Below are 144,179 nucleotides of genomic sequence, written 5' to 3'. Positions count from 1 at the left end.
TCTTCTCATGATTGTCATTTGTAGTATGTGAGCTTTAAAAAGCATGATGAATCATAAAGTTACACTCCTACAAGTTTCATGACTGAATTTGATCTTTGAACTCTTAAGTGTGACCTTGACTATGAGATGAAGGGAGACGAGTTATACATGCGACTTGTCATCTTGTGATGGATTTCATATGTACCAAAATTTAGCAATATATGACAAGGTTATGGTGCCAGACAGGAATTTATAAGCTGTTTTATCGCACAAATTTTCTTTAAAAATAAGGTTGGACCTCCACCTTTTGGTTAGGGAGGAATTTATTTCTCTTTTATGTCCAAATTTAACTTTAAACCATTAAGTGTGACCTGAACCTTTGAAGTAGGTAGAATGGTGTTATCAACCGCAATTGTCCTATGATGGAAGAAATTTTGGATTTTTTTTGTCAAAATCCATCAACTGATGGTAAAGTTATTGCCGAGACAAGAAATGTTTGTACAAAATACAGATGCGAAGACAAACAGCCGTACAGGACAGACTGCTATATTTCAACTTCTTCAAAAGGGGGTACAAAAACGATCAAACCCCCAATAACAATCACACACAAAAGATACACACAATTAAAATAAACTTTCATGAAAAGCATTGCAGTCAAAGGGGAATAATTACTTAATCCTATATTCAATATTAATAAATGTTGTCTCACATTTTTACTTTATGTCCTTTTTGGTCGTTTATAATTTTTGTCCTTGTGACCTAGTTTTTGAACATCCCTGACCCAGATTCAAAGTTTTTCAAGATATTGTAAAGATAAACATTTTGACCAAGTTTCATCAGGATTTAGTAATAATTAGAGTATAAACAAGGGTTTTCCTCATACTTGACCTCATGAAGACCCACATGACCACAATTTGCACTCAGCCTAGAAAATGTCAAGATCAACATTCTCATTTTGTGTAATGAAGATTGAGTAATAAATGTGGCCTCTAGAGTGGTTACACAGTTTTTCTAGGATTCCATCTTACATTTGTATGATCTAGTTTTTGACAAGCATGTCCTAGATTGTAACTCGGCCTAGATATTGTCCAGATTAAGATTATGAACAATTTTCAAAAAGATTGAGTCATATAAGTTGCGTCTTATGTGTGGTTACAAGGTTTACACGGTGACCTTATCTTTGGACGCACATGACCCAGATTCAAACTGGGCCTAGTTGTATTCCAGGTTAACAAACTGACCAAATTGCATCAAGATTGTTTGAAAAAGATGGCCGTATGAGCTCTGACATGCTGAAATCTGATAATACAGCTTAAAAAACCTAGAAAATGAACTCTGTATCAACTTATGTTGTTATTTATTACACTTATTTGATGCCATCTTAAATTTATTGATCCGTCTAACCACCAAATTAACACAAAATAATTTCCCATAAGTCATAATGGTTTCACAGTATGTTACCTGATTAACAATGATACCGTGATTTTTTATATTTCTGACACAATCAAACTTATTGTTAAAATAACAAACATTCTATAATTCACATTTTTTGCTCACGATTGGAACTTCTTATTGCTTTGTTTTGTTGGTAGTTTAAAGGGGCCTTTTCACGTTTTGTTCAATTGACAAAATTAAAAAAAGGTGTCTCAGATTCGCAAATTTTCTTGTTAAGTTATGATATTTGTGAGGAAACAGTAATACTGAACATTAAAGGGGCTTTTTAACAGATTTTGGCATGTATTGAAGTTTGTCATTAAATGCTTCATATTGATAAATGTTAACATTGGGTCTGAAAATCTCCATTAAAAAAAAATAATAAAAAAAATAAAGAATTAAACAAGAGGGCCATGATGGCCCTGAATCGCTCACCTGACTTACCTTGCTACATCAACTTAAATTCTATCAGACCCATATACAACCCCAAGCCAGATTTCATCAATTAATACATTCTGACAAAATTTCATTAAGACGTGATGAAAACTGTGACCTCTTTCATCTACACAAGGTTTTACTAGAATTGGCCAAGTGACCTAATTTTTGACCCCAGATGACCCATATACGATTTAAAATCAGATATTATTAAGATAAACATTCTGACCATATTTCATAAAGATCAGATGAAAACTATGACCTCTATTGTCTACACAAATTTTTCTATGATTTGATATAGTGACCTAGTTTTTGACCCCAGATGATCCAAATACAATCCCAACCCAGGTTTCATCAAGATTAACATTCTGGCCAAATTTTATTAAGTTTTGATGAAAACTGTGACCTCTACTGTCTACACAAGTTTTTTTTAAACTTTGACCTATTGACATAGTTTTTACCCTAGATGACCCAATTTGATCCCAACCAAGATTTTAACAAGACAAACATTCTGACCATATTTCAATAAGATCTGATGAAAACTGACCTCAATTGTCTACACAAGGTTTTTCTATTATTTGACCTAGTGACCTAGTTTCTGACCCCAGATGACCAAAATACAATCCCAATACAGATTTTATCAAGATAAACATTCTGACCAAATTTCATAAAGATTGGATGAAAACTGTGACCTCTATTGTCTACACAAGGTTTGTCTATTATTTGACCTAGTGACCTAGTTTTTGACCCCAGATGACCCAAATACAATCCGACCCAGATTTCATCAAGATAAACATTCTGACCAAATTTCATAAAGATTGGATGAAAACTGTGACCTCTATTGTCTACACAAAGTTTTTCTATAATTTGACCTAGTGACCTAGTTTTTGACCCCAGATGACCCAAATACAATCCCAACCCAGATTTCATCAAGATAAACATTCTGACCAAATTTCATAAAGCTTGGATGAAAACTGTGACCTCTATTGTCTACACAAGGTTTTTCTATTATTTGACCTAGTGACCTAGTTTTTGACCCCAGATGACCCAAATACAATCCAAACCCAGATTTCATCAAGATATACATTCTGACCAAATTTCATAAAGATTGGATGAAAACTGTGACCTCTACTGTCTACACAAACAAATTGTTGACAGACCGACGGACGCACAACGGACATCACACGGTCACATAAGCTCACTATGTCACTTAGTGACAGATGAGCTTAAAATCACTACAAAAGTATGGTCCATTGATATATGACAAAGTTTAGGGCCTTGGACAGTATCTGAAAGCGTTTTGGAAAAATCTCCCGAAGTGTTATTTTTAAGAAAAGCCCAAGGCCGCTGATTTAGTCAAATATCAATGGACCGAAATGAAAGTCTGACTTGATCTTTAAGTTATGTAGGTACACTCACAAACAAAATATCAGTGAATATCATAAAGCGTTTCATAAAAAAACATCCAAAAAACGGTTATTATCCATAACATCACCAAAAATCAATGGGCCAGAACAAAACTAACACTTCATCTGAAGGTCAAGTCGATAGACTTACATACCAAAAATCTGCTAAATATCTGAAAGACTTTTGTAAAAAAAAATCTCAGGAAAACATTTATAATAGAGAAATCCTATGTCCAATAACCATAACTCAATGGACCGGAATGAAACTCTCAATTCATCTGTAAGTCATGTAGGTAGACTAACACAACAAATATATGGTTAATATCTCAAAGCATTTATGAAACAAGGGACAAAATTGTCACAAAACCAGGTTTTCATTGTAAAAAAAAATCTGATAAAGGGAGACAACTCAAACTGAACTTTTGAAATGAACAAACAAAATTAACCCCCTTTGTAAGTTTGTTTTAAAATAAATCTATTTTTAGTTGTGGCGACCTTGACATTGGAGATATTGACGTGATTCTTTCGTGCGACACACCGTCCCATGATGGTGAACAAATGTGCCAAATGATTTTAAAATCTCATAATGAATGACATAGTTATAGCCCTGACAAGCTCATTTATGGCTATTTTTTACCTTTGAACTCAAAGTGTGACCTTGACCTTGGAGATATTGACGTAATTTTTTCGCGCGACACACCGTCTAATGATGGGTAACAAATGTGCCAAATGATTTTAAAATCACACAATGAACGACAAAGTTATGGCCCGGACAAGCTTGTTCCGCCCGCCCGCCAGCCAGCCCGCCAGCCAGCCAGCCCGCCCGCATTCGCCAATCTAATAACCAGTTTTTTCCTTCGGAAAACCTGGTTAAAAAGTCCGGAAAATGTAATGCCAGACAGATGGACAGTGCAACTGCTATATGCCACCCAACCAGGGGCATAAAAATGTGCACAAATTCACACAGATAACTAAATAAATCAAATAATGTACATTTATATTTGCGCACATTTGTTATTATTGAATTAACATAAAAAGTAATACAAGAGGACCAAGGGAATGGTAGACCCTATATACTCCAACATGTAAACATTAAAGTGAAGTATATATCTAATCTAAAATGTCTAAATGATGATGCCAGATCTGCTCATTTTGAGCAATTTCTTCATTTATCACAATGATTTATAAAATACCAAAATCAATTCCTTCATTTTCCATTACAATTTAAGTCTTTTAATTTGGAAAGTCCAAAATGTGTCATTTGGTAAAGCATTAACCCTTTACCAAATGACACATTTTGAACTGTCCCAAATTGAAAGATGATGCAGACAACACTTAAAATTATAATGGAATATGAAGAAATAGCTTTGGAAGAGTATAAATAATTGTGATTAAAGGAGAAATTGCTCAATATGAGCAATTTCTCCTTTAATCACAATGATTTATACAGTCTTCTGCACCAAACCCATAAAATCCTGTTATCGTTTGGTAATGGGTTATTCCAACCAAAAATGTGGAAATGGATTAACCCATTACAAACAATAACAAGAATTTACTGGTTTATTGCAGACGACTCTAGAAATCATTTGTGATTTAAGGAGAAATTGCTTATTTTGAGCAATTTCTCCTTTTATCACAATGATTTCAACCCTACCAAAGCTATTTCTTCACATTCCATTACAATGTTCTTTGTCATCTGCGACCTCTTTGAATTTGGGACAGTCCAAAAGTTGTCATTTGGTAAAGGGTTTATGGGTTCAACAGAAGTTGACCTTACATCTTCACAGGTGTTATGCAATGAAGGATTTCTTGAAGTACTGTTACCTGGGGAGTTACCCTTCTACCTCAGATGACTTAAGAAGACAAAAGAAGAAATTGCTCATAGCAAGCAAAATCTCCTTTAAACACAATGTTTTCTACCTATTTGGTTGAGGACTATAAGATTTCACCACATACCAAATTTGGTAGCCCTAGGCCTTATGGTTATGGACAAGAAGATTTTCAAAGTTTTCACAAAATATGCAAAAACGTATAAACATGCAAAGTTCAAAGAGCTCCTGCGGCCATGTTTTTCGCCGAAACAAATTTTCTTGAACAACTTTTTTAGGGGAGCCTTTAAGGATCATCCCTGTAAAAAAAATTGAAAATCCGACGAGCCGTTTCTGACGAGAAGATTTTTTAAGGTTTTGACCATATATGGGCATGGCGGCCAGCTGGGTTATGTGAACAAATTTTTTTTTAACAATATTTTTTTCCCGTGACGTAAGGATGCTCCACATGAAATTTGGTTGAAATTGGCTCAATGGTTTAGGAGGAAAATATGATCTGCTCAGGTACGCTAAAAAGTGGACTTAAACATTGAGAAAAAAGGAATTTTTGCTTGTTTTGAAGAGATTCCTCTTTTTTCTCAAAATTGACAAGATATCATCCACTAAACAGGCAACCCATGTTCGCATAAGGAAAAGGGTAACTTGGAAAAAAATGGTATCCATTTAACCCTTTACCAATCAACATATTTTGGACTGAACAATTTCTCAATTTCCCACAATGATCCAACCCTACCAGAGCAATTTCCTAAGCAATAATCACCTCCCATTTTAAAAATGGTATCCATTTAACCCTTTACCAATCAACATATTTTAGACTGAACAATTTCTCAATTTCCCACAATGATTCAACCCTACCAGAGCAATCTCCTAAGCAATAATCACCTCCCATTTTAAAGGAAAAATAATTTCTCATCAACAAAACTACAGCATTAATTGATTTCTGGTAGTTAACCCTTTTCCAAATTGAAAGAGATTGCAGACGACAAATTAAATTATAATGGAATAAGAAGAAACTGATTTAATAGGGTAGGAAGCATTGTGATGAAAGGAAAAAATGCTAATTTCAGCAATTTCTTCTTTTATTTCAATGATTTCCACAGTCACAAACATTTGCAGAAAGAATTAACTGTTCTGGGTTAAGGGGTTTATGTGGTCTGCAGCAAAGCCATCAGAAGAGAATCATGTCAGAGAAACCTGGCCTGTAGCCAGCAAATCCTTTACTCTAATAGCACTATTAATTGGAAAAAAGAGTACACTATAATTATTTCTAAATCTGCCATCTCAAGGAGATAATTCTGGACGTAAAGGTCCGATGTTGCTCATTTTCGACAGGGCTCGAGTTTTCATTGATATGAAGACACTGTGCACGTTTGGAAAGAATTGGATGAAAAATTTGGACTTTATTGCATAAACACCATTTTCTCAATTCAAGGGGAGGTAATTATGTACATGCAGGGGCAAAGCACATCAACTTTGTACCAGCAGGGACAGTAATGAAGGGTACAAAGGGAGGACATCTGAGTATCCTAGACGGCACAAATGACTGGGAACTACGGGCAGATCTTATGAAACAGCTGCAGTTTCCAGACATTGTCCACACTACCCTACGCCCAGACATTGTGATGGTCTCCGGAAAGACAAAGAAGATCATCCTGGTAGAGCTGACTGTCCCGTGGGAAGAAAGATGTACTCAGGCACATGAGAGAAAGAAGGCCAAGTACGAAGATCTCGTCCAGGAATGTAGAGAGGCCGGGTGGAGAGAATGGAACTACCCGATTGAAGTGGGATGCAGAGGGTTTCCTGCACCATCGCTGGGAAAGATGTTCCAGGATATGGGAATAGAAGGACAGGCGAGAAAGCTGGCCATTAAGAAGGTATCACAGGCAGCAGAAAGAAGCTCCAGCTGGCTGTGGCTAAGGAGGAACGCCAGTAGCTGGAAGCCATCCACTAATGGGTAGTGTCTGATCAACACTGCCGCCCGCCACTTAGAGCTTGTCCTAGGTTTAAAAGGGCGAAACAAGCAATGACAAGTGGTACCTAGCTGATGACATTAGTGGAAAGCAGTTTATCTGTATTTTACAACATGACTTCTGAGGAATCAGTGACTTCCAGGAAAGACTGGATGACAACCAGGAATAGATTGGTTACAACTGGAGAGACAGTGGACATCCAGGAGAGACTGGAATTGGGCATCAAGGGCCGGCACCCCAAGATGATGACTCTGTAAGGAGTTACCCACAGAACAGCTACAACAAGACATACAAAAAGATACCCCCAGGGTCTTCCGAGAGGGGGGGTGGAAGAGAGATCCAATAGGACGGACACAACGGAATCGACACGGCTAGTACAACGGACATTGACAGGTGAGGCCTATACAGAGACAGCTCAGTGTGTTTGCGGGAAAATCTGTAAGAATGCCAGGGGTCTCAAGATACATCGGTCTAGGAAGGGTTGTCAGCCTGATCCGGAGCAGAGACAGTGCACAGACTTGTCTGGTGAGACACAGGAGGACCACAGCCAGGAAGAACACCACAGTGCTGAGGATCTCCACGAATCTGAGGTGGAACAGGTGGATAAGCCTACAAGACCAGAACATGATCTTGGTAGCCAGGGCAGTCGTACAGATGACAGACTAGAGCGCATCAAATGGCCAGCTATGAACGAGAAACATTGGAAGAAGTTTGATGAGGATGTAGATGGCATCGTGGAACAGGTGTTACTTGGAACAGTAGAAAGGAAACTGCGGAGTATGTGTAGACTGATATATGCAGTCGGGAAGGAAAGATTTGGGGTGACACCATCGGAAAGGAAGCAGACTACAGTCGCCAAGAACAGACGGCAGATAGAAATAGAGAAGTTGAGGAAGGACCTTCGCAACTTGGGGAACCAGTACAGACAGGCATCAGAGCTAGAGAAAATTGGTCTACAGGAACTACGAGACCACACCAGACGCAGACTTCAAGACCTGAGGAAAGCGGAAAGGATACGAAAAGCCAGAAGGGAGAAGTCCAGACAAAGATCAGGATTTCTTTCCAATCCCTATGGTTTTAGCAAGGAAATCCTTGAAGAGAAGAAAGCGGGACAGCTGAATTGTTCTAAAGAGGAGGTTGAAGAGCATCTGAAGAACACGCACTCTGATCAGGCGAGACATATGCGGATGGAGGGACATGAACGCATAGCCCCAGTACCCATGCCCATTGTTGCATTTACTGAGGGAGAACCAACCCTCAAGGAGGTCCAAGATATAATCAAGAAGGCTAGATCCAAGTCAGCACCAGGCCCAAATGGAATACCTTACAAGGTGTACAAGTCATGCCCAAAACTGCTGAGACGGTTGTGGAAACTATTGAAGGTGGTCTGGCGTAAAGGAGGAGTGGCAGCGAGCAGAAGGCATCTTCGTCCCAAAGGAGGAGGTTTCCAAGGATATTGGACAGTTCCGGACAATATCATTGTTGAATGTGGAGGGCAAGATCTTCATGTCAGTGGTTGCCAGGCGTCTTACAACACTCATGACCAGTAATGGGTACATTGACACATCAGCACAGAAGGGAGGTGTTCCAGGATTCTCTGGCTGCATTGAACACACATGCGCTATTAGCCAGTTAATCAGGGAAGCTAAGATCAAGAAGACAGATCTCACAGTTGTATGGCTGGATCTAGCAAATGCGTATGGCACGGTACCCCACCAGGTAATAGAGTTTGCTCTGAAACACCACCATGTACCAGAACATATTCAGAGCATTGTCAGAAGCTACTACAGAAACATCAACATGCGCTTCACAACACAGAACTTTACAACATCCTGGATACAGCTTCAGAAGGGGATTGTAACCGGCTGCACAGTGTCAGTAGTACTGTTCATCGCCGCTATGAATCTCGTCAACAAAGCCGGAGACAGGGAGTCAAGTGGACCGAAGACCCAGACAGATATCAGACTTCCACCACAGAGGGGATTTATGGATGATCTGACTATCACAACAGAGTCCCACATACAAGCTCGATGGATCCTATCAGCCCTTGAAGATGTTGTGTCATGGGCTAGAATGGCCTTTAAACCAAGGAAGTCAAGATTTCTTATCTTGAGAAGAGGTAAAGTCTGGCAGAAGACAACACTCAGGGTACAGGGCGAGGATATCCCATCACTTATTGACAACCCCGTCAAGTGCTTGGGTAAATGGTTTGACACCACACTGGGTGATAGCAGAAATAACACAGAGCCCATCAGGCAGCAACTGAGGAATGGGCTTGCAAAGATAGAGGGAACAGGCCTACCAGGGAAGTTCAAGGCATGGCTTTTCCAGCATGGCCTCCTGCCCCGTCTTCTGTGGCCACTAATGTTGTATGAGATCCCAACATCGACGGTTGATAGCTTGGAAAGCATGATAAACAAGAGCCTGAGACGATGGTTCGGACTTCCATCATGTATGACAAGTATTGGACTCTACAACAGAACCGGAATGTTGCAGCTCCCTCTTTCATCAATTGTAGAGGAGTACAAAGTTAGTAAGGCAAGGCTCGTGTTGACCCTACGAGACTCTAGTGACATGAGCATTAGAAATGCAGGGATAGAGGTCAGAACTGGAAGAAGATGGTCAGCATCGAATACAGTTGAGCAGGCAGAGAGTCGACTGAGACATCAAGACATAGTGGGAACAAGTTGTCAAGGTAGACAGGGACTCGGCTTGAACACTAGACAACCGTGGAGTTCAGCCACAACAGTCCAAAGAAGAGAACTTGTTCAGAGCGAAATCCGAAAGGAAGAAGAAGAGATAAGAAAGGTGAAAGCAGTCCAGATGGGGAGCCAGGGAAGCTGGACAAAGTGGCAGACAACAGGGAGGAAACTGTCATGGACAGATATCTGGAAGTACCAGTTTTTTCAACTGCAGTTCCTGATCCGGGCAGTTTATGATGTCTTGCCAACACCGGCGAATCTCCAGAGATGGGGGCTGATAGAAACAGCAGAATGCACCCTATGTGGAGGAAGAGCTACCCTGGACCACATCTTGTCCTCGTGTAAGGAAGCACTTGCCCAGGGGAGATACCGCTGGAGACATGACCAGGTACTCCGAGAGGTAGCGGATACACTTGAGAGACACAAGAAGAAGGCACGAGTACATGCAGGGGCAAAGCACATCAACTTTGTACCAGCAGGGACAGTAATGAAGGGTACAAAGGGAGGACATCTGAGTATCCTAGACGGCACAAATGACTGGGAACTACGGGCAGATCTTATGAAACAGCTGCAGTTTCCAGACATTGTCCACACTACCCTACGCCCAGACATTGTGATGGTCTCCGGAAAGACAAAGAAGATCATCCTGGTAGAGCTGACTGTCCCGTGGGAAGAAAGATGTACTCAGGCACATGAGAGAAAGAAGGCCAAGTACGAAGATCTCGTCCAGGAATGTAGAGAGGCCGGGTGGAGAGAATGGAACTACCCGATTGAAGTGGGATGCAGAGGGTTTCCTGCACCATCGCTGGGAAAGATGTTCCAGGATATGGGAATAGAGGGACAGGCGAGAAAGCTGGCCATTAAGAAGGTATCACAGGCAGCAGAAAGAAGCTCCAGCTGGCTGTGGCTAAGGAGGAACGCCAGTAGCTGGAAGCCATCCACTAATGGGTAGTGTCTGATCAACACGGCCGCCCGCCACTTAGAGCTTGTCCTAGGTTTAAAACGGCGAAACAAGCAATGACAAGTGGTACCTAGCTGATGACATTAGTGGAAAGCAGTTTATCTGTATTTTACAACATACTTCATGGACCAATAATGCTCATTTTTTGTAGGGTTCGTGTCCTCATTGATATAAAGACACTGTGCAAATTTGGAAAGGATCGGACAAAAAATGTGGAAGATTTTTGAAAGTTTTCACAAAATAGGCAAAAACGAATAAACATGCAAAGTTCAACGAGCTCCTGCGGCCATGTTTTTTGACGAATCAAATTTCTTTGAACAACTTTTTCAGGGGAGCCTTCAAAGGTCATCCCTGTGAAATTTTTATGAAAATCTGATGAGCGGTTTCTGACAAGAAGATTTTTTAAGGTTTTTACCATATATGGTCATGGCGGCCATCTTGGTTATGTGATCAAATTTTTTATAACAATTCTTTTGTCCCATGACCTAGGGATGCTCCACATGAAATTTAGTTGAAATTGGCTCAATGGTTTAGTAGAAGAAGATGTTTACAAATTGTTTACAGACAGACAGACAGACGGACGGACGGACGCCGGACGGTGAGTGATCACAATAGCTCACCCCGAGCTATCGCTCAGGTGAGCTAAAAAAAAGTAACCCTCAACGGGATTGAACCACTGACCCCTGGAGCTATAGAGCAAAAGTCTAACGCTCTATCCACTAGACCATCCGCTCTCATACCAGGATGCATGTATTTTTTAACTTTATATATGCAATCCTCGTAGTATCGAAAAATATAAGGACAACAACAGAATTCTCCAAATTATTCAATCGTTTCGCATTGCAACGCTTTATAATTTTCAGGTTTTTAAATCGTCAAAAGATGCACATAATGGATATTTTACAGCATGGTAAATGTTCAGTATTACTGTTTCCTCACAAATATCATAACTTCATGTAAAATTTGCGAATCTGATTTTTTTTTCAATTTGGTCAATTTACCATATCGTGAAAAGGCCCCTTTAACCATGCTCTAAAATATCCATTATATTTATCTTTTGACGATTTGAAAACCTGAAATTATAAAGTATTGCAACGCGAAATGATTAAATAATTTGGAAAGTTCTGTTGTTGTTATATTTTGTGAAACTACAAGGTATGCTTATATAAAGTAAAAAATACAACGCATCAATAGCATGAGCACGATGGATGGCCGAGTGGTCGAAGCAGAAGGTTTTTACATCCAGGACTCCAGGGGTCAGTGGTTCGAGCCCAGTTAAGGGTTACTTTTTTTCTTTTGGTCTATGTCCGTCGTATGTCCGTCCGTCCGTCCGTTAACATTTGCTCGTACACACCCCAGAGTCCACATTACTTGTCTCATCTTCAAGAAACTTGGTCAGAAGCTTTGTCCCAATGAAATCTTGGCCAAGTTCAAAACTGGGTTGTGCCATGTCAAAAACTAGGTCACTAGGTAAAAAAAAAGAAAAACCTTGTAAACACTGTAGAAGTCACATTTCATACCCAATCTTCATGTAACTTTGTCAAAATGTTTGTCTTAATGATATCTTGGTTGAGTTCAAAAGTGGTTCCGATCCGTTGAAAAACATGGCCGCCAGTGGGCGGGGCAGTTTTCTAATTTGGCTATAGAGAAACCTTGTAAACACTCTAGGAGTCACAATTTTTGCCCAATCATCATGAAATATGGTCAAAACATTGGTTCAATTGATGTCTCGGACGAGTTCGAAAATGGTCCAGATTGGTGAAAAAACATGGCCCCCAGTGGGCGGGCATTTTTCTCTATATACATATAGTGGCAGTTTTCCCTATTTGGCTATAGAGAAACCTTGTAAACACTCTAGAAGTCACAATTTTTGCCCAATCATCATGAAAGTTGGCCAAAACATTGGTTTTATTGATATCTCGGACGAGTTTGAAAATAGTCGGGATCGGTGAAAAAACATGGCCACCAGAGGGCGGGCATTTTTCTCTACATGTATATAGTGAAGACATGTGAACACAGTAGAAGTCACATTTTTGGCCCAATATTCATGGAATTTGCTCATAACATTTGTTTCCTTGATACGAGAGTTGAGTTCAAAAATGGTTCCGGTCAGTTGAATAACATGGCTGCTGGGAGGGGGGCAGTTTTCGCATTATGCCCCCCCCCCTTTCGAAGAAGAGGGGGTATATTGTTTTGCTCATGTCGGTCCATCCGTCCACCAGATGGTTTCCGGATGATAACTCAAGAGTGCTTATGCCAAGGATCATGAAACTTCATTGGTACATTGATCATGACTCGCAGATGACCCCCATTGATTTTCAGGTCACTAGGTCAAAGGTCAAGGTCACGATGACCCGAAATAGTAAAATGGTTTCTGGAGGATAACTCAAGAACACTTATGCCTAGGATCATGAAACTTCATATATACTTTGATCATGACTCGCAGATGACCCCTATTCATTTTCAGGTCATTAGGTCAAAGGTCAAGGTGACCCAAAGCAGTAAAATGGTTTCAGGATGATAACTCAAGAACACTTATGCCTAGGATCATGAAACTTCAAAGATACATTGATCATGACTCGCAGATAACCCCTAATGATTTTCAGGTCACTAGGTCAAAGGTCAAGGTCACGATGACCCGAAATAGTAAATGGTTTCCAGATGATAACTCAAGAACGCTTAGGCCTAGGATCATGAAACTTCATAGGTACATTGATCATAACTTGTAGATGACCCCTATTGATTTTCAGGTCACTAGGTTAAAGGTAAAGGTCACGATGACCCAAAATAGTAAAATGGTTTCCGGATGATAACTCAAGAACCCTTAGGCCTAGGATCATGAAACTTCATAGGTACATTGATCATGACTCGAAGATGACCCCTATTGATTTTCAGGTCACTAGGTTGAAGGACAAGGTCACGGTGACCTGAAATAATAAGTTTCTAGATGATAACTCATGAAAGCTTATGCCTAGGATCATGAAACTTCATAGGTACAATGATCATGACTCACAGATGACCCCTATTGATTTTCAGGTCACTAGGTCAAAGGTCAAGGTATTGGTGACCTGAAATAGTAAAATGGTTTCTGGATGATAACTAGTGAACGCTAATGCCTAGGTTCATGAAACTTCATAGGTATATTGATCATGACTCGCAGATTACCCCTATTGATTATCAGGTCACTAGGTCAAAGGTCAAGGTCACAGTGCCAAAAAACGTATTCACACAATGGCTGTCAAGGTCACGGTGACTCAACTTAGAAAAATGGTTTCCGGATGATAACTCAAGAATGCTCACGCCTAGGATCATGAAACTTCATAGGTACCTTGATCATGACTCGCAGATAAAATAATGATGAAACTTGACCAGGATGTTTTTCTGGACAATATCTAGGTCAAGTTTGACATTTGGTAAAGATTGAATGAACCGACTCCTCTCAGGTGAGCAAACTAGGGCCATCTTGTTTTTATTGTATTCTTGTTTATTTTTTACTGGAGATTTTAGGTCCAATGTTAAAATTTATCAATATAAAGCATTTAATGAAAAACTTCAATACATGCCAAAATCTGTGAAAAGGCCCCTTTAATATCAATTGTTTTAGAAAAATCTGCAAGGTTTATGTAACAATTGACAGTCGGAGACAGGTGATGCTCCCCAAAGTTTTTTTGTCACAATATTGCACTATATATTCAGATAAAAGGAAACATCTTGAGGGCACAGTAGTTGGGGGACAAGAATTTTTTTATAGAAAATTTCAAAGGGCCATTACTCTGTAAAAAAATCATCCAACCAGAACCCGCTGATAATATGCACATCTCCTATTTGTAGTGAAGCTTCCCATAGTTTCATTGAATTCCGGTCATTAGTTGCTGAGAAATAGCCCGGACAAGAATTGCACTATATGTACAGTTAATGGAAAATTTCAAAGGGCCATAACTCTGTGAAAAATCATCCGACCAGAACCGGCTGATAATATGCACATCTCCTCTTGGTAGTGAAGCTTCCCATTAAGTTTCATTGAATTCCGGTCATTAATTGCTGAGAAATAGCCCAGACAAAAATTGTGCACGGACGGACGGACACACGGATGGACAGACGTAGCGGCGACTATATGCTCCCCAAATTTTTTTCGGGCAGCATAAAAATAGATTTTCTTGTCACCGATCACATCATTTAAAGACCATTCTAAATTGTCAACCATGACAGTCCTATTTTTGAAAGTACAAAGCCATTAAGAAAAGAGTTACAATGGCAAAGATTATTTATAGCTATCAATAAAAAAAACTAAATGCCATGTTAACTATAAAAGGAAATTATGATGCACAGTAAATTACTCAAGTGTCAGACAATCATGTTGAAAATACATTTTCACAAGGGCAGACTGTAAACGATCCTTGTGTCACAAGTACATAATTACACGCCCACCATGTTGATATAGCGTTAATTCTAATAAAACTTAACAAGATGATTTTTTCGGCGAAGCTGTATACGCCAGCTTTTCACCTTACCTGACCTTTGTAACTGTCCAATAAAATTCAAATGAAGTTTCCCGCGGCTAGGTCAGAATTAATACACTTCATTTATCCCATAGGCTGATTTGAGCATACAACCAGAACATTGGAAACATGTGCGTGTCTTTGTAACACTGTTTTACTGCGTGTTCAGCATGAAACAATTTTATCTCTAATGAAAAGGCTTAATAGATAGAACAGTTAAACACTCAATCTCGACATCAATACAGTTTGAGCGTGCACCTTTTATTTTTTGGGGATTCCCAGCGCGAAAACGTTTGTACTTAAAGGCTATGTTCTCGTACTTAGTACTACCTTCCATATTCCTGTGTTCATGTTAACGTGTAAAAGTATAAAGGGCCTCACTTTAATGATTGCATTTCAACCCGCGAGGTATTGGGTCAATTCGCGGTTAGTGTGTTTGAATGTCAGAGTTTATATACAGGTCATCGCTGCGTCTTCAAGACTACCTTATGTGCTGACCGAGTTCGCGGCCGGTAAAAAAATCATTATAATATAAAGGCGCTATAGCGTGAACTAGGTGAACTGGAATTTTCTTTAGACCAGAAAGATTTTAAATGAAGATATCCAGCAATATAATATGGCATGTCAATAAAAGATTCTTAATGTGTTTTCAACAATACCATGATAAATATTATTTTTAATTAATTTAACAAGAATTATTCCACCATATTGACTAATGTATTAAGCATGAGCCGATGATTCTCGATACTGCTAATAATCAAATCAAATAGCAATGCCCGACAAACCTAAAACAGGTTTGTTCGAAGAACGCGAGTATAAATATTTAAAATATGTACGGATGATTTGCGTGTGGCCGGTTGACTCGTATGTTTTAATTTCAGTTCCATTCTTCTTTTGGTTTTCTGTTTTGTATCTATAGGTTTATGACCAGAAATATGTAATTATGTAAAATAAATTTTGAAAACTCCGCATAACATCCCATACTGCGTATGGGGCAGCTAAGAACTGCACAGAAAAAGACATTTGCTATCCTTGATCTCATTCATTGAACTCTTTACCTTTAATAAACTCCAACCAAAATCAACGCCATATATCTTTTTTAAAGATATTTCTTGTTAAAAGTTCAATTTAATGTACAATAAGGAAATACTGGAAATTCTTTTATAAATTTATATGAAAGATATGAATTTAACTGGAAATTCTTTCATAAATTATTATAGTACAAAAATATGTAAAAGTACGTCAATGAATAATACAAATGCTGTGAAGTACATGTACTACCATTTTTGGCATAATAGACACACTTACAAGATTTAGGCAAAATTTAAATCAAAAGTTGACAAAAGAATATCCCTGACATAAAGTATGTAATGGAATTTATTTAGTTCATTGTTTGCTGACATCAAAACAATACATGAAAACCTTTAAAGAGTACAGTAGCTATTAAGCGCACAAGATATTACAACAAGAAAGACAGGAGGACATACAGATAATTTGAGATGAACCAATAGAATTTCTATTACCCTCCTCCTGCTTTCAGGTAGAGGATTAATACATGCTTCTGAAGTCGAATAATTTCTCTTATACACTAAAAGAAAAAGATAGTAAAGCATAACTTTTAGCTTATTTGTGTGTATGTCTTTTAATTAAAATTGCCTACAATCAGTAAATATTAAACACAAATTGTGTAAAATTGAGTAACTTAATTGCATCATAGCATTTCCCGTAATATTTAAATAATAATATAAATTATACTCCAGTTAAACATGGTTATAAGGTCAAACGCCCAGTAGAAAACTTTTCTACATTTTTATAAACATTTTGGAAAATTGTAATTCTTTCATCCCAAGTACATCAATAGCTTTTAGACACAGAAAAATGATCATAAACTTCAAATAGAAGAGGCCATAAACTGATTTTGATAACCTATAAAGATTATTCCCTTTCAAAGAACATAAATTGCTATGTATTCTTACGTTCCAGTTGTCAGCTGGTGCCCTACTCTCAGTACATGTACATGACTATCACCAGTTATTATTAAGTTATTTAAATTGTTATAAATTGTTAAATTGTTATATACATGTAATTTTTGAGTATTCTGTTCTCTCTTTGTGCATTATACTGTGGTTGTATTGTATTGAGTCTATTGACACAATTAATGTTATTCTTTTGCAATTTGATGTTGTGTGATAGTTTAAGTGACTAAAAAGAAGTAAAATGATGTCCATTTATAAGTTTGATGTCTTTTCATTTATGTAGAAACAAAGATTATTTTCAATACATTTGCATGTTGATTTGGTTCTGTTTGAGGATAAAGAAAAGCAAATACAATCATTTGTCCCAAATGCATCTCCTCTGAAGCCCCCACTGGGATATGAACCCAGACCTCTTCCCTCTTGCAAGGAAAGTATTCTATCTTGAAATATAAAGGCATGTTAGGAGAAAATGAGCAATTTTAAGACTATAAACCCCGGGGGGTAACTTCCCAAATTTTAGGGTAGGGGTGTCCCGCTGAGACTTCCGAAATGCGACCCATTTTTATACCAGAACTCTGATAAAGTAGACCCATTTTGATACAAGATTTTTGAAAAGGCATACCCATTTGTATACGATACCATTGAGAGAGTGGACCCTTTTCAAAGAATTTTGATATTTAAAACTGGACCCTTAGTTGAGCTAGAGATATATCTAAACTGTCTACGAAAACAGATTGGTTACTTTCCAATTCGTCTATGGTAATAGAAATCTCCATTTTAAATATGTTTTCAACTTTTAATAAAATCCTATATTTAAGTATGACCGGAAATTAAATACGTTTTCTTAATTTACTTTCAAAGCCTGTGATAAGATTTCTTGATTCCACACATAATCAAAATTTTCTACGAAACATATATTATTATCCAAGATGTCACAATGACAGCCGGGAAAGACAGAGTATAATTCCATGTACACATGAAGCGTATAGGCGGTTATTTTGACAGTCGTCTAATTCTGACACAATTTTCATTAATCATTTGCAGAAACACTTCTCCCGGCACTTTTAGATTAATTTATGTAACAATTTCGTCACTTGATATATGACTTATGTTAATATAGGACGTTACAGTATCATCTTGGTCGATCAAGAAACAGCTAAAAACAATCAAGTTTCTGCATATTTCCCGCTACTAAATTTACTTTTTGATACCCATTTATATACAAGAATGACATTTAACATTTATAATACCCATTTTGATACTGATACTTTCAAATCTATATGCATTTATATACAAGCAAATTTCTGATTTCAATACCCATATCTATACTAAGATGCTCAATTTATACTAAGATGCTCAAAACCATACCCAATTCTATAATTTTAGTCGAAAAACAAACCCATAAAATCGGCACACACCTATATACAAGTATATAGGAAGTTACCCCCCCCCCCCGGCTATAAACCTTCAAAAATATGTTATCTGTGGTATTTTGTAAAAACTTTCCTTAAGATAATTTTTCACTGGATCTTTCTTACATAAAACACATCTGTGAATCTCAGGGGTGTCAATTGTCCCAAATTTGAAATCCGGAAAATCAAGCCGAGAGTCTGAGGCCGTAGGATAAAGGGAAGAGAGCCCCCCCCCCCCCCCCCCCGAGCCCCTAGCTTATTGTTCTTTTTTTATAGTCTTTCTAGGTGCAATTTCTGGTGAGAACAATGCAAAATATTTTAAACCAAACCATCCGTAACACCGCATGTGTATTTGTCATTCTAACAAATGATATTAAGAACTTCAAAATTAAATTAAAATCGACAAACCATACCGTATCCGAAAACAACTGTCCGAAAACATGTCGCGATACATCATTTGCAAATGAAATAAAATATGCATATCATTTGACTGCAGAATAAGTAAACCAGTAACCGGTAACCTAGCAAATACGCAGTCAATATGTAATTTGATTAACATATTGTTTTAAAATATGATATTGCAGTGCTTTACTTTGTCAGTTACTGCTCATGTCAGTGCTAGCCGCTTACCAATCAGAAATCAATAAATAAAATCGGTACCATGCGCAGATGTCCGGAATTCCGACGATGCTATAACAACATTCGTTCTGAAATGATCCCGCACTAAAATAATTTTGTCCCTACCCCCACCCGCCTTAAACAAACTCATCGATTTTACATTCACCTCAAAATCAACCCTGGACGGCTCAAATCCGGATTTCCGGAATAATCCGGAAAATTGACACCCCTGAATCTGCAATCATTACATGACATTAACAGTTTTTTTTATTGTTCATGTATTTTCAAGTATTGCTTTTATATCTCACCTCCTACAAAAATGACCTAATCTGATTGGCTTGGAGCTGTCACGTGCCCATGGAGTATTTTCAATACACCCAAGTAATTTCTAAACTACCCGAGTAATCGAGTAGTTGGTTGAGATATAATCGTTACACCGTTAATAACTGACGGTGTATGGGATATACACCCTTAGTAATTTAATACCACACTGGAGCTTCGCTCTCGTATGGTATGAAATTGCTGAGGGTGTATATCCCATACACCGTCAGTTACTAACGGTGTAACTAATAATCCTTATTAAATGGTATCACTTAAACGCATGTGTTTAATACTGGTATTAAAATCTTACAAGATAGTATGGTTTTGTTTTATTCTGTAAACATCCCAGAACTATGCCACCATTTTAAGGAACTTGTTCTTATGTTTTTTGTTTTTTTTTTAGCTCACCTGAGCACAATGTGCTCATGGTGAGCTTTTGTGATCGCCTTTTGTCCGTCGTCCGTCGTGCGTTGTGCGGCATCAACATTTGCCTTGTTAACACTCTAGTGGTCACATTTATTGTCCAATCTTCATGAAATTTGGTCAGAAGATTGGTCTCAATGATATCTTGGATAAGTTCGAAAATGGTTATGTTTGCTTGAAAAACATGACTGCCAAGTAGCGGGGCATTTTTCATTATATGGCTATATATGGCTATAGTAAAATCTTGTTAACACTCTAGAGGCCACATTTATTGTCTGATCTTCATGAAACTTGATCAATGATTTATTCCAATAATATCTTGGACGAGTTCGAAAATAGTGCCTGTTGGTTGAAAAACATGGCCGCCAGGGGGCAGGGCATTTTCCCTTATATGGCTTTAGTAAAACCTTGCTAACACTCTAGAGGCCACATTTATTTTCCGATCTTCATGAAACTTGCTCAGAAGATTTGTCCCAATGATATCTTGGATGAGTTCAAAAATGGTTACTTTTGCTTGAAAAACATGGCTGCCAAGGGGCGGGGCATTTTTCCTTACATGGCTATAATTATATGGCTATAGTAAAATCTTGTTAACAATCTAGAGGCCACATTTATTGTCCAATCCTCATGAAACTTAATCAGAAGATTCATCCCAATAATATCTTGGACAAGTTCGAAAATGTTGCCGTGTGGTTGAAAAACATGGCCACCAGGGGGCGGGGCATTTTTCCTTATATGGCTATAGTAAAACCTTGTTAACACTCTAGAGGCCACATTTATTGTCCAATCTTCATGAAATTTGGTCAGAAGATTTTTCTTATTGATATCTTGGATGAGTTTCAAAATGGTTACATTTGCTTGAAAAACATGGCTGCCAAGGGGTGGAGCATTTTTCCTTACATGGCTACACGTGTATGTATATGTGGCTATAGTAAAATCCTGTTAACACTCTAGAGGCCACATTTATAGTCTGATCTTCATGAAACTCGGTCAGAAGATTCATCCTAATAATATCTTGGACGAGTTCAACAATGGTTTTGGTTGCTTTAAAAATATGGCCACCAGGGGGCGGGGCATTTTTCCTTATATGACTATAAATGGCTATAGTAAAACCTTGTTAACACTCTAGAGGCCACATTGATTGCCCAATCTTCATGAAATTTGATCAGAAGAATAGTCTCAATGATATCTTGGATGAGTTTGAAAATAATTATGTTTGCTTGAAAAACATGACTTCCAAGGGGCGGGGCATTTTTCCTTATATGGCTATAGTAAAATCTTGTTTACACTCTAGCGGCCAAATCTACTGTCCGATCTTCATGAAACTTGGTCAGAAGCTTCATCACGATAATATCTTGGACGAGTTCAAAAATGATGCCGGCTGGTTGAAAAACATGGCTGCCAGGGGGCGGGGCATTTTTCCTTATATGGCTATAGTAAAACTTTGTTAAGACTCTAGAGGCCACATTTATTTTCCGATCTTCATGAAACTTGGTCAGAAGATTTGTCCCAATAATATCTTGTTATCTCAGGTGAGCGACTTTGGGCCTTTCAGACCCTCTTGTTTGATAATGTCAATTTGTTTGTTTGAACAAAAATTGAAATTTCAAAATACTTAAATACCAATTTAATTACAGGAATCTTATTAGAACAAATATTTATTTTTTATCTCATTCTGTGAACAGTTCTGATTCAAATTATGCATTCACTAGTATCAAACCTTTCAGTTTTAGTACAACATAATAAAACAAGAAATCGTCGGAGACGGGTGATGCTCCCTAAAGTTTTTTTTTGTCACAATATTGCACTATATATTCAGATAAAAGGAAACGTCTTGAGGGCACAGTAGTTGGGGGGACAAGATTTTTTTTATAGAAAATTTCAAAGGGCCATAACTCTGTGACAAATCATCCAACCAGAACCTGCTGATGATATGCACATCTACTCTTTGTAGTGAAGCTTCTCATAAAGTTTCATTGAATTCTGGTCATTAGTTGCTGAGAAATAGCCCGGACAAGAATTACACTATATGTACAGTTAATGGAAAATTTCAAAGGGCCATAATTCTGTGAAAAATCATCCGACCAGAACTGACTGATAATATGCACATCTCCGTGTGGTAGTGAAGCTTCCCATAAAGTTTCATTGAATTCTGGTCATTAATTGCTGAGAAATAGCCCGGACAAAAATTGTGCACGGAGGGACCGACACACGGACGGACAGACAAAGCGGCGACTATATGCTCCCCCCAATTTTTTTGGGGGGAGCATAATAATTGAAGAGAGGAATTTCCAGTTACATGTAGATCAGATGACTATAAATGAAGGAATCAAAGGTTGACCGTTCGCTACAATCACAGGTGGAGGTAATGTTTATACTCATCAGTGTAATTTCAGTAATGCTCATCTGAAACTAGAGTGTTGAGAAAGGACAGTAACCACTAACGCTCATTTGGTAATTGTAGGCTCAGGTACTACATTTTAGTACCCTTTACTTTGGTTGTTTCCTTTAACCGTATTTTCCTTCTCTGAGTACATTGTAGTATACTTAAGAGTACCTGTGGTACTTTCAAGTTAAGTACATGTAATACCTGAACCGTGAATGACCGGAGCCTGATCATATCTTGATAAGGAGGATGTTTGATCATCTAAAATATGGCATTCTTAACAGGCAGTCTTTACTGTCATATATTTAACTCACTAGCCTGGGAGCATTGTAAGCTCTTTGTTTTGGGTTTACATTAATTTTGTCAGAGGTGAAAGCAGATGTGTATGGATGTCAGGTTTAAGTTTTAAGGGTGGATTAAAATATGCATGGGTAATCAGGGAACTATACAAACAGGAATAGGTCCCTGGGGTAATTCAGCTCAGTTTGTAGATCAGCCTGCTAGTGTTCCAACTGTTATAGGTTCGAGCCCTATTCTGGGTGAACTTTTCCTTCAAGGTTTTCTTCAGGTATATTTATACCTGTAGTTACCTGAACATATTCAGTCTTCATCCATAGAAGAATAAGTATCAAGCTTACATGCTTAGTAATTTCACTTTAACAGAAACCAACAAATCCAGTACTATTAATGTTCAAGAGCCTTATCAGATTTTATCACATTCTAACCATGAATTTAAAGTTGTAAAATGGTTAACAATGATCTTCCCGTATACAACTATCAAAATTACAATAAGGTCCCCTTATTTGTTCTATAAATACAACAGAACTGACCGTCTTATCTCTCTGTTAATATACGTTTGCTGTGGAAGCAATGCCTTACGTCACTCAATTTTTTCTTTTGTTTACATAAGCAAATTGAGCGTAACAATTTTATTTTGGTAAATTGGCAATAAAATAGTTCTTAGAATTTACGATCAGGAGCATAATCACAAATTAAACATTAATTTTAAATTTATGATTCATCGGGCTAAAACCTGGTAATTTGTATGCATCTTGATAAATATGCGTTGAATGAGTTTGTTTAGTTTCAACAAGATTCTTGTTTTAATATGGCTGCCGAGCCCGCTGCAGAGGTGTATGTGAGAGCAAGAAACGACAACCCTGCATGGAGATTGATCATGAGAAGGCTTCCAGATGGGGATGGTATACAGGACCTCTTTATTGTTAGGGGGACACCATATAAAACACACCAAGGAAAGTCAAACCATTTAAAGTCCCATCAGCTAACTATCTGCTGGGGATGATTGTGCGCAATATTTTGCACTTGACTCCCACAATGTGAACTAACATAATACCTAGAGCTTGTCATAGTTGCGACACAATCCCCAAGCCATGACTTGCACTTTGTGTAATAAAATAAGTAGCCCGAGGCAATAATCATTGCATAGAAATTCAAAGTCAGAAAGAGGAAATAGCATAATGAACTGTGCATGCATAAGGTACTAATCAATTAACAAGCCATAAAGATGTCCCAATAAGGAAAGAATATAGTAAAAAGAAGTTCTCTTTAAAAAAAAATTGGCAGATCATTAATAAGCTAAAATAAAAGCATTGTGCTATTTCCTCTTGTTTAACAGCCAATGGAGAAGACTTTGTCAGTCAGATACAATATATTACTCAGCTTTAATTATTCAACAATAAAATTTCGATGCATCAGAATGACACACAAATGAGGCATCTAAAGTGAATATAAGGTGTTTCTAAGATTTTACCTGTAAACCTTAATTTTGACACTACCTGACTCAAATTAAATAATGGAATAGGTATATGTTACATAAAAATACTAATTAAGTTGGATCCAGATTGAACAAAAACCGTGTTTTAATTGATCATTGTCGGCTCAGGTCTTACTACTTCCCCTAGAGGACGTCCGGGCCCCAAATTACACCCCAAAGCAGCAGTCGTATGTACGTTTCACAAATGGTAGAAGTCCCATGGATGTCTGATTATCCCCATGTACATGGTTTTCTAGTGCACGGAAGGTATAAGTCCCAACATATAATCTTGCATTGGTGTATTTATTCATTTTCAGTTAAAAGTTTTGTAGTTTATTTTAACAAAATTGTATCGCAAATGATTTAAGGATCATAAATGATACATGGAAACAAGTATGTTTGATATAAAAAATGATGTGTCACGTTTTATTTGGTACTTAGTAAGATTTCTCGAAAAATGTATTGTTTTAATGCTCTGAAAATCACTTTAACTTTTGCAAAATGTTCTGTACCATACATCTTAATTAACCTTTTGTTTGGCTGTTATTACTAACCATGAACAGTGCTTGATGATCGCACATTACTTCTCTTGATTCATACTTGTTTAATGGGAATTCCTCCATCCACATGCACTTTGTATGTGCACGTTGTAAAATGGTGAACGTTTGTGTTTATGAAATTCTTAGACACTTTATCCTAAATATTGGTAGTATTTTCTGTACCACATACAGGTACTTTTTAGTATACTTTAGCAGACAATACCCTAGTGTGGGAGGCTCAATTGGTCTTTGTTGGCTAATGAACTACTTAAAAGTACTCTTTATTATACTGCAATGTACCATTTATACAGAAAATTAGCTTAAAGGCTATAAAGGCCCATACTCAGGGGTACTGTATATTATACTTTCTGTACCCCATGTACTTGAAGTATACTTAAAGAGCACTCGCAGTACCCAATGACTACCTATAATTCCCAATCTAAAGTTCCTTCTTTTTTTAAATCTCCCTACAAAAGCTTTTATATGTTGAGCCTTAGAAAATATAGCGACAAAACACTTTTATTCTCAACTGGATGGTATTTGTAGGGGAAAAAACGGCAACTAAATTTCTCAAGTTTAGTCAAAATAATTCCCCAATCCAAACATCCCAACCCCATTCTCAGGATGGGGGAAAAAACAATTAACACTGTAATCACAAAAGCTTAAAGTGAGCTTACAAAAACATTATTATTTATTTTATAAAAATGTAGTCTGTTTAATGTGAGAAGCAAAGATATTAGCCAACACATATGGAAAATACTTTCCCTTTTTTCATGCTTTATCAAACCAAATTTTTCGTTTATTTACTAACTTCATGGTTAACTAACAGTTTAGAAAAGTACTGGTGTATCAAGCTTTTTGACAAAGGTCAAGTGCAATAAAACTCATATTGTTTGGTGCTTTAGCCGTAATAATGTAATAAACAATGGTCAATAACAGAGAGGAAGCCCTTGACCCCTTTGGAAAGACTTCAAGAAGACTGCACTTGTAAAACTGATATACTAGTATTAATTTGAATCTAAATAAGGAACACAGAAGGTTGTTCATTAAAGGGGCCTTTTCACATTGTGGTAAATTTACAAAATAAAATAAAATTGTTTCAGATTCGCAAATTTTGATTGTAATTATATTTGTGAGGAAACAGTAATACTGAACATTAACCATGCAATAAAATATCCATTATATGCATCTTTTGATGAATTAAAAACCTGAAGATTAGGTTGCAACGCAAAACGATTGAATAATTTGAAGAGTTTGATTGTTGTCATCAATTTTGTGATACAACAAGGATTGCTTATATAAAGTATAAATGCATTGCTCATTGTATGAGCACAGATGGCTGAGTGGTCAATAGACTTTTACTCCAGGGGTCGGTGGTTTGAGCCCAGTTGAGGGTTACTTTTTTTCTTTCTTTAATTTTAAGCTTGTTTTTTTACTAGATCTTTTTAGATCTAATGTTTACATTTATCAATATAAAGCATTTAATGACAAACTCATTACATGCCAAATTCTGTGGAAAGGCCCCTTTAATTTAATATTAATTGAAAAAAACTCACATATAAAGGGTAACTTACCTTAGGATTATTGATTTTGTCTGACCAATGAGTGAAATCCGATTGGATTTTATGATGAAACAATGACCAGTTCAAACAATCGAGAATAAACAAGAAACCGTCGGAGACGGGTGATGCTCCCCAAAGGGTTTTATTGTCACGATATTGCACTATATATTCAGATAAAAGGAAACGTCTTGAGGGCACAGTAGTTGGGGAGCCAAGAATTTTTTTATAGAAAATTTCAAAGGGCCCTAACTCTGTGAAAAATCATCCGACCAGAACCCGCTGATAATATGCACATCTCCTCTTGGTAGTGAAGCTTCCCATAAAGTTTCATTGAAATCGGGTCATTTAATAGTTGCTGAGAAATAGCCCGGACAAGAATTGCACTATATGTACAGTTAATGGAAAATTTCAAAGGGCCAAAACTCTGTGAAAAATCATCCGACCAGAACCCGCTGATAATATGCACATCTCCTCTTGGTAGTGAAACTTCCCATAAAGTTTCATTGAAATCAGGTCATTTAATAGTTGCTGAGAAATAGCCCAGACAAGAATTGCACTATATGTACAGTTAATGGAAAATTTCAAAGGGCCAAAACTCTGTGAAAAATCATCCGACAAGAACCCGCTGATAATATGCACATCTCCTCTTGGTAGTGAAACTTCCAAAAAGTTTCATTGAATTCCGGTCATTAGTAGCTGAGAAATAGCCCATACAAAAATTGTGCACAGACAGACAGACAGACAGACAGACAGATGCACACACGGACAGACGAAGCGGCGACTATATGCTCCCCCCAAAATAAATTATGGGGGAGCATAAAAATCTTACAAATTATAATGTACTTTAAGCCAACAGAAAATCTACATTCAAGCTTTTGATTACAAAGGGGTAATAAATGTCATCATTCTGGTCTGATCTGGTCTGAACACTGGTCATTTAGAAACTTAAAGACATCCATGATATACTAACAAATTGCATGTGTGGCCCAAATTTTACAAAAAAAGAAGTCTCTTACAATTTATCAGTGTCCAATTTTGCACAAATTCTGACAAGTGTAATAACTATGCAGTATTCGCTCCAATAAAATGGATGGTAAAAGTTCTTTAAAATCTAAAATAATATAAAATACATTATTATTGTTCTGTTTATTCCTATGACTGAATTCCAACACAAAGGGTTCTTTGCATGATGTTTAGATCAAACCAGAATCAAAGGACACAGTTTCCTTTGCCACTGATAAACTCATGTATTTGCGCACTCTAAACTCCAGGACACATTGCTCTAATACTTTGAAGAAGAATTTACAAGGAACTTTGTATCAGCGGGTATCAATGATTTTTTCTTTTCATCTTCAAAGTTATCTCAAGAGTGGTAAATATCTTAAAGGACAGACACCCTTCTACCTTTGCGAACACAAATACTCCTCAAAGAAGTTCTGATTTATTGCTAATAAATTATGTGCAAAAGCAAATTTTTCATTTCCTACTTTCTAAAGCCGCGTTCCATCTTCCTAAACATCAAAACATCCCTCAAATAAATCAACCCATAAATATCTAGTCCACAAACAAAAATTGTTCACCAACAGAGATCTCTTTTTCAGGTTTTCTAAATCTTAATTAAATGTTATATACAACGATGTATTTAAGACTAGTTATATATGTACATCTGGTACAATGTGTTAAAACGATGTGATCACGTTTTATCCCAAGGCAATGCCATCATGACTTAATTTAGACTCTGTGTAAATACAGTGCAATTATATTTATTAATTGTCAAATGTCGTAACTTTCAAGCGTCGAAAGGACATCATGATTTTACATGACAGATAAGCAATCATGAATAAAAATCACGATTTTATGACTCATAACAAATCATGTGAAAGTTACAGCATGAATGTTGCTGGAGATTATATAGACTGCATGCCTTTGAGTGCTGCAATTATTTGATTACAAATGTTGACTGGTTATAAAGGTATACATTAGTCCACAACTGATGTTACACATGAATCAACAAGATAAATCATCATATCATTCAGTAGATATTTGTAATCCAATAAATGAGATGACCGGTCATTCATTTATATTGCAGTGGTCAGTAAAAGCAAATTGTTATTCATTCATTGGACACATTATCATGGACCAAAAATTGGATTAACAGAAAATTCTTTGAAAAAAAAGTTGTAATGTGTATACAGAAAGTAACTTCTAAAAATGCCATTAAGTGGAAATGTTGGTACATAGATCATTCGGTATAAAACATCAACCTGAATAAACTGCTCTTGTCTGCCAGCCTCAGTTTTTATCTTTCAACTTCAGTTTTGACAGTCCTTAAACATGCCATAAAGCCATAAATAAGCACTCACATTTGCATATTATATTAATTCGAATTTAAATAAATTCTTTTTGTAATATGAAATGATATTCCAACCTCAAAATACATGCCTTTGACAAACACTTAGGCCACAATATTTGTAACCATGCCAAGACGTTGTTTCACTAGTATTGATCAAAGAACAATCATAGGGTACTGGTTATCTTTAAATTTATAACGTTCATGTCTAAAAATAACTTCATCAACAAAGTGAAAACTTGAGTACTTCAAATAAAGTAGCCATTTGACAGTCGTAAACCATGATCTTAATAATACTGGTTCGGTATCCAAATGATGGGAACAGTAAATTACAAAATCCTTCAGAGACATGTCTTTGCATCAAATGAAATCAATCAGTTCAAAAAGGAAACGAAATACATTTGGACTGTAACGTGTGAGTGTACGTGAAAAAAAACATGCATGAAAGAAATGACTCAGAAATAACATAGGGGGATATTAAGTTCTGAAAATGATCAAAAAGAACAAAACTTAAATTATCTCTTATACATCTCAGTGAAGTGCATCGCCTGACAAAACCAGAGTATTTTCTTAGTTTTAGGTACTGCATCTCCAGAACAGGATTGTTGTGGGACAAAGCAGGTGTTACTAGATACTGGGCTATTACAACATTTAAATAGGGAATGATTAATAAATGCAGATATTGTCTTAATCACCTGTTGATCTGAAATAGTAAAAAGCTGTGGATTATTTATAAAACAAACGTAAGTATTGTTAAAAACCTCGAAATATATTTAATTAAATCTTTAATATAAACAAGAACCCTCCCGAGTCATACATTGTCACCTGATCAGACATTACTCTAGAATTTAAAAAGAGAAACTTTCTGGAAAACTGAGCTTTATCTTTATTTCCATCCTTTAAAATATACTGCTATAGAGTTTCATGATGATAATGCAAAAACGTATAGGTTTTGTTTAAAGTATTCAGGAAGAATGCATTCAATTATATGAGCCTACTTAATAAAAGAGAAAATAAGTGTTACATCATTTTATGCATTAAATTCTGAGATTCAGTTTTTTGTGTATCAATTTTATATAAACACTTACATTATTTTTTTCACCATGTCGAAAATCAGACCAGCGCTCTTTGGATTGGGCAAAAATCGTGCTGGGAAATTGGTGTTGATTTTTCCTAAAAATTCTTTAAAATTGAGAATGAAAGTATTTTAAATATTATACTTACTTAGGTTTAAATTATTGAGCTTGATAGTAAGATGAACTAAATCCTGTAATTTATTTAAAAATTAAAAATAAATATTTTGGAATTCTCAATAGGGAATTAAAGGCTATCATTTTGGAAAAATAAAATATATACTTTTTGGTATTGATAATTGGGCCATAATTTGACCTAAAAAACACACTGCAATTAAATTACATGTAAAACGTACTGTACATATAGTAAACTGTAAATAAATTAGAAAAAAGAATATAATATTGTTCAGAACAAATACCATCAGTTACGTAAATACGTACGAATGTGTGTATCAATTGCATAAAATAACAGAAGTAGTAATACTTATAAAAAATATAATGATGACATTCATGATAATACAAATCTTATTATTTATAATAATAATAATTATAAAGTAAAGTTATGATAATAATAATAATTATTATTATATAATTATTAATTTATCTCAAACTATTTAATAACGTACAATAATTTTTTATTAAATTGATTTGAGGTATACTTGTAGTGTTAATGATTATAAATCAAACTGCCTCAAACCTGTTTTTGTCATTTGATAAAAAAAATTTCTAAACAGATTGAAATCAAAAACAGACATCTATAATTGGTAAATTGAAGAACTCACTTTGTGACAGGCAATATAAATTGTTATGTTATATTTAATTTTATTTTAATAGGTATTAATAGCGATGATGCGTTTTGACAATAATAATATCTTTTGTCAGTAGAACCCCAGCATTAATGACGTATATAAAAATTAACATACATTTTATCCATTATGTTTTTTCTGTAAATTTGTTGAAACGGCATATAGTTTAATATTAAAGGGATCATTGACAGTTTGGTCATTTTTTCTAAATAATTGTTATTCATTAAAAAAAAAATATATATAAATTATGTTTAAGCAAGCTAAATAATACAGCTGTTAAAGACGAATGTTAAAAATCTTGGTTCATTAATGGAAAATCATTTGAAATCGTTGAAAAATAAAGCCTCTGTAATGCTTTTTCCGCGCAGCTGTATATGCCAGCTTTTCACCTTTGTCTGACCTTTGAAAGCGACCGCTCAATTTGAATATAAAATTTCCCGCCGGTAGGCCTGAAACTTATCGCAGTAGAAAATGTGCTATCTACAAACAGATTTCACATTAACATTAATATGTTATTCCAACGACTTTTTTGAAGTATAGGGTATGAAAAGGGATACTACAGTTTGTTTAGCAACAATGTTAACTGTGTATTCAGCATGAAACGATTGTATCTCTAATGATAAGGTTTGAGAGATAGAGCAGTTTCACACTCAATTCTCAACATCAATACAGAGTGTGTGCTCCTTTATATTTAGAAGAATGTCTTTATATTTAGAAGAATGTCAACGCCAGAGTGTTAACATTTTGTACTTAAAGGCTGTGTTCTTATTTTGGTAATAACTACGATATTGCTTTCTGTGCACACATAAATTTTAGATCATATAAGTATTATTGTTCAGTAACCTGATATACGCTTCCACGAAAATATTTTTTTTTTAATTCAAAATTGACCATTACGCACGTAACTGTTTAAAGCTTTAAACAAGCCGACTTCCAGCAGTGGAATTGTAACCTCACTTTAATGCATTGCATTCCAATCTGCAAGGTATTAAGGTCAGTTTGCGGTCAGTTACAGAAATTGTTATATAAAAGCTATCCCATAAACTTTACCTCACTTAAATGCATTGCATTCCAACCTGCAAGGTATCAAGGTCAGTTTGCGGTCAGTTACAGAAATTGTTATATAAACGCTATCCCATAAACTATGTGCACTTGAAGTTTATTTTATTCAGAAAGATACTACATAAAGATATTCGGCTGATATCATAATGCCATGTCAATGATAGATTTTCAATGCGTTTTCAACAATTGCACGATAAGGACAAATTTTGATTAATTTAATTAGAAATATTTATCAATTTAGATCAATAGATTAAGCATGAGCACGATGATTCACGATACTATTTAATATGGAATCGAATAAAATTCGAGTATTGCCGGCTGACCTATATGCTTTCATTTATTTTCATGCTTCTTGTGTTTTTCTATTTTTTAAATATAGATATCTGAGTAATAATATCTAATAAAGCAAAATAAGCCACGAAATCTGGCTCAACACTCCATAATAGATTTGCATGTCATGCAGCTAAAAGAACTGCGCAGAAAAAAGGCATTCTCTATTTCTGATCTCGTAGATATAACTTTTGATCGTTCATAAACACCGACTACAATCAACGCCGTATATTAAAGATATTTCTTGTCATTGATAATTTAGCAAATATGTGTAGTTACAAACAAAGCTCTTATAACTTGCTGACAAATCCTAAATCTTGCGAGTTACAGTGGTAGGGAACAAGCTTTTACGGCTGGAGGTCCTGGGTTAAAATACTGGGAATGGCGATATTTTTTATTCCTCTACTTTTCTTGTTTTTAGTAGTTAAGACTATGCAAAACATTATACATTAGTTAGCAAACATATTTAATGATATGTTTCAAAAATACAAGTGCCTGTGAATAAGTCCCTTTAATTTTCTGTATGCTCAAATTTCCTGGTGCACCTGTTTATGTATGTATTTAGGTGTGTATGCAAAATGGGTCTTACGCCATACCGTACCGCTAGATTTGCCTGTGCATTTAGCAGTCTGGTCACGAGCTACTTTATCACTGAAACAGCTTGTATATAAGTGTTGATGCAAGATTTGTGGAATATAATTAAATTATAAAATAGACAGAAGCCCAATTATTACAGTATTCCTCCTTCGAAATTAAGTCATATTAATACACTTAATGACCCATATTGTAGAACATATAAGTCTAAATATGTATATATTTGAGATGCCTGCTATTTAGCATAAATTATACGTTCCAACAGACAGACTTAACTTATCTTAAAAAAGGACCTTTAGATATTACTTGTATCTTAAAACATGTGTGTACAATTTAATTTAGATGTGTATGCCCATGTTTCATGGCTAATGCTGATAAGACCTAGTGTTAAACAGGCAACATCATATAACAAAACTATATGACATAATTTATTCTAGTCAACTTCAAAACAACTTGATTTCCGCACCAGGTTAACATTTGCTATATTTAAGCAGCCAACCAGCATAGTTATATACAAGAGGCCCCAACATTACCCAGCAACATCCCAAATACAAGTCCCTTATTGGTTCCCAGCAAATATAATGCCTTGAACAAATCCTGCTGGCACCTACCTTGGTTCCATTGTGTAAGTGCACCAGGATAAACTCATGCCATGTCTTAGCTTTCTTTTTCGACGTAGCTGTTTAACCCGGCTTTTCACTTTAGCTTACCTTTGTTAGCGTCCAGTAAATTGGAATATAAAATTTCACGCCGCTGAGCCTAAAACTTTTCGAAATAGAAAACGTGCAATCTAAAAACAGTCAGAGGACTGTAACATTTGTGTTTTTTGGGTAAAGTGCTAGGCAAAAATATGCGGCAAATGAAAGACAATGAATCAAAAATACATGAGGTAATCATTTTCTATTTCAGTAGTGGCAGGATTTGAAAAACTAGAACTGTCATTGTCTTGCCTGGAATACACTCCAGTCATGCAGCTTTGTCAAAGGGAATGCGTTTAGTTTGAAAACTGGTTTCCCATAAAGGCATGAAATATTAAGTTGATACCTCATATTGTTTGAAAGATATGCCCCATTCAAATTTAAATGTAATAAATTAGCAAAGGAAAATATTACTCAAAATATTAAAGCAAGAGTTTTGTCTCTTGTGCAGTGTAATTTCCCCCAATAAGATTTATCTACCATCAATTTGATATCTTTTAACAGTTTTCAAGATGTGCAAGTATTGACCAGCCGATTTCACAAACGACAGTCTGATGAGCGACCTCAAACAAGTACACCCCTTCTCACAACTTTCTTGTGTACAGGGGGCTATAACAAAAGTCCCTGTAACACAATTGGGAGGCGGAAAACTACAACGGGCGAGGCATGGTCAGGGGTGATAACCCCAAAAAAGGTTAGGGTAAGGCTTAGGATTAGGGGTCGGGTTAGGGTTGGGTTTAGGCTAACCCAAACCCTAACCCGACCCCTAACACTAACCCAAACCCTAACGCTCTAACCCCCCCTTGCGCAATACCATACCATGCCTCGCCCGTTGTAGTTTTCCGCCTCCCGTCTGTTACCCCACAAACCAGCATATTTGTTCAACCTGTCACACTCATATACAGCATTTTAATACACCATTCTATGCATATTATTTTGATACTAACTAACATGTATCATAATGTCACTAACGAATGCAAACTAGAGCTATCACTGTAAGTGATTATACCCCTACATACTGATTTGACAGAGATGTAAAGCCTTGACTATCAGTGCTTTTGATCTCTATTAAACAATTAACAAATCATCGCTGTTGTTCTAAAACCTCTTAGCTCCAAAATTTTCAATTTTTTTTTCGTCTTTTCGGAATATATGAAGGCTGGCGCGTGTTTTGTGCTATATCTCGTAGCTCTACGCCAATCAGAGCCCTTAAAAAAGCCAAGTGACGAAATGTTGTAGCTTAATTGTTGGCTTTTTTTCCGGCGAAAAGTCGTAGCGACGTCATTTCGCCTATAGGTACATCATTTTGTTTGGACAAATTTGACAAAAACCTTTTAATATTTGCAGCTACGAGGTTTCCTATCAGAACGAACTGTCGTACCTCATTAAAATGACAAAACTGTAGTTACAAAATACCGTAGCTACCATTTCTGAATATCAGTATGACTTATCAGTATGACTAACGCGTCTACGGCTTATACCGTATTTTGCAGCTTCATTTGTTTGGTATTTTAACAGAATTTCAATGTCTAAAACATCGTTATAAAAAAATGTGACGTTTTTTTCTCTCCGGAAAAGTTGGCATTTTTTAGCTATGAGGTTTGAGAACGACAGCGCCGAAATGTAGATAACTGCACCAATAATTATGAGCTAAGAAAAAGTTCTTGTGCACTCCATTATTCAGAAAGATATCTATTGTACAAAAATGTTCCAGTACCCATATTTTTTTTAAGAATTACATTCCAGGCAAAATAACAGAGTATGAACAACTTAACATAGGGCAACAAATCCTTTCCTATAAAGTGCAGATTCACAGTTCTTGTGCATTTTTCCTCATTGCTATCCATCCATGAAGTTTCAAGTTAATAGCATTAAAGAAAGACAGACAAACGGTACAATTACTTAAGGACTTTGAGTCCTTGCGATAAAATGAACATGGTTCTAATAAGTTTTGCCAGAGATGTACCACACATTCATGTTCTTGCAATTTATTTGCATAATATTGAAAGAATGTATAACAGATTGTTGCATATTCCATGAAAATTAAAACATTATCATTATTGTTGATTAATGTAGGTACAGAAATGAAAAATGCAACTTACACTCTCATCAATAATCTATGGTAATGTTGGTCAGTCACAGTGTCAGCCCTTCTAAAAGAATACACAATATTCAAGAACACGCATCAAATATCAAAATATATTATGGCCTGCCTCATGCAAAATTGTGTCTCATGCCATATGCTGACAGCAAAGCTCCTGACAGACTGCACGAGGGAGCAAGCTGGTCTGCAGCTACACTGGCCATATATGGCATAAGTCATTTTCGCATGACACAGCTCATATATGTTAGCTAACGTAACAGGATAACGCTTCTGACTCACTGGTTGGTTTACATAACAGGATAGTGCTTCTGACTCACTGGTTGGTTAACATAACATGATATTGCTTCTAACTCACTGGTTGGTTAATGTAACATGATAGTGCTTCTGGCTCACTGGTTGGTTAACGTAACAGGATAGGGCTTCTGACTCACTGGTTGGTTAACGTAACAGGATAGGGCTTCTGACTCACTGTTTGGTTAACGTAACAGGATATCGCTTTTGACTCATTGGTTGGTTAACGTTACATATGATAGTGCTTCTAACTCACTGGTTGGTTAAAGTAACAGGAGAGGGCTTCTGACTCACTGGTTGGTTAATGTAACATGATAGTGCTTCTGGCTCACTGGTTGGTTAACATAACATGATATTGCTTCTGACTCACTGGTTGGTAAAAATTATAGGATAGCGCTTCTGACTCACTGGTTGATTAACATAACATGATAGTGCTTCTGACTCACTGGTTGGTTAACGTACCATGATAGTGCTTCTGGCTCACTGGTTGGTTAAAGTAACAGGATAGGGCTTCTGACTCACTGGTTGGTTAACGTAACATGATAGTGCTTCTGGCTCACTGGTTGGTTAACATAACATGATATTGCTTCTGACTCACTGGTTGGTAAAAATTATAGGATAGCGCTTCTGACTCACTGGTTGATTAACATAACATGATAGTGCTTCTAACTCACTGGTTGGTTAATGTAACATGATAGTGCTTCTGGCTCACTGGTTGGTTAACGTAACAGGATAGTGCTTCTGACTCACTGGTTGGTAAATGTAACACGATAGTGCTTCTGGCTCACTGGTTTGTTAAAGTAACAGGATAGTGCTTCTGACTCACTGGTTGGTTAACGTACCATGATAGTGCTTCTGGCTCACTGGTTGGTTAAAGTACCATGATAGTGCTTCTGGCTCACTGGTTGGTTAAAGTAACAGGATAGTGCTTCTGGCTCACTGGTTGGTAAACATAACAGGATAGTGCTTCTGACTCACTGGTTGGTTAACGTAACAGGATAGTGCTTCTGACTCCCTAGTTGGTTAACATACCAGGATAGTGCTTCTGACTCACTAGTTGGTTAACATAACATAATAGTGCTTCTGGCTCACTGGTTTGTTCAAGTAACAGGATAGGGCTTCTGACTCACTGGTTGGTAAAAGTACCATGATAGTGCTTCTGGCTCACTGGTTGGTTAAAGTACCATGATAGTGCTTCTGGATCATTGGTTGGTTAAAGTAACAGGATAGTGCTTTTGGCTCACTGGTTGGTTAACGTAACAGGATAGTGCTTCTGACTCACTGGTTGATTAACGTAACAGGATAGTGCTTCTGACTCACTGGTTGTTTAACGTAACTTGATAGTGCTTCTAGCTCACTGGTTGGTTAACATACCATGATAGTGCTTCTGACTCACTGGTTGGTTAACGTAACATATGATAGTGCTTCGGACTCACTTGTTGGTTAACATACCATGAATGTGCTTCTGACTCACTCGTTGGTTAACGTACCAGGATAGTGCTTCTGACTCACTGGTTGGTTAACGTTACATGATAGAGCTTCTAACTCACTGGTTGGTTAACGTAACAGGATAGGGCTTCTGACTCACTGGTTGGTTAACGTAACAGGATAGGGCTTCTGACTCACTGGTTGGTTACTGTTACAGGATAGGGCTTCTGACTCACTGGTTGGTAAACGTTACAGGATAGCGCTTCTGACTCACTCGTTGGTTAACGTACCATGATAGTGCTTCTGACTCACTGGTTGGTTAACTTAACAGGATAAGGCTTCTGACTCACTGGTTGGTTAACGTAACATGATAGTGCTTTTGACTCACTGATTGGTTAATGTAACATGATAGTGCTTCTGACTCACTGGTTGGTTAACATAACAGGATAGGGCTTTTGACTCACTGGTTGGTTAACTTAACAGGATAGAGCTTCTGACTCACTGGTTGGTTAATGTAACATGATAGTGCTTCTGACTCACTGGTTGGTTAACATAACAGGATAGGGCTTCTGACTCACTGGTTGGTTAACATAACAGGATAGGGCTTCTGACTCACTGGTTGGTTAACGTAACATGATAGGGCTTCTGACTCACTTGTTTGTTAACGTAACAGGATAGGGCTTCTGACTCACTTGTTGGTTAACGTAACAGAATAGGGCTTCTGACTCACTGGTTGGTTAACATAACAGGATAGGGCTTCTAACTCACTGGTTGGTTAACGTAACAGGATAGGGCTTCTGACTCACTGGTTGGTTAACGTAACGGGATAGTGTTTATGACTCACTGGTTGGTTATCAAAGTGGAATGAGATAGTCCACCAACATTATCAGCATTAGTTTCATGAGGATCAAATTAAAACTTTAAAAGTTAAGAGTGGACGTGTCCTCCTGGACATGGTGCACTTGCTCGCTGCTGGGGTTAACTCAACAAATTGAAACTTTTTAAATATATCTATATTAATTGATTTAAATATGCAAGCTGTTCAACAGCTTCTTTTCTTGAGTTTTCATTCTTATGTTATTTCTTACTAATCAATAACACTTGTCTCTTCAGGTAATCCGAGCTTCAATGACAATGAGACACCATAACTTCCAACTCCCCAGCCATTACATTGTGAGGAAACATAATCCAGGAGCATACATTGGTCTTGCTACGTAATTAACCCAGAAGCATCTTCATAGCAATTACTGGATTAGTATTTCTAGAAGCTAGCCATGGACTTCAATAGCCGCGAGTATATATTGCGTAAGGATGCAGGTGACCATGAGTGGACTGCTGCCAAGTCCTTCCTGGTTCCTTTTATGGGTCTAATGAATGTTATAATGTTCTTTGGCAACCTGCTCTCCATAGCAACCATCATGAGCACGCCCAAACTGCGACAGCAGACGTCCTACTGGTTTGTGATGAACTTAGCTGTGATAGACCTTCTAATATCAGTGACCGTGGTGCCACTGAACACAATCTGGGAGTACCATGGCACCTGGCCTTTCAGCCAGATCACTTGTGAATTCTTTACCTTCGCTGACATTGCTTTCAGCACAATATCAGCATATTCCATTATGCTAGTGTCCATTGACAAATACATCTATATCACCTACTCCATACACTACTTTGAAAAGATGACGAGACGGCTTGCTGTGATACTAATTTGTGCAGTTTGGATTTGTGTGTTTATTTTTGCCATTATCTCATTAGTAACAGAAGTAGGAACAGACGACAATTTCAAAGACCACTTCCTGTACATTAATAACACCATCAATACTTGCCTCTTTGTCATGACTGATGCCTATGTTATTCCATCCGCTATTATAAGTTTCTTCATTCCATTTGTTGTCCTTTGCTTCACAAGCTCAAAAATCATCTGTATTGCGAGCAGACATATCAAGAAGATTACTCACCTGCCTCACACATTCACATATACGTCTGATACAGACTCAGACTCCATACATTCAAGGAGCAAAAATCATAAAATTGAAAAGCCATGTCCTCCAGCAAAATCACCACTAGCTGCTGAAGAAAATACTGAACTCTCAAACTGTACAACAGATGGGTGTTACACTTCTGAATTAAAATGTGATCCTCAAAGTACAAATTACAATGAACATGACAAAGAAACATCATTTAATGGACCACAGAATAATAATAAGTCTTTTGAGCAATTAAAATGTGAAAAATGTGAATCTTCTGAGAAAGATCATAAAAATGGCATTGTCATTATGGACGTTATTTATGAAAACATTCTGAAGGAAAAAGAAACACCAAACAAAACTGAATGTGTTATAACTAGAAAGCCAAGAGCATATTCCTTCCCCCGTGCAACTTCATTAAAACTTAAATCAAACAAGGGTAACAACATGCCAGTTAAAAGGACCCAGTCTTTGAAAGTCAACCAAACGCGACTGGACACCCTTCGATTGGATCATATGAACAGAAAAAACAGCATTAAAAGTGTGAGCAACGGCAAGAAGAAGAAAAGACTTCAGTACTGCAAACTGTTTGGGACCATTACCATTGTGATTTTCTGTTTCATTATAATGTTTGCTCCATATAACGTAGCTATTGTTGTGGACGTGTGGTGTCACTGCATAGAGCCCTGGGTGTATGAAGACATCCTAGCAGTCCTCTACTACATGCACTCCCTCGTCAACCCCTTCATTTACATGGCCACAGACAGAAAGTTCAAGACCGCACTCAGGCAGCTCTGGCAGAGGATCTGTAGGGTTACACTGTGCTTGTTTAGACACAAGTTGTAGGAAATGAATGCACTTGAACAAACATTGCAACTCATCTCCAGCTATTTTTCTATGCTGTTTCATTGAAAATAAAACATACATATAATTCAATGTATTACACTTGTGATATTGAAGACTAATCACTTGATACTAAGCCAAAGTGTGTTTCAGCCAATCTCAGTGTATGTACAGCGTTTTCCCAATTAATGGCCAATTAAAGCCTGCATTAAAATAACTACATATTTAGAGTTTCATATTTTAGCAGTTAATCACTTAAGAAACCTAGAGATCAGGCATTGAAGCTTTAGCACATGTATCTTTACAGTGTCCAGAAGGGTTTGAAAGTACTGAATTTACTTGCCCTTTAAGACTTGTGTCTGAAAATTCAATTTGGTGTGTCACATGTCACACTTCCATTCATTCTAATGCAAATGGACACAACTTTGTCTAAAATTAATGGTCTATGTGTATGCTTTCCTGATCTACAGTCATTTATTTTCCCAGAAGAATGCGATGGCATGAACATGTTCTCAGTTCATTTTTTGACACATGGCGCTTAAGCTGATTCCAAACCATTTGGTAGGATTAAACCATTGCCCAGGTCTGAACTCTGGAGTGGCCATTTTGGATTGTTTACTCGTGAACAATGTTTTGGGTTGTTGTCCTGTTGAGTCCATAATGCTGTCAAAAATTGTGATACTTGTTTGCCTTTTCCTACTTATTCCTGCCCAAACGTGTAACTTCAATAAATGTTCATGTTTAGGCATACACATGTTTACTGAATGTTTAGGACTGGTCAGCATGTTTGTCAGTTTGTTGGAGTTAAACTGAATCGAGGACACATTGGTAAATATGACGTCGTCAAACAAGTCATTCACTGCTAGGTGTTTTTCAAAGAAAGCTTTTGGTACCACCTTATTTTTCCTTATTTTCCTCATTTACTATCTGTGCATCCTTGGCGTTACAATTGTAAACCCAGCAAGTTTGATAGCACATTTAGTGGTTTTCAAACTAAATGTTGCATCTTCTTCTGTCAATTTCTTATGAATGTCCGCACTAGAAACATTTTGATTAGAGCTTATTGTTTTTCTAATGAAATCAATGTCACAATAAACAACTTATAAGTTTCTCTTGTTTCATCACGTTCCTTAATTTCACTATATGAAAAACATCCAATTTCGTAGGATCTAATCTCTATAATTCACCTGATTTTGCGAAATAACTATACCATTACATCCTGGTGTAGAAAATTTATTCTGCTTAGTTGAATTTTCGATTTTGTACAAAGATATTATATCAAGACTTGATTTTTCATCAAATTTTCCCATTCTACAATAAAATAAGCAAACAAATGAAAACACTCACAACATCTTACCTTTTGCTAGGAAAATTGGATGTAACATGTTTTACATGTCAAGTTGATGGCAAACTGGTCTGGGTATGAGTCTGTTAATATTAGATTGGCATATGCCAAGAAAAGAAATATCCAATCTTAAAGTGTAACTTCAATGACTTGTCCGATTGACCTTGCCAGATTATATTGCTTATTATGTCCCCCACCCCTATAGTGGGTGACATATTGTTTTTGCCCCATCTGTTGGTTTGTTGGTTTGTTTGTTTGTGTGTTTGTTTGTTTGTGCAAACTTTAACATATGCCATAAATTTTGAAATATTGAAGATAGCAACTTCATATCTGGCAAGCATGCATATCTCATGGAGCTGCACATTTTGAGTGGTGAAAGGTCAAGGTCATCCTTCAAGGATTATTATAGAAACAAGAGCTTTGTTTGTGAAACAAATGCCCCTTACTGCATTTGTGAAGTCCCACAGCAGCTATTTTAGAGAAAACATGACCCATTTATTTACTAAGCAAAAAATCACAAACCATAAAGAAACTCACAATTCTTCTGCAAGTCATGCAGTTAGACTCACACACCAACAATCAGCCCAATATCTGAAAGCCTTGAATAAAAAAACTCCAGAGCAGTTATTATAGAGAAAATTTCTAAATTCAATCTCCATGCCTATTTCTTTTTATACATAAAAGCTCCTCCCTTGCATTATATCCCTTAACAAATATTACTTCCCTTGTCAAAATTAGACATAGTAATTGCCAAATGAAAAATAACAATTATCTCCCTTGAAAGCTTTTTGCTTTCATTGGCAAAATTTAGATCAACGGAATTAAACAAATATTACACTTAAAATGTAGGTCATGAAGGTAGATTTATATACCAACAAGAGCTGTCAGAGGACAGCGCGCTCGACTATTCCAGTGCTAGACAGAAAAACGTAAGCCATCATGGAGAGGTAGGGGGGTATAATGTGGGTGTGTGACCATTAAATAGATGATCTTTCAAAAATAAGAAAACAATTATTTTTTTAATTTTGGGGGGGGGGGGGGGGGGTGGGGGGATGGGGGGAGAGGGGAAGTATAATGTGGGTGTGTGATCATTTAATAGATGATCTTTCAAAAATAAGGAAAAAAAATTGGGGGGGGGTGGGAGGGGGGTTCTTGGGTGGGGCGTGGGGGATAGTTTGGGTGGAGTGCATTGTGGTATGTCAGGTAAGTGTTGTTTTGTCAAACTTTAACATAGATTTATCAATAATATGCATATTTTAAGTATAAAAGGGGCCATAATTCTGTCAAAATGCTTGATACAGTTGTCTGCTCTTGTTTGTAGGTTGGGGTCATGATGGTAAACAAGAATTCAAAATATGAAAGCAATATGTCAAGGGACACAGGACATATTTGGGGTAGTACACAAACTTTAGTTTAGTTTAGTCTGCTCTTGTTTATAGGTTGGGGTCATGATGGTAAACAAGTATGCAAAATATGAAGGCAATATGTCAAGGGACACAGGAAATATTTGGAGTAGTACGCAAACTTTAACATAGATTTATCAATAATATGCATATTCTAAGTATAAAAGGGGCCATAATTCTATCAAAATGCTTGATACAGTTGTCTGCTCTTGATTATAGGTTGGGGTCATGATGGTAAAAAAGTATGCAAAATATGAAAGCAATATGTCAAGGGACATTGGAAATATTTGGCACGCAAATGCCAACGGAAACGGGAACGGCAACGCCGGGGAGAGTAGGATAGCTCGACTATATATATTTCATATATAATAGTCGAGCTAAAAATGAGTTTAATATCTTAGAGTGTTGTGTAAAAAACCTCCGGAAAATGGCATGACGGACAGACAGACAGACAGACAGACAGGCTGGCAGACAGACAGTGCAACGTCTATATCCCACCCTAAGGGGGGGGGCATACACAATTTCTTAGTCCAAGGCCCATAACTTCCCTAAAAATCAATGGACTGAAACCAATTTCACACTTCATTTGAAGGTCATGTAGGTAGATTCGCATTCCAAAAATCAGCTCAAAATCTGAAAACGTTGCGAAAAAAACTTTCGGAAAACAGTTATAATAGAAAACATTTCTCAGTCCAAGACCCATAACTTCGCCAAAAGTCAATGGACCAGAATGATTTTCTCACTTCATCAGTAGGACATGTAGGTAGACTCAAATACCAACGAGAGCGCCGATGGCGTTAAAAGCATAGGTGCAAGATACAGGGAAGTTGCTGCTTAAGTAAATGTTAAGGGAACAGTTGACTGAATGAAAAACTAAAAGGCTATCAAGAAGAAAAGTTATTTTTAAGATTAAGTACAAATAATGAAACAGGAAGTGAGGAAATATTGCAAATCTTCCTATAACAATCGGAACATCAGGAGCTACTCAGTTACAAATGGCGTCACGTGGTATAATGTAGTTCGATATCGCCATCCGCGAATTTCTCAAATCAATAATTTCAAACAATTACCGACTATTTAAATAGATAATCTTTCCATTTACATAAGTGTTTGAAACGCTTATGAAAAATAATTACCCAAGCCTTTCAAATTTTAAGCACGGACAGATCTGTATCAAACGATTCTTTTCACAAATGAAAATAGACGCTACCCTATTCGTCTGCGTCAAGAATTTGTCGTAAAAATTGTGGGAAGCGTTAGATGCAGACGTGCACAACAGATTTAGTTCTGAATACAGATTTCTGAATGCAGATTTTTATAGAAACTCCTCACAGCAGTTACTTCCCTTGCTTCGGCCGGTCAGTAACTTCTAGTATAAGGGAGACCACTGCGTAGGAGATTGAGATTTATAGTGCAGATAGAATAGTTTTACGAAAGAAATTTGTTTTAGGTTATAAGAAGATTTTTTGACATAAAACGGTCTTAGAAACATTCACTAAAAACGGTGTCAGCAATATTCTTGGAAGAAAACGTTAGAAAAATGTTTCCAAATATAAAATTGTAGAATTACCATATACTATATTAAATAGAAATTTCCTCTGATTTTTGATCAGGTAAGGCTTCATAATGGTCAACCGTATCATGTGCATTTTCGAAATGTAGTATACTCCTTAAGCATATGCACCTATGCTAAAAACCAGCTCAATATCTGAAAGCGTTGCCTAAAATACCTCTGGAAAACAGAATGCTAGACAGACGGACAGTGTGATTGCTATATGCCACTTCTACCGGGGCGGGGTATAATTAATGCTGTTTTATTTTCATTTCATTAAGATATGAAAAAATGTTTTTGTATCAAGTGTGGAAAGCAAACATATAAGATAAAGTACATTTCAATCTTTCAAGCAAGTCTTGTTTCTGAGATCACTTGCAGCATTTACCTGTGTTAGCTACATGTTAACTGACCAACAAAATGATTGCTTTTACAGATAATATCTGATGTCAATTGTATGAAACTATATGAACTACAGAGAAGCTGACTGTATGTTAGCACAATCACGCTGAACTAATGTCTTACTGCTGTTTATAATTTTATAAATTATAAAATTATATAAAATTGATTGCAGTATGCACAATACAATCAATATTTATAAATATTTCTGCAATTGGCCATGTGAAAAGTCAAGTTGTGATTCCGTGAGGACTGAAAGTTTCGGGAATAAATCCTGATCTCAGCCAACTTTATTAGAAATGTCTGAGGTTCGAAGTCTTTTCCATGGGTTGTATTATGGTAAATCCCTGGCCCTTGGGATTTCAGAGTAAAGCAAACTTGGTTTAGAACGACTTTTATAATACATTGTTTCATGCCTAATACCAAATCTCTCAGCTTTGAGTTTTCAGACATTTTTTTAACAGGACCAGCATAAGATAATACACATGAAGTATTCACATGCTGACCATTACAATTTCATAGAAAATATTTAAAAATATTTAATTTTGATGCTATATAAATGACATTACCCCCGGGACATTGTAAGTTTTGAGCCAAAGGGCAAGATTTGAACTATATTAATAGATGCTCACTAGAAAAATGTACACACCAAATATTAAACTCATTACCCGTAAGGTTTCAAAACAGGGCATAAAGTAATAAAATCTCAAATAAAAGTCTTGAAAGCTACACACAAGTAAACTGAACTGTCATGAACAACATTTCAATCAAAGGGGAGTAATGGGGTATATTCAATATTAATTGAGTTGTGAGTTGTCTCACATGTTAAATAATCTTAATTTAATGACTAGAGTGATAACACGATTTCTATTAAATTACAATTCTGTCTTAGTAAATGTGTTGAGATAAGTGTTGTAAAATTATTATAGCCTAAATTTAACAATTAGAGTGACCCTGGGTTATATCGGACACATGGGGTTTATCGGACAACCACAAAAAGCCAAATATTTACATACAAAACGACCTTGCATTCAACCGTTTGAGCTTTGTTTACATTCTAGAAATAAGTTTTCATAGTAATATGTAATCAATGATCCGATTGGGTGATGGAATAAATCGGCGCTTTTGATTGGAAGATGCGAGTTCTTTTGGAGTGACATCCCCTCTTCACCTTGGCGAAAATCCGAGAGGCGGGAACATTTAAAACAGTCATTTTACAAGTAACGGTACGTTGTAAAATGAGTGAATACCAATGTTAGAAAACAAAAATATTTTAACTGATATATTTATCTTCTGAAAAACATAATAAAACTATTACAAACAGTACATGTATTGTAAAAAAAATAAGAAAACTTACACCCATAATCCCCATAAATAAATGATTCGTAAAATTCTATTAGGGTTTATCAGACACCAAACTATGGCAAAACCTATAGGTGTGTTTTCTATACTTTTATAAGATGAGCTCAAGACTCATTATGGCTATGTTGCAAAATAGAGAAATTGGATGAAACGGACAATTAACTTAAGTACAAATTGAGGCAGTGAAATTACTTGATAGACTCAACATGAGTGGTGTTTCGATCATCAATTGCTGTTTAATCCGCATTGCCAAATGAAGACTCTATTCACGAAATATATACTTGTTGCTGACATTGCTTTGAAAAAAAATACAAATGTGGGAAATTGATAAGAAGTCGGCCAACCCAGATGAAATTGTTGCAGACAGTCATGTTTTTCTCATAAATGCAGTAATAATATATGTGAATGAGTACAAACGGCAGTGTCTGTTGGACATGACCGAACGAGATTACAATGCACTCGCAGTTGTTGAGAAAAATTAACAAGAAATTCGTTAGCAGTATTGATGTTGTTTTATGCTAAAATATATAGTTATGAAAATAAAAAAAACATGTGCTAGAGTTTATTTATTACTACTAGACTTTTTGAATAATGTTCACACACAAAGTATGCCAAATATTAAACAGTACTAACAACACACTTCAAGTGCTTATTTATTATTTCTATTTGCACCGATATAGACATTTAAGTTGAACTGGGTCGAACCTGGCGAAGCAATCGGTAATCAAATGGAGCCAATACACAATGTTATCCGAGAGTGAGCATTAGTTGGGACCCTGTAGGAAGCACACAGCATATAATATTTTCTTGCATGATATTTAATCATAAAAAACCAATGCGGCTTTGAGTAAAAGAATGACCCTTTAGTTCTGTACAAACAATAAATAACAATGTATATCTTGTATTTGCGCGCTTTTCACATATGCCCAAACAGGGAAAAGGTATGCGATGTAAATATGCCAGCAATGACATGGCCAAGGCAGTTGCGCAGGTGCAACTTGGCAACTTAAGTATAAGAAAAGCGGCTGAGACATTTAATGTGCCCAGGTCATCATTACATGACCACATCAGCGGCAGGATGGAGGTACATGCGACGCCGGGGAAACGGACCGTTTTCCCAGCAGAAGTAGAACACTTATTGCAGACCTGTTAACCCTACCGATTGCTTCTCAGTAGTATTGAGGGCATCTCTCAGTAGTTTTGGGCTGTTGTCAGTAGTTTTAACCTTTTCAATCATTTTGAGCATTAAAACACCATGACTGGGTCACATATCAGTTTAATGGTAAATAAAGCATTAGATGAATTTACTTGCTAATAATTAAATCTGTTAAGTGATTTTTTTTGCTTTTATTTGTTACAGCCTGTGGCATTTGGATTGGGAAAATTAGCGTGATAAACCATGAAATTGGATAAAATAGCGTGATAAACCATGAAACATTAAGCATAATAAATATGATTATAAGTAACAGAATTGTTTTTAAGTGCATGTTTGACAGCATTTTTATATTATAAAGTGCTGTTTTAACGTCTTCTTACAATGAAGACAATATTAAATTAATATCCATCCACATGCATATTAAACTTGCAATAATCTATAGATTCTTAAATACACCATTTGATCATAAGCTCTTAAAGAGAAGCTTTTAATTTAATTCAGTATTTTTTTAAATTAAATATCATAAGGGGAAAACATAAACAAATATTGACAAACACCCTTTAGTATTCTTGTTGTGTTAATGATGTTTTAAATGGAGTTAAAATAATATATTTTATTTGTTTACCTTTCAATATCTTGCACTTGACAACCTCAGTTCAATGCTATTTCATTAAGCTGTACAGGGTAACAAACATAATAAAGCAGAATATGCATACGAATCTGAGTATACACAGATCCACTAACATATAAATCAAATCATGTTTGTCTCTTTCCATTTTCGAACGATACTCATTGTGAGTAGACTGAACACCAATTTTCCAACACTCGTTTCCGTGACGCACATTCACTGTGCAGATTTCTGATAAATATTTGTTGTTGTTTTTTTATCTCAAACATAGTATTTTGCATTAATTAACACACGCATTACATTATTCCCTAATGACCATATGATATCCGTTGTTAATTTGAATGGTATTTATAATTTTCACTGTTAATCGCAATTTCTCGTCTGCTTGCCACCATCTTGGACGTGTGTAAAAACAGGCGTGCTCAATCCCGATACATTAACTATCGTCTGTATTCTCAGCAATAGAGAGAAAGATGTGTATACTGAATAGCAACGTAAAATCGTATATATTCGGCTAAATTTGCGAACCAATACGTAAGTCAGTTGTCGTTCGATGACGACTCGACAGGCTCAATCAGCACTCGTTCCCCAGGAGGCTTGAATTTTAATGTTTCTTACTACACAAGCGCCAAAATGATTATGATTGATAAATTACCCGCAAAGACCAAAAATAAGCAAAAGTACGATTAAAAACTGAAATTTGACCATTTTGATCGATGGATCTGTAGTTTTTCAGTACAAATCCGTAGTGCGTAGTTTAGCCAAATAATCCATAGTAACTACGGCGAATCCGTAGAAGTAAACAGGTCTGTTATTGGCATTCAAGATGAAAGAGGCGGCCGAAATGGGCTTCGGCATTGACCGCCAGCAACTGAAAGCAAAAGCGGCAAGACTAGGGATTAGCATGCGCCTGAAAACCCCATTTATAAATGGTATCCCTGTGGATGATTGGGTAAATGGGTTTTTGAAACGCCATAAATTAAGCTTAAGGGCCAAGGTTGCCCTGTCGACTGTTCCGAGTCGAATGTTAAGCCCGACGGCCACCAAAAAATATTTTGAAAACCTGATAGAGACATTAACTTCTCTGAAACTGGACAAAAACCGAATTGTGTGTGGAATATGGATGAAACATTCATTTCCCTAATACACAGGCCAACACGTTTCCTAGCCGCAAAAGGGGCCAGAAATGTACCAGGATGAGTTGGCAATTCGCGGGAGTCTATAACTGTGACGGCCTGTGTGAATGCAGCCGGTCAAGATATCCCGCCGATGGTCGTAGTAAAGAGCAAGACAAAAAAAGCTCTCAATGCTTTCAATGTGGCAGAGGATCCAATTGGAACAAAATGGACGTATCAAACTAAGGGCTGGATGGAGGAGAGCTTAGGGGTCATATGGTTTCAGCTTGTGTTTATCCCCCATATTGGTGAACGGCGCCCATAACTGTTGTTGTTAGACAGCCACAGCTCTCACGAGTCCCTCGACATTATTGACTGTGCCAAGGAGGAGAACTTTGTAAGTCCTACCTCCCCATACAACACAGTGGCTTAACCCCTTGAATAAGACCGTGTTCGGACAGCTGACGAAAGAATACACAAATGTATCAATTGATTGATCATTCCTGCAACGTGCTTTCAACATTCCAAACTATTAATATGTTTTATAAATAAGCTCTTCTGAAATATAAATATTGTGTTATTATTAAAGATTAAATGGTAAGCTTATGATTTTTTTTTTATTGTTACACATTTATCAAACAAGAGTATTGTTAACATAATTATACATTAAATAAATAAGTCTAATAACAATCACACTGTTTAACAAATCGCAAATAAATAAGTAAAGAATAACTACAAAAAAAAATCCAACGATGTATAGACTTTTCACAGCTTAAATAACATCACGATTAAGCCCAACAACGGAAATACATACAACCTACAACTGTCCGATACAAGCCTTGGGACGTCCGGTTTTACCCTGATGTGTCGATATTTATAAAGTGCAATCTCATTGGTTGACTAAAAGGTTAAAAATAGATTTGAAAACAAGAAACCATCGGAGACGGGTGATGCTCCCCAAAGTTTTTTTTGTAACAATATTGCACTATATATTCAGATAAAAGGAAACTTCTTGAGGGCACAGTAGCTGGGGGGACAATAATTTTTTTATAGAAAATTTCAAAGGGCCATAACTCTGTGAAAAATCATCCGACCAGAACCCGCTGATAATATGCACATCTCCTCTTGGTAGTGAAGCTTCCCATAAAGTTTTATTGAATTCCGGTCATTAGTTGCTGAGAAAATAGCCCGGAAAAAAATTGTGCACGGACGGACACACAGACGGACAGACAAAGCGGCGACTAAATGCTCCCCCCAAAATAAATTACGACATACTGTTGCATGAAAGCTACTGTACCAAGAAAACAAAAGCATTCCGCTTCGAATAGTGAGTCATGATTACGCTGTCTTTTTCCTGGAGGTGTCAGATATAACCCAGGGTTACTCTACAACATTACATTTTAATTCCCTGAAATTAAATGGAGACTCTGAGCTATTTAATGGTGACACTGTTGTTTATTTACACTCCTCAAAACAAGAAACTCCAGGGCGTGGCCAGTTTTATGATTAGAAAAACCTTTTGACCCCAGTGGCATGAATTGAGCAAACTTAGTAGAGGACCACTAGAGGACCATTTGATGTAAGGCACCAAATAACTGTTCTACTCTGGAACAGTTACCGTAAAGGAATGGAAACATGTAATACTAGAGCAACTGTCGAATCTGTGGTTTATCGACAAAATGCAACTTTTCTTTATCCATGGCTATGTAAAGAATATTATGCATCCCAAATAAATTATTAGTTATTAAATTAGCTGAAACAAGACTATTGACAAGCAATGAACGTCCCCTACCGGCTCCACCATTGTCAGAAATTCCACCAGTCAGAATATTTTTTTATTTGTTGCAATAATAACCAGAATTTTTGACATAGGAACAAAATGAAATGACGTGCATAATGTCCATATTGCCATCTATCCATGTTCCCAGTTTCATGAAAAAATATTAAGAACTTTTAAAGTTATCGCAGGATCCACAGAAAAACACCATTTGCAGCAGAATTTTTAGTCTATTTGTTGCCATAGCAACCAGAAGTTTTGACATAGGAACAAAATGAAATGACGTGCATAATGTCCATATTGCCATCTATCCATGTTGCAAGTTTCATGAAAAATTATTAAGAACTTTTAAAGTTATCGCAGGATCCAGAAAAAAACACCATTTTCAGCAGTATTTCTAATCTATTTGTTGCCATAGCAACCACAATTTTTGAGGTAGGAAATATTCAAAACTTTTAAAGTTATCGCAGGATCCAGAAAACCACCATTTTCAGCAGTATTTCTAGTCTATTTGTTGCCATAGCAACCAAAATTTTTGACGTAGGAACAAAATGAAATGACGTGCATAATGCCCATATTGCCATCTATCCATGTTTCAAGTTTCATGAAAAAATATTAAGAACTTTTAAAGTAATCACAGGATCCAGAAAAAACACATTTTCAGCAGTATTTCTAGTCTATTTGTTGCCATAGCAACCAGAATTTTTGACGTAGGAACAAAATGAAATAATATGCATACTGTCCATATTGCCATCTATCCATGTTTCATGTTTCATGAAAAAATATTAAGAACTTTTAAATTAATCGCAGGATCCAGAAAAAAACACCATTTCAGCAGTATTTCTAGTCAATTTGTTGCCATAGGAACCAGGAATTTTGACGTGGAACAAAATGAAATGACGTGCATAATGTCCATATTGCCATCTATCCATATTTTGAGTTTCATGAAAAAATATTTAAAACTTTTAAAGTTATTGCAGGATCCAGAAAAAAACACCATTTTCAGCAGTATTTCTTGTCTATTTGTTGCCATAGCAACCACAATTTTTGAGGTAGGAACAAAATGAAATGACATGCATAATGTCCATATTGCCATCTATCCATGCTCCAAGTTTCATGAAAAAATATTAAGAACTTTTAAAGTAATCACAGGATCCAGAAAAAACAAACATTTTCAGCAGTATTTCTAGTCTATTTGTTGCCATAGCAACCAGAATTTTTGACGTAGGAACAAAATGAAATGACATGCATAATGTCCATATTGCCATCTATCCATGTTTCAAGTTTCATGAAAAAATATTAAGAACTTTTAAAGTAATCGCAGGATCCAGAAAAAAACACCATTTTCAGCAGTATTTCTAGTCTATTTGTTGCCATAGCAACCAGGAATTTAGACGTGGAACAAAATGAAATGACGTGCATAATGTCCATATTGCCATCTATCCATATTTCGAGTTTCATGAAAAAATATTTAAAACTTTTAAAGTTATTGCAGGATCCAGAAAAAAACACCATTTTCAGCAGTATTTCTTGTCTATTTGTTGCCATAGCAACCACAATTTTTGAGGGAGGAACAAAATGAAACGACGTGCATAATGTCCATATTGCCATCTATCCATGTTCCAAGTTTCATGGAAAAATATGAAGAACTTTTAAAGTTATCGCAGGATCCAGAAAAAAACACCATTTTCAGCAGTATTTCTAGTCAATTTGTTGCCATTGGAACCAGAATTGTTGAGGTATGAACAAAATGAAATGACGTGCATAATGTCCATATTGCCATCTATCCATGTTCCTAGTTTCATGAAAAAATATTAAGAACTTAAAGTTATCGCAGAATCCAGAAAAAAATCCATTTTCAGCAGTATTTCTAGTCTATTTGTTGCCATAGCAACCACAATTTTTGAGGTATGAACAAAATGTAATGACGTGCATAATGTCCATATTGCCATCTATCCATGTTCCAAGTTTCATGAAAAAATATTAAGAACTTTTAAAGTTATCGCAGGATCCAGAAAAGTGTGACTGACAGACAGACAGAGTGCAAACCATAAGTCCCCTCCAGTGAAACCGGTAGGGGACTAATAAGTACTATCTGAAAACAGTAAGTTTCCAGTACATAGGAAAGTAATTCATTTCCCTAATTTTAGTCTGCATGGTAATTTAACATTGTACCAGCTTATTTTAGATTGTTTTGTAATGTATTATTGTTCTATTGCTTTTCCCAGACTAGAAAATAATGGTTATTAAAAACAGGCATTGTATCAAAATTGACAGTTGTATTAGAAATGTCCCTAAGCCAGTTAAAAATTGACCATATCTTTCAATTGTCATGTTAATTTATAACCTCAATACATGTATATTTTTAACAAATGAACATAAGAGTAGACCTTTCACTGCCTGCTGCCAAAGTTCCCTTTGGCAAAGTCCAATGTAATGCTTTAAAGACACAAAATTGACACCTCATGTCATATTGTCATATTGACACAAGTTGGAGGAAACTTGGTATTTAAGGACATGCAAAATCATGCAGGACCAAAATGAAATGTAGTTGATCCAATAAAGTTTGATCTGCTGTCCTTGTTCCTCTTCAGGTAAGACATTTATTTTAACTGCATTATTGTTTGTGAAGTTAAAATAACATTTTACTAAACTTGAAAGTGTAAATGTTAAATTTTCTATCTGGCAATGTTAAACTGAAAAAATTAATTTCTGTGCATCTCCTTGTAGCATATAAGCAACTTGGCAAAAAATCATGGTGGGGTAACTTAGCGGTTTGATCCCTGATTTCAACACCAATCAACTGTACTTACATGTTAAACAGCAGGAGCATGCACTGCGCAACAGCACAGGATATCAACTTAGACTCCGACTCTGACCACGATACAGATTCCTCAGCGAGTTCTTCTCCTGGACTGAGCAGTGTCAGTGATGCATGCCAGCAAAGAAACGACTTTTGCAGCAATTCCACCTTTTTAAAGAAACCCAAGTAAGTGAGCCGCAGATTGGTTTGAGCGCTACCTTAGATTTGGTAAGGCTCTGAACATGACCAATGAAGTGCTGCTAATGCATTTCCTTTTCTACATGAAAGGACATGATGATGCATGGTTTTGGAGCCAGGCAAAATACATCATCTCCCTTAAAGACCTTATGGCAGTGTTCTGTGAAATATTTAATGGGTCTGTCGGTCTTCACCTGTGACCATGGCCCTGTTCTGTCTGCTGCAGCACTAGGCGGAATCCATCACTTTACTATTTCACAAGTGTATCCAAGCAGACACCATCAGCTCATCCAAGACATACTGTGTCTTCTTTGGCCAAAAAAAGGCTCCAGTGAAAGCTGCGGAATATAGTTATGCAACAAAACCATAATACTCTACATAAATTCTGTAAGGCAGCAATACTAGCCGAGAGGAAATAAATCAATATTAAGAAATCTAAATGTAGAACCTATAATACTATCAAGTATCCAAATTCTGATGTTGTAATAAATGTTGCAGCCTCCTTAAATAGTAACACCATCCTCATTAGTACATCTGGTAAAGATAGAGAGGGCTTGTTGATTCTTAACCTAGTGTCAGTTGCATAGATCATGAAACTTTTGTTAAATGTTCAAAATCAGTTCAGTTACTGCATTTACTTCCCACTAAAATTACAGACATAATAGGTGTACCGTACTTCTTTAATTATAAAACTTTAACGTATTTTTTGCCGTATTTTGCATCAACCTTCTTTTAAGATGGGGTTAAAAATATCCACATAGAAACTTTTTTTTCTTACATCAAAGCCATATTTACCTTCAAATTATGTAATCCAACTATTCCGGTATACCTCATAAAGCAGCGACTACACCGATTAATTTGTAAAACATTAATCAAGATTGTTTTAGCATCAGCAGCAATGACAAGAACAACGACAGAGGCGAGGGCAGCAGCAGAGAACAGCGAGGATTTTTTTTTTTTTAATATAGAGGATATTTGTTGGCTTCGGTGGAATATCAATTTTATTTCACAAGTGATCATAAAAAACAATATTTTATATAAAAATTTTCTATGATCAAGAGTGAAATAAAATCGATATTCAATCCAACAAATTTTCTTTTTATTTTATGCTTTTTTCACCGTTTATTTACATTGTAAATGAGTTTAACTAGATAATTTTGCTGGATTTATTATGTCATTTCGTAGAAAAAATGACGTCATTTCACAGTAAAACAGTGACAAATATCGATAATTTTCACTGTTATTTTTCATTGTTTAAAACAGTGGAATACCAATTTTATTTCACTGATATTTCTCTATAAACCACCGGAAAGCATACAATAGATTTAATTAATATATTTGTTAAGTATAAAACGAATAATTGTTTTGTATATTATCTAAATATTGTTTAAATAATTACAGGTCACGCAATATCGGTGGAGCTCTCCTCAGGGATGTTCACTGGAAGCGCACAGTTGAGAAGGCATTTTTCACGCAAGCAACCCTTCTCATATCTCAGTTTTCAGACCTAGTTGCCAAAATTGTTAAGCACCCACATTTTAGGTTACGCTGTTAAGTAGCTACATTTTAGGATAAAGAATAAAGGTTACGTTTTTTTAGCGAATAATATTAAAATGGCCACAGAACCAACACCATTTCAAGTGTTAGCAGAGAGCTTGTTGACTTTACCGGAAATGTTAGCTTCGCAGGCATCGTTAAACCAATTGTCGAAATTTTCAGGAAAATCGAGCGAGTTCCAAAATTTGATACTCGAGATAGAACGATATTTCATCATTTATAGGTGCGATGATGATATAAAAATTAAATGAATATTTCAGGCATCGGCAGGGCAGGTGTGTCAATTTGTCAAGCGATATTTATCAACTTATAGGGATGTTGTTACGAGAATTTAAAAGCAGAGTTAAAAATAAGAGATGGGGAAATAATTGATCCTCAGCATGCTGTAATAGGTTGTTACAAAATATTAAACAGCCATGCGGCAAAAATGTCGCGACGTATGGGGAACACGTCTTAATGCTTGCATGCGACGCATGTGAGTGAGAATCTGAGGAATCTTATCCTATACAACGCGTACTGGTTGGGCAGTTTACGGACGGCTTAATCAGTGACTCGATAAGAATTAAAATTACCAGAAACAATCCAAATACTTTAACAGAAGCAGTCAGTTTGGCACTTAGGAAGCAAATTTCATAAAAAGAGTAAATTTACAAATTGCCCCAGTAGAATTATCATTTCCGACAAACTGTGGCGAACCCATGGAAGTTGATCATGCGCGTCCGACACGCAAATGTTTAAAATGTGGAAAGAACAAGAGATGTGTTTGTCAGAAACATTCCCCCTACTGCTCCGCTTTGAATTAAAAAATGGTTTTTGATTACTAGTATATCCCTTTAAAAAATATTACTTCCGTTGTGAAAATGATCTGTACCTGCCGAATGATATAAAATAGAAATTATCTCCCTTGAAAAAAATAGAAATTATCTCCCTTGAAAGCTTGTTTCTTCCCTTGGATTTTGTTTTTTGACCTTTGACCTTTCACCACTTAAATGTGATACACATGCATGCCAAATAATATGGCAAATATCAAGTTGCTATCTTCATTATTGCAAAAGTTATGGCCAATGTTAAAGTTTTCGGACGGACGCACAGACTGACAGACAGACGGACTGACAGTTTAACTGCTCTATGCCACCCTACCAGGGGCATACAAACCACATTGCTAAAGATTGTAGGACTGTAAGGGCAGTTAATTACCAGCCAGGATCAAAATTTAATGATAGCAAAACAACCGTGCCTATACCACGTGACTTTTTAAGATCTGTGTTGGGAGAATAAAGCACGACCCAGTTAACATTTTTAATGTCTTTTTTAATATTTCACCTTTTTTAATGGGATAAAGTGGAGAGCCGGCTCATTAGTGAGAGTTTTCTATAGGTATCATGATCTTTTTAAACAAATAAGTATTTTTTCAGCAAAGTGCAATCGCGCGTTTTTTGTAATATGAAGTCCTCACACTGATCCGACATTTTTCTAACTGTTCAAACGCGCGGTTGCACTTTACTGAAAAGATAACGATTTGTTTAATAAGATCATGATACCTATGAAAAACTCTTACGAATGCGCCAACTCTCCACTTTATCATATTAACAAGAGCTGTCAGAGGACAGCGCGCTCGACTATGCGAGTGCTTGACAGTATAACGTAAGCCATGATGGGGAAATTGTTCATATTCAATAATTTATTAGACGATCTTTCAAAAATAAAAAAAGGAAAAAAAAAATAAAAAAAATTTGGGGGGGGGGGAGGAGTTGAGAGGGGGTATAATGTGGGGTGTGGTCATATATTAGACGATCTTTCAAAACTAAAAAAAGGAAAAAAAAATAAAAATTCAGGGGGAATACGGGTGTGTGAGAGGGGGTATAATGGGGTGGGGTAATTTATTAGATGATGTTAAAAAAATATATTTGGGTGGGGGAGGTTGGGGGGGGGGTAGGGGGGTGAGAAAGGGGTATAATGTGGGGTGTGGTAATTTATTAGATGATGTTTAAAAAAAAAATTGGGGGGGGGGGTTTGGGGGGATGGGTTTCTGGGTAGGGGCGTGGGGTATTGTTTGGGTGGAATCCATTGTGGTATTCAGGTAAGTGTTGTTTTGTCAAAGTAATAATAAAATGTGATCATAAATAAAGAAGTTATGGCAATTTAAGCAAAATGTTCAATTATCTAAGTATAAAAAGGGCCATAATTATGTCAAAATGCTTGATACAGTGGTCTGCTTGTGTTTATAGGTTGGGGTCATGTTGGTAAACAAGTATGCAAAATATAAAAGCAATATGTCAAAGGATATAGGAAATATTGTGGGTAGTACGCAAAGTTTAACATAGATTTATCAATAATATGCATATTCTAAGTATAAAAGGGGCAATAATTCTGTCAAAATTCTTGATACAGTTGTATGCTCTTGTTTAAAGGTTGGGGTCATGATGGTAAACAAGTATGCAAAATATGAAAGCAATATGTCAAGGGACATTGAAAATATTTGGGGTAGTACGCAAACTTTAATATTTGCTGCATATTCTAAGTGGAAAAGTGGCCATAATTATGACAAAATGCTTGATAGAGTTGTCTGCTCTTGTTTATAGGTTGGGGTCATGTATGATGGTTAACAAGTATGCAAATTATGAAAGCAATATGTCAAGGGACATTGAAAATAGTTGGGGTAGCACGCAAACTTTAACATTTGCTGCATATTCTAAGCGGAAAAGGGGCCATAATTATGACAAAATGCTTGATTGAGTTATCTGCTCTTGTTTATAGGTTGGGGTCATGTTGGTAAACAAGTACGCAAAATATGAAAGCAATATGTCAAGGGACAAAGAAAATATTTGGGGTAGTATGAAAACTTTAACATTTGCACGCTAACGCAGTTGCTAACGCAGACGCCGACGTGAGTAGGATAGCTCCACTATATATATTTTATATATAATAGTCAAGCTAAAAATGGTGAAATATTTAAAAAGAGATCCTTAGGAATGTTTACTGGGTCGCGCTTTATTTTCCCAACAAAAAGTCACGTGGTATAGGCACCGTGAAAACTGAGAGAAATTACGATCAGTCTCATCCACGTACTCGTTTTAATTGCGGTTCACCCGACCATTTTATTAGGCAATGTCCAAAACCAAGACATTTAAACGCGAGATGTCCTTTCTATGTAGACCAACAGAAGGGAACAAATTGTGGCCACACATTTAAAACGCCAGACGATCCTACCTCGTGCTTAATAAAATTAGGAGTAAACGTATAAGTTAGGGGTTTAATCGACATGGGTAGTGAAGTGACTATTTTAAGTGAAAAAAATAATCAAACAAATTTCTCCACCGAAAAATATATGAGAATATGCACTGAACTTTCAATCTGTGAGTGGCGACAGTCTTAAAGTATTGGGTTTATCAATGATTTCATTAACAATATGAAAACAAAAACTGGTACACCATTTCATTGTTGTAAGGAACTTTAATCAAAATTGCATAATAGGAAAAAAAAATTAAACAGATTTAAAGCACAAATTTACTTTGAGTTTAAAAGAATTCGAATAAATAACAAAATGATTCCAATTGATAGCGATATACATAAAGCGTCGTTAGTTGGCATATTTAGGTCAATAACAGTTCAGCCGTATACAACGCTTGTCACAAATGGCAAGATCAATCAAAGCGCTGAAGCAGGGGGGTTTTTTACTAAAAAAGTGACGCCGATATTCATCGTCTTCCCCTACCAGAATTTTTCCCCTAAAAATACAATTTCCCCTCCAAAAATATAATTTTCACCAAAATATAATATTTTACCCTCAAAGAAATGTTGTTTTTTTTCTTTTGGGAAGTCGACACTTATCAAATTTGTACCATGTAAAACGATCTCGCGCTCTTTCTCTCTCCCGACGAACACTCAAATCTGGGAATACCAGTGATTCTAAATATAGCTCTTAAATTACGTCAACTGGGCAACTAATCGTATTAATCATGTGACTATTTTACTGGATTCCGGTCTTGCGCGAGAAGGGTGTTACGTCAATTAATTACCGGAAACCAGTCGAATTTTCATCCAGGTTATGTGAAAGCAAAGATATAAACGTTAAAACAGAAAAGTCTCACAATTGGCGTTCAATACACGAACAAAATAAAACGTTCGGACTCGGAAAATATTAATTGGGTCGACGCATTTTTTAAGAATGAATCATCAAAAACCGTTGAAACCCAGCAGGATTCGGAGGTACATGTAATCAACATCGAACATTGTGAAAGTGAAAGTACACAATTGGCAGCTGCCGCACCTTTCCCTTCCAATACCGTAGCAGATCTAAATCATCTTCCCATTCATCATGAAATTGAAATCACAATATTGACATCGTCCCCCGGCCCAAGTTGAAAACATTTCCCATTATTAGATCTACCCCTGCAACTTTATTTAGGACTTTGACTTTAATATCATACTTGTTCATGTGTTTAAGAACAAAAAGGTCAGAGACATGCCTCTTTTTCTAAAAAAATCCCCTGAAGTCTGTAGGTGAGTTATAGACAATGAAATGAACAGTTTTTATTTTTTCCCCAAATATGTCTCTTTCGCGCTCTATTTTCCCCTTTTACCCAGTGTCCAGCGTCTTCCCCTTTTTCTAAAAAAAACCCTGGCAAGAGGCACTGAAGTTGTTTGCTATTGCATAATTTAAGACTTAATTCATTTTTCAAAATTTATAAAGTTTGAAATGAACACACGCCATTCACATTTATGAAGAGTGTGTCGTAATGCACGGGTCGAGCTTTGTGTGCACTTTTTATCATCCTATTTATTTAATAGAGATAACTTATATAAAATAAACAGCATGGCCTTTTTGGACGTTCTGAAAGCATAGAAAGTATGATGAAAATGCCATGATCCATGTGTCTGTGTTCAGTGTAAGAAATTCCGGACTACTCTCTGAATGTTCAAACGACACAAATTGTGACCCAGTTACAATAACGCGTTAAAATCTATTTCGCAGAATTTAAGTTTTGCTTTCAAGATGAGAAAACAATCATTACCAAAATAGTATAGTGTCATGATAAGAAGAAAATGTTTAATTATCCAACCACAATATTTGCCGTACTCCTTCAGCACGTCTGGAAATCGTTCCTTAACGCCTGGATAGGCTGCCCTTATTAACAAGTTAGCTATTTTGAATTCAATTTTGAATCTAAAAGCATTGTGTTAAAATGTGCCATTTACAATTCGCAATGAGATTTTTAATGACCCTCGTCATGGGAAAGTGGGTCTTATTCCATATGCGCCTATCATATGTATATAGCCCACTCAGCCTGCTCAGTCTGGTCAGGAGATACATAATGAGACCATAACATATTGAGTGATTTTATAGCGAACAGCATAGCCTCTGACCAGACTGCGCAAATGCACATGTTGAGTTTAAGAAACGCTGGTCGAAACGCATAAGACTAATTTTCGCATGACGCGGCTATGAAAGTGTGATTTAAATGTGTCGAAAGAAAACTGCGTTTAAATCAAACATTAACATACAATATATTTCGATAGTGAAGAAATATACTCATAATAAGGCATGAGAAGACACATATGATGTGCACTCCCATAGTATATTTTTCATTTTCTTACACTAATGTGTGGTTTGACACTGGAAACACACATTTCATGCGGTGAATATGCAACTTATAGTGAAAAAACCCCACAATAGTTAAACTTTTGCTTTCATTTTATTTATTTATTTAGAAAAGTAAATTGCAAACTTTATTACAAAGTCAGCGTCTACGCCGACTACATTTTCAAAAGATATTTCTTGTTCTATTTAGTCGTTTTCGGTTTTAGCGATTATAAAGTATTTTTGAGGTTTACTATAGTATACCTGTAGTAATTGGTGAACTCATGTTCAACGTTTTATAAATTGAGAACTGTGAATATAAACAAGCTTAACCTTCTACTATTGCGTTGTTAACACCTGTAAATACAAAAGATCGCCGCTATCTGTTGAGTACAAAAGAACGTTTCTCAAAAATCCCCGCTGTAGAAGCATGAACGAGGTTACGAAACAGATCATTCGTGTTATATTTAATTGTTTGTTATATTTGGTTTTAGTGATTATGAAGCATTTTTGTTGTTGTCTATCATATCCCTGATGTTATTGTTGAACTAATGTTCAACGTTTTAAAAATTGAGAATATTAACAAGCGTAACCTTATACAATTGCGTTGTTTTCCCGAATCTATTAATAGCCTCAGATTAAAAAGCGTAACCTGATACTATTGCGTTGTTATCACCCGTGCAATTGGACTCTCCCTTGTTTATCAGCAGCCGCATCTATTAATAGCCTCAGATTATGAATGGGCTGAGCAAAAATATTACGTCATGAAGACGCAGTAGAAAGTGGACTATTTTAATCATTCAAAAACAATCTTAATCATTCATAAACAATCTCTTCAGCGACATGTATAATACAATCATTGTTTATTGATTCTTTTCTAAATAAGCTCCGTTAGAAACTATTACATTTAACACAATATTCATATAATGTAACCATTTGTGAATGAATATAGTTGGAGAACTCAAACCTGTTGCATAAATTATACAACTCTTTCTTGCGCGGATGTGGCAGGTAGTAGGCTCTCCGTAGATAATCCGAACGGACTTGAAATTTTGAGTAACGACATTAGCTGGTCGCTACACGACCAACTAAAAACCACAATTCTTTGCTAGAAAGGCACATATAGTTTTATACCGACGGCAGACTGCATAGATAATGAACCAGGTTTTCAATTAATGAATATGATGTTGACCGTGTCAAACAGCAATAACATTCCGATTTGCGTTGTTAACAACACAGTATGAACAATCAGGTTACAAAAGGATTATATTATTGAAAACTAGATAGGTCCGTTGAGGTAAACATCGTTAATCTTCTAACGATAGGCAGTTTGAGGGAAATAACGAACAATTTAAGTTTAATTGCAATCCGAAATATGCTCATTTAATTCATCTGATATAAGAAAAGAATACCGATTTGTTTGCACAGACAGATAATAAAGATTTTTATTATGCCACTTGTGCACATTTATATTGGAGACCATGACATGATAAAACTAACAAAAAGAAGACTAAACACTTGTTTAATTTAAATCAATAAACATGTCTGATTTTCCAAATTTCAACATTGATTGGGAATGGTTATGAAAGTAAACAAGTAATTTTGAATGTGACTGAAGTCGACACCAACATAATGTCAGAATTCAATATCGACCCTTCTTTTTTCGATGATGACATGGAAGAGCCATCCTCTAAAGCCTAGGGGACAATGACAAATACAATGCTCAGCAAAAAAACAAAAACACAGAAAGCAAGACTTAATTTGTTTAATCAAATTTCTTTAAACATTTAAATTTGTATTATAGACTATATGTGCCAAAACTGCCCCATTCTACTTGTCAACAAGTACGAAGACCAACAACAGTACGACTACTGGCACTGAGCGTTGGTTCATAAGCATGAAAATGGGAATTAAAAAAAAAAGCACAAATAATGGAGCACATGTGCTTTTGTGCAGGAATCAATAGAAAACTTACAAACCACTCAGCCAGGAAGCACATGGTACAGAAGCTGCGGGATTCCGGATGCTGTCCCACTGATATCATGCAGATCAGTGGACACAAAAATGTTCAAAGTATTACAAACTATAGCAACATTTCCTTCAGACTCAGAAAAAATGTTCCAATATTTTAGCAGGCACTAGCATTTCCAAAAGCAACGAATCTATTATTTCAACAAACATGTAAAAAAACACCATGCAAAACAAAAGCATCTTCATTTCATCATCTACGTCCCATTCACACCTGGCAGCATTTCTGAATCCTGCACAACATCAGCTTCCTCAGGAAGTTTCAGCAACTGTAAATCCAGAAGCAGTTGCTTTCCCCACCCACTTTGACATGACATGTGAAGGGCTGTTTTTCGGGGTAAACGTGAACATTTCAAACCTAAATGTTTACTACGGAGATGCAAAAGTTGAAAAATAAGTCACTGATATAAAATAATACTTTATAGGTACGATAAAGTTATTTATATTCAGCACGTTGTTATTATAATTGGGTGCAATAAAAATGCCAACTGGGTATAGGCTGAGTTAAAAACTTTAAGAAAGCTATAGTTGTAAATTATCCGTGTGTAACCTATACCAGCCTCTTTTTGGACGAACAAAGACGCCAGCAGCAGCGTGGCTTTTCTCCAAGACTTTCAGGAAATTTTTCGACATTGCGTATCGGTTTTTATTATCCATTTATTCCGTATTTGAGCATTGTGCAATCACAATTGAGCTTATCGGCAAAATGTGATTTTTTAATATGAAATACATGTATTTGTAGCATCCAAAACCATATTCCTTTGTTCGTTCTATTTTTAGCAGTGCGCGTGCTTGACCTACTTTGATACATGTAAACAAAGAAATTCAAAACTAACTGCTGGTAAATGTGATTTTGTTTCATTACAAATTACTGAGCGATTCTTCGTTACGATGTTTAATACTCTTATTTTAGGTCACTCTTTTACCAAACGCCTAACGAGATGGTGCATACAGAACAGTTGTACTAATATGAATTTTGATTCCAGCACATACAAGTTTACTGGCATGGAGTCGGAGGGGCTACAATTATGCATGCAGACAAACCCAAGTCTGTCTGGACAGATGCTCATCTTGTCAGTGACTTAAACATCAATATTGTTTTCCTTGATATAGGCAGTAATGACCTTTGCAGTATGAGGATTGCTCCAGCAACATTGGCAGATACTATTTTTGCATTTGCATGCTGGCTTATTCAACAGGGCTGCAATCGTGTCATGATAGGTGAAATACTTCACCGAAAACAAGGAACATTGTATAATGCAAGGGTTGATGAAACCAACCAACGTTTGCAGTGTCTTTGTGCAGACCAAGAGTCTGTACATTTCTGGCAGCATAATTTTAATAACTTTAACAGACGCTTTCAGCAGGAGTTTGTTTCACCCGATGGCGTGCATATTGATCCGACACTTGGTATGCGAAGATATTATCATTCTGTTAGAGGCGCGGTTCTTTTTGCAGCTCACAGTCTGTGAATGTGAGTCGTCCAGAACAGCAGTCAAACATATAAAATGTGCACTATTTGCTTGCAACGATATTCATTGTTGTATTTTAGCACCTTATAGTGTTGGCAATTTGGTATCTGACAGTACAATCAGGGGCATTGAGAGTAACTCCTAGTCCACACAACACTTGTAGGCAGAGCGTTAGTATCAGCGTAGGTATATACGATAAACTCTATATAATATTTGTGACAGCAGCATAGCATTCCCATCATTATGACAGTGTTAATCATTACTTTAATAAAAGAGCCTTTTTTGGTATGGTGTTCTACTTACCACTTTTCAACCACGTATCCTGCTCGTTACTTGAGTATATTGGTTTCCTATTTGAGTATCTGGTTTAACACTTGTACTAGCTGCTTTATGTAACCAATACCCATTGGTTCTTGTGTTTAACTGTGTCCTTTGTTACACATGTCATTTTTCAGTATCCTGATTGATACTTGTGTCCTATTTGACACGTTATTTTTTTTTCAGTATCCTGATTGATACTTGTTTGTACTTGTGTCCTAGAAGACACGTAACTGATTTAAGTATCCTGATTGATACTTGTGTATACTTTTGTCCTATTTGACACTAAACCTATATCAATATCCTGATTGATACTTGTGTACATATGAGCCTATTTCGCCACATATCCTGTTTTTTAATACTGTTCGCAGACAATATACATGCTCATACACAATATACATGCTCATACAGTAAACACCTTATTGTCTGAATAACTGATTGAAGATGTTTGACATTCCACATGTCATGTAATCGGCATATAAACAAATGCTATCCATAATCTAGTGCAGTGCATGTTTTCTGTCTGTTCATTTTCGTCTTTTTCAGATTAGTATGCCTAAGGCAACGCCATCCACTGCCAGGACTGGTAAGCGGAAGGCTTCTTCACCGCCAGAGGCGCCCCAATCCAGGATTGCAAAGCTGATGGCAGATGCCCTTAGTAAAGATGAGGCAGTCCTGAAAGAAATCAGCCAACTCATCCTCCAGAAGAGTGATGGGACATCAAACCAGGCGCCTGCAGCGGAACGGACGAGTGACGACGAACAGCAGTCTGAGCAATCATTTGAAGAGGATTTGACATCGGTGACATCAGACAACAACGAAGGTGTTAATTTAGGACTTTTTTCCACTGTTCATCCTCCAATTGACGTCAAAATGCGTAAAGCCATCATGAACAAAGAGTATATCGATTTGAATAAGCTAATTTTTGATCATCAAACAACTGAGACCACAGTCATTAAACGCAGTGACAACCAAATAACAACTTCCGTTCAAAAATCAGCCCCTAAGACCATAACAAACATAATCACATGGTGCCGTGCTTTCCAACGTTTTGCCGATGTTTATGTCTCCAAATACCCTGAGGAGGCATCAGGCCTGTTCCAATACATGTCAATCATTGAGGACCTCGCACAACACTCAACAAACTGGGTCACATACGACATCAAGTTCAGACAGCTGAAGGCACTGCAGCCACTCCCTTGGGGAACCCTACACACAGAGACATTCCTGTTTTGTTCCTTAACAAAGACACAATCTCACTCTAATTTTCGTCCCTTTCCTTCCAACTCCAGAACTCCAATGCCAACCTACATCATGCGCCGAACAGGTTACTGTTGGGACTACCAACAGAAATCCCAATGCCTTAAGCCCAAATGCCCACAATTACACCAGTGTGGGAACTGCGACCAACCACATGGCGCACACAGATGCTTCAAACCAGTCAGGCCCTACCACGCAAACAACGCGAACACACCAACGGCAAATTTCAAAAGAACAGCCAGTAAAGCCCAAATTCCACAGTCTAAATAAATTTCAATTACCTTCGCCCATATCGGCCGACAAACTGTTATCATATCTGTCTGGTTATGACCCCAATAAAAAACAAAAATTGATTGACGGATTCAAAAATGGGTTTTCTCTTGGCACAACATCTTCTATACCATCATGCTTGCATAAAAACCATCAATCTGTGAACAATCACAATGAACTTGTAAAACAAAAAATTATACAAGACATAAAATTGAGACGTGTTAAAGGGCCATACTTGACACCTCCATTGGCCAATTTTATCTGCTCCCCCCTCGGTGTTGTTCCCAAAAAGACTCCTAACACTTTCCGTATAATCCATGACTTATCCTTCCCTAAGCGTGGTCAATCTGTCAATTCGGCTATTCCATACGAAAATGCTACGGTTGCACTTGAGACCTTTGACCATGTTGCAAGATTGGTTTTGCAGTCTGGTAGAGGCTCCTTGGTCGCTAAGGCGGACATTGAAGAAGCTTTCAAAATAATACCGATTTCACCAAAAGACTTTCATAAACTAGGGTTCTCCTTCAATAACTGTTTTTATTTTGGAACAGTTTTACCATTTGGGACATCTTCTTCAGTGGCGATTTTTGAATCTTTCGCACAAGCCTTACAATGGGTTTTACAACACAAATTAGGGGTTCTTCGGGTTTCTCACATTATTGATGACTTCATCTTTGTAGGACGTAAACAAACAAATGAGTGCCAAATCGCCCTTGATACTTTCATTAGCCTCTCCAATGACCTTGGCGTACCAATTAAACATGCCAAAACAGTTTTTCCCACTACATCAATAGAAGTTCATGGCATAAATCTTAACACTGATACACTTTCAGCCAGCTTACCCCCAGACAAGATATGTGCACTAAAGGTACTTCTTGCTAAATATAGACATTGTCGTAAAGTGTCCTTAAAAACTCTACAATCCATCCTAGGCCACCTAAACTTTGCATGCAAGGTAATTAAACCAGGTCGTTGTTTTCTTCGCAGACTATATGATCTCACTGTCGGTAAAACCAATCCCAACCATTTGATAAAACTAACAAAAGAATGTCGAGCAGACCTTCAACTCTGGAACACTTTCCTCGAAAAAATACAATGGTTGCACACTACTGACAAATGACCGGTTTGTCACTTCCATTTCTTTAAAGCTATTCACTGATGCATCTGGTTCAAAAGGCTTCGGATGCACACACATGAACTCTTGGACATATGGAGAATTTCCCACCTCCGCCAAATGTCATCATATCAATGTTCTGGAACTGTATCCTATTGCTCTCGCTGTGTCATTGTTCGGACAGACATGGACAAACAAAAACATAGTTTACTTGTGACAATTTGTCTGTGGTCTTTTGCCTTAACAAACAATCATCTTAAGACTCTGTTATGATGCGACTCATCCGGATTATTGTCCTGAAATCACTACAACACAATTTCTGTTTCAGAGCTAAACACATCAAAACCACAGAAAACACTGTATGTGACCTGCTTTCTCGCTTACAGGTTCAACAAGCACGGGAAGCAGCACCATACCTCGACCCACAGCCCTTACCTATCCCTCTGGATCTTTCTCCCCTAACCTTGCTGAAGTAGAACAGCAATTACTGGAGGCATCCGTGGCACCAACCACTCGCCACTTCTACCAGAAATGCTGGGATAAGTTTTCGCACTTTGTCTGTCAAATTATCGGTGCAACTTTAAACTTTCCAGTCCAGTCTAAATTTGTTTCTCAATATGTTGCATACTTGTATACACAGGACTTTGCCCCAGCCACAATAAGCAGCCACCTTTCTGCCATTTCCTTTTTTCATTCTATAGCTGGACATTCTGACCCTTGCAATACAGATATTATTCGTAGAATGACTGCAGGATGTCGTAAATTACGTACACAACATGACAACAGACTCCCCCTGCTTTTGCCACACATTCAGTCACTTGTGCACGCAACTTTTCACATTCTCAGTGGTTCGCCCTATCAACAAGCAATGTACCAGTTGATTATCCTTCTCGCCTTCTTTGGATTTTTTCGGATTGGTGAACTATTGCCAGCCACTCCATCCAAGAATGATTCAGTGGTGCAATTAGGACACATCACATTACAATCAAAAGCAATCCACATTGAATTACATTATTACAAAACCAAAAAATCTGACAAACCTGTAAAAATTATAATTCAAGCACAAAATTCAACATGCCCAGTCAAAGCCCTCAAAGCATATTTAAAAATGCGTGGTTCAACACCGGGACCACTCTTCATTTCATCCATCTCGGAACCCATCACACAAAATGCATTCCGAACAACATTCAAAACCTTGTTGTCCTTTTGTCAACTTCCAACCACCAAATTTAAGCTGCACAGTTTTAGAATTGGGGCCTGTACACAGGCCGTTCTTGCCGGTGTTCCAGAACAACAAATCATGCTTATGGGCCGTTGGCGTTCCAACGCTTTCCGGCGCTACATTAGGGTTCCAAATATTGGTTTAAACCCTATTCGATCTTAAATGCTCACACACACTCTGGTTATTGCTTTGACTCAAACTATACTTAACAGTTGAGGGCAGTCATCATGGGATGCTTTTCTATTTTGCATTGCACATATCCAATGTTTCACTATTTTTACTACTTTAGGGCAAGCATCAAGGGATGTTTTGGCCCATCCTGTTAAGGCAATCATCATGGGATGTTTGTTTATTTTGCATTGTACATAATCAATCTTTTACTGTTACCAACCATCTTAGGGCAAACATCATGGGATGTTTGTCCAATCCTGTTCAGACAATCATCATGGGATGTTTGTCTACTTTCATTGCACATATGTACATATTGTCCGTTTTTCGTATACTTTTGCTTATCACATTTGGATATCACAAGAATATTTTCATTACAAATATGTACATCTAACCTTCCACTTTATACTTGTCTCAGGATTACAGGGCATTCATCATGGGATGTTTGTTCATTTTAATATGTACAAATGTACTTATCCATGTTAACCTTATATTTGTTCTAAAATGTTTGTTGCTGTATATACTTTGTGCATTGCCATGATATGATAGACCCTTTGTCATCTGCTAAATACTATGCAGTGCCTTTTATCAACTGCTTGCTTCTTATTTTACATTGCCTTTTGCGCCCTTTGCCTCCTTGGTTGGACGGTGTGTTGGACGGCGGTCGTCCAACTTCATGTCACATGTTTAATACGTTATAAATCTGTATATCTTGGTTACTTATTTTAACCAATAAAACGTCTGGCAAAAGTTTGTTGCCAGACAGTATCAACCACTTACTGTGTTGTATATTCTTTAATGTGACATGAATGAACTTCAGAGGCAAATGGGCGCAAATATAAAATAATACTTTATAGGTACGATAAAGTTATTTATATTCAGCACATTGTTATTATAATTGGGTGCAATAAAAATGCCAACTGGGTATAGGCTGAGTTAAAAACTTTAAGAAAGCTATAGTTGTAAATTATCCGTGTGTAACCTATACCAGCCTCTTTTTGGGCGAACAAAGACGCCAGCAGCAGCGTGGCTTTTCTCCAAGACTTTCAGGAAATTTTCCACAATCCTCCCCTCCACCCACCTTGGCATTATCGAAAAGCTTATTATTTACACAACAACAACACCAAATTATTTTATATAGTCCTGTCATGTTCTAGTCAATTTTTACTTTGTTAACCTTGGAACAGATCCCACTATTTTTAATATTTTAATGTTTGCACTGTTTATTATGCTGGCGAAAAGCTTATTATTTACACAACAACAACACCAAATTATTTTATCTAGTCCTGTCATGTTCTAGTCAATTTTTACTTTGTTAACCTTGGTACAGATGCCACTGTTTTCAATATTTTAATGTTTGCACTGTTTATTATGCGGACGGCGGTCGTCCAACTTCATGTCACATGTTTAATACGTTATAAATCTGTATATCTTGGTTACTTATTTTAACCAATAAAACGTCTGGCAAAAGTTTGTTGCCAGACAGTATCAACCACTTACTTTTTCCTTGTTTCAATTTTTTGCATAACCGTGTTAACACTAACTTCACCTTGAAAATGGCCATTTGTTTGAAGAAATTACATGTACATGGCAAATGAGTTATCATAAAACATATTGTAAATTTATATTTAGTGCAGAAATTGTAATTTAAAGTATTAATTTCTTGCTTCATTTTTTTTTATTTTGTTAAATTATTGTGCGTTAAAATGTTCTTGTTTATTGTTTACTTTCGAACTATTTTAAATGTGGAAATATGCACAGGTGCCAACGGATGTAATAAGGCTGCGTCTAATTTGCATATTGTACCAGCATAAATCAATAAAAATTAGCGGTGGTATGTTTTTATTACTTGTTGATATTTTCTTATTTGCTTTTAATGTGGCATAATAAATAGAATATATGGTTGGTGACTTTTGATATCATGTGATAAGAATCGGCTGATATGGCGTGTGAAAAGGCTCGGCAAGCCTTGCTTTTCCCTACGCCACATCAGCCTCATCTGATATCACAAGATATCAAAAGTCACCAACCATATATTCTCTATAACTCCAACTTCTGCATTAAAGCGACTATTGATACAGGCGATCATAAACCTATTAAGCTGAGGCTTTATCCTACACCGATTAAACATAGGGAAATAATAAGAAATACAATTAAGGAAATGCTCGAAGCAGGAATTATTAAGCCATCCAATTCTCCTTGGTCTTTTTCAGTAGTACTAGTAAAGAAATCAGTTGGTACTCTTCGTTTTTGTGTGGATTTTAGACAATTAAACAAAATAATATAACGATGTCAGGCCTTCTCGTATAGACAAAATCTTATGGCTAGGACTTTATTGATTTCGTGTAACACCCTTTAGGGCAAAAATATCACCATCAATATTTCAAAGACTTATGGACACAGTTTTGAGGAGCTGTTAATCTTTTGCGATTCCATATCTTGATGATATTATCGTGTTAAGCACCGAAGTCAATTGTCACCTGACCCACATTCAAACTGTATTTGATAGGTTAAGACAGTGTACTCTTAAATGAAAACTCTCGAAATGTATCTTTCTTGAAGAAGAAACCAATATTTTTGGCTTTATATTAAACAAACATGGGTATAAACCAAACCCAGAAAAGGTCGATGCAATTAAAATTGTTCCTCCACCGCAAGCATTTAAAGACATCAGATCATTTGTTGGTTTGTGCGGATTTTATAAACAATATTCTTTAAATAGTGGTACCACTGATTGCTCTCACAAAGAAAAATGCACGTTTTAACTGGACGCCTAAATGTCAAAGGGCATTTGACAAGTTAAAAGAATGACTATCAAGCATACCTTTATTAGGTTTTCCTGATCGTACCAGGGTTTACAGACTTTATACGGACGTCAAATGATTGCATAGGAGCTGTTTTATGCCAAGAATGTGACGAAGAAGATAGCATTATTCCATGAATACCTAATGAGCAACCAATTCACTTTTTATCCCACAAATCAAGCGCTACGATGCAAAAATATTCTGATTCAGTTATAGAAAAGGAGGCGTTTGCTCTTAAATACACTCTTGACAAATTACAGATATACATACAAGACGCACCTGTTACGTGTTTCATAGATCATCGACCTTTAATGTATCTAATGATGGCAAATCTGACAAATAAAAAGTTGCAGTCATATGCACTTGCAATTTCTGGTTACAACATAGACAAAAAATATATCTCTGGATGTAAAAGTAAGGTTGCAGACATGTTATAATGATGCAGAAATGATGGGACAATACCCAAGGTAAGTGAGGATGAATAACCTCAACATTTTGATATTGGAAAACATGCATATGTTGCAAAAGAACCAGACACAAGGTTAAGGGACCCCAAGGGCAAGAAAATGGAGGTAAATGCTGTAAATTTAAATTTAATATATCCAAGTACCGGTAAAGATTCTAATGTAACTACAGACAGTGAAACTCGGAAAATTACTCCACAAGTGGACATCGATGACAGAATCAACATAAAGAAAGCACAGTCTGAAGACCCGCAAGTCCAGAAAAGGATCGCGGAACTAGAAAGGGCGAGAGCGAAGGGAATTCTACAAGGTAAATTCTTATTGACCAGATATTATACTATCTTAGTGACAAAGACAAGGAACCAATTTTATGACTTTTTATCCCTTCCAGTTTAAAAACAAGTTTAGTAGAGCATTATCATGATAATTTGGCACACATAGGGATTGATAAATGTTACGATACGTTAGAATATTTTTGGCCTAATATGTACAAAGATTTATACAAGTATATCCGTTCATGCGTCACATGTCAGGAACGAGCCAAATCCAATAACAAAATCCCAATTCAAGAAACTAGAGTATCTCATTCAAGCGGTATTACTTGGTCCATGGACACTTTGGGGCCATATAAGGAAACTTCGGCAGGAAAAAGGTTCCTTATCACATATGTTGATGAGAACACTAAATGGGTAGAATCATTTCCAGTCAAGCATAAGCAAGCAGAAATAGTAGCACACCTTTACATAGGCGAAATTATACTTTGACTTAGCTTTCCATATCAGATAATATGTGTATAACCTTTGTCATCAAGGTCAAATGTAAATATAGATGTAGTAGGAAATTATTAGGAAATTAAGGGACTTAGGCAAAAGGACAAGGACTAACATGCGTCCTGACGAGAATTTGATGGCGAGTGTGAATGACTCAGCTCTGGTTAAGGAGAACTTCAACGATATGGTGGGGCCATCGAAAAATAAAGGAAACCTCCAGTATATTGCGCTGTATCCTAAAGTCTGAGAAATCAAAACTTAGGAGTTGTTGTACTGTGATATGTTAATTGTATATCTGTATATTTTCATAAACTGCGGAACACTGGAGACCTGTGCAAGGAGAAAATGGTTCATCACTAGACGCCAGGTGTTATGACATTCCTGACCGGGTGACTTGTGAAGAGACTGCAATCAGTAAACCAAGTGACATTTGTGGCACGTGTAGACTCTTGACTTGTGTGAATTACTTAAGTGTTCCCTGTTTATTGTAGGACTTTATACCTGTTTATTGTACAACTTTGTACTTGTTTATTTGTACAGGACTTAACACTTAAAGCAACACTTAGGTGTGAGGTTTCACTTGGAAAATATCCGCTTTGTTTTAATGATGTATTATTTGACAGTGTTTCTTGTTCATGGACAGTGATGTATTGTTGTTTGATGATACATTGTGACGACTCCACACATGACTTCTCTGACATGAACTTAAATGACGTTTTAGAAAAAGAATTAAATCCTTAATTATTTTACCTAGAAAGGGGCGTATGTAACACTTTTTCCCACGCAAGCCTGTCCCAATAAACTTACAAAGTACAAATGTATACAGCTTAATCTGAACTAAATTTTGATTACTGCTTGTCATCGCGTACACGTAGGAATACTTCAGGCATAAGGTTATTTGACGGTCAAACCGATATTAAATGGTCACTTAACTACTTTGTCATTGAGATTAAAATAAAAACAAAAACAATTTGACAGGGTGATAGAATGTAATGGTCACAAAACTGCTTTGTTATCGGGTTGGAGTGTGGGAATGGTCCAAGTTGTTTACTTGCTAAAACATGTGGACCGATGATCACGTTTTTGGAACATGTCCAGTTTATATAACCATTTTGGTATAAAAAGCAGATGAAACTGACTGATGCGAGCCACTTCGATAGCGAATTGCACTGAATACATCCCAACGTTAAGGCTTCAAGGGCAGTGCAGGAGGAGACGGACACAATATACTTGTTGGACAGATTATTATTGTGTTGGAGTATCTTGCATTAATTATTTAATAAGAAATTTACACTGAAAAACAAAACTATACGATCACTTAATCACGAATAAACTGATTAATTACAGCAAAGGACTTGTTGTCTTCTTTTGCAAACCCATGCCGGGTAATTAAACAAATATGGTACTTTTGAGTCAAAACAAAAAATTACACAACAAAGATTTAACGAACCTGGAACTCTTTTAAATACTCAAACAACATCAAAGTGCCACAATAGAGCATCATTGTGACTAGCCCCTTCACATTGAAAAATTGAAAATTAAAGCATGACATTTTGGATGTTTCAAGCACTAAATAACAAGGATCTTATCATATCAACCAATATTTTTTCACCTGTGTCAACTCCACTGCTCCCAGCAGATTTGGCAACAGGTTTAATCCTCTGCACAAGGTAAACAAGAGGGCCAATGTGGCTCTGGTGTTTGCCTCAGTGTGAACCTTTTCAGAACAATAAAAACAGGTGATGATTTTGTTTGGTCATATTTTGTTGGTCACATATTTTTATGTTACAAACTCTGCATCAGTGACCTCTATGACCCTGACTTTGACCTACTAAAACAAAACTCAAAAGGCCTTGACTTCATCAGATTTAATTGCAAAGAAATATTATCGAAGTTGAATAAATGTTAATGATCTTAGATCACATCAAAGCAACGAAAAAGCCTTTTTAACCTTGGTAAATTTACTTACCAACCTTTAATAATATCAGCAACTTGTTCATAGTTTAAATATACAGAACACTTAAACAAAAACTGGTAAGGAAGTCATGAACAAATGAGCTCAAGAAACAAGGTGCATTGGTTAAGTGAATATATTTTGTTGATGCACTCAATCATCATTTGCATACCAGGCATGGATGGAAATTAACGGTTGCCTGTTCGCCAGGGGCGAGTAATTTTTATGCCGGGCGATTGAATTTCAAAAGCCGGTAGTTCGTCCGGGCGAATAGCTTTTTAGAACAAGAGATGTGTTTGTCAGAAACACAATGCCCCCTAATGCGCCGTTGTTTTTTTTTACCTTTGACCTTGAAGGATGACCTTGACCTTTCACCACTCAAAATGTGCAGCTCCATGAGATACACATGCATGCCAAATATCAAGTTGCTATGTTCAATATTTCAAAAGTTATTGCAAAACTTTACTGTACAGTAAAGTTTTGGGACAGAATGACAGACAGAAAGAAAGAAAGGCAGGCCAAAAACAATATTACCCCCGATCTATTGATCCGGGGGCATAAAAAGCCGTTCTGAACAATCGATACATTGTGCGGTGTTCATCAATACCTTTACCCCTCTGATGTGAAATGGTCTCAGCCAATTAAATTGCGCCGTTCAAAACATTGAATACACATAAAGTTTACTGAGTCTGACGTTGTAAACTTTCTGTTCAAAATGGCTGCACCAAAGTAGTAATAAATTTAGAGCATAATTATGTGGCAATTTTTTCAAGGCGTTTCTCAGCCTGAAACAAGAGATGCGTTTGTCAGAAACACAATGCCCCCTAATGCGCCGCTTTTTTTTTTTGACCTTTGACCTTGAAGGATGACCTTGACCTTTCACCACTCAAAATGTGCAACTCCATGAGATACACATGCATGCCAAATATCAAGTTGCTATGTTCAATATTTCAAAAGTTATTGCAAAACTATAATGTAACGTTAAAGTTTTGGTGACAGAATGACGGAATGACAGACAGACAGGCCAAAAACAATATACCCCTGATCATTCGATCCGGGGGCATAAAAACTAACCCTTTAGAAAAACGCAAGTATAATCATGAATATGATCAAAATAAACATAAGTGTGAATTTCAGTTAGTATAGTTGGAAACTAGGCCTTGGTTGACGAACAACCATGAGAGCGGTATGAAATGCAAATATTGTATTGAACAAGGCATGCAAAATTCTTTTGTAACGCTTGCTCCTCGTTGAAAATCGATAGCATAAAGAAACACAAACAATCTGATGGGCACAAAGGAACACAAATGACCCAGTCAGTTCTGAATAATCTCTTGTGCATCAAACTCGAGGCTCCAGTGGAGCACTTTGACCCACCTGATGCGGTTCACAACTGGAACACTAGTGGGGTTCGCATGAGGAGACCCATGTTTAAGGACAATAAGTCCAAGGAGCCAATACATACATTCAACGTGGTCAACGTTGATGATGTAGAAAATGAGACTGACAGTGAACTTGAATTTGACTTGGTGTCTGGCGACTCGTCAGATTCTGATCTCGAGGAATCTGAGGTCTTAAATCGCCTGTTAAGCTTATGTAAATTAGTAGAGCTGCAACATTTCTTTTTATGTATTCACATATGCAACCAAATGTGTAATTGTGAAATACTTGCTCTTTTGATTGATGTATAACATGTGTCGGAGTTAGTGAAAACTTATTTTCAGTGCCTCAAAATAAGATGCAGTTAAAATAATTGCATTACAACATGTATTAAGACCTTCAAATAAAAGAACTCACTTAACAAAACAGCTTTGTGTTAATTACAATGGTCTTGCCAAGATATTATTGGGATGAATCTCCTGACCAAGTTTCATAAAGATTGGACAATAATATTGGCCTCTAGAGTGTTCACAAGGTTTTACTATCGCCATATAGAGCCATATAAGGAAAAATGCCCGGCCCATCGGCAGCCATGTTTTCAAGCAAACGTAACCATTTTTCGAACTCATCCAAGATACCATTGAGACCAATCTTCTGCCAAATTTAATGAAGATTGGACAATAAAAGTGGCCTCTAGAGTGTTAAAAGGGCAAATGTTGACGCCGCACTACGGACCAAAGGCGATCACAAAAGCTCACCATAAGCACATTGTGCTCAGGTGAGCTAAAAAGTGGGGCTATACAAAAAATCTTGAAGACCTGATTCCTCTAATAGGTTCCACTGGCAATGCATGCGTGGCTGAGCACCTTAGAAGTAAGATGGCCAATTACTTGTCATCAACAACAAATGCAGACATCATGGCTGCCATAGCCCAGTTTGTCGACGATTGACCCTTTTGCTAGACAAAAGCACTGACAATGCTAATTGGTTACAAGCGTGTGTCACGGGAATGTGGGTTGGAGATGAAGGAGAGGTCGAAGAACATTTTCTTGGCCTCATGAAAATGAGAGCATGCAAGGCAGCAGACTTTGTAAAAGCTGTATTACAATTTTGCGATGATAAAGCCTTGTCCATCAACCTCATCAGGTTTCTGGCCTTTGATGGGTGTAGCACCATAAGTGGCTCCAAGTCAGCTAAATAAACTGGCAGATTAAATTTCCAATATGAAATATTCCTTCAGATTTTTGTTAAATCATGTCGTGAAGCAATGCATAAAAGTATGTTTTTGCCAATTAAAACTATCATGTTTGTATGTAAACCATTTTCATATAATTGTTTCTTTCTCTTTAGGACTACAACGAATGCTGAAAAACCATTCCCTATTGGCAAAGTACATTAACTGTCGCAATCATAAACTTGCCCTGACTGTATTGTCCATATAGTCAAGAAGACAGGCACATAACAAGAAGTAGAGTCCCTGTTGTTTTTTTTTTGTGAAAAGTGTTCCACTATTCACCAAAGAAATATTCAGTGTTTGTAGCAACTCAAGAGTTGTATGATGAGAAGCCAGTGACGTTGGTAAAGGCTGCAGGCACAAGATTAACGTCTTGCCTGACTCTAGCATTACTGAATTTATTTGTTTGGTGGATACTACAGATCACTACTTACGATACCACACACTGGTCCAACCCAGGAAATGGATTTGAGAGTGTCTGAACAAGCCTAAGGCTTTCGATGCAATTGAGAGAAAATAAATAGATTTTAACAAAATTCTTCTAAAGCATATTGTAGGTGTATTTTTTTTTTTAATTAAATTAATATACATGTACAAAAATATATATATTTTTTATTCTTCTCTCATATTTTCATAGTTATTTTTCAGGATTTGTTTACACAGATGGCTGTCGCACCTGCAAGCGTGCTCAAGGTTTATAAGCCGCTTTGAGTGCATTCTGGACACTATTGACAGCACAGTTGCAGATACCAGAGAACCAGAGGTTTAAGGTACACTATTAATGCATTATTGTGTTAGTAACGTACCTTATAGACTAGTTGCAATAATTCAACTCTCAGCTTTATAACCCAAAGGGTTCCTGAGAGCACAGTGGAAGTAACGTTACCTGGATAGTATATGGGCCCAGGATCCCAATTTATTCAAATAAGTATATACTATCATGTTTAATGAGAGAAAAATTGACAAAGTGCCATGAAAAAAAATCCCCACCCTATGATATTGGAATCATAACAAGGTCATTAATTAGAATTTATCATAGACCTGTCTTCGCGGGCCGCAAAAATGTCAAAAATAGCTTTAATCCAAAGCATCCCTTCGTCCTCTTATGGGCAATTGGACAACTTTTCAAAAACAATTTACTTCAAAGAAATCTGTCCAGCCGTTAACTCACAGTCCGCCGATAACCAAGCAATATTTCGAGCCCGTTTGTCCATCCGAATAAATCTTTGAAAGACTTTCAAACAATTGTTTTGAGTTTTCTCCCCTTAATCGATAGCTCGCGTCCTATTCCTTTAAAACAACGAGGCATGTCACATAATGCATGCAACCACGTACCCCTAAACTTGTGCATACACACATTGCAACATAAGCCGTTGATAAAGTGAATAGACAAATGTATTGATTGATTAATTAATTCAATAACTGCCATTTAATGGAATATTTGCAATCACATTAATCTGTAGTATAAAGTACTGGTTACATTAACAATAATAATTGTGCTATCATACACTTTAGAAATAAATGAAAGTAAATTCCTTACTCCCAAGCAACATATCTTACAGTGTACTTGCTGTGGGTTGAGATCAGTGGATATGAAAGAAGGAACACTCCAGTCAGCAAGTCGATGCGCCTGGTTCCTCATTAGGCGTATCAACGTATCAACACTATCTTGTATATCTTTAAGTAGAGGTGGTACTACATAGCAAATGGTCTTTCCATATCCGGTAGAATAGACGGCAGTAACATCTCGATTTTTAGTAAAGCTGCAACAATTTTCTTTTGCTTAGATTTCAAATCAAATCCAAACCTTTCACAAATCAAAGAAAACTGATTTTCTATTGTCTCACCCATGTCTATGAGCGAATTGGCATTGACCGTCGGAATTCTCAACAAAGCTTGGCCAGGTTACTTAATTCTGCCTACACAAGTTATTGCAGAACTCCTATACAAGGCTCGACGCTAAAGGTTGTCCGTTGACCCGGGTCAGTAAAAAATAGGGAGGACCAGTGAAACTAGAAATTTGGTTGATCCGTCGGACCAGTTAAAAATACTGGCCAGCTTATTGTGAAAATGAAATACTGGTGGAAAGTTGTTTTCATCAATAAAACAACTTTATATGTTCATTATAAACCAATAATTTCATAATTATTTTATGGGCCGACTCAAGACAGGGATAAAAATAGCAACATATTGGAAATTCCAATTTTTCTAGATGTCTGGATGACAAAAACCTGTCGTCAGATCAAAAAATCGATTTGCGTTCCGCAAATGTCTCCGGTCTTTGCCGTGATTGATACACAAATTAACATAAAATTTTAAGCGTTCAGATCGAGAAATTAACAAAATGGTATGTATCATTTTGAAAAAGCAGCAATAATCAGCATTTTATCAATCTTAGTACCATCAGAATATACTTTGTTTACCGTGCAAATTTACACTGAAGGGCGCCGGATAATGTTTTGATATTGCCAGAGAGTAAACGTGCGTATTCTCAAGACTACAAGTTTTCGCGATGTGGAATTTCATTCCGGGGGTGTTTGAACCTCCGCCTAAAAAACCTTAAACTAATGAAAAGCTTGAAGTACAGCCAAAATATGAAAAGGCCACCAAGACAAGTCTACAATGATACAAAAAAATCTTATTGTCTTTATTTCATTGACTTACCACTCAAAAATGTGGACCCAAATCAACCATTACATATCCCGGACGCAACCTGTGTTAACAAAGGATCCATTCCTCAGAGTATATTACAGAGAAAAGACATCAAATGATTACATATAAATATGAACATTATAAGTCTAAGAGCCTGAATCTTCACTAAAGTCATTCTTCTTGCAAAATGCATGATGCCGATCTTTCAGTTGTTTGCTTTCCTAATATTTTATTTTATTTTTAATAGCAAGACGTAATTCATGAGTACGTGTGTGATGCAGCAAAAGAGGATGTCTTCATGGTTGCTGAAATTCTTCAGGAGGTTGAAATTCAACATGAGCAAGAACCCAGTACAGAGGACTCCGAGCCTGAAGATTGTGACTGTGACTTTTACCACAGACAGGATTTAACTACAAAACAGAGCATATAAGCTGATGATGGACTTACTGGTAGTTTATCATGATTACAATCTAAAAAAATAACGTTATTGATTCTGTTGCAAACTAAATATGGAATTACTGGTAGTTGATTAAAGATTATAAATGCACAATACAATGTGGATAGTCCGGAAAGTAAGTTGAAATTTAGGTAAAATAACATAGAAATTGTCGGACCACTTGAAATCTTGGAGGACCAGTCATTTCTGAAAGCTTTTTGTCCTTTGGGTCAGTAGGTAAAACAAGGAGTATCATTGAAAACGATGGATGCTCCCCGATAATGCGCTTTGTCAATCTATGTGTTAATAACCACCTAAAAAAATCTATTATTAGCCTTGGTGACCTTGACCCCAAATGACATCAAGCGTCATCAAAAGGTAGAGGTCTATGCAAGGAAATAAAATGCCAGGTGAGCGGTCGATATGTTTCTTTAAGCTTGACGTAATAGAAACAGTATTTGGGTTTTAATGTCTGTATTCTTCTTATTAACTTGCCGTCAAAGATGCATGCACCGTTGGGTTTCTTGAACAGCATTATTGCTAGTCAGCCAGTACCAGTGCTAATTTGATGCAGAAAATGGATTCTGTGCAGATGTGGCTTGCCAGATGCCAGCGATCGGTATAAATATATTTTTTTAACCTTTTACTTGTTGAAACATTATATATTTCACAGTCTATTGTGATCAACACGTAACAAAATATGTCAACATATCTCAGTAGGACAAATAAAATTGTTTTAAGAAACGTTAATCATCAACATTTACTGAGTAATGCATTTTTTTTTTATAAAAATCTATATTATACCATGTCTTACATGCAGATTTTCAAGGACTTTGGGAAAATGGGTGTATGTGTTGGCGAGAGAGCACTGAGGTCAACATTGGACAGCCTTTTAGAACTAGTTCGATGAGGAACTGAAGAGACGGCAAGTCGAGCTTCAGGTGGAAAATCATACTTTTATTACAACACATTACTGTTCAAATGTTAGTTTAAGACTTTTAACACTTCTGTGATTACTTAAAGCTGTATCACTTAATATTGAATACAACACAATTGGATCATCCTCAGCGATTGCCATGAATCGCACTTTTTTGTTTTTATTCTCGTATACACTTTTCTGTATCTAACACCAACAATTAAGCTAACATTATATTGTATTACTATAAAAAAAACTGATATATAAAAAAAAAATCTCAAACACTAGGAGTACGTTTTCGGAGTCAGCGATGACAGAATGCCGGACTTATCAAGTGATGACCCAGACTATGTGCTGGAGACAGACACCTCATCGTCACCGTCAGATGAGTCACCGATGGTGTATTGGAAGACCCAGGGGATCTCTCAGTTGAAGAACCGTCAGAGCCTCCACCCACAGATGATCAAGATGTCACGGTGATGCTCGGTCGCGATGATGTACCAAACGGTAAATATATTTTACAATACGTTATGTTTAACACAATTTAATATAATCATTTAAAGAAATGACCTGTCTATATAACATAAACTTAGTGTATTGTTATTTTTATTGTGGTATAGGTAAAACAAAAACTTGCAGTAACATTTTATTTTGGATCCTCGGTTCTTGTATATCTCGGGTCAACATGTTTTTTTGTCCCTATTATTCAACAAATGAACATAGACATACTTTTTTAAATAATATGTTTTGCTATATTAGGTTATTAGGTTATACATTGTGCTGGGACAATGTTGGGAAGGCCATGAAAGCACGGCACCAGACAAAAGACCACGAGAACGCATGGACAAAAAACCAGGGGAACGCATACAAGTCGTGGGCTTTGGCATACCCTGTGAAAAACCGAATTCCAACATCGCACTTAGCTTCGTAAGATTTTAAGTTGGTATTTATTTACAAAAATAACATGATTATCTTATAAGAAATTTTTTAATTTTTAACAAAAAATACGTTTTCTTGGATAACATTTCAACACTTAAAGTAAGTTATATCTCTCTTGTTACCATTGTATTAGATCTGGAACCATCCCTGCATCAGAGAGATCAATGTGGAAACTTACATACTCTCCAACAACGAGGTACAACACATCCGAGACCGCCCTGTCAACATGGTGGAGCGAATCGTACAGGAGCATGTCAAGGCAGCAAGTTAGGTGAAGGTCAATGCTCATTTATGGCATCCGTTTGAGGAGCAAAGTGAGTGGGAAAGTGAGCTGGTATGTTCATTATTTTACAATTAACGTGAAAGTAACGCTGTACACCATCGATGTTGTCATCCGCTTATGTTGTCTTACACATGTTTTACCATTTTGTTTCAGTATAACAGTGGTGTTTTGGACAAGAACCCCTCAACTGTCCATGGAGTAGTAAGCATATTAGACCACCTCCACAACTACGTTGTGCAATGGAGAGGTCCACCTCTACACAAGATAACTGGTGCTTCTGTCGACAAATTAAGCTGTTCATGCGCTAATGTTATCTTCTTATATGATGTGGTGTTTACTTCAGAAAAAAGAAAGAAACGATTGAGATGCCAACCCACTTTCACATACTCCATGTAAATAACATCAGCGTGATCAAAATGCCCATGCGTTATTAAGTATTTTGTTTGCATTTTATCCATAAAACTTAAACTACAATTTATAATGTTACCGCGACCGCCGATGTACTGGGGACAAATTAATAATACAAAAGGTTTATGTAAAGGACCATTCATAGAAACCCAACCTATGTGTCAAGCAATCGTGTTTGTAAATTCATATATGAAGATCATATGCAGTCTGTATGCCCTTACATGTATGTGTATACCTACAATAAGATCATAAAGAATGCGTTATATTTAACATTGAGCATTGGAGCAGTTAAATCTTTACATGGTGTGAAATGACAATTTTTCTCAAGTTCAATGGATGATTACGATGATGAACTGTACATCCAATGTGGCGATCATTGATGTGTCAGTCTTGATGCTGACAACTTAATAGCCAGAAACATGGCACTGCAGCAATGAATTCAGATCCATACTGTCAAAATACTGCATGTGCAGACGCACAAAGGAAGAGGACATGGTCGAGTGCTGCAACCACCAGTGTTAACGTGGGAGCTGGTTCCACGCTGGGTGTGTCTGTCTGACAACTGACACCTTACCAAAAGAAGGTAGGTCATGTAAATTTATTAACTCATTCAGTCCTGGTGCCACTTTTTGGGGCTTTGCAAAAAAAGTTTACCCTGATCAGACAGCTCCTACAGGATCTGTCTGATCAGGGTATACTTTATTTGCCTATGCAAGACCCAAGAATAAACATTTTTCTTTGTGAAAATACAAAACATTTCCAAATTGCTTGATTTATATTTATATTTTAGCTAATAAATATATATGAGGTATAAACAATTTCACAAAATCTTCAGGGCTAAATGAGTTAAGTCAGTGTCACCTGCGGAAAGTTGTAATCAATAAAATGCGGATTGTCACAGCAAATAAACAACACCAAAACAATATATTTCCATTGTGAACTTTACCATTACCACATGTCACCCACATATTCCACTAAATTCGATGAATTCCCTACTTTTTACAGATGATGTCTGGTACTGCAGCGTAGACTGCAAGAGGGCAGATAAAAGACTGCTTGTAACTTGTATTGCAATGCTAAATTCTGGTATGAACAGAGGCTCGTGTGGTAAGGCCTGAACGATCTTTGCCGGAGAGACGCGATACGTCACAATGACGAAACTATAATTTTGACCTTCTGGAAGGCTGACTTGTTGCAGTTTCATCTACGCAACCATCCAATGTACCTTATACTAGGTCACCAACTGATATCATGTAAGCTTACGCAATAACTTTACTACGTCCCAGGATGGTTCTACTTCAACTTTTTCAACCACATCAACAAACAATACGTAAAAAGTGTGCGTTTATGTGTGTGTGACTGTGTGCACGCACACGTGCACGCCTGTGTGAGAGTTTGGTTCTCCCTTTTCAGATGTCCTTAAAAGTATCTGATATATTTTTTCAGCAATCAACAGGTGGTTGCCAGAGCGTCTCAGGAACGATCTGATATGGAATCATACCGTCAACCTGCCAGGTGGGACTGGGAACATCCTGGAAGCGGACCTTGTTAACGAATTTCTGAAGAGAGTTTAAAGATAATTCAAATGTGAAACGTGTCTTTTAGAACAATTAAATCTGACTGCATGCTATTTTTAATATATTTAAGTCTTGCTAATACAAAGACCAAATTAAGTCAATGCCTATGGATCTATAATTTTGTATATTTATGTATTTTTATTTTATCTATTTATTTAATAAAAAACGACCATGCTACTCTTGCATTTTTATTTTCATCAGATGGCATTAGCGTGGTAGGAACGGGGGCAACGGCAGACACTTTGGAGAGGCACAGAAAGATTGCTGGTGGCTTCTCCAGAGAAGTACTTGAAACCTTCATGAATCTTGTTGGAAGTGCGGTACAAGAATTCACCGCTAAAAGGAATTCGGTCGGGAGGAGGACCAGGAAGCCCTCCTTAGGTTTTTTAAAGAGGAAGATCTGTGCACTTAGCTGTAAGGGCGAGATGCCATAAGACATTTATTAACATTTTCAAAGAAAAACGCTCTTTATCCCGAAAAGAGTTCATTTCCAAAATGTGTCAACTGTCACTGAAATTCGATAGCAGGAGGAAGGTAGTTTGTTAAAGGGTGCTGTTTAGTACAGCTTAAAAGCATTACATTAAATTGAACACCTACCTTAAAGAAACATAAAAAAATTCTTGTTTGTATTGTGTGTTTTCACCCATATTTTATCTTCATGGATAACTGGTTGAATTTAATATATCAAAACTTTTATTTATGCCTAACATATCTTGATGTTGCATATAAGTTACGGGCGAGTTTACCTGTTAAATAGTCTACAAAATAGTCTTCTGAATAAGATACATTCAGTAACTTTCAAGATCGCAAAATATTGAAGTCTAATAATTAAACAAGAGCTGTCACCATAGGATGACTTATGCCCCCTATAAACGCTTGATATAAGTTACGAGCTTTTATCGAAACCTAAACACAGATTTCGAAACCTAAACCCTGACCCTAAGTTCAAGGTCAAGGTCACAGGGGTCAAAATTTGTGTGCGTATGGAAAGGCCTTGTCCATATACACATGCATGCCAAATATGAAATTACTATCTGAAGCGACATAGAAGTTATGAGCATTTTTCGAAACCTAAAGGCAAAGTGTTACGGACAGACGGGCGGACAAACGGACGGACAGTTCGATCACTATATGCCCTCCTTTGGGGGCATAAAAATATGGCGGCTGGCCAGACCCTTAAGGGCCTGCCCAGCGATTAACAATTCACATGAATCAGATGTTTATGCTAGCCGAATCTTTCCAACACAAAATCTGATTCTCTTTGTATACTAAATGATGTACTATGGATCTAGTAGGTACCACAAACATGTCGATCATGCAAATAGCCTACAATATCGTAACATGTTATGATGAAATGGGTGAACATTGTGTGGTTGACCGCTGTAATGTATGATATTTAAGATTCCGAGAATGGGGTTCAATTTCATTATGCAAAACTTTCTTACCTTTGAAGTATGTTATATAACAATGATTAGGTTCAAATTCATTATGCAAAACTGTCGTTACATTTGAAGTATATTATACAACAATGTTTTACATTTGAAATATACGTCGTAGATGTTGACCCGTTTTTATCCATGTATTATGTTACATACACTATGTTACATACTGTAACTGAAGTCAAACTATTTGACTATATATCTTTAAGCATTTTTCTTATGTTTGTTTCGTTGTTCTTTGATTAACCAGAGACGTAGATAACATCTACGTCTCTGGATTTACTTAATATGTCTCACTATATGTTATAATGTATACAATGTCAATGTAAACAATGTCAATAGTTATGATTACTTTCTGCATACCGGTATATGTTTGTATTTTTTGGCTGGAGGCCTTTCAGTACAAATAAACATATTGTCATTGTCATTACCATAACTTATATCGGAAAAATAAACAGATATACTATTTTGTGTACTTTAAAGTGTTAACTTAAGGTAACGCACCCCTAATGATTTCCTGCGATTTCTTTGAAGATTGAAGAGCCTTATATTAGGTGTCGTAGCCTAGTTGTTAAGGCGATAGACTAGAAATCTTTTGATTCCCGCGCAGGTTCGAATCCTGCTGACGAAGTATACTTTTTTGCGACGCGTTTTATTTCTTTTCTAACGTAATTTGATTTAATATGGCATATAAGCTATGTTTATTGTTAAATATGTTGTAATTTTTATGCACATCCTTCAATTTTTAAAATTAAAACAACGTTATGGATAAATTGGGTGATTTACTGCTGAAAATACGAACCATGCATGTTGCATTTTTTTTTTCAAAAAGTAAATGGTAAATCTGTCTAATTCTTGGTATTTTGCTGTATAGTGTATCTATAAAAACTAAGTTCAAAATATTACTTAAATGATACTTTTTTGAATTTTATGACACTTTGTTTTTTACCAACCCAATTTCTACTTGCCTGAAACCACAAACATTTCATGGCGCTCTTCCATAGATAACAAGTTATAAACAAGAGCACCGCCTTGCGGGTGCAGACCGCTCATCTATTTTCTTTTTAAAGGTGAAGGGACTCTCATTTTCAATCACAAAGGAGGGAGGGGTGGAGTGAAGAGGGATGGTTTGGGTGGAGTCTATTGTGGTATGTCAGGTAAGAGTAGTTTTGTCAAAGTATCAATCAAATCTAATCATAAATAAAGAAGTCATGGCAATTTTAGCAAAATTTAATAACTTGACCTTGAGAGTCAAGGTCATTCAAAGGTCAAGGTAAAATTCAACTTCCCATGTACAGTAACCTCATGATAGCATGAAAGTATTTGAAGTTTGAAAGCAATAGGCTTGATACTTAAGAAGTAAAGTGGATCGAAACACAAAATTTAACCATATATTCAAAGTTACTAAGTCAAAAAAAGGGCCATAATTCCGTAAAAATGACAACCAGAGTTTTGCAACTTGTCCTTTTACTGTACCCTTATGATAGTTTGCGAGTGTTCCAAGTATGAAAGCAATATCTATGATACTTTAGGGGTAAAGTGGACCAAAACACAAAACTTAACAAAATTTTCAATTTTCTAAGTATAAAGGGCCCATAATTCCGTCCAAATGCCAGTCAGAGTTACATAACTTTGCCTGCACAGTCCCCTTATGATAGTTAATAAGTGTTGCAAGTATGAAAGCAATAACTTTGATACTGTTGGAATAAAGTGGACCTAAACACAAAATATAACCAAATTTTCAATTTTGTAAGTATAAAAAGGGCACATAACTCTGTCAAAATGCCAGTCAGAGTTACATTACTTTGCCTGCACAGTCCCCTTATGATAGTTAGTAAATGTTGCAAGTATGAAAGCAATAGCTTTGATACTTACGGAATAAAATGGACCTAAACACAAAACTTAACCAAAATTTTCAATTTTCTAAGTATAAAAAGGGCACATAATTCAGTCAAAATGCACGATAATGCAGAGTTATCTAACTTTGCCTGCCCAGTCCCCTCATGATAGTAAGTAAGTGTACCAAGTTTGAATGCAATAACATTGATACTTTCTAAGAAAAGTGGACCTAAATGCAAAACTTAACCAAAATTTTCAATTTTCTAAGTATAAAAAGGGCACATAATTCTGTCAAAATGCACGCCAGAGTTTTCTAACTTTGCCTGCCCAGTCCTCTCATGATAGCATTGATACTTTCTGAGAAAAGTGGACCTAAACGCAAAACTAAAACGGACGCCGACACCGACGCAGACGCCGACGCCAAGGTGATGACAATAGCTCATAATTTTTTTTTCAAAAAATAGATGAGCTAAAAATAAATGTCTGTAAAAGAAAACTTTTTTCATCTTGTTTAAACTTTAAACACCTTTACTGCATCTGTACACACCAACTGCATGCCTATATCTGGAAATCTGAATGAATTATAAAACTTTCATATACCACAGGGGTGCACATAAACTGGACAAAAGCCAAGTGTGGGGGTCGTTTTGAAAAAATCAATATATATTTTTTTAAACGATGGAAAGACTACCTAAAAATTTGCATGTAGTTCAGTGAAATGATGCTGATTAAGAAAATAATAGATTAGATTATATTTGGATAGGGTCCCATTACAGGTGCGCTACCTTAAAGCAAAGGTTTTTAACAAAGAGAAGGCACAGGAAAACAAACAAATACATAAACAAAGGGTCAAAGAGGATGAAGAGTTATCTGTCCTTTGTTTTGATCTAGAGGAGGTTCTTTTAACACCTCACAGCAAAGCAAATGCTATGTATTACAAAAGAAGACTTTGCACCTAAAATTTTACCATTTATGAGAATGGAACTAAATATAAAGATGGGTTTTGATATGTTTGGAATGAGAGTATTGCAGGACTGGTAGAGGGTCATGCGAAATAGCATCATGTGTGTATGATTTCATCAAGCTTAAATGTTCACAAGAAGAAAGGAAATTCAATTTTTATTCAGATAACTGTGGAGCCCAAAACAAAAATAGGTTTCATGTTTCTATGTTATGGAGAAATTCAAAAAACAGTTAATAGAGCACAAAAACCTCGAAAAGGGAAATACTTTCAATGAGACAAATTCAATACATCCAGTTGAACGGGCTGCTGTCAACTAAATATAAAAAGTCAGGACCCCGCAAAAGGATATGGGAAAGAAAGATGATTTCTTGGTTGAGCAAGACCGCATACTTTGCAAGGTTTGTTATTGGTCGACCTTCATACGATATAGTCGAGTGTATAGATATCTTCACGACAGCCCAATAGGCTTCCACTGTTCATGTTGCTAACCATACAAAGTGAAAGAGATGTCTTTAGATAATTTTTATATTATTTTAAGGCGCTTGCTTGTTTTTTGAACAATTTCAATCTTACAACAGAGTGTGTAAAGGTAGATTGGTTTGGATTCAAAACCATAAAAATGGAAATCAGCTTCCCAAATCAGTTTAAATATCAGTTGGGTTATGAAGATGAGGAATTTACGATAAACCTATGTGGCTATACACCATCAAGAGACATACCAAGACCAATACAACTTAAACAGGGGAATCTGGGAAGATTTGATTCCTATAAGTAAGGAAAAATTTAGAGACCTCATAGGTCTTTGTTCAAACTACATTATGGAACGGGTGCCCCATGGATTTTTCATACTTCTGCCTCATGAGTAGGGTATTCTACCACAGTCGCACACGCATGCACATTAGAAGAGAAGGGAGCTTAGTTATTACCCCGATATATATCAACGGTTGTTTCCCTCGAACAGCGCGTGAATACATTCTACTGAATAAACTTACAAAATCTTGTTTCTTTATTTCTTAAAGTACTTATAACCGAACTAACGCACTGGAAGCAAAGTTAATTTAATTTTTATTTATGTAAAATAAGTTTTAACAAGAAGAAAAGGCACATTCATGGTGTGTTAAGTCGTGAGAAAAAAATGTTGATGGCTGTTACATTTTTTTAATGAGAATTGTTTACAATCAATATCACAGGACATAAATATCATAGTGCACATAAACTGCAAATCGTCTGCTACATTAGTATCCATCTTGAAAATGGCACATCCATTGTCAATTCAAATTGGGTCAATCTGTGAATTTAGGGGCAGCAAGGAAAGTTGGAGAGAGGTGAGCTATCAAAACACACATTTAGCATGCTAAAAAGTGCGTTAATTCTGTGTTTTTAGTAAATATCTGTGTTTTCAGTGTGCATAAGTGCGTTTAAGTTCACATTTTGTGTGTTTTTTTCTTTCCAAGTGAGTATTTAGGTGAAACAGTTAGTTTTTTTTGCGTTATTTTCTCCTTAAGTGCGCTTTTGAGTGCAAATGTGAGCAGAATGTTAGTCTTTTATCTAAGAAGTGTGTTTTAAGATTTATAGATGTAGGTTTTTTCGCACAAAAGTGCGCTTTTTCTTTTTTGATGTGCGTCTTTTAAAGCATAAGTTAGTCTTTTATTTCGTAAGTGCGCTTTTATCATACATCTGTTTTAAAAGGACAAATCTAAAAAAACACACATTTAGCACACTTCTAAAAAAGTGTGTCTTTAATTTATTTACAACAAATGAATTAATATAGTAATATACCTGTTATAATATAATGTGCAGTTTGAATTCAAAGCGGTTACTGGTTGTACTGAGTTCTTTTTTATCTTCACATAATATTGAAATGGTCTTATTGTTGCAATTTGTCTGCTCATAAAATATGTGAATCAGTATAGAACAGCTTTTAAAAGGGCAAGTACAAATAAATCAGGCTGTGGGTAACTAATTAAAATTATTGAAAGTGTCAAAAATATTATTTGGGCTTGCAAGCATCAATTACACCCATCTCCTCAACATAAAACAATAAGTATTTGAACTTTCTTATACTGATATTTAATCCCAATACAATTAATGTCTACCACATACATACACATGACCATAAACATACATTTTAAAAGGCAATTAAAATAATATTTATATTATTATTATTATTTGTTAACACCATCCAGCATGTTATTTTTATATATTCACAATTAGATATAATGTGCTAAGGGTGCTGTGTATTATTCAATAAATATTTTGGTGTTGAAATGTGCCTTGGCTTATCAGTGGATATTTTGTCAAATTATGTAATTTTTGGCTGACACAGCATGGCATGGAATCATAAGAGATTAGCCAGTCCCTATCAGTCCTCCATCTAGCCTAACAAAGAGGTGTTTATAGACAACATTAAGACTTATTAATGTAAAATGTCTTTAAATACTTTCAGCATGAAGTATTGTGGGATGAAAACAATGTGTATTTACTACAATGTGTAAATCAACAATAGGTTTGTTGCAAAGGAGATTCAAAGCGGGTGGTTAAAGGCCGTCACTAAAACGCTTACGGATTATGCATACAATATAGATAACGTTGAAAACTGCATATGATATGAACAAAGAAGGAAATTGCATACGATATGGACAAAGAAGGAAAATGCAGACGGGCTTTAATAAAATGGATTTAAATCATTATTTACACGTCACTAAGATGCGCAACACTTGTAAATGTGATATTTTATTAAATATAGTAGCATTATTATCCATTATTATCCATAGTACCGATAGTTTAATCAAAAAGAAAATATTTAAAACCGGTTGAAGTCCGTGGGTAATATGTTACGGGTGTAATTTTTCGGGGTTTTTTTCTTTGCAATTTCATATACAATTAAAAAAGACAGGAAATGTATAGGTATTTCTGCGTTTTTATATAAATGACACGCAGACGATATAGAGAACGCTGAAAACTAATATATATTTCCACTTTTTTTAAAGAATTAACGCACACAATCCATGTTCTAAGAAAAACAACACAAAACATCTAACTTAATGATTAATATCCGGTCACACGTGTCATATGGCTTCAACAGGTGTTAACATTTTCTTTACTGGTCTCGAAAAATATCCACAATCCCCCTGCGCGACACCATAGCAGAAGTGTAGAATATACTTACTCTGCAGTACTTGTGTTTTTATAGCAAAAAAATTGTTTTTTCCACTTTTTGCCCTTTATACACAAGTTAAGTGTCAGCAGAGCTGGCAGGTGGACTCCATAGTATTCGAGTAAAGAGACCCCATGCTAATTAATATCCATCAATTTCCGCAACAATTATCAGTTTGATGTGACGATAATCTAGAATGTGTTACAAATGCTGTCGTTATTTAACAACTCGAATTGTATCTAAGAACAGAGTTTAAATGTATAAATAACTGTAAATCATTGTATTTATTATTTAAATAAGAACATAAATTAATTTTGTATATTACTCGCTGACGGGAATAAGTTAGATGTACATTGCTTATACATCTTCTCATTATGTATACACACACAATAACATTTATCTGTCAACAAAATAATTGGTTAGATTTACAGCCACTAAAAATAAAATTTTAACACAAAAAGAGAAGTGCCGTCTGTTCGGAAGTGTGTAATGACCGTACAATATGATTTATTTGTTTAATAACAAAAAAATATGTGGTAAGAATCCGAGCACCTAGGACTATAAAACAACAGAACAGCTACGAGAATTTAAATTCCAGTTAGAGCATAATTTGCTTTATGTTATAAGACATATGTATAATATAATATAACATTTTTAGCAGTATAGTTCTTGCCCCGCACGTTTAAAACGACAGTCAATATATATTTATTTAATGAAACAATATTAGAACGTTGGAATAAAATACTAGAGACTCGATCTGTGAAAAGGGGTTTAATGTACATGTGCGTAAAGTGTCGTCCTAGAATAGATTGTGCTGTCCGCACAGGCTAATTAGGGACGACACTTTCCACATAGACTTGATTTTTGCTTAGAAGAGACTTTCGTTAAACGAAAAATGTCATAAAAGCGGAAAGTGTCGTCCCTGATTAGACTGTGCGGACTCCACAGACTAATCTGGGACGAATCTGTACGCACATGCATTTAAACTCATTTTCACAGAGCAGGGCTCATTATGTATTTGCTAATATTTATTTCAAATGTTTCGAATGTGCATTTTCCTGTTGCTCATATGGAATAATAAATATAATTCAAAGTTTTCAAAGTATATCGGCAAGCTGTTAGTTAACATGGTAACTAATTGAATAAGGGCATACTCGAAATGGTAAAAAAAATTCTTCATGTATCTACTTTAAAACGTTAAGCATTTGGTGTAAACTTTTATGTAAAAATGAGATAATTAAATAATAACTTGATAGAACAGTATCTTATTAGTGTTCACAGTTTACAAAACAATAACAATTTGTAATAACTTGTGAGCTTACTTATAAGAGAATGTCACAATTTACTCACAAATATCAAACAAACAGTAGTCTATACGATAAATCATCGTATATTGTGAAAAAGAGTTGTTACATGAAAAATCTCCAGTATAGGGTAGGTAACATAAAGGTGGGATTATGATAGTGATAATGATAATACTAATAATGATGATTATATCAATCACGGTAATAATGATAGTGATGATTATACAGCTAGGAAGGGCAAATAGTACGATAACACTGAACATTAGGGGTGGTACCTAAGTCATAAGTCTACAAATTCAGTTTATTTTACACGCTATGGCATTTCCTATGTACAATACATACATGCACATGCACTTGTGTAGTGATTAAAAACTATTGCAATATCCGTTTCAAAATTGTAGTATGATTGAACGTACGTAGGTCCCCATACTATAAATAGGGTACTCGCCCATCGAAAGTTTGGGAAGGTAACCGTAGAGAAACTTTTAAGCGATTAAATAGTACGATTATACGTTTTATCGAATTCAGTTCATAAAATTGATAAACGCTAATGTGTACAACTCTTTATGATTGAAAAAGTTTTATAAAATTAAACAAACATCTATATTATAGAACTATTCCGACAATTCGTAGAAATTCTGATGGGTATTTAGGCCAAACAATGTTATTAATTTCCACTTACATAGACAAAAGTAGGAGAGATAGGTCGTTAGCTTGTTTTTACTATTCAATTGAATAAGAATTATTTATTAATATACAAATGACATGAATTCAACTTTCAAATCTCTGTATAATCTCTTTCGTCACTTGTTGGCAAATTACAATAATTAAATTTAGATAATATGATCGCAAAATATACAGCTGGTTAATTAAGTGTAATAAGCAAAAATGATGAAAACTTAACATGGAATACCAAAATAAACTTTGGGGTTCGTTGGGGAACCAGTAACTTGTTAACCTCTTATACTCCTCGTAAAATTAGTGATAATTGATGTTTTTTAGGGTTCACTAGAAATAATGTTTTATCTGTCTAATTTGCAAATGTAATACTTTATGTGTATTAAACTTATTATAAACGTAAATGTTACCATTTGATATATGTATATAAAGTTTTAGTGTGTAATAGTAAAAGTAATTACCAATAATTGTGGCAAAAGTAATTTTCATGTACCTTATTTTGATACAACCTTAAACGATATGTATCTAGTGTCTTGTATTATTTTAATACTATTTGAATACCCGATATGTATCAAAAATAGACACAGCGTTTTTAAAGAAGACAGATAAATAAGCAGGAGATCTATCAAATTCAACAACAACATTTATTTCAGCAATGAAGCTTACAATAAAGCTTCTAGCATACAATAGTAAATGTCTGTTTTTAGATATATTCCGTAATGGAAAAAAATACTGATTGATAATGCTACAAAAATCAAAAAGTAAACTCACTGATCGCCTTCCCTAAATAATTCTGTAATTGTTGTTTTGAGAAATAAAATTTTGTGAGCTAAATGCTGTTACAACTTATGTACTGTTTTATGTGGCCTGTGAAACAAATTAAAATATATTCTGTTCTGTTCTATAAATATACCTCTGGTTCAGTTGATTGTATTTATTATTTGATAAAGGAGTCAGCAAACTATTAAAATAAAATTGGTAGATTTTTGTATAAGCGTTTACACGCCAAATTCGATTTTTTAAATACACGGAATAAAATTCTCATTATATTATTCATTTGAAAATGAGCAAATAAAGAAATATAGAAATGTAATTATAATTGTATATTTGGTAAAGATATTTCATTCTCCATTTATGTAATACCACTTATGATGTTGTGGTTGTTGTTGTTATAAAACCACTTGTTTACAATGTATTTAATATAAGAGAGACGGACATACTTTATTAACTTATCGTGTTAATCAGTTTTCAAAAATACAATTTGAAGATCAGACGCAATGGTAATATCGATTCTTTAAGCATTCTTACGTGATTTACATATCATCACATATTTTATGAAAATATTAAAGTAATGTAAAGCTGTGTGATTTAAATCAGAATGAAGATGTATAACATATTCCTGTCCGTTGATATACTTTACAAATGCTTTTATTTGCCTTTATATATATATCAGCAAAAAGAGTTAATTAATAAAGTATCAATCCTGTGTATTATCTCCGTTCATTGAAAAATACAGCGTCAATAAATGACAGACCCCAGCATATCCACATTATGCGTATAATCCTCATAAGCTCTCAACGGACCTACCACTGGGTTAATGCATTTTTTTCCTGTGCACCTGTTAGTTTTGATCACCGATAATGATCGCTGCTCTGTGACCACAGCAGGATATCAATGAACGGGGATAATACACAGGATTGGGGCCAATAGTGAACCAAATAAAGTACATTATTGTTGTAACTATGTACTGCATAGCTATTGAAGATTGCAAAATGGATCTTTCGAACTGGGATTCATGTGTATTTTACTGTAAGGTAACTTGTAAATGATTTTGGGGTTTCAGATATAGTTTTATATTATAACAAAATAAGTAGTTCTTTGTCGTTTAAGAACATGTATACTACATATACAATATTATCACATTCTATATACACTTATACAATTACTATTGCCAATTCATGATTTTGCGATATGTTGTCTGAGGAAGGACATTTGTTGCACGCTTTAGGATTTTTGCATCCTCTTTAAGTATGAATATTTTGATTTTTGCATCCTCTTTGAGTTTCACAGTGAGTGATTGACTAACTATGCGATTTACTTTTTGACGGTGTGATCGACTGACAGCGCGACTGTTTATGTAAGCGAGTGACTGACTGTAAGAATGTTTGAGGGACGGACTCACTCCGCGAATGAACATGCGATTTACTGACAGTGCGAGTTTACAAGTGCGCGATTGAAATACAGTTACACTGATTGAATAATTTGGCTATAACTTTTTTTCATCAAACGCCATAAAACTGATAGTATGTAAAGAATGTATGTGATCTACCGTAAATTCGGCTAATGAAAATATTGAGCCGGAGGAAACTCACTAATTGACTTACTGTAAGAATGGGATTGATGGACTGAATATGCGAAAGAAGCTGTGAGTGCAGTCAAACCCATGTGTTACTGTCGTGCCATTCCAGTGGTGTCACGAGATTTCGTCAAACTACAAGAATGCTACAGCACGAAGAAAATACCAGAACATTGTGCTCATAATTTTCATAAGACAATTAAATGATTTTCACTTTTTCCATTCACCTATATTTATACTCGAACTGTTATTGTTATTGTTGATGTTTGCTTACAGTTTATACTTAACGATTGTTAGTAGCATATATTACAATATATGTTTGTACTAAACGTATATTTTAATAAGACTAATACTTAAATCCCATAAACTGTTGCTTGTTGATTTTACAACTTATTATTAAGTTATCTTTATTGTCGATAATGAGCCTTTGCACACACTTTTTCGAGCCAATGTTTGAAACTTAAACGGAAAAAAACGATCGCTTACATCTAATTTTACTTTGATTGTTCGTGTGTTCATACTGTTAAATGACAAATGGTCGATAAAGTGAAGTAAGATCAACAAATAATACCCACTGTAAGAACGTGACCGTCGCGTTTAAACGTGAACTCAACAAACGTTTCTATTGTGGTTCGCGAACGTTATCTACATCGTATGCGTTAAAACAATTTCTATCAATAACTGCATTAACCAAAATTAAAGTAATATTTTCATAAAATTATAATAGTTGATGACTTATTATGCATTTTTCAAAGAACAGAATTTAAAACAAAGTACATGCATTTTTCAAAGAACAGAATTTAAAACAAAGTACATTAAAAAAATCTTCGTTTATATGTTGCTTTGAACCAAAACAAGAATCATTTGTGGCTCGGCACGAGATAAGGACACCACCATCTTGTCAAGAGATGACTTCTTCATTATAAAAGTGCAAAATCTGACAAATTAAAATCAGAAATTTTAGCTCTGACTTCTCAATAGGGACGAATTTGTGACACTTTTTATGTTTACTATTTAACACCGATTTTGATTAAAAGCAAAACAAGTATCATGTGTGGCTTGGAACGAGATCAGGACATCACCATCTTGTCAAGAGATGACCTCTTCATTATACAAGTGTAAAATCTGACACATTATAATCTGAAATTTGCGCTCTGAATTCCCAGGTGGGGACGAAGTTGCGACACTTGTGATGTTTAGTCTTTAACACCGTTTTCGCAAATTTTGTCAATAAAAGCCAAACGATTTTATGATATGCAGTGCATGTAATGACCAACCTTATGACTGTATGCCTCGCCACAAATGCCGTTGTAAATGGTTAAACTGCTTAACACGTACATTGGGCCGCAAAATGTAACAGGCAAAAAAAACATAATGATATCATGGATGAAATGAAAAGACAAATCCAGCGTATTTCATAAAAAAATAAGATGATTGAAAGGCCATTACATAACATAACAAGGTATGTGTTTGTAAAACACAATACACAATGTCCCTTTTTGAGCGATTTTGACCCATATATTTGACCTTTGACCTTGAAGGATGACCTTGACCTTTCACCACTCAAAATGTGCAGCTCCATGAGGTACACATGCATGCCAAATATCAAGTTGCTATCTTCAATATTGCAAAAGTTATGATTTTGACCCATATATTTTACCTTTGACCTTGATGTTTTTGTAAAAAAAGTGTGACATGTGCATAATACACCCCATTTAAAATCAATGGATGCAATGTAAAAAAGTACATTATTCACAGGGAGCTAGAGACAGACAGATTTGGAAACTAAAACAAGCAAATTCATTGACAATGTGTAAACAGTGCTGAGTGAACATAGAATTTCTTGTATTCAAAAGCTTGTGCAGAAACAACATAACATTTCTACATTATATTCCCTTAAAAATACTTTATCATGCTTAATATTCATAATTATGGATGAAAGGCTGATTAAAAAACAGACACAAGATATACATCAATGCCATTATAACCACATATTCACCCTTACAAAAAAAACTGTATTTTTAAATTCTTTGATGAAAACTGACCTCTTAAGTCTTCAATTAAATACTTGATATGTTAAAAAGGTCCATCACAAGACAATTACTGGGCAATACATGTATATAGTCCGTGTTACCACCCACACACAGCTCAAACTGACGGTTAGATGTAAACATGGTAAGGTAAGGTTGCACCAGGATCTGCCAGGTTCATTTGTGAAGATCTGCAATGAAAATATATAACAATGACTGATAATTTATGACTGCAACGTTCCACAAACACATCAATAATACATCAATACAGTGGTAACCACATGTTATTTTTCCCTTCATTGTTGTTTTTCTTATTGAACTTAATATTTGTAAAAATAACACAACACATTATTAATCAAATGATATACTGTTATCAACATGAAAATAAGATTTTTGTTTTGTACATAATTTATTTCTGTTCCCTCCAGATATGCATAGTGAAAAGAGCTAAGGCATTTTTGTTTAATAAATTCTGTTAGTTTTTATCTAAACATCCGCATACCATGGATAAGATAATCAATAAATCATATGTTGTTTTTACTAATGGAAAAAATAGAATAAATAGTAAACACAAATGAGGTAAACAATACATGGTGTGAGTCATACCATACCTGCTAATTACAGTATAAGCACATCTTTTGGTACTATGTCATTATTCCCAATCAGTATGTTATGATGTGGATCAGCTTTGGACACATGCCACTACATGTATATCATTGGATTTCTTCACTGAAACAACAAGATACAGGCCTTAACAAAATTATTGCAAAATATATATGTGTGGTTTTAATTATATTTAAACATAATATATTACAAATAAAAAAAATGCCCGCACAAGTATTGAATCTGGTAACAATCTTACCAATATTCCAAAACATATGAGCAGACAACCTTTAAATTGTCTAAAACTGGAAACTATAGTCTCTAAAGTGACTTCCAAATTTGTGTTGTTCTACATTTTTTATTTCGTTTTTTGTTTTAACGAATCATTATCTTTCGCATCACTGCTTTAATTTCAACTTGATCATGAACACTTAATTGACATTGATAACGTATTCATAAATCCTTTCAGTGCGGGAACCAAATTTTGAAGGCCTTTGCAAACAGTTTGGATCCAGATGAGACGCCACAGAACGTGGCGTCTCATCTGGATCCAAACTGTTTGCTATTCTGATAGTATTTTTTGAAAAAAAATCAAAGAAATGCTAATTGTAGAAATTCAGCAGACGACATTTTAGCAGACGACAAATTTCCCAGCATGTAAAGGGTTAATTCTGGTGTTACAAATAGAATTGCGATTGCTTACAGTCCATTACAGGATTGCACACAGATTTTTAACACAAATTTTATAATACATGTACAGTCAAGTTACCATTACCGGATCAGTAGCGTAATAAAGTTGTTCTGGTGAAAAGCAATAAATGTTTTGAGACTTCTTTTACATCAGTTTGATTAAATATTACCTTTGCTCGCTGATTCAGCATATAGTCTTATTTTTAAACGCAGGCAAAATGTATTTGTGATACCTTTTTTTCGCTGCAGAATTCATGCATTAACAGATCAGTTGTAGCCATAACGGATCACGTGATCGAAACCACTCAGGGGGCTTCTACCACGCTATTTGAACTGTCGAAACATGAACTGTGTTGTTTACAATGTCCAAATTACATTGCCAGTTGTAAATTATATTCATTTGTTTTTGTTATAATTGTTTTCTATATGTGATTGAAAATGCTGTGTTCAAAATATCATCCAAAACTGACAACTATTTATCCGGAAGCGCATTCTTGAACATGAAAGTGATCCTTTATGGGTAATGATCCGGTAATGGTAACTTGACTGTATCTACTACAACCTAATTCCATATTCATTTGACAGTCTTTCAGCTATCAATTGATCAACAGTTATACAATCATCTTAAAAATAAATAAAGTGAAAGTAGAAAACTTTGAGAAGCATATAAGCACTAAAATGTATCAAAGATGTGTTACTACAGTTGATGTCATTTTAAAATCGTATAATAAGAAATGATTTCAATCATTTGACAGATAAATTGTGAAGCGTTTTAGATTTTGACAACTGTGTAACAGACAGAACTATCCGCTAAAATCGTCATTATGAGAGCCAATACGTCTCATAAACACGTTATGATTGATGAAATATATTCTTTTTACATGAAATGTTTTTTCCACATACTACTTCTTGAAGCAAACAAACTGAAAATCTATGAAAAAATATACCTTGGCAAAATCCAGAAAGTTTATCCGAAAATTAACAATGTTGATCTGCCATTCCATGCCCTACTGTTTTGATTGTTATATTAACTTAGGTTAATCTACACCATAAAATATCAAAATAAAAAAGGTAAACATCAATATTTAAGTATCCAACGTGTATTTTTAACATCAAAAAATAAAATTAAAATAACTAAACCATATATAATAAACACCATAATAACGGACAGCGATTACCGTCTGCAATTTCCTTCTTTGTTCATATCGTATGCAGTTTTCAACGTTATCTATATTGTATGCAAATTCCGTAAGCGTTTTAGTGAGACCCGTGGTTAAAGTGATATGGTCTCATAGTTCAGCAACTGCCTAATTTTTTGGAATACTGAAGAACAGTTGCAACAGGTTTGTATTTTCTTTTCTGCATCCCTTTTTTATTTAGTTTTTTTAATTATGATCATTATCATATTTATGTATTGTCACTAGGAAATGTAAATGGATAAGTAAATGTAATGCAATTTTAAGGAAAAACAACACCATTTTAATTATTATGGCTGTATTTTATCATTTTTATGGTTATTGTAATCTTAAATGTTATTTATACCTATTTCTGTTCATTAATGAACAGATTTCTTTACCCCATTTTGAATGAGAACTTTTATATTTTAAATTTGAAGGTTAAACCCCAAGGTGGAATTTACATTGATCAGAAGATCCCTTGGAAAGAATATTAAAGACTGCTCAATGAAGGGAGCTGGTACCTGACACCGTGGGACCTGATCCTGGCCTCCCAATGGACAAAAGTCAGGCCATAATTGGCATGTTAATGGCTATGGAAGTGTGCTTGATGTACTTATATTATGCTGGTCTTGTTATAAAAACAAAACCTTTAAACATTAATGAGATATTTGTGAATGTTAAGTATCAAACACATGTTTTAAGAGTAAGACTTAGTGAAAAGTAAACAAATCAGCATATATCATTCAATACTTCATTACAGAGATAGCTGCAAAGAAATTCGACTGACCTGTGGCATTGGTTGAACGGAAAATGAGAGCCAGGCTCCGTCGCCTCATGTTAAGACCAGATGAACTGATTACATTTTACATTTACATTTCTGTTAAGTATGCTATTATGTTTTGTCAAAATTGTTATCATTGAAATTAAATTGTTCATGTATGTTAATAAATGTAATAATGTTAGATCACATTAAAGTGTAAAATTGAACTATCTTGTAATTATTTAAAATATACTAGGTATACTTACATTTTATTTCAATTTCATATCTGCATTTTAAACTTTTGACAAAAAGCAATTGAATCAACTTTGTTAAGGCAAAAGATGCACATTTAACACACATGTGTGCTTTTAAAAGTGCATTTTTGACTGCCATTCATGTACGTAAAATGTTCGTTTTATGTGGGTTAAAACTGCGTTATAAGCGAGTTAAATGTGTTCTTTTTATAAGAACTGACTTACAAAAAATGCACATTTAACTCACTTAAGCGCAGTTAAAACTCGCCAAAAAGCGCACATTTTACCAACATGTGTGCTTTTATGTGGGTTAAAACTTCGCTTTAAGTTTGTTTAATGTGCGCTTTTTATCAGTACTGACTAATAAAAGCTCACATTAAACGCACTTAAAAGCGCAGTTTTTAACAATAAAAAAAGTGCACATTTGGCAGCAAAAAACACACTTATACAAATGCACACATTAACTCACTTAAAAGCGCAGTTTTTACCCACATTAAAGCGCACATTTTTACACAGTCATAAGCATACTTTCTTCTTATCTAGTTAAAAGCGCACTTTAACCCACATAAAGCGCACATTTGACTCAGTTCCTGTTTGTTTTTTATTTGGTAAAAATTCACTTGTTAAGAAGAAGCGCACATAAAACGCAGTGCCAATAAAGCCACGTTAAACGCACGCAAAATGTATGTTAAACGTACGTTTTGCTCACTTTTTCGAGAAGGGTATATGCATGATGGACTTGTTCAATAGTATGTACTAAGGTCAATGCACAGTGGTGAAATGAAGAGTGCATTTGTACATAAAGTGTTTGAGAAAAGTGAAGCCACCGACAAAGAAGTGAATGCTTTTTTTATGAAGTTAGTGGTTTATCAGCTACAGTCTTTTAAGTATTTTTAAGTAATAAGTATTTTTTCAGCAAAATGCAACAGCGCGTTTGTAATATGAAGTCCCCACACTGATCCGACATTTTTCTAACAGTTCAAATGCGTGGTTGCACTTAACTGAAAACATACTTATTTGTTTAAAAAGATCATGATATCTATAGAAAACTCTTACAAATGAGCGAGCTCTCCACTTTATCCCATTAAAAATAGTGAAATATTTAAAAAGAGATCCTTAAAAATGTTAATTGGGTCACGCTTTATTCTCCCAACACAGATCTTAAAAAGTCACGTGGTATAGGCACCGTGATCTGTGCTTTAGGCACCGTGATCTGTGCATGGCATACAATGAGGCAGATAAGATACATCATGGTGTTGATGAGAAAGAAAAAGGGACCAAACTGCCCTCTCAAAATCCTTTGAAAGTGCATTTCAAAATTAAATTCTAACTGCAATGAATTTTTTCCAACGACCAAATCATAGGGCTACAGAGAAAGATGCAACATGGCATTGTGACAGACAATTGGAGTGAACACCTTGGGAAATTTCATGTCAAATTTGTCTCAAAAGGCAAATCCCAGCAAAAGGTATACAAACCACTGTTTGCGGGCCTTTGTATCATCTCATCTGCACAATATGGGGTACTCCTACCAAGCAATTATGGTCGTTACGGGACATCCCTACTTGGCAAGCCTTGCATCATATATCAAGCCGGATGATGATGTCAACACCACAATGTGAGCACTGCACTACATTTGGCAGGACATGCTAACAGTAACAGATGCCATAGTCAAAAGGAACTAACCAAAGTTGCTAGTCATGTTAATCCATCCAATCATCCCTTCTCGATCACACAAAGCGATGTCCAAGTTCAACAACCAATGGACATTACTTTGTCATCTAATTCTTTTTAAAAGAGTCGTACACTGCAGATGTTCACTGGAAACATTTCATCTAGCACTATCAACCTGAACATTCACAACTATGTGAATATTATGCAAGTCAATTGTTACAAGTGTTTGTATCCGTGTTGTGGCTTGCGCTATTTAGTATCACACTCAAGGCTCCGCCTCTCATCAGATACGTCATCACACAAGCCACTCAACTGATAACAACACATGGAACAATTGACTAGCTTTAAAAAATATTCTGTATTTATTCACATGTACATGAATGACAAGGCTAGAAAAAGCACAAACTTTAATTGTGTTTCATGGTGGCAGCAGTCAATGTACTTCATTTATTCACATGCAAAATGACAAGAGTAACAAAAAGCATAAATGCTTTAATTGTGTTTCTAGACGCCAGCAGTCAATATACTTCATTTATGAACATGTAAAATGAAAAGAGTTAGAAAAAAACACATGCTTTAATTGTGTTTTGGGTCACCAGCCTTCAATATACTTCATTTATTCACATGCACAATGACAAGAGCTAGCTAGAAAAAATCATTTACTTTAATTTGTGTTTCACAGTGGCAGCAGTTAATATACTTCATTTATTCATATCCAAAATGTCAAGATTTAGATAAAAAAAAACACATGCTTTAATTGTGTTTTAGGTCACCAGCCTTCAATATACTTCATTTATTAACATTCACAATTAAGAACTAGAAAAAACACACACTTTAATTGTGTTTCACTGTTGGAGCAGTCAATATACTTCATTTACTTATATCCAAAATGACAAGAGTTAGAAACAAGAGCACCGCATTAATGGGTGCCAACGCTTCGCTCAAGGTGCAGTTTTGAATAAATGAAAGCTTGTCAGAAGATTTTTTTTAAAGAGGTCACAGTGACCTTAAACTTTGACCTAGTGACCCAAAAATGGGTATGGCGCGTAGAACTCATCAAGGTGCAGCTACATATGAAGTTGCAAAGTTGTAGGTGTAAGCACTTTGATTTAAGAGCCAATGTTAAGGTTTAAGCATGACGCCTACGGCGGACACAACACAACGAGCTGGCTATGACTATACCTTGGGTTTTCTCCGAAAACAGCTGAGCTAAAAACACATGCTTTAATTGTGTTTTAGGTCACCAGCCTTCAAAATACTTCATTTATTCACATGCACAATGACAAGAGCTAGAAAAACACATGGTTTAATTGTGTTTCTAGGTGGCAGCAGTCAATACTTCATTTTTTCACATCCAAAAAGAGTTAGAAAAAGCACATGCTTTGTTTGCGTTTTAGGTCACCAGCCCTCCATAACCTTCATTTATTCATATCCGTAATGACAAAAGTTAGAAAAAACACATGCTTTAATTGTGTTTGAGGTCACCAGCCATCAATATACTTCATGTATTCATATCCAAAATGACAAGAGTTAGAAAAACAACATGCTTTAATTGTGTTTTAGGTCACCAGCCTTCAATATACTTCATGCATTCATATCCAAAATGACAAGAGTTAGAAAAAACACATGCTTTAATTGTGTTTTATGTCACCAGCCTTCAATATACTTCATGTATTCATATCCAAAATGACAAGAGTTAGAAACAAGAGGGCTTGAAAGGTCCAAAGTCGCTCACCTGAGATAACAAGATATTATTGGGGAAAATCTTCTGACCAAGTTTCACGAAGAGCGGAAAATAAATGTGGCCTCTAGAGTGTTAACAAGGTTTTACTATAGCCATATAAGGAAAAATGCCCCGCCCCCTGGCAGCAATGTTTTTCAACAAACAGGCATCATTTTTGAACTTGTCCAAGATATTATCGGGATGAATCTTCTGACCAAGTTTCATGTAGATCGGACAGTAAATGTGGCCTCAAGAGTGTTAACAAGATTTTACTATAGCCATATAAGGAAAAATGCCCCGCCCCTTGGAAGCCATTTGTTTCAAGCAAACATAATTATTTTCAAACTCATCCAAGATATCATTGAGACCAATCTTCAGACCAAATTTCATGAAGATTGGACAATAAATGTGGCCTCTAGAGTGTTAACAAGGTTTTACTATAGCCATATATAGCCATATAAGGAAAAATGCCCACACCCCTGGTGGCCATGTTTTAAAAGCAACCAAAACCATTTTCAAACTCATCCAAGATATCATTTAGACAAATCTTCTGACCAAGTTTCATGATGATCGGAAAATAAATGTGACCTCTAGAGTGTTAACAATTTTTTACTATAGCCATAAAAGGAAAATAGCCCCGCCCCATGGTGGCCATGTTTTTCAACCAACCGGCATCATTTTTGAACTCTTCAAGATATTATTGGGATGAATCTTCTGACCGAGTTTCATGAAGATCAAACTATAAATGTGGCCTCTAGAGTGTTAACAAGATTTTACTATAGCCTTATATAGCCATGTAAGGAAAAATGCCCCACCCCTTGGCAGCCATGTTTTTCAAGCAAACGTCACCATTTTCGAACTCATCCAAGATATCATTGAAACCAATCTTTTGACCAAATTTCATGAAGATTGGACAATAAATGTGGCCTCTAGAGAGTGAACAAGGCAAATGTTGACGCCGCACGACGGACGACCGACAAAAGGCGATCACAAAAGCTCACCATGAGCACGTTGTGCTCAGGTGAGCTAAAAACACATGCTTTAACTGCCTTTTAGGTCACCACCCTTCAATATACTTCATGTATTCATATCCAAAATGACAAGAGCTAGAAAGAACGCATACTTTAATTGTGTTTCACGGTGGCAGCAGTCAATATACTTCATTTATTCATATCCAAAGTGACAGGAATTAGAAAAAACACATGCTTTGTGTTTCACGGTGCCAGTAGTCAATATACTTCATTTATTCACATGCAAAATGACAATAGTTAGAAAAAACATATCGTTTAATTGTGTTTCAAGGTGCCAGCAGTCAATATACCTCATTATTCAAATATTGTCAACAAGAAAAGGGTACAGTGGCTGAATTGGAAACCGTTCATCAACCTTGGATTTAAAGTGTACTTTAGTCATCATGGCAAAAATTACCGACCAAACCACAATTCAAGATCTCCAAAGGTATTGTACTATTGACATAAGCGGAAGCAAAGTTGTGCAAATATATTTAGATTTTCATGAAGCAACTTTTTTTATTATCCCCTGGCGAAGGCGGATGGATATTGTTTTGGCGTTGTCCGTCGGTCTGTCCTTCCGTCTATATATTACGTGGTAAAACTTCAAAAATCTTCTGTTCTTTAACCACAAGGTCTAGAGCATAAATATTTGGCATACCAGTAAATCATTGTCTAGTGTTCCTCGACCAAGATTGATGCAATTATTTTCATAGCGTCAAAAAAAGTCCCAACCTGTGGGCCAATGTGTTTCCCATATATGTATATTGTAAAATGTAAAAAATCTCTGAAACCTTAAACATACCGGTAAATATTTGGTATGTAAGATAGTCCAAATGACTTCTACCAAGATTCTTTTCAACTGTTCCCATGTTTATAGTGTTAAAACTTAAAAAAAAAATATTTTTCTCCGAAATGAAAATGGCTTGACCATAGATATTTGGCATGAAGGCATGAAACATCATCTAGTTGACCTCTACCAACAAAGGGCCCAAAGAAGAAAATAAATCTCTTACCCATGTTTAAAATTCGTTATAAATGCTAATAATTAAAATACCATACATTGCTGTGGTTAAAAAATCACAATGAAAGCTATTTTGTCGATAAAATGTTCTATTGACTTCTGTTGATTTCATAGTAGTTCCAGCATGTAGAAAAAAACGCAGGTCAGGGTCCAAGGCTTGCATTTCGGGAATAAACATCGTTTTATTTTGTAACCTTGTGTGTGTGCATTTCCAAAGTTGTAAGTCCCTCCGCGCGTTAGACTGCATTATGTGAGGACTCGTTTCTAACCTTCAATTTAATCAAAGATGAGTCTGCTTAAATACGTAGCTGCATACGGAGCAAAGCCTGGCAAGAAACTGCCCACTACTGATCTTAAGTCAACAAATGACTATATGCTTAACACAACATTATAAACAAGTCAACATGTACGAATATAGTATTGCCATCTATTCCTTCACTTGTCACCAGGTTGCTTGTTTTACAGGATGTTTCTGATGAAGAGGATTTCCAGGATGACAGTGATGATGAGATGAACAAAGAAGTTGTTTATCACATGTTTCAGAGTTATGATTTAAACAAGAGTGCCAAACTGTCACAAGATACGCCCGTTTCAAGGTTTTGGACACCATGCTAAATACTTAAAATGAACATAAGTGACCTAGTGACCTAGTTTTTGACCCGGCATGACCAATATTAATTTGTTCTTGACCTAGATATCATTTAGACACAACTTCTGACCAAATGGTGAAGATCGGATGAAAACTACTTCAATTAGAGAGCGGACACCATGCTAAATCCTTAAAAAGTGACCCAGCGACCAAATTTTTGACCCGGAATGACCCATATTCGAACTTGACCTAGATATTGTCTAGATAAAACTTCTGACCAAATTTGGTGAAGATCCGATGAAAACTACTTCAATTACAGAGCGGACACCATGCTTAATGCTTGTAATGCACTAAGGGACCTAGTGACCTAGTTTTTGACCCGGCATGACCCATATTTGAACTTTACCTAGATATCATATAGACACAACTTCTGATCAAATTTGGTGAAGATTGGATGAAAAACAACTTCAATTAGAGAGCAGACACCATGCTAAATGCTTTTAATGCACTTAGTGACCTTGTGACCTTGTTTTTGACCCGGAATGACCCATATTCGTACCTGACCTAGATATTGTCTAGATACAACTTCTGACCAAATTTGGTGAAGATCGGATGAAAACTTCTTCAATTACAGAGAGGACACCATGCTAAATGCTTGAAATGCACTAAGTGACTTCGTGAACTAGTTTTTTACCTGGCATGACCCATATTCGAACTTGCCCTAGATATTATTTAGACACAACTTCTGACCAAATTTGGTGAAGATCAGGTGAAAAATACTTCAATTAGAGAGCAGACACCATGCTAAATCATTGAAATGCACTAAGTAACCCCGTGACCTAGTTATTGACCTGGCATGACCCATATTCGAACTTTACCTAGATATTGACTAGATATAACTTCTGACTAAGTTTGGTGAAGATCGGATAAAAACTATTTGAATTAGTGAGCAGACACTGCTGTGGCCACCGCCGCCTGCCCACCCGCCTGCCAAGGGTGAAACTATAATACGTCCCATTTTTTCAAAATGGGCGTATAACAAGAGCGGTCAGAGGACAGCGCCCTCGACTATTCGAGTGCTTGACAGTATAACGTAAGCCATCATGGGGTTATTGTTCAAAGTATTCAATAAGGTCAAGGTAATAGTTAAGGTATATTTTCCACAATCAATTGAACATTTGTAAAGACCTGAAACAAACTAAATAGATTTTATTTCAAGTTCAATAGCAATAACTTGGGTGGGAAGTTTGGACGGTCCTTCAAAAATAAAGTAAATAAATAAAAAAGGAAAACAAAATTATTTTTTTTTGGGGGGGGGGTAGGGGGGGTTGAGAAGGGGGTATAATGTGATGTGGGGTGTGGTCATTTATTAGATGATCTTGAAAAAAAAAGGAAAAAATAATAATTTGGGGAGGAGGGGGGGGGGGGGGGGGGGGGGGGGGGCAGGGATTCTGGGTTGGGGTGTGGGGTATTGTTTGGGTGGAATCCATTGTAGTATTCAGGTAAGTGTTGTTTTGTCAAAGTATTAATAAAATCTGATCATAAATAAAGAAGTTATGGCAATGTAACTTAAGTAATATGCATATTGTAAATGGAAACAGGGCCATTATTCTTACAAAATGCTTGATACAGTTGTTTGCTCTTGTTTATAGATTGGGGTCATGTTGGTAAAGAAGCCTGCAAAATATGAAAGCAATATGTTAAGGGACATTGAAAATATTTGAGGTGGTACACAAACTTTAACATAGATTTATCAATAATATGCATATTCTAAGTAAAAAAAGGGCCATAATTCTTAAAAAATGCTTGATACAGTTGCCTGCTCTTGTTTATAGGTTGGGGTCATGTTGGTAAAGAAGTATGCAAAATATGAAAGCAATATGTCAAGGGACATTGAAAATATTTGGGGTGGTACGCAAACTTTAACATTTGCACGCTCGCGCTTACGCTAACGCCGACTCCGGGGTGAGTAGGATAGCTCCATTATATATATTTCATATATAATAGTCAAGCTAAAAAGGGCATACTTACCTTGTTATATTGTGTTGTAATTGTTTTTACAATAGGCTTTACAGTTAACATACCCTGGATAAAAATTTTCCTTTTTAATAGATTATCTTATATTGAAAGATGAAACCCATAAGCAGGGTGTATATTTTAACACATTTACTTCAGGCTAGTAATTTTGCTGCTATGCTTCTTGTCTTCACCATTCTAGTAGCCCAAATGGCTAATGAACAAAATGTCTATCGTCAAGACTATATGGCCACCCTCTTTTTTCATGATTTAAGGAACATGGATACAGCAAAGGTGGGCGTGTTCGTGCTCAACAGATGAAAACATTGGGATGCCCAGCAAAGGTGCTGACCAAAGAAGAAATTCCTGCCAGTCATGCATGTATCTGTTAGAAGTTCACACATTTGTTAAATGCGCATTTGTAAATTTGACATGGCCTTTTTTGTAGGTTGGTTTTACTGTCTGTTCACTTTCGGCAAAGTGGTACATATGGAAAAAACAGCACTTATTCAACATTGAATACAAATGTATGATAATTGTGGACACTTCTTCAGCTAATAGAAGCATAACTTACATATATGACATACCCTTTGGGTCAAAAGTACATATAAGCCAACAGCTAAAAAAAAGATATCACCGCGGTATCAAAATTGTCACCGCAGTGACAATTTTGTCACTTATGTAATAAATTTATCACTGCAGTGATATATTTGTAACTGCGGTTATACATTGTTTGACCCAAAGCGTTTGATAAGAGCAAAATCAAACTGACCAATGAAATAATGTCTTGCAAAACGGCATGTCGGGGAATATTTACTGCGAAGTTATCCAGACCGTCTGCCTAAATTAGACTTATTGGCATATCATCTGCTTTATTCCAATTAGATCATTGGGAATCCATTGTTAAAGACTTGTGCTATTAATCAGTTATTGCTTGTTTAACGGTCCACTGCCTTCACAGTATACCTGTTTTTATGAAACTTATCTGGCTGTAAAAACATGCATAGAGGTAACGGAAAAAAATAAGGTTTCTGAAATTGTCACCTAGATGTTTAATTCTTTATGAAGTTATAATTATATAAACATAAAGTGATAATTCTTAGCATAAAGTGATAATTCTTAAGTTACAAAGAATAAAGCTTCAATTTAAAGGTTGACAATAATCATGTGCCATAAATTTATTTCAGTCGCGTTCTTAAAAAAGTGACAGAAATGTACATACACACAGTATATGCATAAATAAATAGATGCACAATAGATTCATTGGTTGAGTTAAAAAGAGCAAACAAAACGTACAAAAGAAATATAAAGGAAATTAAATGCCAAAAGTAATTTCAAGTATTATTTTTTGTCTACAAGGGTTGCTGTGGAAAATACTGCTTAACGCATAGTTTGGCATGTCGGGGTTCTTCTGGCCAGAACAAATCGAAGTTATATCTGCCAGAGAACTGTAAGCTTAAGATAACAATATCTGATGAAGTACTGCTTAAAGCATATATTAAAATTGTACTTGGACCAAAAGTGTGAGGCTATCAATAGTGCTTACCAGACCGCAATGCCCAAGACAGTGACTTTCTCCCAGAACTGTACAGGCCGCATCCGCAGCACAATCCTTAAGCTTAATCATGGTCTGGCTGACTCTGCAATAGTGAAATCTGAATTTACATGTGCTCATTTGTCTAAAGGTTCTAGGTTTATTGCCTATCTTACTAAAAGCAATCATAGACATGCTAAAGAAGACATGTGCATTTCTGAAGACATACAGCTGCCCGATACTTGACTTGGAAAAGGCGCTATGGTCTTCACTCTGAAATTCATTACTTTCAGGGCTTAACAGATCCAAAGCCAGATCTTACAGCTAAATGGCCCCACCTAAAGCTTAATGTGCTTTATAAGTTGAAAAATAGCCCGGACAAAAATTGTGCACGGACGGACACACGGACGGACAGACGATGCGGCGACTATATGCCCCCCCCCCCCAAAATAAATTTTGAGGGGGGCATAAAAACTAAAATGGCGACTTGGTTGAAAGAAATGTCCAAGCGTGGAATGAATCTTCAGCGGTGTGAATTTCTTGATTTTGTACAAAACTTGATAGTTAAGGAGGGAAGGAAAACACCATTCAAAGAAGGACCCCCAAGTCATGATTCTAGTCATACTTTTTTTTTATTGATCTCGCGAAGGATATGAGTATAATATGTCAAAATAAAAGATTTTGTCTTTGTAATGAGTGAATATGTGAACATAGTCATAACAGATTTTGTCTGTGTAATGAGTGAACCAATTTTATTCTTTTATATATGCTATGAGAGTCTAGTCATACTTTTTTAATTGATCTCAGGAAATATATGAGTAAAATATGTGAAAATAACAGATTTTGTCTTTGTAATGAGTGAATATGTGAAATTAACAGATTTTGTCTGTGTAATAAGTGAACAAATGTTATACTTTTATATAGGCTATGAGAGTCTAGTAATACTATTTTTTTTAAATTGATCTCTGGAAAGGTATGAGTAAAATATGTGAAAGTAACAGATTTTGTTTGTGCAATGAATGAATATGTGAAAATAACAAAGTTTGTCTGTGTAATGAGCGAACCAATTTTATACTTTTATATAAGCTATGAGAGCTCTACTCATACTATTTTGTTTTATATAGGCAATGAGAGTCTAGTCATACAATTAATTTTGTTTCTTTGTTTTGTTTTGTTTTCATTGTTTTAGTTCTATATTTAAATAATTAAACAGTCATGCAGTCAACCAGTTTAGAATCAACCGGCAAAAAACCTTAATTCTTTTGACTACAATAACTTCTTTCGGGATTTAGTGTCAATGTAAGAAGATTTAAAAATAAAGGGTAAATTTATTTTGTATGATAACAGGTTTGGCCAGACGGCATATGCATTTTTTTGTAAAAAATAGCCAATTAAAGTTCACCCTTCGGAAAATTATTAAAAATCATTCAACTTACAGAATTAGTATTTCAAAACATTGTCATGGCATTTGTTTTCAATCAGCAAAAAGTTTATTTGAAAATAATAAAGCCTTCTATATCCATATGCACATTTCAAAACATAACTCATTCAATCAGTTCCGGTTAACTGTTTGCTGCATTTATCCCCCCTGTAAGCATAATACAAAAGCTTTCTTGCTAAAACTTTGTTAATTTATTCCTTTTATTGAGACTTTACCTAATGTATACCTAAGACACTTATCATTGGTTTTTTTTGGGGCATTATGGAAAATTAAATACAAATTAATCGGAACTGCTGATTATCCGGAACTGGTTGACAAACTGTAGATCTGTGTAATTATTGAACCAATTCTATACTTATATATAGGCTATGAGTCAAGTCATACTATTTTGTTGTTGTTTTGTTTGTATATTTTAATTGATCTCAGGAAAGATATGAGTAAAATATGTGAAAATAACAGATTTTATGTTTTATATTTGATTACATTTTATGACAAACAAATATTTAGATTAAAAAAAAATCTGTCAAAAAATGAAATATAAACAAACAAAATGGTCGTAAACGGTTAAAAACTATCTATTACCCCACATGATATACGTCACTGAGAAGCACTCCTAAGTTCGACCAGCTGTCTTCATGACGTCACAAATGGGGGCTCACATGGGGTAGATAAATAGTTATTTGCTCACATGAATACTTAAGCTAGGAGCGACATATTCTAATGTTGTTGTTTTTTTTAAAAGAAAGTTTATTCATATATTTTGAAGATTATTGTAATGTGTGTCTTAAATATTTATTAAAATTAACAACAACTAACAATTAAGAAGGTAACAAAAAAGAAGATTAAACACTCATAAACACACATTTGTAAAATTACCAAACATATTTACATTTATTATATTTCGATATTTTCCTAAACACAATGTGGACATAGGAATGTCTCACCCCTTCTAAAAGCCAGTTTTTCGTGGCAATTAGGCTGCAGTAAAGAGCTTAAATTTAACAATAAACGTCTTAATTGGACGTCTATTAATGCGTCGATCTAATTTATGAATGCCCCCTTATGAGCCCCAGGTAAACAAAGCGCTTATTTACGGAGAAGTGTCTTACCTCCCCTGAATACTGCAGCGTCCCTGGCAATTTAGAAAAGAGTATTTTGATGGATGTTTTATGAATTTAATGGTAATTTAAAGAATATAAGTGCGATAAATGCATGAAAAATGAGGTATCGATAATTGACATAATTTAAGCTTTGTTATTCCACGGAGTGTATATTGACAGGAGATGAATCGAGTATTTGACCCTTACTGTAGTAAATTCAATCTTATGCAAAAACTATTCATCCGATTTTATTGGTTTATATGTTATCTTGTTGCTTATTAATTCCTCTTTCAAAAAAATATAACTTTTAGTATATTTACGTTGTTATTAATGGATTTATAGCGAGTTAAACACAAGAAATACACATTTTATGTTTTACCACCGCGCGTTTTAACGTGTTGTGGCTATCGATCTTTTACGATTAGCGTACAGGTAGGCGCCGAGGTTATACATTTTGAAGTACCCACTCACGTCTTTTGTTAAATTATAGTTTCATTTCTCGGCCGATTTTGACAAATTATATATCATTAGAAAGCTTACGTTACGTAGTAAACAGATATATCAATATATATTAAGTTTTTCTTCTGATTTCGACAGCCCGACGAGTTATAACTTTAACTTTTGCAAATATCATACCGTTTTGGAGTTTTAGAATCTAGATTTACGGTTGACATGTTCGTACTTAATACCAATTTGTAGCGTTTATATTTGGAGTTCAGTTTTAAAAATTACATCTTGCTTAGGAGAATAGAATTCTGTATACGATAGAAAAAAAATTTGTTTAAAAACGAAAGTAATTAAGGAATGAAGGTGGGAAAATGTAGCGTGCGTTCCTAACGCACTGAACTGATGCTACGGTCTTGGCGATTATGCTTTTGTTTAGAAACCGGCCATTGAATTTCTTTTGCCATCTTATTATATTTTTTATGGAATATATTGTAGTATTTTGTTCACGAAACATATCAATAAAGCTTATTATTAATTAATCTTAATAAATTAACGATTTCAGCTCTTGTTTATAACACAGAAAGGGTGTAAAATTTATGAAGAAACAGCGTATATAGCGGACCCTCTCGATATTATTCGGCTTTGCATGCATAATTGAAATAAAATGGGTGTCAAAAACATTCATCGTTTGCTGTTTATTATCAACAAGGTAATTATGTATAATTATTTGAAATGTTATTTACCTTAAATTATCAATTTATTAAAGATTCTTGAAAATCACGGTCCGTGTTACGCGGGTCATTTCGTATTTTGACATCAGGGCATCATGTCCAACTATTGAAAATCAGATTTTTTTTCACCGGGAGGATGACGGCTTGGATTTAGACAGGCAGACAGATAGTTTATTCAGACTTAAACAACAGTACATCGTCTTCAACTCAAATATATAAATTATTTTTAGACGAATTGTTAGGTGATTACACATATAGCAGTGATGATTCTGAGAATGTTGCCATGTTTCTTATCCGTGTAATCTAGAGTCCATGGTTTGAGCATTTTTATCGCGGTGTTGAAAAAAAGATATCTCAATAATCTTGTTTATTGATAGATCTGTGGTTTTATTGCCCCTGTGTTCAGCACAAACCAATTATCTCGTTATGATCAGATACTGTGCCGACCAATACTAAATAACACTATGGTGTCATACGCCACAGCAGGGACCTATACTTGTATATTGGTCCCTAACCACAGGTGGCAATGTCTGGTCAGATTACACTTTTTATGATACCTCCATGTCTTCTCGTGGTTTTTGTGGTCATTTCTTGGAGTAATGTAACGCCAAATACTCAATTTTGCGTTTATAAGATACGTAGCGTATTGAAAACATTTATAGTCATCTGCCCATACAGATTGCCATAAACTAAATACTGTATAGATGTCAGCCAGCTAAATCACAATAATTATAAGTGCTTAATACCTATACATGTACATTTTAAACATTTAAAAAATCTAATACTTAACATTTAACGTATTTGGCGGGTACCGGTAAAAAACTCCGTCATTTCGTAGTCCTATAAAGAGTGTATGGTAGTGTACGGAACAACATAATTAAAAACAGCATTCTCATTTGACCATAACGTGGTTAAATAATCTTTCCGAAAAATACAAATAATACAGAGTTTTAATTTAGAATTCTATATATTTATAACTCTGTTAACTTATAAAGATATTTTAATATACATGCATAGACAGTTAACCGTGATTTTCAAGAATCTTTAAATAATTTTAATTAATTGATAATTTATGGTTAATAACCTTTCATATAATTTTACATAATTACATTTTTGATAATAAACAACAAACGATGAATGTTTTGACACCCATTATATTTGAAGTATGCAAAGCTGAAAAATATCAAGAGGGTCCGCTATACATTTGTATACGCTGTTTCATCATAAAATTAACACCCTTTCTGTGTTATAATCAAGAGCTGAAATCGTAAATTTATTAAGCTTCATTAATACTTAGCTTTATGGATATGTCTCTAGAACAAAATATTTCAATATATTTCATAAAAAATATAATAATCATGGCAAACGAAATTCAATGGCCGGTATCTAAACAAAAGCATAATCGCCAAGACTGTAGCATCAGTTCAGTGCGTTAGGAACGCGCGCTACATTTTCCCGCCTTCATTCCTTAATTACTTTCGTTTTTAAACAATTTTTTTTTCTATCGTATACAGAATTCTATTCTCCTAAGCAAGACATTATTTTTAAAACTGAACTCCAAATATAAACGCTACAAATCGGTATAAAGTACGAACATGTCAACCGTAAATCTAGATTCTAAAACTCCAAAACGGTATGTTATTTGCAAAAGTTAAAGTTATAACTCGCCGGGCTGCCGAAATCAGAAGAAAAACTTAATATATATTGATATATCTGAAAACTACGTTACGTAAGCTTTCTAATGATATATAATTTATCAAAATCGGCCTAGAAATGAAACTATAATTTAACAAAATACGTGAGTGGGTACATCAAATTTATAACCTCGGCGCTTCGATAAAAGATCGATAGTTACGACACGGTCACGTGACTTAGACACAACAAGATATTTGGCGTAACGGTCCCGTTTCTTATCCGTGTAATCTAGAGTCCGTGGTTATTCATAAAGACCTGTTTAAACCGCATTTTTTACGAGAGGTTGACGGAATTACGACTTCTGTTATGAGTTTTTGCAGGAAGGCTGGCGCGTGATGTAAGTGCTGGTATTCGAAAATACGTCATAAAAAACTGATCGAACTTAGGCACCTGATCGAAATTAGGCACACAGAGGATATACTCGTTAATGTCCGGAACCAATGCCCCTTTCTATCTCAAGTCATCCGTCTGCTCTCATAAAACTCACTGAAACACATAAAGCAGAATATTAACCTTTAAACACACCAAAGACCTATCAATATACAAAGATAAGCGTTATCGGGTTATCGCGGATTTTCTCCCGGAGGGAACGAGATTTAGTCACGTGGCCAAAGGCTAGGTACAACGAATAGTTCGTCTGTAACGAGATCGTCAGTAACGTGTCGATTGATTCGCAAAATTTGAACGGTTATCAAATCAAATGAACGTAACTTGCTGGTGTCTTTGGTGGTACAGAATACTGCTTTAAATAATTACATGACCGATGTAATAAACATAATCTTTATGGTAATAAAATTCTTTAATTTTAATGTCACTAATTCATCGGTTCAAAGAATCATCAAAAATTGTTTATTCAAAAGTTTTAAGTCAAATAAGCGTCCAATTTTGCAGTCATGCATGCGGGAAATATTGTATGTACGCTAAAAAGAACAATCTTATAACACATTAGTAATTGTTGTAGTTATTAGTAGCAAAGATCTATCCTTAAACAATGTTTATTGGTGGATATTTCCATAGAGATTCATTGATCTATTAATAAACATGTTTATTTAAGATCCGAGATTAAACAAAGAAGACGCCTAGAATATTGTAATAAAACGAAACGAGTAGTTACAAATTCTTGTTATTTAAATCACTTTTCAGACATATTGAAGGAGCATTCACGGTAGTTTAAATTCAAACCGGCGCCAGTTGAACGTCTACTGAAGGAGAATCTCGGGAAGTTAGCAGGCCAGTGTAGCTTCAACAGATGTCAGATTAGTACACTTGCATATTAGGTTGACAGATTTCGCACCTTTTTTTAACATGATTTCCCAAAATAAGACCCCGTGACAGACCCCTGGATTAACCTACACAACATTCCTACAAACGTATTAGTTTTAACATAAGAATATCATATTATTTTTCATGTACAACATATTCACATGGCAAAATATAACAAAACCGATTTTTTTTCATGGGATGATGATTTAGACCTCGATGAAATTTTAGGAGAATATACAGCAGACGAAGATGCTATTGATAATTCAAATGGGAAGCAAATTGCAATTTATATTTGTCCAGAGTGCAAAATGGAATATAAAAGTATTTCCGGGTTCCGGGGTCACGTCTTGAAAAAGCATGACAAAAATCTCAAAGGTACGCTATAACGGGTTTTCATGTATCTCTTTGAAATTCAGAAGTCGAAACAGCGGTTATTAAAATAGTTCTTGTTTTAGGAAATAGACCATTAAAGTAAGGAAAACAGGAAAAAACAAATACCTAACAATATACTGATACATCTTTGGAAAAAACGGACAAATTACGTAAATAAGTTGTTAAGCCCCGTTTTCCTATGCTTCTTTCGCATTTTGTAGCCTTACGCACACATTTAAATTCTCTGTAGAAATAAATTATTATATACGTTATAAGCAATAAAAGGTGTCCATGCTGAATTGCATTGAGCAAAAGTATACCGTAGTACCTAAGCAGAACGTATCCCCCATCGAGGGTAAGCGTTGCATAGAATTAACAAACGAAAAAACGCATGTAAATTATTTGATAGTTTAATAGCATATTTAACAACATACAACATTACACAACAGTTAATAATTAATTAACGAAATACCTTTTTATTGAAGAAATGTTGTTTCATTACACGAGTCGCGTTTCGAGAAAACTGGACATAATGCTTGTGCGTAGTTTCATCCCAGATTAGCCTGTGCAGTCCACCAAGGCTAATCAAGGACGACCCTTTACGCCTTATTTGGTTTTTTACTAAGAAGAGACTTTATTTAAACGAAAAATGTCATATAAGCGGAAAGTGTCGTCCCTGGTTAGCCTGTATGAACTGCACAGGCTAATCTGGAATGACAATTTACGCAAAAACATTATGTCCAATTTTCTCAGAACGAGATTCATAAAATGAAAGAACAACATTTCTATAACATTTTTGTGTTAAACAGGTGACCAACATGGATACTTTGCAAGATCTGTACAGATTTAAACAAAATAAATACGGTCAAGTCTAATACATATAGTTTATTCATATTAATTACTTCTTGCAGCTGCAGACTACAGAAAGAGTTCACAGCAAGTCTCCTACAAAGTTCCATCATCACAGAAACCCTGTCAAATAACAATGGCAGATCTGTCCAAATGACATGACTACGAGGCACTGGTTTTCTATGCACGAACAAATTGCATTTGAAGTCAGAGTGCACCTCTATGGACTGTTTTACGGAGGCAGCATCACTGTGCGAGTACATCTGCATCAATGTCAATTTGCTTCTGTCTTTACAAACCATGAAATCCTGACTGATATTTTCCTGAACTTCAGTCTGTAGTTTTAAAAAGTCAACACAATCAACCTCCACCTCCTCAATGTCACATTCCTGATGATTTAGTGTTGTTTTCCCATTTGCATTCTGTTCAAAGTCTTCCAAAAATCCACGATTCAAAATGTCCGTCTCATCTTCCATGTTCATTATGTCTGGACCATTATCAATGAATCCTGTATTCAGCAACCCTGAATCATCATCTAAATGAACACAGTAGTCATGGTCATTCCCCTCATCACAGGTTTGGACATAAACATTACTACACGTTGGACTGTTGCCAGAACATGAATCATTTGACAATCCCGATAGAGCAGGTATTGTTTCATCCGATAGAGCAGGTTTTATTTCATCCGATAGAGCAGGTATTGTTTCATCCGATAGAGCAGGTATATTTTCATCCGATAGAGCAGGTATTGTTTCATCCCTGCTGGTTGTGACCTTAGGTTTTTTCCATAGGTACTTCTGTGTACAAAAGCCCTTACTGCGTTTCTTCCGCGGCATCCTGCAAAAAATAAATGTTCATATAAATGTACATATTATATGTGCAGATATGGTTTCATCAACATAAAGTATGCGTGAGAGAAATTGAAGTATGAACATGTAATAATAATCGTCCACATACTAATCGTAATAATAACATTAGTATCCTCTTAGACAAAAATGAGAACAGAACTTATTTATTTATTCACAATAAACAGTTTTGTTTTTCATGTTTAGCAGAAGCATAAGAAGAAATATTTATAAATAGTAGAAGAAGTAGTAGTTGTAGCAGCAAAGCAGCAGTAGCAGAAGAAACATATTTGCAGTTATAAATGTAGAAGAAATTCTGACGATTCATGATTTTTAGCAAAGGTTACTTATTAAATAATTAATGGTTAGGCCTGCGCTTGTAAATTATTGATGAATAAGCAATTGACGCAACTTACTATTGACCAAGGTTAAAACAATATAACACAGATTTCAATAAACCATAACGGTGTTTCGCAAAGACCTATCGCTCCGATTCACTCGTACCATATAACAAAGCGTTGCTTTTAATAAAGAGTAAATTGTATCATAAAATGCAATCTACGAGGATCAACCACTACATATAATTTAAAATCAACATTGTTATACAGTGTGAACATTTCAAAGGCTGATCTTTTATCCTGGTCCGAAACTTATGTTTTATAGTTCATTTACATGTAATAATTGTTTGATCGGAAATTATCGGAAATTATACCCACTGGATGAACCGTCTGCTGAATCGACATTTAAAATTACGCATGCATTGTTATTCACTTAGCACCACAAAACTTTAGTATTGGTATTGTTAACAATACTTTTAAAGAGACATTTGATTTTCTCATTCGACTAAATTCGTTTTAATCGCTGATTGCCAATGTAAGAAAACCTTCAATAGGCGTATTTGATTAGAAAGGTTTTATTATAATCTTTGTGAAGATCAGAGTTCACTGAACTAGCGAGACCATCTTTCTTATTGTGTCCTGTTAAATCCACTTTTTACCTCCATATCGAATATTGTTACATGCATATGCTGACGTTTGTTTTATTTATCTGATTATGCATTAGACGCGATGTGTTTTTTTCCGGTTCAATGATCAAAGCCAAATGATTTTTTTTAATTTAGTTATTTGTTTACTTTAAAAAGAGTGTAAAAGTGCACATTTATTCAAAATATACTCGCAAAATTCTCAAGACGATTTTATTGAAATAAGTCCTTCAGTCCTTAATAGACCAATTCATTGTTATTGTTTTGATTCCGAATTTTCGCGCATGCGCGATGCGCTGGTAGGCAAAAGCACTGGGTACAGTTACGATAAACACTATGTAATATAAATACCGGCACGTGTTTAGTCAATATATCGAAAACATTAACAACAACATCATAACACCTAAATACTATTAAAGATATTGCATTTTTAATGTCAATATTGTTTAATTAATACATGTATTCTTATCTATAAAAAAATATATACTCGTTAGTCATTAGCATCAAGGTAAAGGTGGTCTGAAGACTAAACACCGACAATTTCACAAAACAAAGCTATGCATTAGCCGTTGTATTTTTTTGCAGAAGGACTTCAAAAATTACAAAAAATAATAAAGCATCCCATTATATAATTATAATTATCAATTGTATGAGTATGAAAGTGTGGTAAAAAAAAATGAGTGAAAGAAAAGGGGTGCATTAAAATCTGACATACCGGTACAACAAAGCCCTATTAAAAGCGAAGTGCATGACAGTATTTAAATGTTATGATCATTTTCTTTTAAATTGGATGATTTGTTTTTAAGGTGAATAACACTATAGATGAATCGTAACATACAACTGAAAAACGCAACTTCACATGATGCAAATTAACCTGTGAATTCATGTATATTGAATTTCCTTGACAAGTGTATATGAGTGACAAATATCTTACATGTTATAATATATATCTACATTGTTTTTTATTTTTCGTAAATATTATTTACCCCGGTAGTCATACGTAATTTCTTGTTTTCATGATGTCGTTTGTGCATGGCCGTAACATTCAATCTTCAAACGGAATGACGTAGTTTTCATTAACCGGTACCCGCTAAATACGTTTAATGATTATATGTACATTTACCATTTATTAAATACGTTTTGTTATAAATTACCGGCAAACAGGCTAGTATTTTCAAAGCGTACATTTTCTGTTAATATATACTGGACAAATTACTTTATATTTTTTTACGATATGTAGCATATCTAATTGAACAGTTGAACTTTGGCGGTATATTACTCAACCCCAAATAACTGCTCAATACTACTAGAAAGAGAAGACATGGTGGTATCATCAATTGTGTTTAATGACCAGACTTTCATATACCACCTGTGGTCAGGGACCTATTGTTTGTATAGGTCCCTGCTGTAGTTTATGACACTTTGCTGTTAGTTAAGTAGGGACAATATCTGATCAAAACGAGATAATCGGCTTGTGCCGAACAAAGGGGGCAATTAAACACCGGAATACAAAGGCTAACACGATTTTAAGATTGATGCAAACAATCAAATCAAACCAATTAAATTAAATTAATTTAATGTGTCAAAGTGTTAGTTTTCCTAGACAGACAGACAATACTTTTTTTAGTAATTTCCTTTTTACTCCCATCGTCAACATAATATATTTTGTATATAACAATAAAAATACATATATGTTGCTTTAAGGTAGGTGAAACTATGTCACAAAGTATATTTACATTTTTTTTTTAGGGTAGGTGTACCCATTGAGCATAAAAAGCGCACAACGAATATACAATATATGTAATTTATTTTGTAAAGTCGCGATTAATTCCTTTTGTTAAATTATATTATTTAAAGGACACAAGAAAATCTATTTATGGTGTTGTTTTTTTCCGGTTTGCCTGTTTGCATTTAAAGGGGCCTTTTCACAGATTTTGGTATTTTTTTAACTTATTCATTAAATGCTTTATATTGATAAATGTAAACATTGGATCGTAAAAGCTCCAGTAAAAAATCAAGAAAAAAATTAAAAAAAGGAAAAGAACATTGCCCGGAGCAGGTTTCGAACCAGTGACCCCTGGAGTCCTGCCAGAGTCCTGAAGTAAAAACGCTTTAGCCTACTGAGCTATTCCGCCGAGTACACATTCTTGACGTATTTTATACCTTATATAAGCAATCTTCGTAGTTTCACAAAATTTAACGACAAAAACAGAACTCTCCAAATTATTCAATCGTTTCGCGTTGCAACGCTTTATAATTTTTAGGTTTTAAAATCGTCAAAAGATGCATATAATGGCTATATTAAAGCATGGTTAATGTTCAGTATTACTGTTTCCTCACAAATATCATAACTAAAACGAAAACTTACGAATCTGAAACAACTTTTTTCAATTTTGTCAATTTACCAAAGCGTGAAAAGATCCCTTTAAAAATAAAATATTTTGCCAATAATACTACCGAGTTTATAATGTGTGCATTGATGTAATCAGCTATGGTCAGATTACAGAATGATATAATTGTAAAATTTAGTTCAATGTTTTGGAAGACTTTTTTTAGTTGACTTGCACAATGTACCTCGTCAACATCACAGTCATGTGGTTGATATTGATACGCGCCAGAAAACATATTTCAACAAACACGAGTATGAATAAATCAAATGTATATTGGGGTACATAAGATGAACAATGGGTAAATTACGTTATACGATTTAACAAATTTGATCTGATACTCAAAGATTCCTTAACACATAAACAAAGTGTTATTAGTTCAGACCCTGTTCTTTAGTTGCAGCAATTGTACATACTTAATAACAGATGGATTATGGATTATCATAGTGGTAGGTTAAAATGCTGTGTGCATGGAATCGATCTATTTATTGTTTGTTTTTATTCTTATTTGTTTGAGTACAGTACAACAACTTTTGGGATGTTTAAATCTAAAATCTAAAAATGATCGTATACATGTCAAAATATATTAAATAATGTATTTAATATAGATGTAGAGCGTGACAATAAATATCGTGCTCGATATCTCCCCTTTGATCGTGTCTTTCTTTTGCCTACCAGAGTAGCACGGATAAAGATACGCAGGTGCGCGTGACGTCACGCGTGAATTGGTCTATAAGCAAAACATATTGAAGTAAAACAAACATTTTACAAGCTCAAAACAATCTTATTATGACAATATCAGAGAAACCTCTGGGAAAAATGAGATTAATGCGTATGCGTTAAGTGTCGTCCCAGATCGGTCTACGTTAGCGTTACCGATCGCCAAAATCGCCATTGGCGATTACAATTTCTGGCTGGCGATTAAAAATAAGATTTTCATGAAATTGGCGATTGAAAAAAATAGACCCTATGCTATACAAATGCACACTCTAAATGCCTGTTTTCAGACCGTATAAATCGCCAGAAACATCGCTAAGATTACACAGATAACACCCTTACCGGAAAGGCCCCAGGGGATAATGACCACGGCCTAGGTCGATAATCCACATGGCTAATGTCTTAAGTGGTCATGCTTTTCGAATATTTGGGTTACTTGGCGATTTACGTGATAATCACTGAAGCGTGCCGTGTAATGGCCTATGCTCTAGATGTTACGATTCAACGTTATCGAATCGACCAGTACGGAATTGTCATTTAATCAGATGGGCGGAGTTATGGCATTGACATAGCCAAACGAGAGCGCCGATGGCGTTAAAAGCATAGGTGCAAGATACAGGGAAGAATGGCGTCACGTGGTATAATGTAGTTCGATATCGCCATCCGCGAATTTCTCAAATCAATAATTTCAAACAATTACCGACTATTTAAATAGATAATCTTTCCATTTACATCAGTGTTTGAAACGCTTATGAAAAATAATTACCCAAGCCTTTCAAAATTTAAGCACGGACAGATCTGTATCGAACTATTCTTTTCACAAATGAAAATAGACGCTACCCTATTCGTCTGCGTCAAGAATTTGTCTTAAAACTTGTGGTAAGCGTTAGATGCAGACGTGCACAACAGATTGAGTTCTGAATACAGATTTCTGAATGCAGATTTTTATAGAAACTCCTCACAGAAGTTACTTCCCTTGCTTCGCCCGGTCAGTAACTTCTAGTATAAGGGAGGCCACTGCGTAGGAGATTGAAATTTATATTGCAGATAGAATTGTTTTACGAACGAAATTTGTTTTAGGTTATAAGAAGATTTTTTAACATAAAACGATCTTAGAAAAATTCACTAAAAACGGTGTCAGCAATATTCTTGGAAGAAAACGTTAGAAAAACGTTTCCAAATAAAAATTGTAAGAATGACCATATACTAAATTAAATAGATATTTCGTCTGATTTTTGATCAGGTAAGGCTTCATAAAGGGCAACCGATCGATGTGGATTTTCGAAATGTGGTATATACCATAAGCATAGGTGCGTAAACGCACCTATGCTAAAAACTAATTTCCCAAGAAACAACGATTTTGATTGGCTAAAAAAGTAGATATGAGTAACTTCCCTTTACGGTCGCTTTGCGACTTGAAAGATTAACTGGTTCCCCGTTGAATATAACCGTTGACTTCGTTGACTATAATATATAGAGAGTAGCGAAAGAAAAGAGTATGTAACCAATCTACTTGAAAGACCGATTTAGAAAGCGAGTTGCAGATTCCAGGAAAAATGGATGCTGCGAACAATATGGAAAGTCGAAGCAACAGAAATTAACACAATTCTTTAGAAAAGAAAGCGGAAAAAATAATGTAAGCTCAGGAAATGACCAAATGTTAAGTTCGCGATCTGAAGACGTCTTATATAGCGCAGACGTGAATGCAGAATCAGAAACGTCTACCTGTCAAGTCTCACGGTTTTGCCATGAGTCTCACGGTTTTTGACATGGAATGACGGTCTCATGATGAGTCTGATGACTAAGTAATTTCTCACGCATTTCTTCAAAAACAAAAAAAAATTAAAAAAGTATTGTTTGGATTTCATAAAATATCGTATAATTACTACCGAGACGGGAGGGCTGTTTTAGTGGTTTCTGACCTAAATACCACATGTACCGAAAACTGTTTAACGGTGGTAATGTATCATTATCACTACGTCACCGTTGTCTATGTAAACAAAAAAATCGGCTGCAAAATGTCAGCAAATGGCTCACCAGCGAAGAAAATTTTTCAAGCAAAAAAGGGCTAATTTCAGACAAAAATAGTCTTAATTTTGCTCAGGAAATAGCCCCAAAACGCACCACAGACGATCTAGAATCCAAAAATTTTCAGGTGGGGCATGCCCCCGGACCCCCCTAGATTTGGCGACTAAGTTTTTTTCCTTAGCGCCAACCTAGATCGGTGTTCCTTTATAATCGAAATATTACTTTAAAGCGAAAATGGTCACCCCTAATTGGCCTGTACGGACTGAACATTCTTATCTGGGATGACACTACACGCATGCATGTCAGAAACATTTAAGTATATGTAATACAAGAAGAGATATCCAAGTGTTCACTAAATTAAGTGCTATGAGTTAAGTCTACCAATGTAGCAATATGAAAATGAAACAAAAAAAGGCTACAATTAACCAAATCTATCCACAAATAGCAAAGTTATTCAAAAAGGCGTCCAAGCTATTTTCGAAGTTTTCCCTTCTCAATGTGTAAATGTATGAAACATGTAAGTGTATGTCTTACACGAAGAGATATTCAAGTGTGTACTAAATATAGTGCTATGAGTTTAGTCTTCCACTGTAGCAATATGAAAATGAAACAAAATAAGTCTACAATTAACCAAATCCATCCACAAATAGCAAAGCTATACAAAAAGGCGTCCAAGCTAATTTTGAAGTCTTCCCTTCCCAATGTTTCAATGTCCGAAACATTTAAGTATATGTCTTTCAAGAAGAGATATTCAAGTGTGTACTAAATATAGTGCTAAGAGTTTAGTCTACCAATGTAGCAATATGAAAATGAAACAAAATAAGTCCAAAATAAAACAAATCTATCCACAAATAGCAGAGTTATACAAAAAGGCGTCCATGCTATTTTTGAAATCTTCCCTTCTTAATGTTTAAATGTCCGAAACATTTAAGTATATGTCTTACAAGAAGAGATATTCAAGTGTGTACTAAATATAGTGCTATGAGTTTAGTCTACCAATGTAGCAATATGAAAATGAAACAAAATAAGTATACAATTAACCAAATCTATCCACAAATAGCAAAGCTATACAAAAAGGCGTCCAAGCTAATTTTGAAGTCTTCCCTTCTCAATGTGTACATGTCCAAAACATTTAAGTATATGTCTTTCAAGAAGAGATATTCAAGTGTGTACTAAATATAGTGCTAAGAGTTTAGTATACCAATGTAGCAATATGAAAATGAAACAAAATAAGTCCAAAATGAAACAAATCTATCCACAAATAGCAGAGTTATACAAAAAGGCGTCCGTGTTTTTTTTTTAATCTTCCCTTCTCAATGTTTCAATGTCCGAAACATTTAAGTATATGTCTGACAAGAAGAGATATTCAAGTGTGTACTTAATCTAGTGCTATGAGTTTAGTCTACCAATGTAGCAATATGAAAATGAAACAAAATAAGTGTACAATTAACCAAATCTATCCACAAATAGCAAAGCTATACAAAAAGGCGTCCAAGCTAATTTTGAAGTCTTCCCTTCTCAATGTGTACATGTCCGAAAGATTTAAGTATATGTCTTTTAAGAAGAGATATTCAAGTGTGTACTAAATATAGTGCTAAGAGTTAAGTCTACCAATGTAGCAATATGAAAATGAAACAAAATAAGTCCAAAATGAAACAAATCTATCCACAAATAGCAAAGTTATACAAAAAGGCGTCCAAGCTATTTTTGAAGTCTTCCTGTCTCAATGTTTCAATGTCCGAAACATTTAAGTATATGTCTTACAAGAAGAGATATTCAAGTGTGTACTAAATATAGTGCTATGAGTTTAGTCTACCAATGTAGCAATATGAACATGAAACGAAATAAGTCCAAAATGAACCAAATCTATCCATAAACAGCAAAGTTATACAAAAAAGGCGGCAAATATATTTCTGAGGTATTCGCATGCAAAACTGCAACCACAAAAAAACTTTCAGAACATTAACTTAAATTTTAAGTATATGTTTTACAACAAAAAATAAATCATTCTCAATATAAATAAATCTATGCTTGAAATTACTGTCTGTTATCCAAAAAATAACTGAATATTGCAATTTGTTTAATTTTTGTTTACACTCAACAGATATGTACTGTGTGTGTGTGTGTTTTTTTATTAAATACTCTTTCACAAAAAGTTGAAAAACGAACATTATATAAATATGTAACAAAGGTTTTTTTATGGCGAAGACATTAAGTTAAATACATTCAAGACATTCTTTAGTTTTCAGTTGTTTTAAGCTTACTTGTAAATGACTATGGAAACTAGTCGAAAGAAGCTGATTTGCGAAACCTTCCCCCACCCGCTTGCCACTACGTTGTATTTCAATATAGCGATATAATAACCAAATTATCTGCACAGTTACATCGTAATTAGATTAATTATTGACGTTTACACTTATTGATACAATACAGCGATGGGTGGTTAATTGATATTCGATAATACTTACCTTAAAGTCAATAAAGACAGGTGTGAAAACCATAACGATGATGGCAATTGTTTACACGACTCGGCTTCAAAATGACGTCGTCTGCTCGATTGATGTCACGTGATCTAGATTTCGGTTCCGCCGCTCGAATTTCTGATAATTTCTATTGGTCTGAATGGATGTTACCAATCTTTGTATATTGATAGGTCTTTGAACACACAGAGCATGAACAAATAACCTCAACACTCTACCCTGCTTGCCTGTTGAATGACCAAACCTACAAATCTGTGAATGAGGAAATCTTGAACATGCAACACCTTCAAAACCTGTTTAACCAGTTCATTCAATCACAGATAGTATAGTCAACATCCGTATTCTCGCGGTATCCCTATTTCCGCGGTATTTCGGTTGCGCCCCTTTAGTGTTGTTTACCTGTTAGATTTGGTGACCCAATTTCTTTTGCCGTCAGAAAACAGTATTTTCAGTCATAATGAGCAATATTTTGGTAAGTCGGATTGTTATCCGTGAGAAATACATTTTTTCCACCAAATTAAACAATATTCACATTCAATTTTTCAGTATTTCAGCTTTTTACAACTTGTTGCACATCGTCTGCTCGCACTTTCCCGATCTCACTAATATGCAAATTTTACAAGCTCCGCCCACATGACTAAGGTTACACAACATATTTTAAAGATTAGGCCTTAAACCACTTAATTTTATACGGTAGGATGAACCTGAATGATCACGAGGGTTGGGTCTTCAAGGTGCAACGATCAATTATCTATGATGATTTATGCATGTATTCAAAGTTTTCCACCAAGACTAATAGACTTTCCTGATGAGAAGTTGATCTTATTGGGACAATATGATATTTATAAACATTGGGTGCATCTGAAACAGTGTACACATGTTAAAATGATCAGAAGAGGAAGCCCCTTGAGGTGCATGCATTGTCAAGAGGAGTAGCATTACGACTGTTGTGCAGTTCAAACGATTGTTAAACTACTTATGTTCATTTTAAATCAAATTTAATCTTTAATCATTGATGTTACTATTAAAAAGTTAAGCTTCAGTGCAGATATCATGTTTTAACTGTGATTTAGTGACGTAAAGCCTGTTGACATACTTACCGCGAGAATATGAATATGGCGTCTCGTACGCATCAGTGAACAGTATGGTGTATTAACTGCTTGGCACGAAATAAAACATAATTTATATGAATGAAAATTTGATGGATATCAGCGGGAAAGTTGTTTATCTTCGCAAAGGAGTCCATAATTTATAAATTAAGTATTTATTTCAACTTTAATTTTTATTTGAACGTTAAGTACCGCGAGAATACGGATGACCAGTATAAATACATTTGTCTTTTCCTTTACTTCTAAAAATTGCTTAACCAGCTGATATGCAAGCTATTTGTCAGTTAACTTAAACATAATTTTGAAACGTCCCCAGCATTGGTAAATGTTAAAGTCACGTGATCTGGAATATTTCTCCTTGATTCAAAACTACTGTTCCGAGTGGACTAGGAAATCCGATGTTTATGCTTAATATTGATGAATGAAATTATTCCAACTTTTGAAACTTGTGTAGGATAACGGACATAAATCCGCCTCCAAAGAGGTATTACACTCGCATATCGGTGAAAATTAGGATTTGTAAACGGCGTTTGTTTCATTAGTGATCCGGAACTCCTGTCCCGATTTAATATTTACATTCTAGATCTGTTGGAAATGTAACCCTTACTTGCTCATACCGGGTCCCCCTCCCATCCGGAACAGTCCAAAACCACCTAAAACTTCCCTTTGAACCAAAATATTGACATCTCTCATCTATGTTAGCATCACATTATCAAAACATTCATTAAATTTCATTTTCTACTTATCGTGTTTGCAGACGAATCCCTGTGGCCTTGACATTGCAGTAAATGTGCTTTTTTAAGGTTATATTACACTAATTCCGATTCCCATAGGGTCCCATTATAAAACTGACAACGTTCACAGCATTTTTCTTGCCTTTCCGACGTATCAATTTTTCCGAACCTGGTATCATTTTAAAGATGAATCTGTCCTCTTTCAATAATTGAAATCAAAAACATACCGTCTCGCAACTTCTAAGAAAGTAAATCGCTGTCGAATGAATCCACCAAAAACGTGTTTCGGAAGACTAATTTCGACTACCCCACCCCCCCCCCCCCCCCCCCCCCCCTCTAAATGTTAAATAGCTTCCAATCCAAGGCATCAAAGTACTCCAGACACATACAGGGACGGGGACAGCAAAGGTGGCAGCGTAGAAGACGGGCGTGGCAGACCTTGGTCAGAGATACAGGCCGGGATTTGCTGGCCACATGAAGATAATGGAAGTGTCGAAGGACGGCGGTACCCACGCTCAACGTGCTGGGGAAACCGTTCTGGGGTTCGGGTCGACAGCTTGTGGCGTCTAGTGAGACCATACAAGCAGAGCAGCGCGCGAGGAGAGGGTATAAGATCCATATTAAATTCAATAAAATCTGCTATTCTCAGTTTTATTTGAGATGGGCATAGTAAAATAAAGTGCACAACACTAGTTAAGGAACATAATGAAGGAGGTTTAAAAATGATCAATTTGGATGCACTTATTCCAGCATTGAAACTTACATGGCAATAAAAACTTCAATCCTGTCTGGGATATTGGATAGATATCACAAAACTGTATTTTGATACTTATAAACTCTTTAATTGCAGTTATCATTACGCTTAAACGATATTTAACAGAATTTCCAATCCTTTTTGGGTAGATGTTTGTAAAAGCTTCTCAATTTATTGTAATAATTTGGAATTAAACACAGAATATTTCATGTATTATCCACTTTTCTATAATCCAAACATATTGATAGGAAATTAAAGTATTTTCTTTAAGTCATGGTTTGATGCTGGAATTCATTGTATAGGGGATATATTTAAAAAATGGAACCTTTATTCCTTAAAATAAAATAAATAGAACGTATAATTTGAACATCAATTTCATTCATTATACAGGAGTGAAAAGAGCAATACATGAGTTTATGAAAAAAATATTGTATATATTGTCCCACCCAACAAATTATTAAACGCTTTTTGCCCCCTATATTGAAAAAAGAATCAGGAGCAAAAAACACTATACACCATTATAAAAATAATATGAACAACCATCAGTTCAAGCAAAATGGTGTACTAAACTTCATGCCACAATTAATGAAAAAGAATAGATTTGCATATTTGAGCTACCCTTTTTAGTAACCAATGACGTGAACGTGCAGTGGTTCCAATATAGATTAACTCACAGAATACTTGGAACAAATAGTCTCTTAAATAAAATGAAAATTACTAATGATCTATTATGTTCTTTTTGCAAACAAAGTGATGAAACTTAAGAACATTTATTTTGGGAATATCAGATATCTAAAACACTTATTGACGAAAAGTTACCCGGACAATCTTTTCCATTTATTGATAAGAAAATGTTTCTTCTTGGATATTTAACAAAGTCTGCTAGTACCATAAATAAGGTAATTTTATTTTAAAGCTATTCTTATACAAGTTTAAAACAAATAAATTCATTCCAAGCATAGCAGGAGCCAAGAAATACCTAAGATATGAATACGATAACCCGAGAAAAATTGTAATACTATTTTATCACAGACTTAGAATTTATCCGTGAGAATTGTTGTAGTTTCATCTGTTATTACAATGTAAACATCATTTATACAGCATTGCTTATTTATACACACTGAAAAATATCTATATCATTAAATGCACCTATTAATGTTTCTCTCTATGCCTTAACATCTGTTAGTACAATTTATACATCATTGGTCGTATTTATATATAAACACACACTGGAAAATGTCTTTTCTTTTTTCTTATTTCTTTTTTTTTTTTTGTCAACACAAGATTAAAGGATCATATAGATAACCTTAGATGTTTGCATTTTTTTATTTTTACTTTTGATTTCTTCATCTCTGATTGCATCACACCATTGTGTTTATGAATTTAATATAATACATGTATTTTTTCTTTAAATATAACGTGTTGAAAACATTCTTTATCAATTCTGTATTTTGGGAAATCTGCATTTCCAGAGAATTATACATTTCTCAATAAAAAAATAATTCCAGCACTCCTTTTGCAGAGTAAACCTGACCAGACATGAATTGCCGTTAAATTGTCTACCAATGCACATTAAGGTGTCATTTGCCACCGTGCACTGGTCTATTTGGATCAAAATTATTTCGTTTGCCAATATCCGGGCAGCCGAGGTAAATTTGACAAGCCACATTACAGTCATTTGTGCTGACAGGTTATTTTTTAGTCGCCAAACTGTAATTTTCGCCGTCTGCTCGGTTCCAATAATCCTTATGATATCTTCTGGCAACTATTATTTTTGATTGACGTCGGTCAATGGAGAAAGCGTTAACCGCAGATTCTTTAACACATACTTACAGTTTTACCATTTAGGTAATATAAAACAGTAGTAGTAGTAGTAGTAGTAGTAGTAGTAGTAGTAGTAGTAGTAGTAGTAGTAGTTGTAGTAGTATGTTTTGTTATATCAGAACTTGCCTTTAGGACGTTTTCAAATGTTCCCTCCATATAATCCGCGTCTGTGATTGGCCGATTATCTTGTGCGCACAATATAGCGATTGTGTTTTCAAGTCTCAAAAAAAAGAGACGGGAAAGCAGAACTTGTGTTTCCGCTCCAAAAAAAAAGACGTGAAAACAAAACTTTTGTTTTCCCGTCGCCAAAAAAAAACACTCCTGAAAACAGACTTATTTTGTGTTTCCCCGAGTTATTTTTTTTTTTGGCGACGGGAAAACATAACTTGTGTTTTCCCGACTTTTTTTTGTTTGGAGCGGTGATGTCACCTTAGTGCCACCGTAACGATCACGTCAAATGCGGAGGTATTTTTTAGCTATATAATCAATCCTCGTAGTTCGCCAAAATATCGATTCGCATCGAACGACGCTTTTGACTGTTTAACAGTCCCTTTAAAGTCCCATCGTACGCATCTCAAAAATCGTGTTTGTATAAGAGTTTGAAATAGAAGTACATAATTTATAAACTATGATACATTTAATCTATACTATATATTATTTATAATTTCAACTAATTTTGCACAGTGAGTGAGTGATTATGTTGATTTATTTATGTTGTTTTAAATCCTTTTTTCTGCTGCTTGTGAAGCTGAAGATTCACTTTGTTCATATAAAAGAAATTAATTATCGCCATGAAAAATGTCGATAAGTTATACTAAATACACATTAACACACTCACACGATTCTTGTCTTAAGAATTAACTAGTCAAACTTGAGTGATTATTATTCAACCTTTATTAGTATGTTCATGTGTAAGCCTTTAATATTCGCATAGAGAGTTGGCTGTTTTTAAGCGCTGTTAACAGCTAGGGGAGATAATCGCTGGGAGTAGGTTGATTTTAACTGACCAATTCATAAATCCGATTATTAATTTAAAATATCCGTTAAAAACCTACGATCTAGAACACAGTGTTCTACCTTGTACCGCGATTGTTACAAAAAAATGATGGAAAGCATATAAAAACACTACATTTTTAATGTGCATGTGTTTTATGCATATTTTATTGTAATACAATTCTTAATAAAACGTTGCATGCGTTTTAGAAATTAGTTATCATCTTAAAGGGATTGTCAACCACGCAGACGAAGAAAAGAAAAGTTGTAAAATACCGTATTTTTTACAATTATTAATTTATATTGATTAAAATATCACGACTGGTATATTACATTACTTGAAAAAAGTTGTAAAGTTTTCATATTTTCAGTATATTCGGTAATAAATTTTACTGGGTATGTCTACCAGGTAACTACCAGTTAACTATAAATAACGCCAGTAGATTGATCATCATCGTCACGTGGTAAACTCAGGAATGCATATTGTGCATGCGTAGTGAATTGTATATATTTTATAGATAAAACGATCAATCTACTTTCGTTATTTATAGTGTGTATATCATTATTTCACCTTTTTGTCACGATGTACTTTCGATTTCACATCGCGAAATTTTTATTACCGAATTTACTGAAAATATGACATTATTTCAAGTAATGTAATATACGAGTCGTGAAATTTTAATCAATATAAACTAATGATTGTAAAAAAAATACGGTATTTTTTAACTTTTCTTTTTTCGTCATTCGTGGTTGACAGTCCCTTTAAAACGGTACTTCTTCTTGCCGTGTTTAAGATTGTATTATTCTTTTACAGATTGATCACGTGACTGACTTATCGTGTCGAACTGTTTTACATAAATTTCGTTCATTCGCAACATAACGCATAATTTGTTTCTGTTTGTCATTGTCTTCTCTGTGTTTGTACGCTTCTCTCATAAGGCTCGTTAAAGATAAAATCTTCTTGACATTGAAATCAACATCAACCAGTTCCTTATTTCTTTTTCAATCCGAATAAAGAACTAGGTTATCATTGAATTTTAGTAGAGATGTGCTGCAATTGATGTTCTTGATACCAAACCTATATTTACAATGATTTTCATTGATTTTTGGTCTCGTTGGTTCATTTTAATATTTTGTTTAGTATGAACATGCCAGTTCCTTATTTGATTTGAATAAGGAATAAGGAATCAGTTCCTTACTTATTCCTTTTTTTCAATCCGAATAAGGAACTATGTTATCATTAAATGAAACATAGTAGAGATGTACTGAAATTAATGTTTTGATACCCAACCTACATTTACTCTGATTTTCATTAATTTATTGGTCTCTTTGTTTCATTTTAATATTTTGTTTAGTATGAAAATGCCAGTTTCTTATTCGATTTGAATAAGGAATAAAGAACCAGTTCCTTATTCCTTATTAAAACTGAATAATGAGCTGTGTTATTATTAAATAAAACTAGGAACACATATATTGAAATCAATATTTTTAACTTCGAACCTACCTATACCATGATTTTCATTGATATTTAGTATTCTTTGGTTAGATTGGCGAATTTCGGCGGGCGGGCGGGCGGGCGGGCGGGCAGAACAAGCTTGTCCGGGCCATAACAATGTCGTTCATTGTGAGATTTTAAATCATTTGGCACATGTGTTCACCATCATTGGACGGTGTGTCACGCGAAAGATTTACGTCCATATCTCCAAGGTCATGGTCACACTTTGATTTCAAAGGTCAAAAAATGGCCATAAATGTTCTTGTTCGGGCCATAACTATGTCATTCATTGTGAGATTTTAGAATTTACTCGGTACATTTGTTCACAATCATTGGACGGTGTGTCATGCGAAAGAATTACGTCTATATCTCCAAGGTCAAGGTCGCCACGACTAAAAATAGATTGAATTTGACACACGGGGATAAATAGGAACAATCAGTAACAATGCACATTTAGAATTGTCTCCCTTTATCAGAATTTTATTCAAATTGAAATCAAGGTCGCCACGACTAAAAATAGATTGAATTTGACACAAGGGGGTAACAAGGAACAATCAGTAAAAATGCACAGTTTGATTTTTCTCCCTTTATCAGACTTTTTTTTCAAATTGAAAACCTGGTTTTGTGGCAATTTTGTGCCTTGTTTTAATTTATGTTTGAGTTAGGCAATACCATCTTCTTAATATCGTCATCATAATACTTGTTTTCAGCGTTTATCGTCAATTAGGATATAAAAAGAAATGTGACAGAATACGTCCATATAATATAATCAAGCTTAAATAACACAAACAACATTTAATATATAACATATCCGAAAGTGATCGTCCGAAATACAGGCTTCCGAATAAGGTACATGTACACACTTAACAATAATTCCTTATTCAAAGACCATAATTTCAGATATTTAAATTCGGATCATTCTCGCATAGCACAGCGTTATATTCGTTATAATTGGCGATGTTCAATGTAAGATTTGTTATTTATATCTCTAGTAAAGTTCTTGTAGTATTATCTGACCCTGAACTTTAGTCAAGACTATTACATAGCTAAAAACTAAACATGTTTGAGATATCTCTTTCCGTTCTCATACGAAAACATGTACGAAGGGATGTGATTAAGAATGCAAAATGATTTCAACACGTCACCATAAAAGAAAGACTGCACCGGAAGCAGCGGTCCAAAAAGTTTCATCGAAAGCCTCAATATGTTATTTTATTTTTTAATTTACGAAAAAGCGCTCACCCTTGCTGTAAAAGTGTGTGTTTTCTTCTTATTATTTTTCTGCTCATTCAGACCAACGGTACATTCGGCGACTTTCAACATCGGCACACGATTATTGACCGTAGGATCTCAAAATAGGGGCAATGGTCTTGATGGTAAACAGTCCTAAGCCGTTCTTAGCGTAACAGTTCTGTATTCCCACCGAATGCCAATAGATCGGAAAGCGTTGTCATCGGTGCGACGTCACTGATGTCACATTAAAGGCGAGACTGAACCGGAATGAGCGGCCTAGTTGACTCTGTTAGACTGGAAAGTTTCATGCAAATGCCTCTGTGCTTCGTTGTGTGTTTATTTTTAATTAAAAACAAAACTTTCACATTTCAATAGATTTTCTATCTCCGAAAGCGCGTTTTCTCGCTCTAGGATGGCTACGTTACATCAGGCGAACTTGAACATTGACGCACGATTAAAAGTCGAACCGACAAAATGGCGCTGTTCTCGGAGGTTATTAATCACACCGTATTACGCGTCACGTCGATGGCAGAATGTTCCGTCGATGACAGATAGCTTTACTCGACCGCGTAAACAGGTAGGTTACAAATTCGTTCGATATAATTATATAAAGCAAGTTAGGCCAACATCGTTGCTACGAACATATTGTCCATTGACTGAGGACGCCACCAGGTAATTTTGGACTCGTAGGTCAAGTTTTTAAAGAAATGTGAACGAGTTAAAAGTGACAGTTTCCGAAAAATCATTGAACATGACTGCTTTTTGTTCAAAATATCTGAAGTTTGAAATAAATGACTTGATTTCGTGTTATATACTTACGCATTTATCCCTTAAGGATACGTAAGCCAAATATCCGCCCTTTGAGTTGTTTAATGAACATGTTACAGGCGTCCAAACTGACCCCGTCGAAAAAATATTGGTGCCGTAGTTGGCAGATATGTATTTTAAATGATGCCGCTGATGGCAGAAACGCTGTAGAAAATGCTAACGTAGATGACAGATTGTCAAAAGAACTATTTTATTTATTTCTCTCTTCTTTTTGTACTTTTATACACAATTAAGAAGCGAAACTGTCCTTTGTAATATATTCTTAAGAAAAGAAGGTTATGTATGCAGTAAGTGTATGAATATTATGTTCAATAAAATTGATTATGATACCTATATAATATATATAATGATGCTATAATATAATATAATGAGGGTGTTTTTTTGTAGAAAACCGTCACCATGAAGAGGTTCAGGTGTTATTACTGTGACTCTTGAGTTTGATGTCAACAAAGACATTGTACACAACCTCATAGAACACCACGAAGTACAGGGAGCTGGAACTGAATGAGAAAACGGGTCGTCACGGCTACTGAACAAAGGATTATGACCATATGTTAAAAATATATGTGACCATACATCACAGTGGTATACACTGTATTTGATATTTATTATAATGATGCGGTATGAACTTTAAATGTTTACTAGTGCCTTATTTATCATAACAAGTGTCTGTGTTGAATCATGATTTCGTATATACGCAATGAATCTAAATGGCCATGTTCGTCGACATAATAATGTTTACCTCTTTTAAGATTTTCAGAACAATCTTTATAAGATTTTTTGAGTTTTAAGAAATCTTTTTGTTTATTATCAAATGTTTAATTGTTTTTCATTATTAATGTTCTTTTGAAGCTAGTCACACTGTTTTAAACTCCGACAAGTCATATTAGTATACCAGTAAGTCCTGTAGGTCCGTGCATTATAACCATTACAATTTTTAAGTGAAAACAAAACAAAACACATAATCTGATTTAAAATTTAATGATAACAATTGTATTTCTAAGATGATAATTATCTAATATTGCTTTTATTGAACAAGTACGTTTAAAAATATAAATACAAGTCAAACGTATTTTGATGGAGATGGTAAGTCATCTAGAGGTTTTGTTTTGTATGTTTTACTTGTAACTTATACGTATGATTATGTTATTTTTTGCATCGGGCGTTTCTTGTTAAGTCGTCTGGAAAGCCAGCGATAGAGGTAAAACTAAAAGTTTTGGACTCGAAAACACGCTGATAAAAATTAAAAAATTCTCAATTTATCTATATCGGTGAGTTTCCAGATGACTAAAGACGAGACGCTCAATGCAACGTATAGTAAAATAATTCGTTGAAGTAACAATTTAGATGTACAATCTAAACCTCTCTCACATTATACGTTTTCACAGACATGCCATTCTAACACAAACAACGATGTCTCTAACAACATACACGTAATTTTATATCTCAGAATTTTAAAGTCGCAGTATACGTTATATAGGAAAAATGACGAACCCGATAGTGTATGATATGTAACAATAATGTTAAACTGTCCATATTCGACGTTTGTTTTGAGAATAATGTAAAACAGTTGTAGCAGGGAGATTGCAGATTTTATGTTTTTGTTTACATGTTTTTACTGTTACAGTTCTAAATAAAGTTTTATCAGATGAATAGTGATGTGTTGTTGAATATCTTTAAGACCTTTGCGGATATGGGCTAAAATCTTGGATTCATCGCATGCATGAAATTGTCTCACGCCCCTTTGTCCATGCGCAAGTTGATCTGGAGCCGATATCTGTCCTTTCTTTCGTTTCTGCTTCTTGCGATTTCTTTCTGTAGTGTCAAAGAAGTGGTCTCTGAAAATTTAAATAAGCTTTTCTATATAACAGGTATGGACAGTTACATGATAGCGATACATAGTTTATATTTTAATATCACTAAATATGATTCCAACTATCATTAAATATACATGTACTTATTCATTGTCATTGTTACATATCTTAGAACATATTAAGACGGAACATTCTGCCGGATAAATATCATAATCCTTTGTTCAGTAGCCTTGACGACACGTTTTCTCATTCAGTTCCAGCTCCCTGTACTTAATGGTTAAAGATTCGTGGTGTTCTATGAGGTTGTGTACAGTGTCTTTTTGGACATCAAACTCAGAGTCACAGTAATAACACCTGAACCTCTTCATGGTGACGGTTTTCTACAAAAAAACACCCTCATTATATTATATTAAAGCATCATTATATATATTATATAGGTATCATAATCAATTTTATTGAACATAATATTCATACACCTACTGCATACATAACCTTCTTTTCTTAAGAATATATTACAAAGGACAGTTTCGCTTCTTAATTGTGTATAAAAGTACAAAAAGAAGAGAGAAATAAATAAAATAGTTCTTTTGACAATCTGTCATCTACGTTAGCATTTTCTACAGCGTTTCTGCCATCAGCGGCATCATTTAAAATACATATCTGCCAACTACGGCACCAATATTTTTTCGACGGGGTCAGTTTGGACGCCTGTAACATGTTCATTAAACAACTCAAAGGGCGGATATTTGGCTTACGTATCCTTAAGGGATAAATGCGTAAGTATATAACACGAAATCAAGTCATTTATTTCAAACTTCAGATATTTTGAACAAAAAGCAGTCATGTTCAATGATTTTTCGGAAACTGTCACTTTTAACTCGTTCACATTTCTTTAAAAACTTGAACTACGAGTCCAAAATTACCTGGTGGCGTCCTCAGTCAATGGACAATATGTTCGTAGCAACGATTTTGGCCTTACTTGCTTTATATAATTATATCGAACGAATTTGTAACCTACCTGTTTACGCGGTCGATTAAAGCTATCTGTCATCGACGGAACATTCTGCTATCGACGTGACGCGTAATACGGTGTGTTTCCGCTGATTTTTTTTCTACGCAATACGAAGTGCTATACCATTAATCGACCAAACAATGTTCCGTGTCTGAAAACCATATGAACGGAACATTAATGCAATCAAAGTACTGACAGTACTGTTGTGACGATGCTTTTGAAGAAGATTGATATTAAAGCATCAATTTAAGTTTTTCTTCATCATTACAAAGTATGTGGATACGAAAATTTGGGTACGAAAACAAATTTGTGTACGAAAATTTTGGGAACGAAAAAATTTTGCCAAAAAATAGGCTACGAGAAAAATTTTGGGTACGAAACAAAATTTGGGTACGAAAAAATGGGTACGAAAAAAATTTGTACGAAACAAAATTTGGGTACGAAAAAAATGTGGGTAGGAAAACAAATGTTGATACGAAAAAAATGGGTACGAACAAAAATTGGGTACAAACAATTTTGGGTACGAAAAAAATTGGGGGTACGGGGAAGTAGTACCCGTGGGGAACTTGAAAGATTTGCCTGCGGGTACTCAAAATCTTTCAGTAACAACTGGGTACCTGTTAATTACAGCTATAGTTTAAACTTCATTACTATTTACGTGAGTCTAGTAAATTAATTAGGTCGGAATGCTGGGACATAATCTGGGTTCATAATGATACGTAATACAGACTAAGGCGCGGAATAACACCATAAACTGCGAAATACACACATGATGATACCCGACATTGTCTTTAATGTAACGTATTAATTACCGTTTTATATAACGTAAATGGGAAAACTGTAATTATATGTTAAACACTCTGCGGTAAACGCTTACTTCATTGACCGATGTCAATCAAAAATAATAGTCACCAGTTAACCCCGTCCTCATAAGCACTCTTGGAACCGATTGGTCGGCAAAATTAACAATTCGGCGACTATAAAGTAACCTGCGAATTTCTCGTGATTCATCTTTTTCAGCACAAATGACTGTAATGTGGCTTGTCAAATTTACCGCGGCTGCCCGGGTATTCGCCAACGAAATAAGTTTGATCCAAATAAACCAGCGCACGGTGGCAAATGACACCTTTATGTGCACTGGTAGACAATATAACGGCAATTCATGTCTGGTTCCCCTTTAAAGGACACAGTAACTCTGCAAAGGGAGTGCTGAAAATTAAAGAAGACCTTCTTCCCGCTCCTCGCACCCTGCGCTTCTTGTATGGCCTCTCTAGACGCCACAAGTTGTCGACCCAAACCCCAGAACGGTTTCCCCAGCACGTTGGGCGTATTGGGTACCGCCGTCCTTCGACACTTCCATTATCTTCATAGGGCCACCCCCTCGAAATCCTGGCATGTATCTCTGCCCAAGGTCCGCCACGCCCGTCTTCTACGCTGCCACCTCCGCTGTCCCCGTCCCTCTTCTGGCGATGTAGTGAAACCACTATCTACGTACGGACAATTCCGTAGCAGGAGACGACGTCCGGGTCGAGTGATGACGGTATTCGCTTGATCAACAGAGCCGCCCGAGAAAGTTCCCATATCCGACCCTCCTTAGGCGATGTAGGTAAAGCACTATCCTCCTACGGCAATTACCATTCCGCTCGGCGATTCTTCGCAGTATTCAATACAATCTTCTGCGATTGACTCTCCTCCCGAGCGCGTCGTCTATGCTCCAGCTGCTGACCGAGCTCTGTTAAACTAATGAATACTATATCATGTAAAGAGTAACCTTTATTGTTTGGACAATCACCTTTTTTTTACATTTTAACTTTAATCGCGAGAAATATATCGTATGTTAATATTTGATTTAAACGCAGTTTTCTTTCGACACATTTAACTCACACTTTCATGGCCGCGTCATGCGAAAATGGGTCTTATGCGTTTCGACCTGCGTATCTTAAACTGTGCATTTGCGCAGTCTGGTCAGAGGCGATGATGCTGTTTGCTATAAAGTACTCAATGTGTTATGGTCTCATTATGTATCTCCTGACCAGACTGAGAGATGCGAAGACTGAATGGGCTATATATATATGATGGGCGCATATGGAATAAGACCCATTTTCGCATGACGAGGGTCATTAAAAATCTCATTGCGAATTGTAAATGGCACATTTTAGAACAATGCTTTTCGATACAAAATTGAATTTAAAAAAAGCAATTTTGCAACTAAGGGCAGCCTATCAAGGCGTTCAGGAACGATTTCCAGACGTGCTGACCGAGTACGACAAACGTTGTGGTTGGATAATTGAACGATTTTTCTCTTATCGTGACACTATACTATTTTGGAAATGTTTGTTTTCTCCTCTTGAAAGCAAAACTGTGTTTATCGAGAGTCAATTATATATTCCCCGGACGAATAATTGAACGAGTACCATTTTTCATCATACTTTCTATGCTTTCAGAACGTCCAAAAAGGGCCATGTTGTTGTTATTTTGTCTAAGTTATCTCTATAAAATAAATAGGATGATAAAAGTACACACAAATCTCGACTCGTGCGTTATATAAACAGAGTGAATGACCAGCTTCGCAAGAAAAGGCTACCGTCACTTTTCAGTTTTCTATAAATGACAAAGTGTGACTGCAATTTTTAATCGGAAAGTATCTTGGTTTGATGTCCCATTTAAAAGACGCAATTAGATTTAAAAGTCCCGCGTCATGCGAAAATGGATCTTACGCAATATGCTGACATCGTATCTTAAGCCCAGCCTGCGCATCCACGCAGTCTTTTCATATGACCAGACTTCGCAAGTGGGGAAAGCGTTCCCAATTACCAGACTGCGCAAGTGGGGAAAGCGTAGCCAATGACCAGACTGCCCAAGTGCGCAGGCTGGGGATTGAGCCCCTGGCCAGACTGCCCAAGTGCGCAGGCTGGGGATTGAGCCCCTGGCCAGACTGCCCAAGTGCGCAGACTGGGCTTGAGCTCCGCTGGCCTCATATGCCATATGACCAATTTTTCATGATGCGGTTGTAACAGTGTTATTTGAATGTGTGGAAAAAAAACTTCGTCTATATCAAATATCAACATGCCGTTATGTTACGATGACGAAGAACATACATTTTCTACCTTTATTTCAAAGTAAGGATATACGCCGAATATCTTTTTGAAAGATATTTCTTGTTATTCATAAAACCAAGAATTGAGAAGTTATAGAGGATATTTGTTGGATTCAGTGGAATATCGATTTTATTTCACGAGTGATCATGTAAAATAATATCTTCACGAGTGGCGCAGCCACGAGTGAAAATATGTATTTTTTATGATCACGAGTGAATTAAAATCGATATTCCACCGAATCCAACAAATTTTCTTTTTATTTTATACTTGTTTCAACGTTAATTTACATTGTAAAAGAGTTGAACTGGATAATTTCGCTGGATTTATGACGTCATTTCGTTGAAAAAATGACGTCATTTCACAATAAAACAGTGAAAAATATCGATATTTTTCACTGTTATTTTTCACTGTTTAAAACAGTGAAATACCAGTTTTATTTCACTGATATTTCTCTATAGACCACCAGAAAGCATAAAATAAAACGATATATTAAAAACGATGGTAAAAATAATATATGATAAATTTACTGTTTAATATATTATTTATAAATTATACTATTTTTAGAAAATGCGTGAGTGATTATGTTGATTTATTTATGTTGCTTTAAAACATTTTTTTCTGCTGCTTGTGAAGCTGATCATTCACTTTGTTTATATAAGAAGAAATTAATTACCGCCATGAGAAATGTCAATAAATTATACTAAATACACATTCAATCACTGTTTGATAATGACGCTTTTACATCAATATGTGCATTTGGAAAACAAAATTTAATAGTTGTTTTCATGTTAACAACTCATCTGAAACGT

The 144,179-nt window shown here is 35.5% G+C and overlaps 4 protein-coding genes and 1 long non-coding RNA gene across 9 annotated transcripts; 3 read left to right on the top strand and 2 right to left on the bottom strand.

Annotated features, from left to right (window-relative positions):
- The first annotated feature begins 7,166 nt into the window (after window positions 1–7,166).
- LOC127865538 (uncharacterized) lies at window positions 7,167–10,707 on the top strand. Its single transcript, XM_052405383.1, has 3 exons — window positions 7,167–7,306; window positions 7,529–8,350; window positions 8,436–10,707. Exons 1-3 carry the CDS (start codon window positions 7,167–7,169, stop codon window positions 10,705–10,707), a joined length of 3,234 nt encoding a protein of 1,077 aa, XP_052261343.1.
- Window positions 10,708–28,800: 18,093 nt separating this feature from the next.
- On the top strand, window positions 28,801–39,865 carry LOC127865689 (tyramine receptor tyra-2-like). The gene is made up of 2 exons (XM_052405631.1): window positions 28,801–29,319; window positions 38,076–39,865. Exon 2 carries the CDS (start codon window positions 38,237–38,239, stop codon window positions 39,773–39,775), a length of 1,539 nt encoding a protein of 512 aa, XP_052261591.1. The 5' UTR covers window positions 28,801–29,319; window positions 38,076–38,236; the 3' UTR covers window positions 39,776–39,865.
- A 23,206-nt stretch (window positions 39,866–63,071) lies between these two features.
- On the top strand, window positions 63,072–69,999 carry LOC127865705 (uncharacterized). Of its 4 annotated transcripts, none has more exons than XM_052405653.1 (3): window positions 63,072–63,312; window positions 64,229–64,330; window positions 65,013–69,999. In XM_052405653.1, the coding sequence occupies exon 3, from the start codon at window positions 65,019–65,021 to the stop codon at window positions 65,994–65,996; it is 978 nt and encodes a 325-aa protein (XP_052261613.1). In that variant the 5' UTR covers window positions 63,072–63,312; window positions 64,229–64,330; window positions 65,013–65,018; the 3' UTR covers window positions 65,997–69,999. The 4 variants fall into 4 exon arrangements, with proteins under 4 accessions (XP_052261613.1, XP_052261612.1, XP_052261615.1 ...); XM_052405652.1 differs by having other exon boundaries at window positions 63,072–63,517; XM_052405655.1 differs by having other exon boundaries at window positions 63,072–63,517; window positions 64,229–64,334.
- Window positions 70,000–96,740: 26,741 nt separating this feature from the next.
- Window positions 96,741–100,643, bottom strand: LOC127865714 (uncharacterized). 2 transcript variants are annotated; one of them, XR_008042735.1, is made up of 3 exons: window positions 100,556–100,643; window positions 98,696–98,813; window positions 96,741–98,275 (listed from the first exon to the last, which is right to left on the bottom strand). It is a non-coding gene; the product is annotated as an uncharacterized LOC127865714 (long non-coding RNA). The 2 variants fall into 2 exon arrangements; XR_008042734.1 differs by lacking the exon at window positions 100,556–100,643 and adding an exon at window positions 100,325–100,412.
- A 17,939-nt stretch (window positions 100,644–118,582) lies between these two features.
- LOC127865707 (uncharacterized) lies at window positions 118,583–128,745 on the bottom strand. The gene is made up of 2 exons (XM_052405656.1): window positions 128,465–128,745; window positions 118,583–119,874 (listed from the first exon to the last, which is right to left on the bottom strand). The coding sequence occupies exon 2, from the start codon at window positions 119,871–119,873 to the stop codon at window positions 118,974–118,976; it is 900 nt and encodes a 299-aa protein (XP_052261616.1). The 5' UTR covers window position 119,874; window positions 128,465–128,745; the 3' UTR covers window positions 118,583–118,973.
- Window positions 128,746–144,179: the final 15,434 nt, after the last annotated feature.

Source organism: Dreissena polymorpha, chromosome 2 (assembly GCF_020536995.1).
Source record: "Dreissena polymorpha isolate Duluth1 chromosome 2, UMN_Dpol_1.0, whole genome shotgun sequence".
NCBI lineage: Eukaryota > Metazoa > Mollusca > Bivalvia > Myida > Dreissenidae > Dreissena > Dreissena polymorpha.
The sequence above is the reverse complement of the archived record's forward strand: the minus strand, read 5'-3'. Positions and strand labels throughout refer to the sequence as shown.

Bases quoted from the DNA above. Each gene is read 5' to 3' on its own strand.
- LOC127865689 (XM_052405631.1), top strand. From the start codon at position 38,237: ATGGACTTCAATAGCCGCGAGTATATATTGCGTAAGGATGCAGGTGAC.
- LOC127865538 (XM_052405383.1), top strand. From the start codon at position 7,167: ATGACTTCTGAGGAATCAGTGACTTCCAGGAAAGACTGGATGACAACC. The intron at 7,307-7,528 runs GTAAGGAGTTAC...ACATCGGTCTAG, and splicing joins CACCCCAAGATGATGACTCT to GAAGGGTTGTCAGCCTGATC. The intron at 8,351-8,435 runs GTCAGCACCAGG...AAACTATTGAAG, and splicing joins ATCAAGAAGGCTAGATCCAA to GTGGTCTGGCGTAAAGGAGG.
- LOC127865705 (XM_052405653.1), top strand. From the start codon at position 65,019: ATGCCTAAGGCAACGCCATCCACTGCCAGGACTGGTAAGCGGAAGGCT.
- LOC127865707 (XM_052405656.1), bottom strand. From the start codon at position 119,873: ATGCCGCGGAAGAAACGCAGTAAGGGCTTTTGTACACAGAAGTACCTA.